The sequence below is a fragment of the Rhamphochromis longiceps genome, linkage group LG22 (assembly GCF_057381845.1).
Source record: "Rhamphochromis longiceps isolate RC_006_pf linkage group LG22, R_longiceps_female_GT1.1, whole genome shotgun sequence".
NCBI classification, from domain to species: domain Eukaryota; kingdom Metazoa; phylum Chordata; class Actinopteri; order Cichliformes; family Cichlidae; genus Rhamphochromis; species Rhamphochromis longiceps.
The window spans coordinates 19,023,210-19,145,450 of NC_140577.1; the positions used below are offsets into that span (position 1 = coordinate 19,023,210).

A 122,241-nucleotide genomic window follows, 5' to 3' on the forward strand; every position below is an offset into this window, starting at 1 on the left:
CTCATCCGTCTCTGCTCGGCTGTGGTCATAAACCATTTCAGGTGTTGCAATTAGCGATACACATGAACTTGGCCTCTTCTAAATTTACAGCAGTTTCCCAGTGATTCAGGGCGGGCACGTCTTGGCAGACTGCACCTCTGGCTCTATTGGATGCGCATTAGTCCCGTTGTGCCTGTAAAACACTTGCAATTGCTGAGTGACTGCAGCACTCTGTGAAGAGCTCTTCAATCAATCACCACAGCAACAGCACCAACGACGATAAGACTTTCAGATTGCTGAGATTAAGCAACTGTTGGGGCGGGAATGGAAATCACTTCCAGACTTGTACTCATTCATCTAAATCACAGTTTCCCCACTTTCAGCGGGATGATCTTTGTCTGGGTTGATGCAATCATTTCGCCCTGATAATCCTGGGTCAGGGCTCCGGGTGCTGCAGCAGCAGGAGGAAAAGTAAGAGTCAGTGCACATGCGTCTGTTCAGAAGTAATTTACTTACAGTTTCTGTCTTTATTGTTCGGATGGAGCTGATGTTTTATGCATGTGTGGTGTAATTTATTTGTGGCTATACACTTTCATTTTCCCCTCGAGATGGATCGCAATCCCTTTGGTGAGCACGCTTTTCCTTTTTTCTTCCTACACCAACTCCTTGTACAAGTAATTCCAAACTGCTTATGTCTCATTGTGAATATAGAGAAAACAAAGCCTTCTTCCTACCACAGTATATGGAGATTTTTATAAAGTGTATTTTAACTTATATATGTAAAAAAAAAAAAACACTTGGATTTTAAGAAAAGCTATTAGACTGCAGCTTCCAGCTCTTTTCATTCGGCTCCATATGGACTGAAAATTGTTGCCCTTGGGTCAGGTGAATAATAACACACAAGGGAAATGGATCTGTCCCTGCACTCATCAATAGCATCAGTGTTGTTTCTGATACGTGCCAGATTGGACTAAAGTCTAAAGAAATGAGAAAGTGAATGCAAGCGGAGAAAACAAGTCAATACAAATGATGAGCAAGAGAACTTGGAACCACTCTCCGATGTATTTTTTCTCCTCTGCCTGTTAGCTGCTATTTTGGCACCATTAGATTTGTGATTTACTCGAGTAAGACGACGTTTTGTCAATAACACCCTTAGGGAGAAACTGAACTATGGCAGCGCATTCGATAATATCTCTAGCTGGCAAATCTGCTGCTCTGAAGATAAAAGGAATTTTACTGCAATAAAAAAAAAAAAAAAAAAAAACAACTGGCAGAGAAAATAGCTGCGGATCTGCAGACCTCGCCGCCATAGTATCAGATGCAACCATGTTGTTTGTGAGTTTGTCTGGGCTGACCCTTAAATGCTATCAAGTGGATGCTGGTGAGTGCAGAAGGAGCGATGAGTTTGCCATGCTAGCTTGTCTGATAACCTGCTGTGGAAGTGTGCATGCCCATGTAATCAGTCCCAGCCTTAATCTGATTTGATTAGTGTGTCCTCCTGGATGAGGAGACGAGATGCGCCCTGCTGGCTCCGGCCCTCGGGCTGCTGTCTCGCTCTCTGCATGAAGTCTCCAAGAACTCGTAATGAGGCCAGCCAAGTCCTTTTTCTCTTGCTTGTCGCAGATGAGCGTGCGTGGAAAAATAAACACAGACAGCACTCTTGCGTACACAAACACCGAAGCACAGAGTGCACCTTATATAATAAAAACAGATATGGATTTGTGGTATATAGAAATAAAATCCCCACTGATCTGCAGCTGAGGATGCATTCAGAATATATTGATCGATATAGCTGTAAAACAAGCAAATAATACAAGTGCCTCAGTATGAAACACTGTAATGCAATGCATTGGTCTTCACAGAAATGTTGCATAGCATTAGTTCTGACACATCAGAGCAATTGCTGATGCCCTTCTGATGGCATGCTACGCGAACTGCTTTACCGTTAGTGCAACCCACACCCACCCAAGCACCTACAGTTCATAACCTTTTAACTTAGTCAGTGTCAAACCCATAGCCACTAACATCTGCTCTGCTGCTGCCTGCCCTGTGTAGACATGGAAGAATGGGAATGTGTGCTCTTGCCTCCTTAAGCTCCCCAAGTACATGTGTGGAAGGGCGGGGAGGTCCTAGAACAGAGACATACCACCAACTTCTGTTACTGCAGATAAAGTAGCAATCCCACTTTTGACTCAAGTGATCCTGACACAACACCAGGCCCCTTTTACTTCAGTAGCCTAAATGATACAGTTACTGTCAGTATTTTAATCTGATTCTCTCATTTAGCTGACTGTAATTTTCTATACAACCAAATTTGGATTTAGCTCATATTCATTCCTCATCTGTTGCACCTCAGGAAGACATGATTAGTAAATCACCTGCCCTCTGGCACTGGAAAGTGGAATGTTTGATTTCTTGAACATGGAAAATAGAAAAGACTGAACTAACCCAGTTAAAATCTATACAGGGAGACATATTACAAGGTGGGCATGCACAAAATCCGAGCCCATCGAGTTGCCACCATTATGAATATTTGGGACTGTAGGACGGCGGGAGGTTTGTCAGTGTTAAGCTTTGATATGTGAACCGTATGTCACACTTAACATGAACTGATTTTAAGTTTAGGGTTTTGGTATTCCTCTAATGAGTAGCTACTAGATATTCACAAAGAACATCAGGTCTACTGAGTAATCCACTCTACCAGACTGGCTGTTCTCACATACACAGCACAGCTTCCCCTCGCAGGAATGGAGCCATTTAACTGTTCAAATAACTGCACGCTGCGCGTGAGTGAGAGACACTGTGACTGAAACGAAGGCTGGGTGGGAGGCAAGAGGTAGAATATTTTCTTCCTCGCTTAAGAGAGTGAGAGACAGATGCTGTTAGGCACTGACTTACATTTCTAATGAGCACAGGGCATCAGTATCCATTAGTGTGAGAACAATCTTCGCCTAAAGACGGAGCTCGGTGGAGGTTCCTGGGCCGGGTAGCAGATAGAGCCGTCAAGCAGGAAATGGTGTCACACACTAAGGAGTAGGGAGCCGCTATGACCTGCGTGTTGGGAAATAAACATCCTGTGACACAGCCAGGCATGTAATGGGAAACCCAAGCACCAAAACCAGGGATGTATACACAAAAGGCAAACTGAGATTAAATATTGAGTTTAAAAACAAAAGCTGGTGCTTAGTAGTTCACGAGTTTCACTGATGTTTTTTTTTTTTCATAAATCTTTTAAGGATTTTCCAGTGACTGCTCTGAAAGTAGCAATATTATAAGTTTGAGATTCATGTAATGTGTCACTAACAAAAGTTGAACTATTTAGCTGTGAAATATAATATAAACTTTGAAAATTGCATTTTCTGCCGACTTCCACACAGAACTCTATTTCAAAGTAAAAGGGCAGATTCATAAAGATGAAATATTGCTTTACTAAAGGCGACATTCTCTGTGAGAGAAATGCCTGCTCTGAAAGTGGCACAACATAAAATGCCACATTTGTGGTTGCTTTGAATGGAGCTGTAACAGCTTCTGGACAGACGGAGATGAACCTGCGGTCTCTGCAGGAGGTCTGTGAGGTGGGATGGTGGAGAAACTATTACTCACCAAGACAATTCTCACCCACCTGAATGCAAGGTGTGTGCTGTTTATGATTTACTGTTCAGATGCTGAACGTTTTTATTTAGCTTGCATTATTTGGTTATTTTTAGCTGAGTTTTTATCCTTAGTCAAGATGATCCTACAATGCTTCACTAACAATGGGGAGACCAATCCATGACTGATATATTTCCATTCTGTTTTTATCCAAATTTGCTTTTACTGCATTGCCAGAGTGATTCTTATGTTAAAAAACAAAGCAGGTATTTTAGAGCTGGTACTGAATGGCGGATCTAAATCTGATGGTACTTTTCTGTGTCCATTCCATCAGTTTTGACAGAATCAGCAACACTATTGGCTGACATACAGCTGTGTACTTATTGACCATGATTTGAACCAAAAAATACAAGTGCCACTGATTTACAGTCCAGTTGTTCTATAATTTGGCATATCTCAGCCTTTTCCTCCCAGTTTCCTTCCTTAAGAATGATTCCTTGACAGCCACCTTTCCATTGAGACCATTTCAGGTTGGGGCCTCAGTGAACCGCTGATGGATCAACTGAAGGGACAGATGCATCTCTTGGGTCCTGTGTCAGGGCTTTTCCCTATTTCTTAAGGACACGACTTTCAGATTCTATTCATATGCCCCAGATATTTTTTTTAAGACCTGACAGTTCTTCTTTTGTCCTTGACTTGTTCAGTTTCCTCACATTTTAAAGGACTCACTGCACACCATGGCAGGAGATCCCAAGTTTGTAGCTAATTGTGCAAAAATACAATTTTATGCATGATCTTTGGTTAGACTCAACTAAAGAAATGGGGAAAAAATATTCTACTTCTAATAAAATGCATAGAGAAATTTAGTCTTAAATATGTTCTTTGTTAACTCATTCACTGCCAGCCATGAGTCAATGGGTTTAACTCATTCACTGCCATTGACGGCTATAGACGTCAATGGCAGTGAATGAGTTAAGTTGTCTGTGTCGACACAACACTGGTTGAGTTAGGTGCTTTTTTCTAATGCTTGAGTGATAAGTTACAATAAAACGGCTTCAAAAACAAACCAAAACATCACTTTCAAAATTTTCAGGTACAAGGACTGCATTGAAAAGGAGTGAAAAAGTCGACAATGACCAAAGAAGGTCTTTAAACGTTTGCTCAAGACCACTTTAAAGAATTGCTAGACAGTCTGACAAAAATCGTGAAAAGTTCGGTGGCGTTTGAAGTGAAGGACTCGATCTATACTGCCGAAAGCTTGTCATGGTCAATGAAAGGTTCGTAAAGATATCAAGATGTGAGTCTGACTGTTTTTGGAAACTGAGGATTTAACCAAGACATCTGCAGACTGAGATGCACTGGAGAAAAAACCTGGTTAACTCAAGAACCAAGAAAAGGACTGAGGTGAACAGACTGGAAAACACCCACTTAACTTAGTTGCAATATGTCTGGTCCAGACAAGTTGGTTTGGCGAAATCTTGTATCACATATCAAGAGCCCAGAAGAACCCTGGTGCTGGATCTGGGTTTATCAAGCAAACTTTAAAGTTTAAAGCCAAGAATAATTTAGGACCATATTGTGATACTTCATCAAAGTCTGGTAACTTCTCTTAAAATGGTTTTGCGTTAGTGTAGCTGTTTGACACTGATGATCTTAAAGTCTGTGTCCAGATGCAGACTGACACAAAACTCCTTCATATGCCTGTGAATTGAATCCTGCGCCAACATGCGATTTGGTCAGATAATATCGAAGTGCTTTCATTTGTGTTATAGTTAATCTTGTTTTATCTGTTCCATTAAAAACAGATTGCCTCCAGGACCGTTACCTATTAATTATAGCGATGTGTCTTTCATTGTTAAAAGGATTCGGCCTGAGTGACAAATCAGAATAAATGTCTCAGTACAGAGTGAAATTACTATTACTGCTTTTCATCACGAGTCATGTCTTGGACCCTTGCGGTTGTGCTTTGTGAATGAAGAGAGGCACAGTGTAGAGTGGTTACAGTTCTTAAACCTTTAATGTAAACAGCAGTTTTGAGGGGCTTTGAAAAAAATCCTAAAGAAAAAAACAAAACAATCTGAAGGCATTAAATAGGAAGGGGGAGGGGGGAATATATAAATCATACTTAGAAATAACAACCACGATCTGCTTTTAAATTAAAAAAATACATAAACTCTCAATTTTGTGGCCATATGGTCCTGAACATACACAAAAAATGTCAACTTCCCTTGATCAAATACTAACTTACATTTTGCAATACTAACTACCCGGCACGTTCACAATTTTTGTTCTTTTTCGTTTTTCTAAAGCAAAATCACTAAATCGTAGTCATTTTACAAATGATAAACGAAACAAAAGAAAAAAAAGCTAAAATATTGCTTAGGAATGTTGTGTACAGCAGTCTTTACAACGAGAGACCCAAACGAGCGGGAGACAAGTGTGTGTTTGAGCGCGTGTTGCACAATGGTGGCGCTTTTACAGTTGTTCTATGGCAAAGCCACTGTGTAGGTGTGTACAATAAGCAATAAGCAGTGGTGGGATAATTACATTTATATTTCAAAAAGAGGCTTTTTACTGTGGTACAGTGCCTGGATTTCAAGGATTGACTTTTTCTAACAGTCTCTATTACATGTGAAGCAGGGCAGAGTAGACAGACGACACTAGTTTTTCTCTTTCTGTTTTTAAAAAGTATTCATCTTAAAAGGTAATTCAGCCTCTTGGGAAACACTTAGCTGCCACAATTGTCCTACTGTAAGTGGGAATGTGACAGGAAATACTACTGGGAAGTTGACGCCCCCCTCCCCGTTGACGCCCAATCGTCCTTCCCTGCTCTTGAATCCCACAACCACCATCTTGATCCCTATAGCCTTCACCCCCTAGTGACAAAAGCCCTGAGGAACAATAATAACATGAACATAAAGGAAGGACAATCCAATGGAATTTCTAAGCTTTTTTTGTCCACAATATTCTTGAAGCAAAATGACAGTAAGCGCCGCAGCCAAGAAGAAGAAAAGGGTGAATGTCTTCAAACACCAGACACTGGAGGAGAGTGAAGAAGGAGGAGGAGGAGGAGGAGACGTGGGACGACCAACGACAGGCCAAACAAACACTTCCTGGTTTCTCTTCTCCATGGCAACGTGATGACTCTGCATCGACCCCCAAGTCCCTCAAGTGCAAACAGTTATCGTTAATACGCACCATTTTCTCCCTTATAAACATCTAGCAAGAAGCAAGAGGAAAATAGTTCAAGAAATCCTTTTTTTTCTTTCAATCACAGTTCATTTTTTTATATTATATGTTTTTGTTTTTTTTTATTTATTCTTGTTCCAGTTTATAAGAAAAGGGGACCGGTCCAGTGAATACAGTGGGTTTGGGGTTTGTTTCGGGTTCGGGCTTGTGGGGTCGTACACCTAGTTACAGTCGTAAACGAAGTCATAGTTGCTAGGCTCTTTGGGAATCGGGGGCGGGGCCTCTGGAATCTGGATGTTCTCTAGATCCAAGAGGCGAAGCTTCATCTCCATAGAGAGCAGGGTGTCCATGTCAGATTTGGTGTATTCGCTGGTCATCTCCTTACCCAGGAGGGCATTCAGACCATCTGTCCACACACAATACTGCGGAGAGACGGGCAGAGGCACGTTAATTAGAATATTCATAAGAATGGTTAAAAAAAAAGGTACGGCACAAAGAACAAAACCTCTAAAATCTACTCTGCGAAACAGAGAAAACACCTTAAAAAAAAGGCAAAAAGTTTCTACATTCCTCAGCGAAAGCTTTCAGGCATTACACCTTTGTTTACAGTGAGTTATATTTGGCCCCAATCTATAAAAAACCACCAACATTGCAATTCTATTTGCCACATTCCCCAAGGACTATCAGATATTTATAAGTAGAGCTGTCTTAAAGCCTTTTGGGGCAAACTAAAATGAAGTCAGGCAAACTGGGTCGAGTCATTGTTAAGTCAGAAGTCCAAATAAAGTTCATTCCAAGCCAACGGCAAACAGGCTGGTGCACTATGAACGCTCATCATTTCATATGCAACGTTTAAACAGTTCTAGTTATGCTTTACACGTCAGAAAACATGTTTTTTTCACTTTACCTGCACAAGCTTTATACTTGTTTTTCGATGAAATTATATCTGTCCATAAAGGCATCTTTCCAGTATTTAAGTGTCAGCTCTATACCTGCATAAACCATGCATTGGATCTCTATGCGTAATCCCACACGTTCATTCTGTGTGACACTGTCAACAACTGCAGGGTCAGCTTACCTCATGCTTGTCAGGAGCGATAAAATTTAAGTATTCGTCCGACTCGTAGAGGACAGAGAAGGCCAGCTCTAACACCTCCTGCAGAGAGGACAGAGTGAAAAGCAGAGGGAGAATATGAGGCGGAGAAAATGGTGCAAAGACCGAGTGAGAGTGGAGGAGGTGGGACGGAGAGAGAGGTAGAAGCAAAAAAGAAAAGAAGAAGAAATACCAGGTGAGATTTACAGTACAATGCTGCCATACTAGCGCGATGCTGCTCTCCTCCACGTCCCATCACCATCTGTTATATCAGCTGCACATTAACTCATCCGGTACCGGTGAGATATATGTAGGGATCTTTTTATATTAGCTACTGTAAAATAACAGTAGGGGCTGGGGATCGGGGACAAAAAAGACAAATTCACTTCAGTCTCTTTTATGAAATTAACTGGACGGAGAAGGAGGACAGTGTAGTGACAGAGCCAGATTTGTAGATGTATGCAAGTAATTTATCTGTGTGAAATTAGCGTCTGGTTTTACGAAGCCAGTAGGGGATTACTCAGTCAGAGGCTGAGCCTGGAGCCGAGGAGAGCTTAAAAGAATCTGTGGTCAGATTTGACTCAGAGAGGGAAAGAAAAACAAAGTAGTGCTGAGAGTAATTCTATCTACTCTGTGCAGCCGGTTTAAGCTGCACACTCACACAGTGAGCATCTAAAAGGGCAGTCGTTACTATATTTACCCTCTTGATTCAGTAAAGAACCTGTTATAATTACTTAACTCAAAGAACAGCTGATGGAGTGACTGGTTGTTGGATACTGTAGATCAAGTTATTCCTGAGGATGTCCGTGCATTTCATGAAACAGTTGTTGAGCGTTTCAGCGGTAAGCAGGAAATGAGTGTTAAATGAACAACATTGTTAGTTTTTCCAGGTTTATGACCTCAAAGCTAATTCCTCTCTTTTTTGGTGCAATTAAAAGACAGATCGTGTTCATTTGTTACCGCTCTGCTTTTCTTTTTATGAACTTATTAAGTGCATGCACCTTTTACTGGTGCTGCAGCAGTCTTTTTGGTAATGGGTTAATTTAATTTCCTCTTTCCCACAATATATATTTTTTTAAATAATAAATGTGCACTTGCTTTTTAGATGATGATGATTTTTCCCCCCCACATAAACTGGTCCCATTATAAATCGCTGGAACATTGTGGAAATACAGCAAAGCATGCAATCATCCACACTTGTCATATATCCTCCAATCATTTGTGTGATGCTGTAACGTAACATATCTGGAGGAATTTGGGAGATAATATGGAAACACTTCACACTTCTCTATTCTTCCAGTGTCCCACAAACGGTGCACTGCCTGCTCTGCTCTCAAGTCTGTAGAGGTGACTTTGGCTGGTCTTCTAACAGTGAGTAATGAAATGTGCTTATGTTCTTATTCACAAGGCTGGGACAGGCCTGCTAGACAGCCCACAGACCCCCCTCAGGTCATTCTCCTAGACCTGCGCTTATCGACAAGGTAATAAAAGAGACAAAGCAGAGAGGAGGCGTGCTCCTTTGTCTTCAAGGCTATTTATCCAAGATCCAATATATCGGAGTCCCGTGGGTGGGGGCCGAGGGTTTGCAGAGGAAAAGTACGAACGAGGAAGAGCTGATGTGTACACAGATGCAGACATGATGGCTCTTTCACCCTGGTTGAGGCACCGCAGAGGGCGCGCCCAAACGTTACTATCACACCTTCACAGCGAAGAAAAGATGCCAGCACGTTTTTAGCGCCTCTGGCGTAATTGTCGTCTGTAACTAACGGACTATTCGGTGACTTATTTCTACGCGAGGCCTCTGACGGAGACGCCTCTGTGCAGAGCGCTGAGACGCAAGTTATTGTGTTATTTCCTAAAGCGAAATTATGTAACCGACGTCCTCGTTATGCAACTCTCGCATACACAGGAACTCATTCTCTCGCCTGGATACACACCCACCCGCCCACACACATGCACATGTGCACGTGCATGTGTGTGCGCACGTTCACACACAAACACATACCTTGTTTTGCTTCAGGGCTCCCTTTTCCTTCATGTGAGGACAGTCTTTGCCAGTGATAACAGCTTTGATATCAGCCACAGGCACTGCAGAGAGGACAGAAGTGAGTTTACAACAACGACAACAACAACAACAACATCATCATCATCCTCTTGACAACTGTGCTATTCCATATGGGTTCTTGTTTTTTTTTTTTTTCCTTTTTCCTTCAAGTGATTAAAACTTTAAATTTTCCCCAAATCTGTCACTGTGCAAGGCCCACAAGAAAAACTGATGTTAACACTGTCTGTAAAAAGCCAACTGTTAGTGTCGGTGACTGCTGCTCGTCTCTGAATTCAGCAAGACACACATTTTTGCAGGAAATCAACATAAAATGCTGATAAATATTTTCCTCTGCAAGTCATTGGGAAAGCAGTTAAATAGAAATTGTGCTAAAATACTGTAAAAAAACAAACAAACTATTAAAGGTTTTACTCACGTTTGTCCTGTAAAGAGTCATGGGGCACCTCGCCCTGAGGGCTCTCTTCCAGATCTCCGTAGTGCAGGACTTTATGATTCGGAGACAGACGGCAGTACCAAAACTTATCTAGAACAAATGATGAGAAAGACAGGAAGACAGAAGGGAGTAAGAAGCAGATTTAGAGGTGTTATGAAATAAGCAGTAGCTGGCAAAGGCATCACACGGGTATGGATTTGCATGACTCATCAACAGCAGAGAAAATTAGCATGGCAAAAAATATGTGTCAAAAAATAAAACAGCCTTGAGGAAAATCCACAGATGGGCAACGATGATCTCCACTAAGGGAGGGAGGGAGGGATCTGGAGGGGAAACAACAAAACTGGCGGCCTTCTTCACCGAACAATGACTCAACAGCAGAAAACACGGTCGATTCAAGATCACAAAAGGACATCCAGGTTTCTTTAACTCTCACTCAAAAGGCTCAAAAGAGCATGAACCCTTAATTGTGACCTGATTAAACGAAGTGTATATCGGGTCCTTGGCAGAGACATGGGATCCAAGCTACTTTTCTGTGAAGACTGTGGAAATGAGGTAAAAAATGACAGTCTTTTAATATCAAAAGCTAAGGTTCTCTCTAAAAGGCAATCAAAGCTCACATCCAACATTACAAAGGCTGTCAAAGATAAAGCATCAATTATATCAGCTATATACGACAGCAAAATATTATCTGATTTTTTTTTTTAAAAAGTGGCCTAAAATTAGGTGAGCAAAAAAATTTACTGTGCATAGGTTGTCACATCATTGTAACCGTTAAGAGGACCCTTCAAGTCAAAATCGTGTTGGTGTGTTTTTCTCGTGGACGCTCTCCTGAGCAATCCCCCAGCAGCTTCAGCACCAGTTGTGTCTGTACACACTGCTGGTTATTGTCTCCATCAGCAGCCTCTGCCTCCAGCCTGGTGTTTGTCGGCCGTTTCCTGGCAAGGTGGGGCATCGAGCTGAGCTGGCAGAAAGAGTGCACAGACTGGGGAGTTTGGCTCGGTGCGTGCACAGTCCAAATCCTAATTGTTGAAAATAGACAGTCGGTGCTGCCAGGCCATTGGTTCGAGTGGAACTGGTCCACAGGGAGCTGAGAAGAGATCTGCGCAGTGGCTGTGAGGGGATGGGAGGCTCTCAAACTGCTCATCTTAACTGATAGGGTGTGTCTGTGCAGCAGTGCATGCTCGTCTTCTTGCTGTCTTTGATGTTAGACTTATCTCTCGTATCACTTGTAACATTCACAAAGTCAGCAACCAGAACATTGGTGAGCGATAACGTTTAACAGAATTAGGTCAAATTTTAAAGTTTACTTTTGCATTTACACAAAGTGCCTGCAGTATCCTGCACTTAAGACGGCACACATAGCACTCTTTCCAACTTTAAAGTGCCATCAAGCTGACCTTTTAAAAAGTGTTTTCCTGTAATGGGCAGCATGGGGAGTAGAGAGAGGATTCAAATGCACTGAAGTCAGCTTAATTAATATTTTATGTCGGAACGAGAGTCTTTGAAATAATCACACAAGAAGCCGTGGAGTGCTGAGGACTGCGTGAGGGGACAGTAAGAGCCCATCTAACTTACTGCATGTATAAAATAAACACTTCCAGCATACAGAGACTTAATAAAGTAATAACTGGGAAATCTGTCTAAGAAAAGCACCAAAGATAAAGGAAAATTTTGACTAGGTAAGCATGATCGCCTCGTAGTGGCATTGCTTTCTTAAGCTTTGCAAGAAGAGGAGCTTCTCACTTTTCAATGCATGAATTTGCTGTCAGTACCGGCACGAGAACAAAGCCTTAGAGATTTAGATAGAGTGGGAAAACAGATAGGAGCAACATGTATTAATGAAGGAAGAAGTAAATAAAGAATGCATAAATTCACACGTGCAGAGGAAGGATACAAAGCAAGCCACAGAGAGACGCTGATGAATGGGGGTGCAGGAGTGTTGTGGATAAACGGCAATCTCCTCAGAGTCCTCAGAGGCGATATCAGCTACAGCTAGCTTGTAGCAGGCAGATGACTTGGCTATAGTTAGCGCGCTGTTGCAGCAGATTAAAGCCGGTGGAACCCCACAGGCTGGTGTCAGATCCAGCAGGGCTCCAAAATAGCTTTACATACACTCGTGTTCTAAAAGGGTCCAGCGTGCTTTCTTTTTGTGTAGGATCCACATAGGCTGCGTGTTCCCAGTTCCACTGAGAAGCTTTCTAGGATCTCTGTGAAGTAATGATGACCATGATATGGTAATATGAGCTCAATCACAGCATGCTGCTCCGGAAAACCTAGACAAGCGTAAATCAGTCGGCCACAAGCAGCGAAGAAGATCAGACACTTAATCCGGCTGACGGTTTCCACCTGAACGTCTGTCCTGAATAATCTTTTTAACTCAATTGTTTTTCTCCCTCACTTCTGTGCTTCTTTTCGACTTCTCCGTTTCCGTCATCCGGCTATGACAACATCTGGATGACAGCTGCCAAGATGAATGCATCAGTGATCAGGTTTTAAAATGCCAGAATAAATTGGTGCATGGAGGGAAAAAAAAGAAAAAAGAAAAAAAGGACGAGGTCTAAACTCAGTCAGTCAGTTTGATTTGCCTTATTGAAAAGTACAGTTCCTGCAGGGTAGCTTCTGACAGCAATGCAATAACAGCGAACCAAACCACATCCTAAGCTTGTCACTGGGCTCCTTTTTTTAATTTAATGTATTTGTAGAGGCAAAAGTGGCAGAGAGGGGTTATGGAAAGGTGGGGGGACAGAAGAGTGAAGGGATGAGGCCTCAGGCAGATTAAATCCTCTGTGAGTGAAGAGCAGTATATTATACCTGCTACTCCTCTCTTTCCCGCTTCTCTTATTCCTCTCTGCTCCTTCTCTCTCGTGGCAGCGAGTGTGAAATGCGATATTAGGTGGAATGATTTGAATGCAAGCAGTCTGCCGGATTTTCAATTTTTATTCCTTTTGCTCTCATCTCCATTGTGCTGCTTTAAATGGGAGCGTCCTAATATCTCCTGAACAACACACTCGTGTTATTCTCTAAAGGCAATACACCGGGTTGATATTTTCACCACATCCTCTGTAGTGTAGAACTGGGGATTATCACAGTCATCTTTCATTCTTTCCATTCAAAGCTTTCCCCTCAAATGTGTCTGAAGAAGAGCAAACAGAAGTGTGTTTACAGGGCTTTTGGCTTTATGCGCCTTTGCATTTGTTAGCGCGCCCTTTCCCTGTATGTGCAGAAGCAAAAGGAGACGGAAGACGCCGCGCGTGCACCTCAAGGCAGACACGCGTGTTCCTGCTTTTCTGTATGCAGCGAGGAGAGAGGCAGAGTTTCACTATGTGTCTGCCTCAAAGGCTCAGAGAGCCAGAAAACTTCTGAGCGATCATGACGGCAGACGCACAGCAGTCCACAGCTTCAAAGATCCCCCTCAGATAAAATATCTCCCGTGGTGTTTTCACATGGAAAAGAGAATAAGGCGATGGAAACAGAGAACAGAAGAAGACAAAGGAGGAAACAGAAGCAGATCTTTTGTGGATGCAAGAGGCGTGGCAGTGGATTCTGATGCGTATGACCAAAAGTCAAGTTTGTAAGGTTGTAAATTCGTGTTTGCTCCTGTGCGCGTACATGTGTAAATGCTGCGCCTCACCTTGCCTCCTGCGACTGCTGATTTTCCTGAAGCAAGTGCCCTCACACAGCCTGTTGAGCCTCTGCTGCTTGATCAGTTCCATGATCTCCGGCTGGATCTTTTCTCTCAGCTCCCTGCCAAAAAACAAGCACACACCCTTGCTTTAAGAGAATTGTTTAAATCCCGTTAACCGCACCCGGTGTGGCGAGCCGGTGACAGCGAAGTCACAAGACCCTCCCAGTCAATAAGATTGTTGGAAATGAAACAGAGAGGGCCAAAACACACAGACATACACTTTCACAGCAAATATGTCACAGCATCTCGTGAGGTTGGATCAGCGGAAACCTGTGTTTCTGAAGCATCTGCTCGATTTCCTCTCGTTTATTCATGCAGCTTGTGTTGTTTCCGTTGCATACGAATGCAGAGCACACAGCACCGGTCAACATGAATTATGTATATCATCTGCCTGAGCAGTGCCGCTCTCCATCATTATTACAGCCGAGTCCTTTCTCATCACATTTACTATACATTTGTTTTCTACCGTCGAAATATTACTGACTGTGAGAATTTTATGTTTCGGCGTTCCTGATCGCATCGTCGTCTTCCTTCGGGCTCACTCGCTTATTCCTCCCTTCATCCGTCTCCCTGCTTGGCCCTCCCTAGGCATGTATTTGCCTCATTGGTGATTCCAGTCATTACACCGATCTGTGTTAGGACATTCGCTCTGACATCTTTAAAGAAACAGCTAGTGAGAAAGGCATGGCTGGGAAAGGATGGATGACGATAGCTCGTCTTTACCACTTCATGCGCCGCGCTCATGACTGAGGTCGACACGGGCGAGGCTGCTTTTGCCTGAGAGTTTCAGATTACTTTGTTGCTTCGTCTTTTCGGGAAGCAGCTCCTCAGTTTTAATTTGAATCCATTCACCGAAAATTGAACGTCTTGTACGAACAGACCTCCGCAAAAAAGGCACTGTGGTTGTTAACAAGTGTTTAAATGATGAAAGCAATGAGGCACGGGCCTCCTGGTAATGTACACTTGGCCACTTATTACAATTGAATTAAGGTGTAGATTTTGTACATCTCAAATTACATAAAATAATAAGCTCAGAACGTCTACAAAGACGGGCAGCTTTGAAGTGAAGTGAAAGTGTCGCTTCACCTTCTTTTCATTTAACTCATTCCCCCCAATAATTTGTAGTAGAGAAGTGCGAGCGGTCGCAGCGAGTAAAGCAGGGCTCGTTTAAATATCTGGTCTGACGTGCTCAGCTCATTGTGTTTACAATTCTTAATCGTGCTGCAAAGATTAGAGGAAAACTCCGACGGCAGTCTTTAGAAGAGGCTCTGCGATGCTCAGCTCTTCTCCACAGCTGTGATACAGTTTTAAAGTGTGCCGTTTCATTTTCACTTGGCTTTAAATCACTTCACATAGACTGGGTGCATCTCATCTTTTCCTCATTAATGAAGGACGCAGCAATGAATTGGTGTGTGCTAGATTAACCAGGAAAGTGATTCAAACCAATCTGTTAAATATGATTATATAACAACTTTTGTGCAACTTTCTTTATTTTGTGTTGCTTTTTTCACCGGGTTTAATTGCTTACTAAAGTTTGGTCTCTACCCCTCCAATATTGATTCAATAAGCCCTTGCCTAAGGCATTGTTTACTCTTCAAAGGGACAAGCTCTCTTGATGCAACGATTTTTCAATAGTGCTACCTACTCCATTAAATACAGGCAGGACAAAACAATGCTCTTCATTACCGGACCTGCATCATTGAATGAGTGATCTATTACGGGCTAGCTCTCCGAGCGCAGTGAGCAGGAGGGTCATTAATGGAGTATTCATTTGGAATACCTTTTGCAATCAATTTGAATTTTATGTATATTTTCAATTACAAGAGCAAAGCGCAGACGCAACCTGCTGTGGGCCAAGTTGGAGATCAGGAGAAAAGTACTACAGCTATTTGTAGACACATATTATGCTCTCATGCACTTCCATATACATATAATAACAGTGTGCAATACACATACACTTATTCTTCTTTTTTATACTAAGTTAATATACTGTGTTGTGTTGTTTGTTACGTTGTGATGTGTCATATCGTGTCGTGTTGTGTTATATGTAGTGCCGACGTAGGACAGTTTTTCCAATTTCATTGTACTACTGTACTATGTATGACTGTGCAATGACAATAAAGAGTTATCTTATCTTATCTTATCTTATATACCAGCAGGAATATCACCTAGCTGTAGTTTTCATTGTTTTCAGAGTGGCTTTTCCTGCAAAGCTCTACAACATGAATGAATAAAACATTAGTAGCTACTATTCATATTAAATAAAGCATTTGGCTGCTGCTTTTGAGAGCTTTGGTGTAACACTTCAAACAATATAACCCTCTGTCAAATGCATGCTTTTGTAAGTTTAGAGTTTATGCAAAAAAACAAAACAAAACTCAAACAAAAAAAATGACTGCATGACTCACAGGATGGGGCGGGACTGGAAGTCTTCCTGATTCATCCTTTCTGACTGACGTATCTTCAGGATCTCTGTGTAGCTCAGGTTCTGCAGGCGGCTCTTGAACTGGTCCAGGGAATTAGGCTTGGCAGTGAGTGCTCGCATGATCTGCTCCCTCACCACCTGCATTACCTGCACAGCAGAGCAGAGAAGCAAAAGAGCGCAAGATGAGATTATAGAGGGTGCAGGAGACATAATGGGTGAAGACAGAGAGCGTGTACTACATCTAAAAAGACACAGGAAGTCAAAATCACCCCCCTGACTCTAACCCCACCCAAATTTTAGGCTCAGGGGAGCGTTTCACTCCAAAAGGATTTATGCCTTTTATTTTTTCCAGAACTTGAGCTTCTAATCCAGTCTGGTTCATTGGGCATCAAGTAGAAAAAGAGCAAAGGAGATCAGTTTAGCAGTGGGTAGTCGAATAAAAGTATCGTATATCGGGGAAATACATGACAGAACTTGTTCACAGTATTAAAATTCAGCTAAAACCAGTTTTTTGGAAATGGGTGCAGAAGCGTGATAGGAGTGCTCTTCAAAGTCATCAAAAGCATTTCTGGATTATTTATTTTAGAGCATCTGCACACTGTCTGAAGTGAGCAATGACAAAAGAGACAACAGAGCCAGATCAATAAATGACCTCTTTTAACTGCTCGTGCAATAAAAATGAAACGCAGTAATTGACGTGTTGGTGTGCAGCACACGCAAGAAAACTCAAAAAAACACACGCAAGGAAATTCTCTGACAAATGAAGAGCTTACACAAGTTTCTATCATGACATAACAAAAGTGCCAGAAACCATAAAGAATGGTTAAAATCACACAAAAGCTAGGACGAGTAATAAACCAGGTTTATGACAGTAACACGCTGGCTATGCATATAAAAGCTCTTCATCCTTCTCTAGTCACACTGAAGCATTTTAGAAAATGAGTCCTGTGCTCAAACACTCGATGACAGCTGCTTCCATTTAACTTTGTGCTCTGACATAACTTTGTGCAGTTTGCATAATTAGAACGTTAACACTGGTGTGATCCAAAGATCCTGAATTTTCTTGATCTGCGAACGCATTTTCCCAACACACGAAAAAGGAATCTGACTGAAAACGTCCTGAAAAGTTTCAAACAGAACTTTCAAAAAGAGAGCAGCTTTCATTCAAAAACACTTTTTACCGTTTCTCTCTGGCTAAGCACTGCTCCTCCACTAACTGGAGATGATGTGACGGCAGATACGATGACAGATCAACTTTGTCAGAAGCGCCGTTTGAGCCTGCAGATGCTGATTCGCTAGATCGAATCACACTGAGGTGATGCAAAGAAATAACGTCCGCCTTCTGTTCTCTTTGATTTGGCTTGATCGAGTGCTTAAGAGCACACTTGTTTCCAGCCTCTGGAGACGCTTTCTTACAAACTTTATTAAATTAGGAGATGATGAGAGTTTGAGATCATGTTTTGTGCTAACACGTGCACAGAACAAATGGATACTTCTACATTCGTGATCGGTGAAATCTTTCAGCTTCCCATTCTTAACAGCTATGCCAAAACCCAGCTAAGATCCCAAACATCGTCTTACGTAATATTATTCTTGTTTGTTTTTACTGCAAAGCGATTACTCATCAACTTGCTAACCTGTGGCCTCACACTACTCAGATCTAGGGGTGAGGGCATTAAAAATAGGTTGGACTTGGTGAAAGTGTAGCAGGCACAGAATAAACCCCAGCTCGGCACCAAAAAACAAAAACACTCCAGATGACGCAGGCGATTGAAGTTAATCCTCTTAGATCAGAATCAGCAGTACTCTGTGTTAAAAAGCATTAAGAGGAGGCCTTGACCCAAAGTCTCCTGTGGGGAAGTTGGAGCAGCTCAGCAATATTGCCAGAAAAAGAACTTAACCCATGTCTAATTCTAGATCTGATGGAGTCTCGTGGTAAAATGCTGGTATTAAGCTTTCACCACAAAAAAGTATTTTTGTAACCGATTACAAACTTTAATCTGGGGATTAACTTTTGGAATAAAATATGTTTGGAGGCGGTAATGACTGACTTCCAAACTAATGGGCAACAAATTAATCCTGGGAACTAAACACATGCAAAAAGGTGACAAGCACGGAGACAAGGAGTGTCAGGAGGTCAGAGAGGGAGTTACACAGAGCCGCAAGCACACTGGCAATGTTACAGCTGGCCTCTGAAATTAGTACATTTAAGCGACCAGATATGACAGGCCATTAGATTCCTCTGAAGAATCACTTACAGAGCTGAGACTTTGACCATATGCAGTGTGATTCATTTACAAAGCCCAGACACAGACTCGCATTAGTGGATTTGTGGTTTTTCTCTAATATAATCCAAATCTAAGTGGCACTATAACTAATGCAAAACATCAACGACTGTACAAAAGTGCATCCTTCAAATCCCCCCTAACGGAGCGCATAAAAGCCAAAATCAGGATCTTTGGTTGGTCACAAAGAAGCTCCATACTGGATGAAGATAAAGCCCATTTATGCAACGTATTGACCTCATTATTTCATTTTCATAACAATCCCGACAGCTGTGCACGAGGGCTCTTTGAAACCAACATGCTCACTGAGTAAAAATGTTATGATTTACTATATTTAAAAAGAACTGCATGGACAATGTGGCTTCTTCTAGTGATGAGATATGAATCTCTTTACTAACTGATGTGCAGTAGTGCAACATGAACAGGCTAAAAAACGTAAACGCCCCCCCCCCCCAAAAAGTGTGTCCACTAGAGGGCGAGTGTTGACGTTTTCCCTCTGCACCAGTCGGGACTAAATTGACATAAATCCATGCACATCCATATTCCCACTGTTGGATGACTTCTCCATCTGTTTTTCCATGTCCTGTCCTCACCTGTGCATCCTCATAACATGAATGCCATATTTTCACGAGGTGAAACAGGCGTCCAGGTTGTGACAGGTTTACAGCACCCCGAGACTGCCTTTTGAGCTTCAGCCCCTCACCCCAGCCTCCTCCTCATCCTCCTCTTTGAGCTGAAAATTGCAAATGGATGAAGCCACAACTTGCAATCACGCTACCAGAGATTCATCACTTCTTTCCCCTACTTTTAATCACACCCTCACCGACTTCCCCATCATTTTTTGCACACACACGCCTATAAAAGTGATAATTAAGCCTAAAATGAATTTATTTCCCCATTAGGATTACAAATGAGGTGTCAGGTTGCCATTAAGGAACATTATGTCACTAAGAATCTTTTTAAAAATAAAGAAAATAATAAAACCGTGACAAAAACAGTTGCAGTTGGAATCTGGAGTACACTGAAGACCACCCCTGAAATGACGTTTTCTAATCTTCTTGTCACCTGTAGCCTGCTTTCTCACCTAATCTCAATCTCCAGGGACAGACCGCCATCCAGCTCTGGTGTTTCAGCCCAGCTGTCTCTGGGGATTGTTCATTAATATGCCTTGTTTGCAGTCATGTCTTCACCGGGAAAACAATTCTGTTGGCCCATGTGGCTGCTCTGATGCTAATTAACACTGCGAATATTCATCACATTTAATACGAACACATGGTCCTTTCACAACAGGGCATTATGAATATTTTATCTTCATCCTTCTCTGTTATCCACCGATTGCTCAGAGAGCACCTTGGCAGAGGTGAGATGACGTCAACGCTGAAACAAACTTTTTACCGCCTGAGCTGAGAAATCCTCAGCACCAAATTTAGGCTCCGCTTTTGGAATGGCGTCATCTTAAAGTACACTTTAGATGATTTAAGTGGCCAATCGTTCATCCCGGTCGTCGCCTCTATCTTTATTTCTGCCTCTCTCCATTTTCCCCCTCATGCACTAATCTATTCTAGACAACAGTCAGTGATTCTTACTTGTAGCTCTTTGCAAGAGAGAAGTTGGACAGCAGAGCAAGAGTTGGCAAAAGTAATTAAATGCTATCCCATGAGCCATCAAGTCCATGTAATGAAGAGCCGGCCACTGACGCGTCTACCACGCTCCCATCTCCTCGTCCTTCTCCTTTCTTCTAGTCGGCTTCTCCATCATCGGCCGGAACAAATTACCTTCCCCCTCTCAACGACCAATCGACTGTCACCGCCGTTCCATTTGCCTGAGAGATGCTAATGACATCATTTACCAGCTGCCAGTCAACTGCTCACCCGCCACTCACGCCTGTGTGGTAAAAACTGGAGATTGTCCTGGTAAGACTTTGGTGGGCAAAGTAACAACGCAGTAATCACAGAATAACGACTTCGCTGATAACTCAGTGAAAGCAATCAAAAAGTCGATCTCACACGTTGCCAATGAGGCCGTAAATGAAGAAGACTAACCATGCACGCTTGCTCGCATACAAAAGGAATGTACGCCAGCACGTGTTTGTGCAATAATTATCTGCGCATACAAGTTCATTCCCGTCAGATTTGGGGTTTTTAAGTGACTAGCAGAAAAAAAATTAATAAAGGGGATCATTCATTACATTTCTCCTCCCTGCAACGATGTCCCACATTCAGTAAACAATTATCTTCTTGAGAGCTGACCATGATGTCATTGAAAGTAAAACAATGCCACAGAGATGGACATTAAAAGATGCCCGTTTCTTATCACGCTGCCTGGAGAGGGGAGGTGGGTACGGTTTGTATTAAATTTAAAAGCTGATAAAAAGGCAGAGTTTAAAAATAAAGAAAAAATATAAATCTGTATGTGGTTGAAGATTTATAGGTAGGATACGACTTACATCAAAGCTGTAAAACATCCTGGGAAAAAACATCAGTATCGATGATGCAAGCTGCCTAGTTTATTAAATCCATATTAAGACGAGCTTCCTTTGTGAATACAGACATTGTTTCACTCTGGTTTCTGTTTCCGAAATCATAGTGACAGTAATCTTTGCCAACAATGCCAAATGTGCGGTTTCTTGCTCTAACTCAGCCCTGCAGCCTGTGTGAGAAGACGTTTGGGGAGGCACGACAAAACACAGATCTCCGTCTGACAGGAGTCAGACAGCACAAACACACTGGCATAGTGTTGTGCTTTAACTGCTTCGCACTGGTCTGGAGCACTGAAAGCTTGAGCTGAAACAACGACTGCGTGCTAGCTGCTGTCAGTGGCATACATGTGCTGGTTACAGAGGGGACAACTGAAAGGAACTTGAGAGGATATATCTTTAAATATCAGTAATAATTATCATAACTGGGATAGTAATGTTCCCTTTGTGCAAAAGTCTCAAGTCACCCCTCATTTCTTTAAGTATGGAGGAGGTGATGAGAGAGTCTACAGCCATCTGTAAAACACGGTGGAGGCACCGTCATGGTTTGGGGCTGCATTTTAGCCAGTGGTGTTGAAGATCTTTCATCAAAAGTGATGAAATTATGAACGCAGAAAAGTACCATTGGATTTTCCACCATGCAATACCACCTGGAAAGCCTTTGAATGGCAGTGGGTTAATTTTTCAGCATGGCCCCTGACATTTCAATAAATTGCTGCAGCCATTTGCCATTTTCCTGGCAATATCTAAAGAAATAAGGGGTGGCAGAAGTCTTTTGACAGTACTGTATATAAGGAAAATATTAAGAAAATCACTGGAGTTACCTTAAACAAAGGTAAGGCGCTAGTCTCATCCATTAAAATTTCAATCATGTGCCAAACCCCCCTACAGCTGACATGCAAGGAGTCATGATATCTGGGTATTTCAATGAAATAAAATAGAGTGGTACGGGGTAAATGCAACTTTAAAAGCGCAGGGAAAAGCAGCTCCATTCTCTTTCAGTCAATGCCTCGGGGACCTATTTGACAGCATTACTGCACCACAGAGAAGCACACATACTGTACTGTAGGCAAAACACTTCTACACACTCCCAATGTGCACATTTAAAGTGCACATACGCTGCTGTATTCCTCCTCTCCCAAGCATTACTCAGTAGGAGCAAGCACCACTAGCGCACACAACAATTAGTTGAGTAATTAATGGAAATTCCTAATATTTCCACGTACCCGCAAACCACATCTGAAGACCTTCCTTGCATCGGTTCTAGTCTTCCTTCCACATGAGTGATGCTGGGTCGACACCGGCTGTTGCTGTTGGCTGTTGTTGTTGCCATATTTAGAGGGCTAGCAATGCATGCTGAGACAAACTGTCAGAGGAGCTCTTTTTCAACAACCAGCTCTGTGTGAGGCGCAGCACAGCCCATATGGATGACCGCAGAAGAGAGTCGCTTGGGAAATCGCCACTTACTGCAAGTCTATCAAGAAATGCTGATGAAAGCCGAGCGCTGACCTTGGCTTGTGTACAGCGTTGCATTAATGAGTGTATTATTATGACAAAGTTGTTGCTGGAAATATGAACATTCTGCATTAATTGTCCCACAGGCGTGAGTAAATTGGTGGTGATTAACAATCTCATCAAGGACATAAAATCAGGTATTATTTAATTATATGAAGTAATGCATAAGGGGGGGGGGGGGGGGGGGGGGAGGGCCTAAGAGCACTCGTTCATGCATGAATGCTGGGTAGACTGAAGTTGTCTGGAAAACTAAATCACACAGCTTCCCCATTAATAATGCAACCAGCTCCTACTTAGGCCAGTTACAGAGCTTTTACACTAAAAGTGCAAGTTTGGCACTGTACAGAAAAGCATATGGAAGACGCTGCAGAAGCCATGCAACAGCAGTGATTTTCTACACACAGTGGGATCCAGACATTGTCAGGACGTAAAGTTTATTGCGCTTCACTTAATTTAGAACGGCGGTGGAAAAATTGATTTGTGCAAAACAGGCTTTATGCCATTACGTATGCAACCACTGTCTCCTGATGCGGCTTGAATAGAAATTCTCACCTGCTGCAGAAAATATCAAATAGAAGGAGGAGAGCAGAGAGCCAAAAAAAAACAAAAGAACAATATGAATCCTTGTGCACATGATTTGCTCTTGCATATTTAGTCCAAAGTGGTAATTGCAATCATACATCTTGTCTTTTTGTTGTCGGCAGAGGAAAGTGAGGTACTGAAAAAAAACACCAGACAGAGAGAGATTCTGGGTTTGTCTCCTTTTCCCGCACACGAGTATCAATCCGCAGACAGAGGAGGTGCTTTAAATTAATCACTGATAATTATTCAATATTAATTACAGGGCCTTCAGCACATATGCACAATAAGTCTCACCCACACACAACCAAAACCTTTGTAGAGACTTTTCTTGCAAGAAGACTTTATATACTGCTGACTGCTGGGCACACACACACAGAGACACACAAACACACATAAATAAATGAAGAGATAGATAAATAACCGCATCAAAAGACAAGAAAACTGGAGTTTACTCATCTCTTCCCCTGCTGATTTTCAGTGTGTTGTTGTTGTGAAGATGAGACAAGACTATCTCTATCCTGACACAAAGCAACAAAAACAGCAACAACAAAAAAATGTTAGCTCTGCATCTCTGCCTGTGCAGCTCAGATGGTTTGATGCTAATGACTGATGATCTCTCTGGTCTGATTAGTGAGCTTAGCTTTGGTGTTCTCAGTGTGAGTGGGCCAACGTTGCCTGACATCAGAGATACCCCCTTAGGAACACACACAGTCATGAAAAACGAATGTACTCATAAAAAAAAGAACGAAATCCCAGCGCAGAAACACAGCTAAGCATCCGGACCGTCCTCCTGCTACAAACTCAAACCATGTGGACAACAAAAGCACACACACACACACACCAAGCTAACGCAACCTCATGTGCTCTGTAGAAAGACTCAGACACAAATACGCCACTTTGCTGCGGCGCATTTACAAACACACATGTGTGCGCTCGCTTTCACGTGCACCCAAAAAAGCAAAAACAATAAAGAAAACCTTGTTAAGGGAGTGGGAGGTGAAGCAGCCAGGCAGAAAGATATAAATAGCCTGTCTGAATTCAACAATAGAGGTGGTGGTGGTGGTGGTGGTGTAGGGGGAGAAAGGGGAGGGGTCAAGAGACACAACTAAGGAGGAGGAGGAGAGAGAAAGACAAAAAGAAATCGAGGGAAGGAAAGAGGAACGTAAACATCTGCAGAGTTGCTGAGGTACGTAAAGCCAGTGTGCTATAACAAAATGAGGAGGGGTCTCGCTGTGGGAGAGGAGTGGGGGAGGTGCCCTTTCGCCATCAGACGTATCATTTCCATACAAAGCCGGACAGCAGCGGTCACAGTTGTTGGCATATTGATGGTGGTGTGTGCGAGCACTTTTCACCAACTGTCCCGAGCCGCTTTCTGGAATCCAAACATGGCACTCACCCAAAGCCTTCGTCACCTGCACTCACAATTATTACTGTCACATCACTTCTGACTGGACGCACCGGCACCCACTCGATTAATCAAGTATGCATGCATCTATGGGAACCTTCTGGCAAAGTGAAAGAAGTGTCCGCTTGCTAAAGAGCACAGTCAGAAATCATTTGCATTGATTTGCATTAAGCGGCCTTAGCTGATCTGCACCATTAAATAAAGCTGAAATAGTAGCTAAAAACCACATTTCTATGTTCTAAAAAAGCAAGCGATTTATCAGGGTTGGGCTGATGAGAGACTCTCTGAACTGCAGTTACAGTACCAAGGGCTTTTGGGGATTGCTATGTGAATAATCCCACTTGGGATAGTCACTCTTCAACATGGCTGAACAAAGCAGATTATCTACTCTCCTCTATATCACCACAGGCAGGAACAGAAATGTCAAACACCAATAAAAAAAAAAAGGAAAAGAGGCTTTAGCTGAAGTGCTACCTTCACCACGCTCGAGGTCTCTCGTTCAGCTTACTGATCACCGATAACCAGACACATGGATTTCGTGATAGAGCTCGGCTTGTCACTTAGAGAATACAATCATTAACAGGGCTGAAACTGCAAATAAACATTTCCAGTATTGATTTAAAGTAAGACATGCAATGCTTTCGTTCTGAGAATTGATGACTTCAGAATGAAGCTCGATCCAGGACGCAGCTGGCATAAATCCCGGCCCTGGCAAGAAATACTCTGGTAAATCTAGAGTGGCTCAGTATTGCATGTTTATTTTAATTGCTCAAAAAAAATATGACAGAAAATTGAAATGTAAACATATAAACAAGCATGATTTAAGGAGAATCCCACACTGACTGAGCGTATTTTCAAAAATTTAGATGGACTTTTAATTGACTGTTTCATGCTGTGTGGGAGACTCTTTTTTTTGAAGTGCTTAGAAATGTGTATTGGTTGTGGTAAAACCCTTTTACTTTAATCAGTCATTACCAAACTGGGCCGCAGACTAAGTCGTGACCCTTGATTGTTCGAGACAAATTTCAAACACATGCCTCAAAATTCAGATTGATATCTCAGCGTGTTCACTAGTTACAGGAAACCGTTGTAGAAGACAGAGATTTTTCTTAATTAAATGAACAAACAAAAACCGACTGGGAAAAGGTACAGTTCCCTGAAAGGGTCATGTCGGAAACATGTGTGTAAAATCAAACATGCTGATCTATCCATTATGGCAAAAACCTGTGAATAAAGAAGCAGCTGAAAGATGTTAATACTACTGATTTTATTTCTCTAGCGCCAAATCACAACAACAGTTAACTCAAGGCACTGTAAGGTAAAGACTCGACAATAATGCAGAGAAACCCCGAACAAGCAGATGATTCCCTATGAGCAAGCACTTGGTGAGAGTGGGAAGGAAAAACTCCCTTTTAACAGGAAGAAACCTCCAGCACAACCAGCCCATGGGAGGGGCAGCAATCTGCAGGAACCAATTGGGAGTTAGGGGAGGGTAGTTGGGATAACATGTCAAAGTTTGATGATTTGCTGCAGAAAGGAAGAGGGAGAACTACATCCTACATATAGCATTGGTGTACATTAGCACCAAAAAAGGGCAACAAATCCTAACATTTAAGAGACTTCAAAAAGCGTGATGACTTTAACAAACTACCTAAAGTATCTAGTTCTCGATTTAACTTCAGTTAGTCAGCATATTAATTTCACTGATTAATCATTTCAGCTTTAACCTCAGCAGCGTATAGTTCACCCGACAGCTAAGATGCTATCCATCATCACAATAATAGGGTGAGCAGCACAACATGTGACCGCAATCCTCTCTGCATTGTGTCCCAAACAAATAAAATCAGGTACTGGCAGTACTGCACAGACGCCTGCTCTACAGTCTGGGGCTGACCTCGCTCTAATCCTGTGTCAAACCCCTCTGGCTAAAACACTGGTTGAAGCTCATCCAAGGCTGAGAGAGACAGTGTGGAGTAGAGGAGAGCAGTAGTAGTGGCATTGAATTCCTCTGGTGACAAACAGTGGGTGTTGGTAATGTGGAGTAATCCCATTCACAACAACAAAACCCAACCCCCAACACACACACACACACACACACACACACACACACACACACACACACACACACACACACACACACTCACTCACTCACTCACTCACTCGAACAGGAATACAGATGATGCCTGGAGTCTAATGGGGGGGTAGGTGAACAGGGAAATGTGCGCATGCAGTGTAAGTAGCTGTGGGTGTGAGCTTATAAAACAGATTATATTTGTGTGACCGAGTGTGTGTCTGTTAATGAAAAGGATGCGATCTGGGTCCCGGTCTAACCTGTTTACGCCTCGCCGAGTCTACATGACCCCATCTGTCCCTCCCCTTTTCTCTGCCGCTCTGCCCCGTCCCATCTTCTCCATCTATGCCTGCCTTTTCTACTCCTTTCCTCAATCTCTCCATCCTCCGCATCCAGGCAACAACACAAACAGTCCCTCTTCCTCCCTTACTACCACCTCCCCTCGCCCCATCCGTGCAGGCTAATTGCAAACCAGCCTCTCTTTCTCATTCTCATTTCCATTCTTAGTACTTACATGTCACCTCCATGGTTCCAAGCGTGGTGTGATACTCTCCACAGTGGCTGACGAATCCTCGTGCTTTTGCCAGGAAACGGGAGTTTTTAGAGCTCAGCGAGAGAGGGATGGACGGAAGGACGGACGGAGGGAGCAGATGGCTCCTCGGAAGAGCAGTCAAGCTGACTGTGGACAGTTAGCTTTAGCGTTAGCCACAATAAGGGGAGACTTGTCTGTCAACACAGCTTGTGTACCACCTCCGGTTTGCCTTTTCGAATCTGTTTATCCTACTAAATCAGCTTTCCTGCTTCACTCGCTGTTTCAGCATGTTCTCTTTAATTTAAAAATAAAAAACCCTGCCTTCTTCCCCTTCATAAAACTTTACCCATCTCAATTCTACTATATTTTTGCATGCCTCTGTATTTGCCTTCCTCCCTCCCTCTGTGACTCTAAGAGCATCAGCCAGGCTGCTCTGCTTCACTTAGGTTGATCTCGGGGCTTATGCCCTGATTGGACACACGCCACGATCAGAGACACCAATCGTGGTGCAGCAAGTGGATCACATGATAAGAGTGTGTGTGTGTGTTTGTCTGAGAGCAGTTTGGACGAAGAGGGAGGGAGGAAAGGATAAGAGATGGGGAGAAGGAGGAGGAGGGGTTTTGTGAGTGGCTGCAAGCCGCTACATCACTGAGGGATTTTTTTTCCCAAGAGCCTGAGCAGAGAGAGAGAGATGAAGGTGTTTTTTCCCCCACTCCTGTGGAGAAGAGGAGGAAGAGGAGCGGCGCACAGCACAGACGTTTGGATGAAGGCACGACAGGCAGCTGTACAAGACAGTCTCTGATAGATGCTGTCGCACACACAAACGCAAGCGTGCACGCATGCACACATGCACGCATGCAGCACAGTGGCTCCATCTTACCGACACAGAGCCAGAGTAGTGCAGCACAGCAGAGGTAATTGAACAGCGGTTGCTATGGAAACAGGGGAAACGGTTGCTGACGGTCGGCGCTGTGCCCTGGGAGCATCAGACTTGCCTCTATTAAACATACATACATCATGTACTCACAGCACACACGCCTTTATGCTCTCATGTTTTGTCTTTTTTTTTTTTTTTTGAACATCCAAAAAACCAATAAGGCAGAATGTACAGCTGCTCTGCAGTGGTGCTGTGTGCACGGGCTTAACCGCCATAGTGTTTTAAGCTTCTTTTAAGCCTTGTGCCTTTGTCTTAAATGAGCTTAAATCCACAGTTTGTGTGTGTGTGTGTGTGTACTGGGCAGATGCTCCATCGAGCGTGAAGATGCAGCCACTGAAAGAACCATCGAGATTTACTCACACACTTCACATCCAAACGTAGACAAAACCTGACCAAGGATTTTTTTCCCCCAACAAGTATTCAGCACTTCAGAAAGCTGACTGCCTGGCAAATGTAGAACCTACAGGAACATCTAGCCATATGGGAACCTTATCTAAAGTGGACGCCCTCAGAATTACACTTGACACATGGAATTATCCACCCACACATCCATGCGTCCTCTCCAAAGAGGATATACCCTCCTATATACTGTGTGCACATTTGGAGCTGTGGCACACATCTACACACTATAGGTACGGGCTGGTCCTTTTATAGCACAGCCATATCTGCTTGTTCAAGAGAGCGTACCTGGGCTTGAATGTCTGCTATTTACTTATTTATTTGTGAAAATCATTCCTTCATAGGCGATAAAGACAAACGGCAACAAAGACTGATAATCTGCATCCATATACTCCACATCACTCGGCAGAGCTGCATGTGAGAAAGCAAATGTCTGACTCATTCACACGGCATTAAATGGTCTTTACGCTGTGAGCTGCCTCGTACACAAAGTTCACGCAATGCCTCATTACGTCCATGAGAAAATAGCGCAGGTAGCCAGTGGCCATTATGTTTCCTGCCTCCTGCACTCTCTGCAAGAAAGCAGCTGAATTAAAGCAGGACATATCTAGAAAATTTGTCTCTGGCCTTCTCCAAACTATACATTTTCTTGCTCCTTTACTCTTCATTTAAAGAAATTCTCCTACTCTTACTCCTTAAAAACACAGGCAATAATAAAAACAAGACATTTTCCAAATGCTAATACCATGCCTCTTTGCAATTGGCTGAATTACTGCAGTAGATCTCTCGGTGTTAATGATCAGCGGGCTCATGTACTGAGACGTTTGTCAGAGAGATACGTTTAAAACATTCAAAAGGCTTTTTATGACTTTAAATGTTAATTTTTTGTGATTTGTAATTTTCTTTATTGCCTTTTAGCGATATATTGGATAAACTGCTTCCACTAAATTGTTTCGTTCTTGTTCAAAGTATCACGTTCTGATTTTAAACTGAGCAAGTTGAGACTTTGCATTTAAAAGGATCTGAGCTTTCCCAGTGTGAATTTTCCTCTTCTCTATCCTTTTGCTTCAGCTACAGATAAAAACAAAAAACTAGATTGTTTTTTACCAAATTAGGTAGAAATGACAACTTTTAAATATCATCAGGTGGGGTAGATGTCTCAAGGCTTCCTTTTAAGGTCATAGGGGAAATAAGCAGAGGATGCAAGCACTGACCTCCACACGCCCCATTTAGCTGACACACAGTCCTTGAGACCAAATGGTTTTACTATCAACAGCTACTGCTGAATTTCAAAGTCATGCGCAATGAAAGACGAGGCTGGGGAGGTAAGCATCTTCTGTCTCTATCAGTTGAAACTGATTCTAGCTTCAAGTGAACGATGTGAAGGGAAGGGGACTGGGTAACAGGATCACTAGCCAGTTGTGGTGTTACAATAAGTGTCAATTAGGAGATTATTCCATCACTCTGTGTCTATTATTAAATAAAGCCCAAGTTTCAGTCTATTAGACAATCAGGTGACATAACAAATCTCTTGTGTAACACTGAAAATCACTCATTTTCCATTCGGTTGTGAATGGAAAACAACAGCAGGACAATCACGCTGTCAAATTAACTGGAGATAAAAACACAGCTGCTGGTGAGCACATCAATCGACAGTAGGTGGCTTTGACATTTGCTCGAATGCTAAAAAGGAGTCAACAAGGTTTTTATTGTTTCGGTCTCAACACGGTGTCTTCCTAAAGCCTCTCGCATTGGATCAAAACAAGTCTGGAAACAACACCGACACATTTTCCATATCACTTCTCATTTCCTCTGTGAAAGTTGAACGTGAGAGTTTTCCATCAATTTTCCATCTGAACACTGAGTTACATTTGCGCTGACACTGAGACCGGCTTATGAAACTCCCACTGCCGTCTTCCATCATTTGACTCTGCGACGAAACACCTGAAGATGATGCAATTATTCATGCACACCAACTCCATTCAAATTCAACCAAAAACAAACTTTGAAGATATATTTCGGGGCCGCTTGAGGTCTGAGTTGACAGTTAGAGTGTCACCATTATGCAGCACAGTGTGTGTCTGCTTATGGTAGAGTGAACCACACAGCATCTACCCTTGGAGCTGAAATAAGGGCTGGTTTCTTCAGTGGTAAAGCTCGTACCGGTTTGGCATTTGACGTTGTAACGTAATCGTAACTTCTTTGATAAATTAGAGAAAAGACACAGAGCATCTGCTGTCTGCTACAACTGATGCCCAATTGACTTCACAACATACAATATCTATCATAAACACCTCATTACCAACACCGTCTGGCCATGCACCTACATAAATTTCCTGTGTGAGCCGATTCAACATTAGCCAGCTAACAGGAAGTATGTCATCTTCATCCAAACTCCACTGATCCCCAAATGAAGATGTAGGGCCTTTATATGGGCTCTCTCTGCCAACAGAGAAAGCTAATGTTTTATACCAGAACCAGAGCAGAACAATGCAGGAAAAATATTCCAACATGTGTGCAAGCTTCCTTTCTAAATCTGCGGCATCTTGTTTGAGAAATCACACCTTTCACATCCGTCACATCTTTCAGCCCTTTGTGTCTAAGTTTTATTTTACATATTACGAGAAATAAACGCATCTTAGCAACATTTACCGGCAGTGGGGTGCACAGCCTCCTTGTGTTCTCAGTTTAGCACTGGCTACCATCATCAGCCCCCACTTCACAGGACCTCAGGGGGTCTAAAAGGATATATGGCATTAATAGTTCACTGATATACTCTGAAGCCAGACCACTCAAGGCCTTATAGATGAGGAGGAACTGAAATTGAATCCTAAATTTAATCAGAAGCCCGTGTAACGACATCAGACCTGGCGTGATATGAGAGCTATACGAGGTCTTAGTGAGCAGCCTTGCTGCAGAATATTGAACTGAGTGCAACTGGGTAAATGTTGGAATAATGAGTATCACAAGAGCATGGATAACTGTAAAACTGCAGCATTTAGGTTTGTCATTTTTAAGTGGTGCGCTAAGTTTTGTAAGATGCTCCTTACACCAGATTTCCTCTTATTTAAATGAAAAAATCCACTTCTTAATCCCAGTAGGAAAATACTGGCGAAAGGCAGTGCTACCCCTCGGCCTCCAAGTAGGCACACCTGTGGTATCAGTTTCAAAATCCTCCTAGAGAATTGCATTCACAAGGATTTCAGAAAACAAGGTCAATGACATTCAAACTCATCTGAGATTTTTAGTAGAGGCATCTAGGGTATCAATTTGAAGCTCCTATGTCGCCTCTTTTTTGACTAATTGTATTCACAAACTTAGTCGACAATCCCCCATCAGCCTTTTTGTGCCTGAGGGGTAATAAACTAAAGAGGTCTCCATGCTTAATGAATAAATAGAGCTGTGCATGAACTTTGCAGTAATGATGAAATATACAAGCACACTTACTTGCTTTTTCCAGCTGTGACACATCTATGTGGAAAGCTCAGTACAAAACCAAAACCTAGGCCCAATAATATTTATGAATACTGTGATGTTTTGTCTTCATCTCAACCTTCCTGCTCCCTCAAAAGAAAGAAAGAAAAAGAACAGACACACACACGCACGCAGCATACCTTGTTGAAATCTTCACTTGTGGCTCTCATCTCCTTCCAGGTCTTGTTGAGCAGCTGGATGCAGATACAGAAGAATTCTTCAAAAGCGCGATCGTGGGTGAAGAACATGGGGTGGAAGTCATGGCAGTTTTCACTGGCTGTGGACACAAAAAATACAGATTCTTAAGTACAGAGGAGATAGCTCTAATCTGACTAAACCCAAATAATGCTGCATTTAACTAATAAAAACAAAGCTCAGAAACATGACATACATGACATTTTATATACAGTCTGTATGTGTGCTTGACCCTGTTAGCCGTTGGCCCCGTTTCCACTCTTTATGCTAAGCTACGCTAACTAGAAGACGGCTCAGGCAACATCTTTGATATCCTGACATGATGCCTGGCAAACAGCTTGTTTTGTGCAAATACCACAAGAGCGAATCATCTTACATTAGTCTGGATATTTTGTTTGTAACTGTGACTTCTGGTACCACTGAACTCATCATTAGATTTATAAATATTTTAAAAAGTGTGATCTTGTTAGTTAACAGATAGCCTCAGGCACAACAAAATGCCAAAGGATTAGCCAGTTGCTGAGCAAAGCAAAGGTGCATTTATTTTAACCCAAATGCTCCTTTCAATTAAGGACTGTGGCCTGAAGCTCGAGTCGAGACACCTGACAGAAGCACACTGGGACGGGCATCCCACACAAACAACCACGGCAAATAAACATCACTTAGCTAGAAACATTACAAATAAAATCATACACTAAAGGTTCTGCTTTACACTGACAAATGTGTCTGATGATCACAGAGACGCTTAAGTGTGAAAGCAGAATCATCAGGTTTGTGTATATTAAAGAGGCACCTTGAAAATAATGTAATTTCCACTAGCGACAGAATATTATGGAATATGACACACGGTTCATTAGAGAAAATCTAAAAAGCCTGATAGGGATTGTCTGCTTCAGCGTTGCAGACGTGGCAGGAAGTTGACGTGTTTATAAGGTTATTTCATTAAGAAAAAAAAAAGAAAAACACTACAGAGAAACAGATGCAGTTTATTGAAAATTTCGCCACTCATCAACTTCAAACACAAAAATGCCCCTCAGAGGCAAACTGTGACCTGCAAACGGCTCCAAGTGGACTACGTCGAGACTTTCCATTTTCCAAAGCCAGAGGTGGTTTGTTTTTTTTATTAGCGGCCCACTGAAGCATTTCAATCCTCACCATTTGTGCGAGAGCATGTACGAAATAAGAACGAGAGGGAAGAGAGAAAGCCGAGGCTCTTGAGTGCCCAAACCGCATTAACCAAGAGCTACAATAACAAGGCTTGACATTCATTTGAACTAAATTCGTCTCCCTCTCGTCTTGCTGAGATGAGTGGCGGCCCTGAGCCAAAGGTTGGTTCATTTAAAGAGTTTCAGAATGGAGCAGCGGGAGCACTCGCCCACCAGGAGCAGCCATGAAATTGGATGGAAGGGGTCAGGCTGCAATTGAAACTTCACAGTATAATGAGTGATGCCCTCAGCCCACGGGCACAGCGACCTGAGCCTTGATTTGAAGCGATAGATGCGAGATTAAGGGGAGGGCGAGAGGGGAATCCGGGGAAATGTGTTACCCGTGCCAGTAGTCAATCAGGAAGCTAATAGAGGTGAGCCAAAACAGATGCTGACTACCTGCTTAGTCTACAGTCTTTCTCTCGGGGACAGGAAAAAAAAAAGAGGAAAGAGATAAAAAAAGAAAGGACAGATTACAAAAACTCCCTCAATAATCAAGTACAGCCCCCCCCCCCCCCCTTTTTTTTTTTTTAATCTGGCAAGGACAAGGTGTCGGGAAGGCTGAAGTTTGAAGTGACCTCTGAGCTAAATGGGTTATTTATTGATAGGACCAACAGAGCCCCAAGGTGCCAAGGTGAGGGGAATTACATGTCAAGGTTTATTCTGGAGATACAGACAGCGAGCTCTCTGGTGTGATGCTGCAGAGATTTGTCCATCTCTGGGTTTTGTAAAGCGTGCCGAGTCGAGGGTGGTTTTATTACCTCCAGAAGCACCGATGCTAAGGGGGGAAAGTAAAACATGGCACTGTGCGGGTGGCTCCAAATGGTTACAAAGAGCGCCGTTATCCAAATGCTTACAGAATGCGGATGGTTGAATACAAACACACTTAGCTTAGGGTAAGTGGGAAAAAGCAAAACACCAAAACGTGCACTTTAAGATGCCGTTTAATCGACATTAGGAACGAGCCTTAAATGGTTCTCATGCGACTGTAGCAGAGAAATGGCTGCGATCCTTAGTCTGTTCATTCGAATTTAAATACATCACGTTTACATATAGATGCTGTTTTCAGCTTTTTGATATTTGATTTTTTGACTGCAGAGTGCTGTAGTTCATATGGAGGGAAATGCTGAACAATTTAGTACTTCCCTTTTTTCAGCTAGCTGAAATGCCACTGAATCATTCTCAACACTGCACAAAGGCACTTAAAATTATCCACCTGAATGGAGCTGGAACTGTGTGAGTGCAAAGTCTTGTTGCCATGATTAGGTAACTAGAGCTTTAAGCCTTGCTAGCCTTAACAAACCTTTGTGTTTTTTTCCCTAACCAGAGCGGCGGTTTAGCATTTTTCTGAGTGACACTATGAACACAATAACGAAATGAAAATAGAGGCGCAATAAAACTGTATTGCCCATTATTCTGACTTAAGGGGCTATGCAGCTGAAATCGATGTACAGTAGTATTTAGCTTCTTGTTACTGCTCGTCTCAAATCATGCACACGACCTCGATTTGAAGCTGAGAGACATCACGCTGTGTGCATGAAAGGAGGAATCCATTAGAAAACTTCTTTCAGTGCACAGGCTGGCATTACTGACCTGACATTAAGGAGTACTGGTGAATGGAGCTACCTTTTAAAAATGTCCTTCTAAAAGGGGAAACCTGCAGAGTCACGCAATAAACTTTTAATTAAAATTTAGAATGGATGTTGAGAATACTCCAAGGTAATTTACTGAGAGACTTGTTTTTAGCTGTGATACGATCAGTTGTATCCATATAAAAAATAAATATACAGTAAAGATCGAAATTGTGATTTTATGTCATATAAGATCCACGTTTTAATCACTTACAATACTGCCTTGCACTGAGTAGCAAAATCAACTAAGATGATAAAAAAAAAAAAAAACTACTCTCAACAGCTGCAAGTGAAATCAGAGCCGGGAATCAACGCGAACGGCTTATTTCAGTCTGACTTTTGACAGCAAACAGACTGGATCAAGCCTCCAGGTTTGAAAAGTGAAGCCAATGTCAAAATCTGCATTCATTCAAATGGCCAGAAGGAGGCGACTCTTCTGGTTGCAATCTAATTGATAGAAGTTTATAAGTAAACGATCCCATTTCTCACTTGAATTACGGCTCCACTAAGACGTCTTTTGAGCTAAGAAACATCTCCAAACTGCAACCTTTTTTGTCTAAATCTGAGTTAGAAATGATTATTCATGTTTTATTTCTTCTCGCTTAGATTATTGTAACAGTCTTTGTCTTTGTTTGAGCAAAAAGAATCTTCACCTCCTCCAGTCAGTCAAGAGAGCACATTACACCATTTTTACGCTCATTACACTGGCTTCCAGTACATTTTAGGATTCATTTTAAAATCTTAGTACTGACTTTTAAAGCTTTGAATCATGACGCTCCTGCCTATATTTCTGATCTTTTAGAACCTCGCAGCCTGAGATCATCCAATCAAAGGCTGTTGGTAGTATCCCGAGCACGTTTTAAAACCAGAGGTGATAGATCTTTTAGAGCGGTGGAATTCTCTCCCTCCATCTCTACGTTGCCTGGATTGTATTCATTCTTTTAAACATCATCTTAAGACTCACTTATTTAGACTAGCTTTTAATTAGATTTGTGCTGTATGTTTAATTGTACTGTTTTATGTTATTGTGAAGCACTTTTTGTTTTTTATCCTGTGAAGAGTGCTATATAAATCAATAAAGTAAAGTTAGTAAAGTAAAAATTTTCTTACTGAGTTTAATGTCTCAATTGCTGGTTTCAGCTCTTTTTTATTAAAGCAAGACGTTCATTTTCCATAATTTTGTCCCATTTTGAGTAAAATAGACCATTAAAGGGGTGACTCATCCACTCGTTGCTGTTTCAATAAAGCAATAGGATGATGGTCAAAATGCACACATTCAGGGTTAAATTCAACCCCACAATTAAAAATAAAAAAGTAAAACAAATAAAGTCCAGACCATTACAACAACAACTTCCTACTTAAGAGTTCATCTGTATTCTACCAAAAAAAAACTGATTTTTGGTCTTTTTCCATTAAGAAAGTTAGTGTAAATTTCATATTTCAAGTAACATTTTACTCTCTCTCTCTCTCTCTCTCTCTCTCTCTCTCTCTCTCTCTCTCTCTATATATATATATATATATATATATATATATATATATATATATATATATATATATATATATATATATATATGTGTGTGTGTGTGTGTGTGTGTGTGTTTTGAAAGTACATTACACCATGAGTTTATATTTTGATGACTTTATGAAGACTCACATCATTGAACACACACCCAGATACTGAACTCTGCTTGTAGCTGGCTAAACACAGTCTGAAACAGCAGGGCGGCCGTGAACTCATACTCAGTTAAAGTCACAATTTATGACTCTTTCTGGCCAAGCATATGGGGCCACAGCAGACACTTGGAGTGATATTATAACCCAGCTCTAATGAGTATTCTTTGTCCTGTGTGTGTTTCATCCATCTGCATATACAGATGTTCAGTGCCTGTATCGCTCAGAGTAAGTAACAGGACACTATAATGGCTCATTTAAATCATGCTTGACCATATGCTCACATTGGTCAGCAGAACATTGGTTCAATACTTTTTTCAACAGAAAATGATGAAAGAGCATCTTTGGTGGTACAGATAGTTGCCTTTGTAGTGACTGATGCCTGTTTCTTCCTGGTTGAGGCTATGCAAACAATTCTATGCTCTGTTTCAATCACTGCCTGTTAAGCTATTTTTTCCAGATCATTGAAATCCCGAAGAGAACCGGAAGCTCAGTGACATGATAGCTCAATTCTGACCAAAACTGTAGGAGAAACAATGATTTCTATGAACTGCGTCGGTACGGACAGACACCCTGACGTCCAGCTTAGCTGAAGGACTGATGAACTGAGAGAGAGTAACACCCATCACTGGCTAAACGTAGGTCTTCAAATTATTATTAAATCTGAAAGACAGAAACATCTGGGCATGCAGATAATGACCCAAAACAAAAAGCCATTGCTGTGAAAAACCAGAGAGGAAAAACAAGAAGTTCTGCAACTTAAGATGAGGCCCCTATAACAGCTTTGATCTCATTCAGATTAATGAAGAGACAGCGACAGCTGACAGACAAAATATACAAGAAAGAACTGAAGGTATAAATTTAGCTTTCAAGTTAGAATAGAAAAAAGAAGCAAACCAAAACAGCACGATACAAATAGAGACCGCACAGACTGGTTTGTGGAAGCCTCCGCTTTAGCAAATCAGTCTGCCTGCTAAGCGCAAAGCACTCACAGTTGTGTAGGTGCACTGGACCGACACATACCTGCTAATTAGTGCTAAATATAAATAAGTATAGAATTTCACCTACTGTAAAAAAAACTGGAGCACACACTTCTCGGACAGTCCGTTATTTCCAGTAAATGCACAGCAAGCCATTTATTTAGAAAACTGCATGAAAAATTCACCAGCACCCTAAACACGTTTTTTTAGTCATGAGGTTCAGTTCAGCGACTCCAATTAGCGGAGGTGAAACTTAGCAGACAGCTAATATCTGCAGATACCTGCGTCTGCAGCCACCGGCCACTAAAAAGATGCATAACCATTAAAAATGTAAACGAGCGAGTTATTAAAAGAAATTCATGCCCATGCAGCTGTCTGGCTACTGAGACAAGTTTTGTTTTTTTTTTCTGTACCAGGCTGAAAGCATATTTATTTCTGCTGTAAGCCTTGGCATTTTCACATCTCTGGCCCTTTGAGGAACTGCACTTTTTGACACGTCTGCATCGACTCTGCAGCTTCACAGGCTGCCACTTGTTCCTGACACGTTTTTGCTACATTGTTTTGCCATCTGTGTAGACGCACCATCTTCATCGGCTCTTTTTAAATCATCTATACCAATTGTAATAAAATAATAAGTAGACTTCTGGTGCTGTAGGAGCAAGTGTAGGCTTTTTGAATGAATTTTTAAAAGAACGTTGATATTTTTATAGTTCTTTTCACCAAAGGGAAAGCAATATTATAAAATACTGGAAAATGTATAATTCAGAATCACAACTCGAAGGCGTATGTGAACTTTTTTTTTTTTTTAAACACTGCTTCAGTAGCTCATGGCCTGACTGATAGGATGTTAAAGTTCTGTCAGCAGAGAGGAGTTCAAAGCCACTGGCTGCAGACTAAATTAGACACATCGGTACAGTGATGTTCCACGACATCAACAAATTTAATCATGAAGACGAGGCCACTCAGGGGGCTCGGGCAGTTCTCCTCTCCTTTCATCCATCTTCTGGGACATGGGCTGCTTTCAAGGGTCACTGTCACGTTCCTAAAGTGGACTTGTGTGCGCGTTTGCGTGTGTACGCCGCCATCACCCGTCATGTTATTAGAGTCCATTCGACGTGATCGCTCCGAGGACTCGGTGACATCGGCTGAAAGCTAATTACTCAACTGGCGACCAAACAGATGAGTCGTGGACATGAGGGAGGTGACTAAGCATTTGCCCAAAGAGAATGAGCGCACATCTCTATGCATGTGTGAGAGGAAGACAGAGGCTGAATGCCATCCTGACATCTGTCAAGGTCTGCTGTGTATTTGTTTGTGTGCATGCGTGTCTGTGAGCGTGCACAAAGCAAGCACAACAACTCTCAGAGTCACCTTGCAGCTATGCCACATGAATACACAGCAAAAAGTGTCATCCCCACTCTAATTACAATACCAGCATGGCCTCATGTCCAACTGTGATGAGGGGAGAGCGTGTGTGAATGTGTGAATGTGTGCATGCGTATGTGTGTGTGTCCAGCAAGCAGCGTCAGCATCATCTTTCGGATCCAGTCACTGTTTGCGTGAGTGTACAGGATGCCAAAGCAGCAGGTACACAGAGATGCAAACCACAGCTGGCTGCATGACTGTGTATTTCTACAGCACAGTGTCACTAAAACCACATAAGTAATGGATATCAGGCTTAAAATAAACACATCAAAGCTAACCTATATGCATCAAAGCGTAGCGTTTCTACTAATATACTGGATCTAAGGGGAGAGAGCTTTTGTAGATCCATCTATGTGCTAGACTGCTACATGAATTCAGCAGGGATTTTAATGATCCTACGAGCCTATTAAGACCCTGCCAAATGTTATAGGGTCAGTGTGTCCCTTTCAAATGCACGGTCAATGAGATTTTGGGGCGGGAATCTATGTGAAATAACAATAAAAACTTTACAATATCTGGGCCAGACCAGCAAGGCTCTGCTCTGATTAAAGTATCTCAATCATGAAACTAATGATCATTAAATAAGGATGCCAGCAGAAAGGGGGTCGCTGGTCCAAGGCTCTGCTCAGGAATGCAAGATTAAAAAAAAGAAAAGAAAAAGAGGCAGTGCAAGAGATGCAAGACATAAACGGGAAACCATTTGTTCAAAATATTACATTTGTTTTATTTGGAATCTCCTAACAACAACAACTGTGCCATTATAGGGAGGGATGCAGATTAGATAAGGATGAAAAACAGGGAAAAGTCGGAGCCTCGAAATTCGGGGGCTTTCATTTGCATAACAAAACCACTTTAGCATGTGGTGTTGCTCACAATGGTCAAGAAGCATTAGAGGACAGGGGAAGAGCAAAGGATAGGAGGGTAACAGATGGAGAGAAAGGAAAATGAGACAGAGTGAATCCATCAGCGCTGTGGACTGAGACAGAAATCCAACAAATTTCACAGCATCTGCTCGCACAGACTTCCTTTCTCAGCTACAATGAGGCTTGCATCCAGCTGTGAGTTTTGTGAGTCTGCTGTGCCTGGGTTGCAATTATTAAAGGTACTAAACACAACTTATATCTTAATATGCAAAATATGGGGGCTAAACCATGCACTCTATTATGCCTCGTGCCAGATTCTTCTGAAGGAATATCTCAGATGGCGTGAGTCATGCTTACGTAAACAAACACACAATCTGTCTGCGGCGGTCCAAATGCAAAAAACCAGAATTGTTTGTTAATCATTACAAAACAACAGAAAATGATCCAGCTTACATGCACATATGTGTTCGTGCATTAGTGCGGTATGCACACAAACACAGCCTGCACGAGCGAACGAAACATATTCATACACAGGTACTGTGCATCGAGTAAAAATAATAGACTTATAAGATTGTAGCTGCGTCAGGTGCAAACGATAACGTGCATTTTCCTTTTAATCTGGGAATGCCCTCACTTTTTGGAAAGGAACAAATGCTGCGTAACGCCCCAGGCATGCAGGCCTAGAGACCCAGCAGTGGCCATCTGGCAATCAGTGGTCAAAAAGATGTATTCCCCAATTGGTTTCATTGATTGCTAAAGCCCCATTTACCCACTGGTCACTAAGGAAAAAAGCTTTATTCCCCATCTGGTTGACAACTGGTTGCTGGCAGTCACTACTGTGAAAGTGATGGTAAGGCTCTGTGCTGAAAATCGCCCCATGATTACTTCAGTTAGAGTAGGTTGTATGAAAGACATCAACTGGTCTGCAAACACTTGCAAACTGCTCACCAAGCGGTAGAAACCTGTGAAACCTGTGTCACAAACTGGAAAGAGAGAACTTTTGCTTTTACTTTGAAGCCATATTGTCTCAGTTTAGGTCGTGTTGTACTTTTTCATGTTTCACTACAGCTCGGGGAATAAATGCCAAATATTTGCAGACAAGCCGCATCTTCCATGCAAACTACAACTAGCTAGCAACCACAATTTAACCTCCAAGCGCAGAAATGGCCTCTTTTGAATATTTGATTACACTGATAGAATTTTGCATTTGATCTCATTTTGTATCTGATAGGAAAGAAACGTGCATTTACACCATATTCACATCGTCCTTCATTTTAACAGCACAGAAAACTTTGTCCCGTTTGTAACTCTCAGCTTCCGCAGCAGCTACCTTTTGGTGCTTTTACAACTATATAAAGACGCTAGACCTCAGCGGTTTTGTATTGTCTGATTTCACCCTCGACAGCCTGCCAGTAAGAGGTCTTTTGGGGAAACAGATTGTTGAGAGCATGGTTTGCTGGTAAATTACATCCAAGGACCTCCAAGAGCAAAAAACACATACAAGCAAAATTTAGATCGGCAGCACTTGCATAGGCTGGCTTATGTTTCATCCACTGAGCCACTTTAGTATATCACAACATGCTGAGAACTGACAGGGGACGGGAGTTTCTGGAAAATGCCAATGATGCTCAAAAATTGAGATTCTCAAGCACCCATCTGTCAAGTTTGTTGTTGTTTGTGCTCTCAAATTTACAATCCGTTTACTGGTGTATGCCCGAGGCTATGAAGTGGAAAACCCTGAAGAATGCTATCCTCCCCCCAGTTAACACAAGCCTGCAACTGACAACTGTGAGAAGTGGCTGCTGACTGCCAAATAGATGCTCATGTCATGACTCGAGGGATACTTGGGATTCTGCGCTTGGCCTTTACATCCTTCTGCCATCATCTCCTCCTGATTCACTGAGGGAGAATTACAAAGGAGGTGGCTTGCAGTGGCAGCTGTGATTTGACGATCGGCTTCCACGTCAATGCACAGCTAAAACTTAATGTTTGTACACTTTAATACTTGTAGTTGGAGAAGTTGCTGAATTTGGAAAATGCCTCGTCAAATCAGAAGTGTGAATAATGCTATCAAAAGTGAAATGACTCAAAATCGATTACTTCTGATGTGCTTGGACTCATGCTAGGTTACAAGTTTTAGGCTGGAAAACATAATCCAAAAGTCTCAAATCAATCCTGCAGAGCAAACTCTGCTGCTAGGCACTAAAAATATCCCAGCATTAGGAAATCTCCAGAATATCAGAAACATTTTATGATGAAAATAAATACCTTGCGAGCTGAGTCACGGATACTTCAAGGACCATTTACCGGTGGCAAGTTTGAGCTTATTCTTGTTTGATATGATTTTCTGAAGTAGTGACACTGTTGAATATTTGGCACGGCTTTATTGCTCTTATGCTGCGTTGGCCTCCCCGCAGCGTGTGACATACGAGCAGGAGGTAGAATTTCATCCCTGAGCAATGCGTCCTCTGTGCTTGTTTTACTGTTTTATGCACCACATGGTGTGTAATGCACGTTCGTCCCTCAGATGTGCTCACGGATAGAAATTAGTTAAGGTACAGATAGCAAAGATAGCGACTACAGACACTAACGTGCCATAGAAAACAATCAGAAACCATAAAGTCGTAATGAAATACATTTTAAAGCTGTGAAGCTGTTTCTTTCCATTTGAAACGGACTGATTAAAAAGCCTGAGAATGTGAGATATGATATTTGTGGCTGCTATTTACTCTTCTGCATGAGTGTATGGCTGCATGTCCCAACATGAATATCCATTTCGCGGCTGTGAGTGTGTGCAAAAACTACATCTCACTGGCACACTGCGGCCCAGTCCGAACACATAGCAGCCTTTTAATCTCACACTGTGTTACCTCTCAAGGGTTGTACGTGTATGTGTGGAAGTGTGTGTGTTGTTTTTTGGGTAACAGCAGGGGAGGTTAATGAGTTTGGATGACTCTGAGTCACCTGCTGGGCTTGGACATACTACATACACACAAGTCCACACACAAACCTTTGAGTGACTGGACTCAACTAGCCATATGTATCACAACAGCCCCGTTACTCTCTAACTAGCGTCACTTAGAGTTTATTAGAATATTAGAAGGCGGTGCAAATATATGAACAGTATAATAAATTTTTGCTTAAAGTAAGAGATACACAGATGAGGTGATATAAACAACAAAACTGCATTAAGAGAATTTTGTAAATGTTCCTTATTGCGATGCTGCTCATGTGCTGAAATGTACAGTGAATTTGACCAAAGTGCTGTACACGGCCTTTTGTTCTGACCTTGGCTGATGGCTTTCTAAAGAAAGACACAGAAACAAACCTGAAGAACATCACGTGACCGTCAGTCTGCCTCTCTCTGTGTTCTTAGAAATGGGGTTTGGTCTCCTTTTGATTTTGGCATCCGTGTCTGCTAGCATGCGTGCGTCCTACCTGGACCCGCCATGCCTCACCACCCAGCTCTCCATCTCAGCACAGAGACGACACACCGTGAATCACCAAGCAGGGCCATTACTCACCATGCCTGGCCTGTTCTAAATAACTTCATAAATATTCCATGGGCCGGCTTAAGCGGGGAGAGAGAAGTCATGGCTCGGCGTCTCAAAGACACAGATTCCATTAGGCCCCGTGTTCCAGCAGAAACACTGTTGGGACAATTAATCTTTTAGGATCCGAAGCGAGGCATCAGAAATGGAGAAATAGAGCCAGGACAGGTATGTATTAATGGAAGTAATTGAGAAAGAGAGACTGGGAGGCAGGACAGAGAGTGACACCTGCTGTTATGAATTATGTAGGCTCTATCAGCGCTGATATAAGCTTGCCTCCTTTGTGCAGATCAAATATGTACAGTGACATCTGAACAACAGCAACAAAGGCAAAATACTATAAGGTCTCAAAACACGGATAGAGTGGAATAGAAAAACAGAATAGAAGAAAGTTTGTTCACCTGAGCGAGGACTAAGAAAACTATCACTGCAGATTCATGAGTGGATTATATAGTATTTCTTTTAGACAATGGTATAATGCTACTTTCTGGTGTGCTTGTGCCATTTTTGTCAAATTCATGGGAAAAGACAGCAACCGAGACCATAAAAGCAGGAGAAAGGACTACAAGTCTGAGCGGGACAGATGTTCTTCAGACACACCAAGAGGGACAAATAAAAAAAGGAGGATGCATGAAAGCAAGAACGAAAATTGAGAAAAGTGAGAAAAATGTGGTTAGAATGAAAGCGCTTGAAGATGCGAGCAGGGAAGAAAGGCAACTTCAGCAGGCCCCGGCAAATCCAGAATCCCTCCGCGTTTCATCCTCGTGAGAAAACAAGAAGAGAGCGTCTGCGTGCCAGAGCCATACTTGCATTTCACACAGATGGAGAGAGAAAATGAGCCACAGAGACGTCGCTGCTGTCACCATTAATCCACGGTCTCTTTCTTCTGCCTTTATCCACAAAGGGATACAGAGCAGATTTTTTAAAAAAAAGAAAAAAGAAAAAAAAAAGCGAACACTTTTTTCCTGTTTTGCAGCTTTGCATCAGCGTGTAGCTCGGTAGCATCAAAGTTTTAGGGAGTACAGCTTTCTCAGTGTATCAATTTCTTATTTATCTTCTGCAGCACTAAGACTGTGTGGTGGAACATTATTCACAAGAACATTTAAGTTACTGTTTTACAGTGATGGATGCAGACGTTCCAGCAGCTCGTGTGCAACTGTGCTTACAGGAGTCAGAGTGGTGCTTTGAGATGAGTGGTGAAATAGCTTAGCAGCACACTCATAATAAAAGCATCACCATGTAGATGGCTGGCAAAAAACAACACCAGCCATTATTAAATTTCTTCATGTTTTTCAGTCTTTGATTGAACTACTGGGCTGTAGCGATGGGGCTGCATAAAAACTTATAAGCTCAACAAGGTTTTTACAAAGCTTTTACAGTTTATCTTGACAGCAGGATGCAAGTCAGCGCTAAAAATCTGAAACCCATTCATCTAATTATCCAGACATTTAGCAAACACATTCAAGCTACCAGTTAATCTTCTAAGAACTAACCAGACTTGCTAGCGTTAATGTGTCGTGTTAATAGCATAGTACAAAATACACAGTAGCAAAACATCAACAACAACATAAAAAAATGTTCACAGCCACAGACTTAATTTAAAATGTAAGTCCTAAATTAAATAGGTGATGTTACTATGGCAACTCCACCTATGTTAGATGCCCTATCCAAAACTGTTTACCAACTGGCCAAACAACGTTGCGATCTCTAGCACCACTGTGGTCTGTCATTTACAGAGGTGGAGGTGTCACCGCTTTGAAAGTGACCAATCACATTAGGGCCTTTGGGCTCCGCCCTCCAAACTGTCAAGAGTCAGATTTATTCGTCCATGACTTAGTTTTCATACTTTTTTGTAGTGAACAAGAAACAGACAGTTTTTTCCACAGTACAAACGCTTACAATAAAGAGAAACGTCGCTGTTACATTTTAAGTTACTGGTGGAACAACGCACAACAGTATCTTGGCTTAAATACCATCAAAGCTGATAAAAAGAGAAAAGTTCTAACATCCTCATTAGTGTCAGGTATTTCACTGTTTCTCCAACGAAAGGTCAACCAAATGATGTCAGTGTAGAGCCAAGACTCATTTCTCCACCATCATCTCTCTGGGGAAAGTGCTACACGCACGCACGCACACTCTATTAATGACTAGCCGTCACTCTCTAAGCACCTGCCAGGCCCATGTTACATTTGTCCTACTCGTACGTTCATTAGTGTGTGTTAATATACACAGGGCTAATGGGGTGTGTATGAAAATGCACTTAGCTCACTACAGGAGAAAAGCAATGCAGCTTATGAGTACTCTGGGGCACAGTGGCATCCTCTCATAAGGATTGGACTCATACAATGTTCAAAGAGTGTGAGACTGAGCAAATATTTACTGGAGCTCTGACGGAGATGGATGAGAAGATTAAGATTTAGAGCTCAGTAAATAAAAATATATCAAAATGTTGTCTTTTCTCTCCTGTCCCCAGTGTTTGCCTTGTTTCCTTTCATTCCCTCTACATCCATTTTTTTTAAAACCTTGTACCCAACGATGGCCTACTTATGTATAAAGCCATCGTGTCATGTTTTAACCAGGCGTATGTGCCGTTATCATGTCAGCAGAGCATAATATCGCAGATAGATCGGTCATTCTCTGCAGGTTATGGGTTCACCTTTGCAATTCTTATCTGCCCTCCCATTTCACAAATACATAAACACAGTCTGCTGCATCATAAATATTAATGGTATGTTCAGTGTCCCAGACTAACACCCTCAGTAAAGGGGACATTATACAGCCACTGGGGACCGAAAGGCTGAAAAGTACGAGTCAAGGTCACTGCTATAATTCAACTAGGGCATCCGGTCCTGGAGGGGAATTTTTTTGTGTCATAACATAACAGTATCATCAGCTTAGTCGCATCCTTCGGGCTAAAGAAGAGAGGGACCATCCGGCTCGTTATGAGTGCACAGTTCAAAAGCTGGCATCACGGCTCTTACATTTCAAAGTGAATCCCAAATCTTGTTTTGGGAGGGGGGGAAATTTGGACTGTATTTGAAGGAGAAAGTCTCTCAAAAACAGAAAGTTTTATTTATAATGACAGTCTGGCATTCATCCCAGGGATCCAGCTCTGTTGCATAAGCCCTTCAATTCGAAGCTTAGAAAAAGCCTTAGAGATACACGTTTCCCTATTTAGGGACAAGTCTGGCTGTTTCATCTGTATTTTGGTACGAATGAGGTCAAACTGATATTTCTAAGAGAGACTGAAGTGAAGAATTTCAGTCTGCTAAGAGAAAAGGCCTAAAGGGCACGTGGAGTGAAGCACTGGATTTAAAAAAAGAAAAAAAAGAGCACTGACATACACGGAATATAAATATAACCCAGAGATCTGCTGCAAAGAATCATCAGGCAAACACAGAGTAGAATGAAAGTGATCACTGAAACATGAAAAACTAAAAGCTCAGCATGTTTTCACACACCACCGGTGCCCTGCACTCACCCAGCCCATCTCTCCCGGTCAGGACGTGTCTACAGGTCATTCGCGGGATAAAAGTAGAGCAGGCAGAATGTGACCAAGGTAGGAAAGTCGGGGATAGAAATGTAGCGTTAGAGCTCAGTCTGGCAGAGATAAGAGCATGTTTAAAATAGACAGGGCAATTACAATACGTTTAAAAAAAGCAGTGTTTCCACACTTTCTTATCTGGTATTGAAACCTAGCTTGGTACTTTTATCGGGACAATTTTCCGACAAGAGTATAAAAAAACAAAAACCTGCACTGCAGCCAACTCCTCTGGAAAAAAAGAATATAAGCAGAAGAAAAGGGCAGATCTGTTTAAAACTGAGCTAAAAATGCCTCCTTCCTCCCCACAGGCAGCAGCAGGGGTCAGTCTGGATTGGAACCGAGACCAGCTCAGCTATTTAAACAAGTAAAGACAGATGAAAAGGGCACATCAATTTGAAGTGGACGTAGGCACAGCGTCTCTTTCTCTGCGCAGTGTGCCGTCCAGAGGCGGCATATTAGGCTGAAAAGGGGCTCCGTGGGGGCGAGGTGCATCACTAAATAATGAACTCCTGGCAGCACAATTACAGGGCATAATGGTTGCTTTCATCTTAACAGTTAGGGGCTGTGTGTACTTGTGTCTCTGGATGTTTGTATTCTTGCACACAACTATATGCATCTCTGCATGTAAAGCATCTTGGGTTTTTTTATGTCTTTATTCAAAGTGTGTGCAAAGTGTGTGCAAAGTGTATGCAAAGTGTGTGTGTGTGTGTGTGTGTGTGTGTGTGTGTGTGTGTGCGCGTTTGCTGATATAGACTTACGGAGCTCGCCCACTTTCAGTATCTCGCACAGCATCTTGGTCAGCTCGATGCTGCTGCGGCCGAACGGACACTCGTGTTTGTCTTCTCGACTGCTGTTCTCCAAGACAATCTGGAAACAAGAGGTTATAAAATAAGCCAGGCAAGAAATAAGGACTGTATTTCCTCAGGGCTATAAAACAAAAAAAGAAATTTCTGGTGAGTGTGTTGCCCGAAGGCTAAAAAAAAAAAAAGCAAATTGCTCAGACTAATTAAAAAACTGAATGTTTCCTAATTTACAGAAAATTATTTTTTTTTGTTTTGTTTCTTTTAATTTTTGCTTCTATATATTTGATAGAAAAGTTCATGATTTTTCACTGTAATTTCGGTTTTTTTTTTAAATCTATTACTTCATTACTTTGGTGCAGAATGAATAGCAGTGAGTGGTGTTTTTATCAGTAGGAAAAGCCATAATTTATGTCCTCCTTCGTATATTCCAAAGCCATCCAAGGGGCCGGATGGGAGTCTTTGCTGGGCCGATTCTGGCCCACAGATCCTATGTTTGATACCCCAGCTCTATGTGAAGAATAATTTGTAATGTTGCGCTGTGTTCCACTCTGACAGGTTAACTGACAGGAATTAATAGCATTTACTGGGTTTGGTTAAAGCAGATTCACTTGGAAAAGCGAAAAGTCGCTGGTTTAATTCCAGCCTGGGAAACAAATGCCCTTTGGAGTTGTGTCAGGAAGTCTATCCGGTGTAAAATCAAACATTCAGAGCTACCTGCTGCAGTGACAGGTGAGCATTAGCACGCATTGCATTTTTGACACTAATTAGGTGCAGGGGCCTTAAACCCTTTTAAAAGGGTTCAATGTCACACTGAAGGTATTTTACTAATAAACACTGAGGTAGAAACTATAAGTCTTTTTCTTGACCTTATCTGACCCCTTAGAGCTCGTGGATTAACATAAATTAAATCTACACATAAAAGTCATCAGCAAAAAACCCCACTCTAATTACGTGGATGGTGGCAGCACGCCATAACCGAGGCCATCAAGGTCCCAATCATTTTAGCTGGCGACAGTTTCATTTGTGGAATTGAAGGCTGTGTTTTCTCCCACTGTTCGTCTGATAAGGGCTGAGCGGGCACCACTAACGCTTCTCTTTTCCCACAATCGTGTCTAGAAACCGTCACACACATAATGATGAAAGCTGTATAAAATCATGCTGGCTATCATGAAAGGATGACAAAAAGCACTTAATGTCAGTGCAGCATTGTTTAGAGACTGGCGGTGAAAGAAATTAAATAAGTTTTATCGTCAGGGCTGAGAAACCTCGTGAAATGCAGTTTTACTGAAAGATGTGTTGAGAACGAGCCAGAAACTTCAGTGACTGAATGAGCTGGAGGGAAGTGAGGCTTTTGTAGGACACTACAGGAATCTCTGTGCGGCATTTGTGTGTGCGTTAGGGTTGTACGTGCGTGCTTACCCTGATGTAAGCGTCCTGGTGGTGCCTGGCAAAGTACAGCATGTTATCCAGAGCCAGCATGCCTGGAGGAATCTGGGTGAAATCCACAGCTGGATTCACATGGTTCTGAGAAAAACAGAGGTGCAGTGTGAGACATGTTTTTAAACACATTTCACCAAATCTTCTTTTTAACCTTTAATCTCTTTGATATAATCGATTAAACATCCCATTTCCCCTTTTCCCCCCCAGCTGAGGGATCACATGCACAACATAAACACTCCTTCTGTCAGGGAGGAAACTTGGAGTTTTAGGGCCGCATTAGTGGAGCAGGAGGTCATCCTTTTAAAGCCCCTCAAAGCTTTTGATTCCATTAAAGACAATGTTAATAAAAAAAACACTAAACAAACAGTAGAAAAGTACTGAGGAGTGTGTGGGTGTGGATTGATCTGATTTATTCGCAGCAGGCTGGCAGTCTCAAATAACCCACTGTAATTAGATTTAGGTTAAAATAATGCAAAATTATAATTGGTGCAGACTTTATTTTTAAAACTAGAGCTCTGCCCACTTGAAATCTGTTAAGTAAAAACAAATACACCACTTGTCGCTGATTATTAAACAGATACATGATCTTCACACTCATGGCTGATACCCTGTAAGATCTACTACAATGGAAACTACTAAAAAGGTTGTTTTCCAAGCCTTGCTAGGTGTTTATATATATATCTGTCTGTTGAGAGTCTGAATATCTTCTACTAGTGTATAAACACTTAAAATATCTTCCACAGTAGGTGAAATGCAAAAGATTATTGGGCTAAAAGTTGACATTTTGGAGATGGATATCGTAGTTACGACACTAAACTCAAGTAAATTTTGAAATATAGTAAGTAACTCTAACTGGAAGCGAAGGGCCATGGGGAAGGAACAATATGAAATACTAACTTATACTAAAATATTCAACAATATTCAACAATCAGACTCAAAACTTTTAAATAACAAAAACACAGGCACTACTTTTAACATCTAAATATTGCATCAGACATGCAGGAAGAAACCGTTTGTGCTGAAAGTCTGTCAGACGTAATTATTTCCAGACATTGCAGACGACTAACAATTAAATGCACAGATACACGCGAAGACGCGTCACTCCGAGAATCTTCTTGACTTTTAAATGTGACGCAGAATACTGAAGAGGACAGCAACAGGAAGACGAGTAAAGGAAGCGGAGGATGAAAGAGAAATGGAGGACAGTGAGACCTGGCTCATCAGTTTTGTAATTCTGCCTGACAGCAAGCAGACTTATAGGCTTAAACCAGAAATAGACTACGTGGCACATGCATATCTAATCAAATGTGAACAATCTCCCAGCATGTCCAACAATATCTACTGCATAGAAGTTGCGTATATTAGAAGGTAAACAACTTTTCTCAGGAGTGATAAGGCTGATCTAGAGAACGATGAGTTTTATATGTGTGCACGCGGAGTATGTATGTGTGTGTCTGTGCAAACTGAGGTGCACTGAAAGCAGACTAAGGATTTTTAGGGTGGGTTTTCTCCACACAGTGGAGACAAGACAGGCCAATTTGGCCTTATCTCTACTGAGCACACTGCAGTCGGAGTGTGAATGGGAAGAGCCCCGAAACGGCTCTGGGCTTACACCAAGCCACAGTGGCTTTGCTTAAGTTCTTATGCCATAGTTAAGACTGCTGCATACAACACAAAAGCAACACATGAACACACACATTCCACAATACTATACTTATTTTGGTACATTGCATCCAAGGCTGTACAAAAAACGTAGCTACTGGGTATGAACAGCAAAGCCAAAGCATAAGCATGATGAGTTTATAGTCACAGGTTAATACAACATGATAGTCCTTTTCTTCTTTTCATTGTCAAAGAACGATGAATCAGTAACCTTTGGGTCACGACTATCCTGTGTAAGTGTGGAACATCCTCAGTTTCTCAGTGAGATCTCCACTTCACTTGTGATATGTGGCTTTCAAAGACCACAGGAGCCAAAATCATTAACTTTAGGAAGTTTGCAAACCAGTGGGTGACATCATGTCAGCTTTGTTTATCTTTGATATACAGCCTGTTATTGCACTAGCTGCGATATGTTTAAAAGAAGCTTTTTTTTACCAGGAGGATAACATCAGAGAGGAAGCGGATTAACGAAGCCCTCTAAAAAGACTTACAATAAAGCCAAGCTTTTTGTAGTCGCGGGTGTACATCGACTTGCGTTTCTCAATGCTGCCGCTGTTGTTGGGCTCCAACTCTACGTCGAAGGCGATTCTCCGAAGCTCAAAGATGATGTCTCTCTGAGCCTGCACACACAGAGAGGAATGTTAAAGCGCTGCTCACAAACCCATCAGTCTTTTCTTCCATTTACCACTTTACAGTCTTAAAATCTTTCACCCTCATTCTCCATCGTCTGGGGTCTCGCAGCTCCCTAGGCAATCTGGACAGTAGCCAATTCCCCGATTTAAATATTGAGCCAAAATTATTATTATTTTGGATGCTTCCAGCCCAAACAACCCACGAGCCACTGAACAGAAGATTAATGATTGTAAAAATGGGGGGAGAGGTACAAACACACATGGTAACAGAGTATATACGGCAAAAACAGAGTTTGTACAATTCCAACGAACCTGAAAGTCAGTCTATGATCCATCCAGTCGTTACAGTGTTTTTCTATTCAGGGATGCTTTTAACGTATTAGCAGTCTGTTTGGGATCTTTGTTGAGCTGAGAAATGAAGCCGCTGCAGATGATAATCTACCTCCCTCCCTTTTCACACCCACCACCCGTTTTGATTGACTGTCCCACTCCACACCTGGTCCTGAGGATCCATCTTGGTCATCATGCGGTCCTCGAGCAGGTTGAAGTTGAGAACCTGCAGCACGTACAGCTGATGTGCCATCTCATCATTAATGGGCGTGTTGCTCCGGATCACATTCTGCATGGCGTAGAGGACAAATGGGAAAAGTAAAGGAGAGGGGAAAGGGTTTAGGGTCAGAAAGGCGAGAAGTGGATTATGCCGGAGGACGACAAGATATGACAAAGAGGAATAAGAGGATTTGGATGTGAATGGCGAGGATTAGAAGGCAGATGAAGGAAAAGGGGACGGAGAATGAGATTTCACACAGGAGAGAGATGATGAAGAGACAAAAGGGAACAGGTGTGGAAAAAGTATCCACAAGAGATAACGACCAAGGGGGTGAAACAGAGAAAGATGTGGCAGGTGTCATTTTTGTTACAGAAGAGAAGAGGTTGAAACTCGAACAGCAACAGGGAGAGACAAAGACAGAGAGGAGGAGACAGAGGAAGACACTGGAGGGGTAAAGAGGAGAAGGGTATGGGTAGACTTACACTGAGAATGATGGAGCGCAGCTGTTTCTGGGCAAGAATATGGGCCATCTCCTAAAGGGGGAGAAAGAACAGTGGGGAGGAACAGGGAAGAGCGGGAGAGAGAGTGAGACACAACGCCATATCAAGACAAAGCGTCTTAGGATTGTCCATGCTACGATGAGGAATTAAGACGGGTAAAAATGAAAAATACATAATTAATTAATTAAAAAAGTAAGAAAGCCATCCGAAAAAAAGGAACTTAAGAAGGGATACTAAATGCACTAACTGTTGTCTTCTACAGTGCAAACTACAAAGGGTGCTAATCAAGGGTGCACTTACTGTCAGGGGACAATTTAGGATGTCCACAATGTGCTCATCATACTACCATATCGTGTGCAGTGAAGAAACAAAGTCAGAGACAGAGAGACAGAGAGGGTGAGTGAGTGAGTGAATGTGGAGGAGAAAAAAAAAGTGTGAGAGGAGGTTAAAAAAAACATTTTCTGTCAGCCGAGCAGCCTGTGGCGAGAGGGGAGAAAGGGGGGTGGGGGGCAACAGAGTCAGCAGAACGGTGACAGTCTGGGGGTTTGTAATAATAGGTCTACTGATGGTCGAGTCCTTAACGCACGCACACAGACACACAAAACACTCTTGACCTTAGAGGAAAAACAAAACAAAAAGAGTGCAGCCAGCACCTCACATCTTCTGCATCACGCTGAAATAAACGATCAGGATTAGTGTTAGTTTGTGGTCCCACAGCCCCACGTTTTAAAAGCGGCCTGTTCGCAGAAATAACACAAACACGTAACCTGAGCTAAAAGAGAAACAGCTTGCTTGTCCCCTAAACAGAGTCTTATAAAACACAACATCTTCTCTGAGCAAGATCGGTGACAAAAAGTGTTAAATTGATAATAAACAGCCACACGCAGTCTGTTTTCAGCACTGCGGCGAAGCTCGTTTCGGTCTAGCGTGCCTTCAACTTTGTGCGCTGCGCAGGAGAAAGGCTCTGTGTTAGCATCATTCATTATTAATGTCAGAGCGCATCCCTGGACCCTATGATGCTGGGGCAAGGGATCATGTGATGAGCTACAGGGCAACGCGTGACATGTGTGAGAGAGCGTGTGTGTGTGCGGGAAAGACTGGAGAAATGGGAGCATGGTAGCACTTCTTTACACTCAGGTTTTATTTATTGCACTACACTGCAGATGTTTTATAGTTTCGTATACAGATGCACACCGGATGCATACAAAAGACACAGTTAGACACTGTTAGAGTTGAAAAATGCTGATGACTGCAACATGAAATGATGCACGATACAGTATATGCAGTGTATTTGTGTGTGTGCGTGCACCGCAGCCTCACCTGTCTCTTCTCCTCAGGAGCTTTGAGGAATAAAGCATTGATGACAGCTATAGTGTAGGTCTGAATGTCTTGATCAGTCCTGTGATTAAAACACAGTCCAAATAGGAGGTTAAAGGCATTTATCACTATGAAGCTTTTCAGAAACCAGCGAGCTCGATTAATGTTAAAAAAGAAGAATTTCGTTCACGTACCCCTGAAGATGCGGGATAAGCTGTCCAATGGTGATCTCTTGTGCCACCTTGTGGTAAAGATCCTGACTGTTGAGCACCATGGACTCCAGGATCGCCAGGGAGCGCTGCAGCACTGCCGTGTCCATGGCCGTCTTGTTCACGAAGCTGGCAATCTGAAAAAAAACAGGGCAAAGCGTTTAGAGGATCTGTCGCAGACACGGTTAAATTTTGCATAGCAATTTTTGATTGAAAATTAAGGCAATAGGATCCTGGAAAAATAGGATGGAAAAGATTTCATAACTTTTAAAAGTTTAAATTCAAACTTAGGTACAAACTCTGCAAACATGTTTTACAAAAACACATTTCATAGAGGTCACAAAGGTAAAAAAAAAAAAAAAAATAGAAACACTTTGAGATGAGGGAAAAAATTAAACACACATCTCATAATGAGTATTTTTGCCTTTAATGTTTATGTCCTGAAAATCGAACCATTGCCAAACACTTTTATAGATATTGAGCTTCGGGACATTATCATAGGACAAGCTTCATTGCAGAGGCTGTAAATGTCATGATGTAAATGTTCGATCAAAGCTTTATTCAGCGAATAACAACAGCACTCTGAATGCCGTTAATAAATCAGGGCTGCCTTTAATGAAACGTTTTCTTGGTCTGACCTTCTTGATGAATGCCACAGAGAAAGTGTCCCAGGAGACGATGCTGTGGTCCATCAGCTCCACAAAGGCCGTCAAAGTGAAGGACAGCAAGTCTCCAAAACTAAAGGGCAGGACACACAGAGACACACGCAAACCATAGGACGCTTCTCTCTAGCAGATGGCTTGGAGCAGTGTATAATCTGCAAAGCCCTGATGGCTTGGACGGCAACAAGGGGCGAGCGGTAGGCAGAAACAGAGAAAATGGTGCATATGAAAATAAATTCAATGCCGCAACCAGGCTGGCTGAAGAAAGACAGAAGACAGGCGGAGGGGGAGAGAAGAATAAATGGGGACAGAGGCTTGAGATGCAGTGCAGACAAACTGGCCTTCGAGAAACAGCAGGGGCCATCAGAAAATCAGCAGGAGCCGGGCAGCACAGGGCGGCGTTCAATCAGGACCAGAAAGCTATGTTATAGAGTGAAGTCATGCAGTTACACAAATATCAAGAGAAATCAATCAGCTCTGCAAGAGTCACAGGGGGCCAAAGCAAGGACCACATTAAACAGCCTCCACTTCATATTTCTGCTGCATGAACTTAATGAGAAAAAAAAAATCGCAAATGATGAAATATAGAAGCTTTTACTTCCTCATAAATCACAGCAGTAGGAGTTTCTGGAGTTTCATTACCCTTCTACTTAACTTTTACATGAGTTTTGGGATTTCTGGCCTTTTATTAGTTTCACCAGTAGCTTTTACAGTACTGACCTCTACTGCTTACAACTGGCATTGCTCAGGCAAATACTGTGACCTGGCCTAAACGTGTTGCTCATTGTTTATCTTACACTGATTTACTGTTAGGTGCTTTAGTAGATGCAACATGAAAATATAGCAAACACCTATGAGGCTATAGTCAAATACAATAAATGTTTGACTAAAAAATGTTGGCATCTTTCCTGAAACTTCTATCGAGAAGAAAAAAAAAGATACACTTTTTACAAAAGTGAAGAGCGCCGTTTTAAACACAACAGAGTGGCATCGACCGTCAAATCAGCAAACCAGAAACCGAAGATAAAATGATAAGAAATGCTTTCAGCACACGGGTCAGTACTGCTGCATGGTACATGATTAGTAACAGTCGTTAGTAACCCACAGCTGAAGAATGAAGAGGCCTTTGCAGATGGTACTGGGCATTTTGATGTAGTTACTGTAACTAGTAAATGCTTAATGAAATCGAGGAACACTGAAATTAGAGGATAGATTATTTAAGATAAAGAAAGAGAAGAAAATCTTATTTGACAGATGGATGATGATCCTAATGTGTGATGTCTTCATGTGTGATGTGCTATTGGCTAATAATGTAAAAGTAGCTGAAGTCTAATAGTGAGTGCAGAGACAATCCCCCTCACCCTGAGCACTATTTAGGAAAGAAGACCAAGATTTAATTCAATGTAAGCACCGACTAAAACTAATAAATTAGCTCCGCTGAACCCCAAATGGCCATAGCCATATCTGATCGGGTTTTTATAGATTTCTCACGGTATTACATTTTTAGAAATAAATCATGGCCTTCCAACAGTCTGAGGCAAAGACGTAAGAAGATTATTTTGCCCAAAACCACATGCAAAAAAAAATAAAAATTTAAGTGCAAAACTGATTTCAAAACAGAAGCCTGTAAATGGCTGTGTTAAACACATAATTATAGTAATTCCCCATAAGGCTTTGGGGCCAGAGTCTTCATCATGCAGACTCAGGCAGCAGGTTAGGAAGAGCACAGAGTCAATGACGTTACCCGGGGGGATGGGAGGGGCTTACCATGGCTTCATAATCTTTTGCAGTTTCTGATAGCGCCTGTAAAGAGAAACTTAGGTGTCACAGGTGGGAAACACACAACAAAACCTTAAAGTCTCAGCAGGGAGCAACACAAATCACAATCTTTTAACAATAAGCATCCCTCAAAGAGACCAGACTCTAAGGAGGTCCACTCTCATACACAGAAGAAGGATTCCTTACTGTGCAAATGTAAAACAAGTCTCAATATAAACAACTTTAATACACCGACTCAAAATAAACACTTTGGATCGCTAAGGTGCTCAAAGCATGCCAAGCAGAAACGGCTGACAAAGCGGCTTGCTGCAGACCTAATGTGCCACAGTGAGCATAACGAAACGGAGTTTTGCACATTTCAAAAAGCAGAGACCAACTTGTAAATATGTGACAGGTGCAGTGGGAGAAATGCCTTATGCTAAACAAGCAAAAGGAAGCAACATCTGCAGAGAGTTACCTTTCCCTGAATAGATTCGAGATGACAGGTGCACTCATGAAGTTCAGCGATACTACCCATGTGTGCAAAAATCAGCTAATATGAATGAGGTTGTCTCCATGTGCACCTCTGTATTGCTTCAGAGATCTGGCAGTCTGCTTCCGACCACATGCATCTGGGCTCTGGGATTTCAGCATGGATCTCAAACTTCAGCTTCTGTGTCCAACTGATTCAACCTTTATGTCGTGGATCATCACTGCTAGGAAGATCCAGGTCTCAGACTAGACTAGCTGAATAGCTCAAAGACATTTGATAAGCATGCACTGAGACAGGAGGGCAAACATGGGTATGGAGTGAATTCACCATGAATTCATCTCTCAGGGTCAGACTGTTAATTTGGAGAAATCTGATAGAACAGGATTGGTCAGAACGGGACTTCCTGGAAGCGATCTACAAACAGCAGCAGCCCTGGAAACGAGGGCCAGGTCCAGAAAGAGACAACCTTCATGGGATTTAAACAAGGGACATTTTTTTTTGCTCTTAATGGGTGGAGTTGCAGAACTTCTTAATTTCACCTGATAAAATAAACAAAAAACTGTTTTAACAGTGGAGTTTGATTTCAGTATCAGTGTTCCTTTTACTCTGTAAATCCAGTTTTCAAAGGGATGACACTGCTAATAAGGTACAATTCAATGGAATAATGTTTAGAACAGGTTTTGTGAATTTAACAGCCAAGATTATGCTGGGAGCTAACAAGACAAAAACAGAAAAAACATGAATGACAATATCAAGGTGGCAGCATATGTTAAACCTGGTCAAAGAAGACCGAAGTTGATAGTAAGTCTGGCGGTGTTAATCAGTTTGAAGTTGCACTGTACATTCTGAACGTGTGTCAAACCACAGTATGAGTTGCTCCATGTTTTTGTCAGTAGAGGGCAATGTCTGCCTTAAACTTGGAGTTTAGCTGGGCAGCTGATCTACACATGAATATTGTGCAGCATCTTTGGCAGAAGCATCAGATCACAGAACTGCTCTGCCCTCATGAGTCTCGAGCACAGAGCCTCTTGAATAATTACAGTTCACCAAGTTGGTTGGCAGGCACACTAATGAGTGTGTGTGTGTGTGTGTGTGTGTGTGTGTGTGTGTGTGTGTGTGTGTGTGTGTGTGTGTGTGTGTGTGTGTGTGTGAGAGAGAGAGAGTGTGTGCATTAGCCTCTGATACCTATCTGCATGCCTGTTTCATAAGCTCCTTCTGTTGAGATGGAAATGCAGCAGAACCACTCGCCCTGCTCTCTTTTGCTTACACGCGCCGCTCAAACTCTCAAGCCCTGAATAGGATTTGATGGGAATTTAGATGAAAAACATATTTAATCAAAGGGCCAGGAGCAACAGGAGGAACCTCGGTGCTGCTGTGACAGCTCCTTGCATTAAGATCAAATATTTGCTAATTTGAACATCATATTCAAAAAGGAGAAGAGGCCTCACTGATTTCCTGTCAAGCTGTACCCACAAACACTAGATCACTGAGTGGTTTCTGCTAAGAAAAAGCCATTACATGTCTAACCAGAATTTGAACCTTCATTTAAAAGCAATCATGAGCGTGACAAGACGACACCCGCACAAAAAAACTGCAGTTCTTACTTTGGGTTTTCACTGCTCTTCTGTCGGGACACGCTGAATGTCGTGTGTTTATAACCACGCATTAGGTGCAAAACAACTCCTCGATCTATCGTTTCTCCCCCTGGAAAAAGAAGGGCTGGATAATGGGAATTGCACGAAGCAGAAAACGAGCACGTCTCGCACGGCTGGCCGCTCCTGCCCTCCCTGCCAGTTTGCACCGTCCATCTACTTCTGTGTGATTGCGTGCACGTTTTGCACTCATACTGTAATTCAACTCTTGGTTCTGGCGAGCTCTTTGCACTCCCCACAGCACGCCACTGGCACAAACCCCATCTCCCTCGCCCGCCCACTCCCCTCCCCTGGCATCACGGCTGAGAAGTTTCACCTCAGCGAAAAAAGTCCTCGCTTTAACCTTCAGTTGAGACGGTCTCCAGGGCACTACGCCTGCCCTCCACCCCCCACCTCAACACACACTGTGAGTTTTTGGATGTGCTGAACATGCAAAAGGCAGAGTATTTCCTCCCAGCTGTGTGCAATATCACTATCATGGTCACCAAAGATGAACAGGAGCTGCTGGGCACTGTGTGAACCTGTTCTTCTCTTTGCAGCACAGGGTAGCATTGTTGAACCCGAGGCAAAACTTATGCACAAGGTTAGGGTTTTCATTCAGCGCAAATGTACGACTGATTATTTCATGCAGTGCATATAATGACATTTGCTATATGACCTAATAACATCCGCACAACTCTGCAGCACGCTGAAATAAAAGCGTTCCACATCAAAGGCATCTTCACAAAGATGGCGATGACACGAGACAACAGTAAAATAAATCCAGCTTAACAGAGTGAACTGAGAAATGTCAGTGAATGAGCGGCCAGTCAGCTGCTGTAAATGCTTTGAACTTAACCGGTCAGACTGCACAGTGCAACTCCAAAGATCCCCTTTTATTCTCACTGAAATCGGAGATCCACCTGAATACCATCCAAACCTGCAGCCCTTTTAAATAACGCCGGGGTCTTGTTACAAATTTGTGGTTCGTTACATCAGGCCTGTGAAAAATAATGTCAGCGATATGTGAAATTAAATATGGTAAGATTTGAATTAGGTATCCCATCGAACTGGAGTCTGTGTTTGCTAGTTTTGATGGATCACATTCTTGAGTCAAAGTCTAATATTGCCACATAAATCCAAAATCCAGAGGAAAACATTGGAAGTATGTACTCTTCCCTGCTCCCTATAACACACATGCACAAACAAAAAAGATGCTGCAGGGGAAAACGGTGCAAACAAGGCAAATCCAAACAGCAAAAGAAACAGTCTTCTTCTCACTTACTCAGTCCCACTTTCCACCATCTGAGTGAGCAGCGAGATACCGTCGAGGTTGATGAACTCCTGGGCAAAGGTGATATCCCGGGACGCGTTAGCCAGGTCCTTAAGAGCCTCCAGCTTGGCGTCCATGCTTGATGACTGGATCCGTTCATGAAGCTGCACTGCCGTCTGGTACTGGAGGGCAAAAGGGAAAAGGAAACAGGACGTGTCCCAGATTGTGAACGATTTCATACGTATTCACAGAATTTGCTTTTTCAAATGGCAAAACACTTACAGGAGAGGTGGTCAAACGAAGGATCGAGCCGTTCTTAATGTCGCTGCGATTCTGTGGAGGATTACAAGGACACAAGCAGAAGTTAGTGTGCACTTCAGGCCTTTATATCCCCCTCTTGGATACAGCAGCTTTGCAGATGAGCAAACCTTTTCTGTGATGTAGAAATTTGTCGCGTCAGCAATCTGCAGAGCAAAGTTTTCAGGGCTCCCCAGGGACCACCTAAAAGGCATTGGATAGAGACAAAATACACTGTGTACTTGGTTTAAAAGTGCATTAAAAACAGCAAATAGAATTCAAGTATGGGGGTAGGGGACAGTTAAATTCTAATCCAAAAGACATGAACTAGTGCATACATTAAAAAAAAAAAAAAAAAAAAGCAAATGAAGACTTACCCCTCGCATACTTCTTTAATGATGACTGAGAGAGGCTTTTTCTGGGAATTAAAAAAAAAGGCAAAACTACATTTAGTTCACAGTCTAGTACTGAGTTCCTAAAACAACAGGCAATTCAGAGAGGGCTGCAATTATTTTATTTTGCGGGACTGGCACAATGAGAGGCTGTTCTTCAGGAGCCTGTATTTATCCAACTGCTGATGTGGGATCATCGACCATGGCTGCTGCACCGCTTCATTCATTATTAGTGATTCAGTGTTTCTACAGCGGTGCAGAGTACATCTTTTCAAGAACCACATTTACAATTTCACAGCTAAAAAATTGAATGAAGATTCAATGAAATATACAGAAACCCCTCAGTTCCCCAGGAAGCCTAAAACAAGATACTGTCTAAAGTGAAACAAGTTTCTTAATCTAGATCTGGGGACATCTAATAACAGCCTTAGTATACCAGCAGTGAAAGATTTAGCATTACAAGTCAACTCATGTTGAGGCCAACCTTCCCCCCCGAGGGGCAAAGGCTACACTAAAACTTTGATGTTTTATGATGCTGACGTCAGCCTGCTTTCACAACAACACGCTGATGTCTAACCTTTGACCTATGATCTTGAAGCATTACAAACTAAAATGGAGTATTTTATTATCTTTAACCATATTATTGGATTAAAACTGGCTGTAAAACTTGAGATTTTATGGTGTCATTGAAAAAATTAAATGTGTGTTGTACAGCTCTCTCCATGCCCTTTCATATGATATATTACTCAGTATGGTTTGTTAAAAAAGTTTTCAGTGTTAACTTTGACCTTGGGTGCTAGCTATAAAGTAGCAGAGCCAAATGCTCAGCTAACCTATGTACTCTGGTCCTCCAGGGCCTGGTATATTGTTGTGAAGTTTGAGAACAGACAAACAAACTGAGCCAATTACACAATGTTTACTCATTACGTAGTTGGGGCAGCACCTTTTTTAAATGACTTTGATCAACCAAAGATAATAAAAGTACAGAAAAACAATATCAGGTTCTGAATCAGGATACTTCATTTTCTGCTGGGCCAATTCTAACCACTCTTTTCTTTAAATTCTTCCCCCCCCAAACGCATGAAGATGGATTCGTTTGAGTATCTATATATCAAAATATACGAGCATATTGCATTATTGCTTTTCTGGGGATTAGCCCAGACAGTGAGAGAAGCTGCGGTGATGAAGACAGACAGACAAAAGATAACGATGGCAGGATGGTGGGCATATATGACAAGGAAAGAAAGGCAGAGTGGTGACAGAAAAAGAGGGTGGGCTGTTTGTGAACAAAAGGGAGAAGGGGAATAAACAAAAGCAGGAAAAAGTATGTGAAAAGAAAAAGTGTACATATAAAAGGAGTTTGAGTCTTTTTTTTTCCTGCTCTCAGTGTACTTATAAAAAGCAATGCAGCTAATAACGAGGACAACAAACAGAGATGGACACAGAAAGATGAAAAATTAGGAGCATGCAAGATGTGTATGAGGAGGGAAGCGAGATAAATAAAAGCAGCGTGTGCACGAGAAATGCTAATCAGTGTTAACTTAATATCTGCTTGCTTGCCACTGCCATCATCCTCAGGCTCTGTGGGAGATACAGTATGCTGCTAGGCTACATGCATAATCTCTATACAAACTCACGCAAGCACAAACACTCATAAAAGTACTCGACGCTACAACCACGTTTCTAAAAGTTTTCAGCTATTTAAACCCCATATTTACCTTAACCCCCCTTCACAAAAACAACATTTTAAATGTTGCATCAAAGACATTTTTAATCATTTTTGGGAAAAATAAATGCTCTTAGAATTTAGTGCCAGTTACATGTTTCAACCAGAGGCATGTTTTCCACTGTGTTGCATCACTTCTTTTAAAAAACACTCAGAAGGCATTTGGGAGCTAAAAGGGACCGATGCTGTAGCTCTGAAAGTGAATATTTTCAGTGGTGACGCTGACAGACATGGATTGCAGAGAGTCCCTCTTTCATTACAGATCATGCTGCAGTAACACGAGCAGAATGTGGTTTGGCAGTTCAGGAATAAGCAAACCCTTCCTAGAAAATGTTGCTCCAAAACCTGCATACGTGCAACGTTTGCATGTCATCCAAGCCGCTGCGCGCTAAGGAGCCATCGTGGATGCTGGCTTGTTATTTTTCCCACGACAGCAACTGAAGCTCAGAGGATGGAGCATTCATGATTAAAAAAGAAAAAACAAATCTGATTTTGATTACTTCCTTGCTTACAGAGATTTCTTCAGCCTCTCAGAATCATTCGGTTTTTGCAGATGATGCAACTTTAGGATTAAAAACTTCATTGTTAAATTGCTGAATTATTTGGCAGCTCTTGACAGAGTAGTAAAACCCTTCCCATGTTAACTTCTCAGTGAATCATCCTCTCTGGTAAACTCTTTTTATACCCAGTCATGCTAATGTGAAATAAGAGAGAAACACAGAGATGCTTCCAGTGACCCTACTTTATATGTTGCCTATTATGTACCTATAAATACAAGCAGTTCTCCAAGCTTTAAACTGACTCTGTTTCCCCGTCTACCATTTCCCTGTCCAACCTCCCACTACATCTTCCTCTCCTTTACTATTACTTTCAACCCACACGAGCCACTTTGTTTAACTTACTGTAAGCCCAGTCGGGAGTACAGTTCAAGGGTAGCACCTACATAACCGGAATTCACTTTGTACAAAGGTGAAAAGCAAAGCTGTTATCTATAACATCCTATACCACCCACTAGATTTCAGCTCCTGTTACACCACACAATAGTTTATCTAAGGAGTTATTCCACTTTAGCACATTTGGTGGTTATTCTTTTTTTTTTCCCCCCTCCGAGATCATTTATATGCAATAAAGCATGACCCGCTAGAACCTGCTAGCCATTTTTGCACATTCACTGAAGGTATTTAGTCTTATTTCACTCAAGGAAACAGTTTAATACATCCCTCTGGACTTTTCTTCTGTTAACCACTGTGCTTAGATGCGTGCACACAAGCACACACCAAAATATAAATAAATGCCTTTATTTTTAGTTTTCTATCTTTTAACCACAGCAGTGACACTAATATAAAACCAATTTTAGCACATTACCTAAAACTAAGTGGGCTGTTAGTCTTAGAGTTTGTTTCTTGCCCCTTTCCACCTGCAAACATTCCTCTCATCCCTCTACTCCACCAGAAACCCCACCACCCAATCCTCCCCCAGTTTCTCTATTGCCTTTCTGATAAACAAAAAGCAATTAAAAACACTTAAAAACAACTGTCTAAACTTGTAGCGATTCCCCCGCATTCCTACATAAAGGTTGGACTTCTGTGCCTGAAGATGTTTGGAGAGATACAGAAATCACAGAGACACACACCGAAGCAGATGTAGCCTAAACACACTCACGCGTGCACTGCAGAGGCGCATATACAAACAGACAGAAATAATAAAAATACACATATTTGTCGGCATGCACATGGATACAGGCACATGCATGCACACACACAGCAAATGAGCATGCACACGCATGAACAGTAACAACGATCCATGTTGCCACACAAACACACCCATGCACATTTTCACATAAGCAGAATTTTACCTGCGTAAACAAAATTTACACATACAAGTTTTCAGGCATGTACACACACATACACACACACTTTCTCTGGGTATCAAAACAGCTCGAGCTGCAGAAGCCCACTCCCCGTCGCATGAGTCAGACAGCCATATGCTGCTGCAGGGCCTATTGTACAGAGGAGATGCAGAGGGAGGAGGAAGAGGTGGGGGTTGATGGTGGAGGACAAGAGAGGAAGAGGCACAGCGCGCGCAAGTTTCGCAGTCACAACAAAACACGGGGAGGAGGAGTGCGAGGGGGGAGCGAACAAGAGCGAAAGCAAAGAAGGACAAAGAGGAGGAAGGCAACACAGAGGTGGAACAAGAGGAAGATGACAGGGAGAGATAAAAGGAGGAGGAGGAGGAGAGGTGGCTTAAAGAAGTAAAGACAGACCTAAGCAAAGCTAAAGGCAATCTACTCAGACTGGAACAGCGCTGCTGATAAGGGGGGGGGGCATTTAATACAAAAACCACACCCCCTAAATCTCTACTTAAGTGTTTAAAGCACCAGAAGCACATGTACTTCACAGTTCAATACTTCATTCACTAGTTCATCCATTGAGAAGGGCAGTTGTGACTCCGGTTACCACGGTGACTCATAGCTTTTACAATCATTAGCCCATCTGTGAGTCACACAAACAACAAACAGGCCAATTTATAAAACTGTATGTGCAATCAAACAAAGTAACAGCAAAAATGTCCCCCCCACACACACACGGGGTAGTTGCTGTTTGGGCTAATTATTTTATTAGCATGTAATCTAGCGCTGGATAGACCCCGACAATCTGCCGACATACGGCATGGCCATTATCTGTGGGCTCGTAATGGATGCGAGCTGCGTGCAGGCGAAAGCAGCTGCGACGCAAATCTACACAGAAGTGCAGTTTCAGTTTTAAAAAGCACACACCAGTGTTGTTAACTGTTGAGCATAAACGTAGCAACTGCATTATGTAAATCAGTGGAATATATAGCTATGCACTGATGAGGTTTCATAGCGCTTTAGCATTGCAGCTATTTAATGTTACAGTTTTTAAAAAACAAACGATAAAACCCTCCTTACAGTTGTGGAGCTCCACCAACCAATCAAGTTGCAGTTTAGATCTGTGTTTGTCCAGATGCATGCAATATATCAAGTGAAGACTTGGAAGAAATTTAATAGTGAAAACACTGCAGATTGAAGAAAGAGGAAGACCACAGAGGAGATTCATGGATGTAGCAAAAAAGTTCATACAGAGGCTGGAAGAAGAGGACACTAGGGGTAGGGTGAGATAGCGGAAGAGAGTGATGGTGAAAAGAAGAAACCGAAAGAAGGCGAAGAGGGTCGCAAGATCTCCTCACGCTACCGAGTTACAGTGCAATAATCGCCACAAACAGAACATTGTGATGCTGAACGTCTTGGGTAATGGCCCAAACTGCGTGACATCACAATGATCCTTGACCACGACCATTACTTTAAGTGAACATTTGTGTCAGATGAAGCGAAACTCGCTCGAGGAGTTCCTCAGACATCACAGTCAAAAGAACAGGAGGTCACAGAGACCCTGACCTTTGACAGGCAAAGTTAATCCATTATTCCTTTGAGCTTTTGTCCAAACCTACTGAAATTTCCCTGAAGGTGTTCAAGAGATATCACATAATGCCTCTGACCACAGCTGTGACCATTATGTTTTACATTTTAAAAAACAGCATCACTAAGATTCATTGATATTGTAATGTGACAGATGCATAAAGCTTTAACTGAGTTTGTTTTCCATAGCAGACAATGTAAGAGTGAGAAGGTTGCTCACCTGTTTTGTACATGGTGTTGTGCTTTATACCAAATCTCACCTCCAGTCATATGAATACTTTTTGCTCTGACAGTGAGCTAAACAGCCCAGGTATTTACCCACAAACATCCATATTTTTTGTCACTTTTCTTAATGACAGAGCCAGCCTCTTTGCATTCAGTGAAATTTCTTTAAAGCTATGTCAAAGCTGTGACTAACTGTTAAACATCTTTAATCAAGGCCACATCCTTGAGGCTAATTAGTATAATTGATGGGAACAACGCAAAAGCTGCACCAAGCCCTGAGCACATCCGCCCAGCCGCTCCAGAGAGAGACACCTACAAACATCCAAGCGATTTCATTATATACACAGCAACGGATTACTGCGCAATAATGTGTTCATACAAAACACGCACTGTGATTATGGTTTTTAAATCTGCACGGTGAGCGTCACAGACCCCAAACATTTTTTACTGGTTGTGCTGGATTTAAAGGACAGTAATGTCTGCAGGTGAGATGACGGTGTCTTTTGTTGCACTGAGGCACATACCTGGTCTATCTCCATGAGCTTGGGGAATGCCCCCGGCCACTCAATGGCCACCTTGACAATATCTGCCGGCGGCGGCATGGCTCCCAGGGTGGGGGTGAGAGCCTCACTGCCTCACACCTCTGTCAGTACTGCTGAAGATGGCTCATCCAAACCTGTAGGGTAGAGTGAAGGGGAACAAAAAGAAGCAGAAAATGAGGCACATTAGTCACTGATGTTTGCTTGTGTTAGAGTTGTTGAAATTCAAAGACTATTTTAAGGCCAACAAGGACAGCGCTGAAAAATAAGACACAGCGCTCTGGGGGTGGGGGTGGGGGGGGGGGGGGGGGGGGGGGTGAGCGCAAGCAAATGAAACTCATCTTCAGGAGAAGCTAGTGAACTGCTAAAACCAATAAGATCACTTTCGTATAGCATTTAAATTTTTAGAGGAAGTTAGTCAACTGACCTACTTACATCAATTTACTATAATTTGTGCACCCACAAGAAAGTAAACACTCTGGCTCTTTTTATTTCGTACCAAGAAATCATCTCAGGTAAGGCTGGCCAACAACAGTGGGGGGTTTAGCATCAGTACCAGTTTAAAAACCACAAATACACTGCATGCTGTTCATTAGCCCACAGCTAGGACAGGCTCTTCAGTTAAGAACTATGCTCTGCATGCTTATTCCTGCAAATACTGGCACTGAAAGTCATACGTGAATGCAGTTAAACTTCTATCGCTTATGCAAACTAAGGCAGGCAGACTTTTTATTTGTCCTCTGAGATCAATTTTTCCAGGGGTAGACTAATTTAAAGTTGGAGTGTGGTACATTTACATATAAATAACCATCCAATAAATTCGAGCCCTTGCCAAACAAGCTCATACAATGCTGATTAAGCCTATCACAGCCACGTAAATCTCTCTGTATTTTGCAAAACGGGAGTTTTAAATGTGGTTACTGCAGTTACTTTCTGTACAAGAATTCAGAAGGACGTTAGAGCAACTAAGTGCATTTACTCCCACTGCCAAAAGGGAAGACAAAAAGTCCACACATCTGGATATATTCAAATTGTTCACTGGTGTTCGAGTCAAAATTCAACTGCTACTCTTGGTTCTATTCTCAATTCAGACATTTTTGTCCAGCAGAAAAACCATAAACCACTCAGCAGCATCTTCCTGTGACTCAAGCAGTGGAACAGTTCAGTTTGAAAGTCCCTTTGGACATTTTCACATAATAGTTCCTGTTGCTTTGGAGAGAGGATGCAACTGCCACATTAAACCACATTAGCATGAACATAAGAGTCAAAAGCAAGCGGTTAAACACGTTAGTAGCGCAGAGCTTCTTCCACAGCCCTGTGCAGTAGCACTTGCTTCAAGGGGTATCCCTTCAATTTAGCATATAAAAGGTCAGTTTACTCATCATGGGGCGCATAAAACAACCTTAAAAAGATCTGAGCAATGTCTTCTGTTATTCTGAGTGAGCTCTGTCAAGTCTGAGTAAACTACTTAAGTGACATGACCCAGATATCTTAGCTTGGATGGATAAAAAGACTTGATTACCTGCAGATTAAAAAAAGCTAAAACAAAAAAAAGTTGATCTGCAAAAGGAAAGCAGAAAAACGATGAAGCACAGATTAAAGAAGATGGATGTTAGTACTTGGCTTGGGGATGGGTCACAACGTAACTGAATTTTACAATTATACCTTGAATCTGTACAAGCAACCATGTGAACTCTTGTTCATAAACAAAGCAAAGGCAAAAGACGTCAACACTCACTCCACTTTCATGCAATTACCCCTACGCTAACACTGAACCTGTAATCCTCCTCCCTGACCCCTCCTCACAGCCCTTCAGGGCACCAAAAACGGCATGATATCTCACATAGGAGACGACAGCCAGATCGACCTGAAAGGCTGTGGATAAGCCAGTTTGTGCTTCCACAGCTTAAAGAAAGGCAAATCAGAGTCACCCAGAACCGTGCGGGGAGAGCTGAGCAAAACCACTTCTGTGTCCTTGCAGGGGGTCTAATGAAACCCGCCAGTGGACGAGTCTCGAGTGGAAAATGTAGCATAGAAATCCGCATAATCAACTGAGGAAGGGATCAATAATTTACCTTCTCAGCTTGTCTAAAAAAACTCAGATAATCCTAGTTCCTGGTGAAGAAGTCTGATTACATATTTAATTTGAAAATGCATATTGTATAATGGCTGGCTCAGACTAATTCCTGGGAGAAAACTGCTGAGCGGAATATGGTGTTATTATAGTGTTAATACACATGGCAAAAGCACTTGTGGATGGATGACTGGAGACGTGTTTACAAACACTGACCACATGTAATCTATGCACGTGTGCATTTAAAGAGAGTGTGTTAATTTAAGGACACCGGCCTGGCGTTGTGTGTGATTCACCCCATAATAATCCACATAGCCTTTATTCAAGGGCCCGTTGCCATGGCAGCTGCTGCATCAATAGCTTGAGATGTGGATGCATTTTCTTTCCAAACTGCATGCCCATACTCAAGTCACGTTTGTCACAACTTCACAAAAATGAGTCACTCCAGCCCTCTGCGTTGAACGAGCGTGCCTGCTGAAGATTAGAACGGTTTCTTAATGCATGTTAAATACTTTCTGATACACTTTGCCTTCAGTGATGTTCAGTAAATTAGTGTTTTGCTCCGCTTTCCAGCTCTGTAACCTTACGCAGAAAAGATAATGCCACAAAAGATGAGGAAAAACAAAATGGAAAGACAACACTGAAAGAGATCTATGTAAACATCTGGATAAACTGAATTCTTGAATCCTGCTTTTCTATTTGTTCACAAAAATGTGCCTTTTAAGAAAAGAAGAAGAAAAAATTAATTTCAGGCTCATCCTGTTTTTTCCATGTTAAAAATACATGTCCCAAATACAGGAGCCTTACTGTTCTAACACATGTATGATTCATTCAGTTGCATTACACAAAGAAACTCGCATTAGTCATCTATGTACAGATAATCATCCCTCTCAAAACTGACCCGAAGTCACAGAGAGACAGAAAATGAAAGCTAGAAATCTGCTGTTCTTGAGACTGCCGTCAACATTTTTAGCCCTGATATTCCAGTGATTTTAATGTTAGTCCACTGTTTAATTTGTCAGTTTCCTCAGGTTAAAATATCACAGCAACGTTTAAGTGAAATATCTCAACAGCTGTTGGATGAAGAGCCATAACATTAGCTAAAGCTTGTACATTCACATGCTCTTCAGATGCTCCCATTTCCAAAGTTTTCCTGATTATTCCAGCACACATACAACACAGTGCATTAAAGACCCTCATGAGATGAAGGGTACATGCTAAACTTTATCCTTTAAGGTTAACACACCATCACAGTGAATCTAAGACTTTAAGTTGACACTGTTTTCTGCACCAACATGTTAGCATTATCTAAATATCAGGGACCCCCAACAGAACCCAGTTGGGTTTTTTTAGGTTCTAAGCCTATATTAACTATTTGATGATATTCGATGGTACTGGCATTTATAACATCTAATAAATGAAATGTGAATAATGAATTGGATAACCATAAAAAAAATGGATGGCTGGATACCAGAGTGCAATGTTGGGTTTTTAAATAATTTCTCTAATCAACAATCCCCTTTTTGTCTTTTAAAAACACTCACAAAAAGTAAATAAGTAAAGCAGTTTATTTGAATGTAATTGTTTCGTATTGCTTTAACTAAACCTACCAGTGCAATTTCTGGGACTTCCAGTTGTAACTAAAGGCAAACAATAAAGTCCACTGGGACATATTTCTGTTGATGTTATCACAGACATAACAGGATCTGATGAGTAACATGAAACTGGAGTGCATAAATGCCAAAGATAGCTACTGTGATATGTTTGCACCAAGACTTAGGCTCAGTTCACCGAGTACCCTGCTGTGATAACACAAAGAAATAACCAAAAATTACAGGAAGATCCATTAAGTGAAGAATTCGAGAGACTTGTTTGTACCTTAAGTCAGAGCACAAGCTCATTCTCCTGACACAGGATTTGGTTTTTCCAATAAGGATGAGAAGTGTGTGCGTGTTTGTGCGTTTGTATCTGTATGTGTGTGTTCCCAGCACCTTGTCATCATCTTCCAAGAACTTCAGATGACTCAAAGATGGACTGCCTTGAGGCATATTGATTGGAAATACACACATGTGCACGTACCAGGCCACACACACGCACACATTATCTAAAGCTTCAATTTAATTGAGAAACACAACGTTTCAACACACATAGCACACCAGAGCTACAAGTGGTCCAGGACTCATTCGATCAACATGTTTTTCTAGCGATCGACACGCCGCGCTCCTGCAAACAGCTTCTTAGAAACAAGCTTTTCACACCAGGATTATGTCTGGCGTCCGTATACGTTTGCCTTCATATCTACAAAAGATCATGATTTACATGAGCCATGTGGTCTGTGTATCAATTCCCTTATCTGTCACTTTGGCATCTCGCTGCAGCCTCTTTACACTGTAAATGGAACCTTGTTATCGCGCTAGCTGCTGTCACAGCTCATCATGTCAGAGCAGGTGATTTGCTGCAACCTGGTTTAGCTGAGTTTGAGTGACTGAGTGTGTTTATTTTACACTCTGCTAGAGGGTTAAGCAGGCCAGCGGTATAAAGAGCTCATTCCATCTTTTTTTATCTTCTGGATCTGACCCCGCTTCTTTTCTCTTCTCTGCTTTTCTACCGCATCTGATGTTTTATTGCTTTCATCGACCTCTTTTTCCACTCCGTGCTCTGCTTCTCTCTCCAGAAACATATTATTTTGCAGAATTTGACCCAAATAATACATATACACTCACCGGCCACTTTATTAGGTACATATATTCAACCGCTTGTTAATGCAAATATCTGATCGTCCAATCAAATGGCAGCAACTCAATGGATTCAGGCATGTAGACGTGGTCAAGGCGAATAAGAATGGGGAAGCAGGGTGATCTAAGTGCCTTTGAATGTGGCATGGTTGTTGATGCCAGACAGGGTGGTCTGAGTTTTTCAGAAACTGCTCATCTACTGGAATGTTCCCTCATAACCAACTCGTGGGTTTACAGAGAATGGTACAAAAACTGAACATATCAGAATCAGAATCAGAAAGGGTTTTATTGCCAAATGTTGAGCAGGTTTACAACATTAGGAAATTGCTGCGGTGCTTCAGTGCAAACATGCTGTCATAAATTGCGCTTAAATAGACATGAAAAAATAAAAGTAAGAATAAGAATTAAAAGTGCTACGTAGAAAGATATATGCATGAGATATACATGAGATATATACATGAGAATAAGAATTAAAAGTGCTACGTAGAAAGATATATACATGAGTGCAGGTGGTGATCAGTGCCAAACATGGAATGATGCAGTGAACACAGCGTAGGGTCATGAGTTAGTGGTGGGAACAGTCGTACGTTTATTGTTCATGTGTCCAACAGCAGAGGGGAAGAAACTGTTCTTATGGCGAGAGGTTCTGGTGCACTTTACAGGAAGGGCCAGAGTCGTCTCTATTTTTTGAGGCGACTGAGGTCCTTCAACATCTGCCAGAAAATGCTGAGGATTTTCTATGAGTCTGTTGTGGCCAGTGCGATCCTCTATGCTGTTGCATGCTGGGGGAGCAGGCTGAGGGTCGCAGATGCCAACAGACTTAATAAACTGATCCGTAAGGCCAGCAATGTTGTGGGGATGGAGCTGGACAAGATAAAGACAATGTTGGATAACACCTCCCACCCACTCCATGACATGTTGGTCAGTCACAGGAGCACGTTCAGTGAGAGACTGAGATTACCGAAAAGCACCACTGAACGACACAGGAAATCATTCCTGCCTGTGGCCATCTCCCTGTACAACGCATCCACTTAACACACTGTTTGCTGCTACAACTACACATGTTTCTTTTCCAAATATTTATTTATAAGTGACTTATGTATGTATGTATGTATATATATGTATATATTGTACTATTCTTAGTTAGCGTATTGTCTGTCTTGTCTTAATGTTGGTTTAAAATGGAGCACTGTAACAAAAAATAATTTCCCCCAGGGATCAATAAAGTATTCTGATTCTGATGATTCTGATTCTGAATGGACCGGAGCCTCCTGCCTGAGGGGAGCAGGTCAAACAGACTGTGTCCAGGGTGAGAAGGGTCAGCTGAGATCCGAGCTGCACGCCCCAGTGTCCTGGAGGTGTACAGGTCCTGCAGAGATGGGAGTCTACAGACAATCACCTTCTCAGCAGAGCGCACAACACGCTGCAGTCTCTGTTTGTCCCTGATAGTGGCTCCAGCGTACCACACGGTGATGGAGGAGGTGAGGATGGACTCGATGATTGCGGTGTAGAATTGCATCATCGTCCGTGTTGGCAGGTTGAATTTCTTCAGCTGCCTCAGGAAGTACATCCTCTGCTGGGCTTTCTTAATGACGGAGGTGATGGTGGGCTCCCACTTCAGGTCCTGAGTGATGGTGGTACCCAGGAAGCGGAATGAGTCCACAGAGGTGATGGGGGTGTCAGTCAGGATGATGGGGGGGAGTGGGGCTGTGTGCTTCCTGAAGTCCACAATAATCTCCACTGTCTTCTGGGCATTCAGCACCAGGTTGTTGTGGCTGCACCAGGACACCAGACGTTCAACCTCCCACCTGTAGGCAGACTCATCCCCGTCCGAGATGAGCCCAATAACGGTGGTGTCATCTGCAAACTTGATTAGCTTGACAGACTGGTGGGTGGAGGTGCAGCAGTTGGTGTACAGGGAGAAGAGCAGAGGAGAAAGAACACAGCCCTGAGGGGAGCCGGTGCTGATGGTCCGAGAGTCCGAGACATTCTTTCCCAGCCTCACATGCTGCTTCCTGTCCGTCAGGAAGTCGGTGATCCACCCGCAGATGGGATCAGGCACATTCATCTGGGAAAGCTTGCCTCGGAGATGGTCTGGAAGGATGGTGTTGAAGGCAGAGCTGAAGTCCACAAACAGGATCCTGGCGTAGGTTCCTGGGGAGTCCAGATGCTGCAGGATGAAGTGTAGAGCCATGTTGATGGCGTCGTCTACAGACCTGTTGGCTCTGTATGCAAACTGCAGGGGGCCCAGGAGGGGGGCCGTGAGGGTCTTGAGATGGGAGAGAACTAGGCGCTCAAATGACTTCATGACCACAGATGTCGGAGCCACGGGTCTGTAGTCATTTAGTCCAGTGATCCTAGGTTTCTTGGGGACAGGGATTATGGTGGAGGACTTGAAGCAGGCAGGCACATGACATGCCTGCAGTGAGGAGTTGAAAATGCCAGAAAACACTGGGGCCAGCTCGTTTGCACAGTGTCTGAGGGTGGCAGGAGACACGCCGGGAGCTTTCCGAGCATTCACTCTTAAACTGCTTCCTCACACCTGCTTCATGAATATGAAGAGTTGTGGTGGGAGGAGGTGGTGTGAAATCCTCTTTTGTGTGGGGTGAGGAGGGGGGTGTTGTAGGTGAACAGTTTGAAGGTGGTGATGGCTCTATGGAGGGGGGAGAGGTGGGGGAATTAGTGTCTAAAGTGCCTCTATTGTTGGGGCCGTTGGAGGTGTGAAGGCTGCCTGATGGCTCGTCAAAACAGCAGTAAAAGTCGTTAAGGGTGTTGGCTAAGAGCAAGTCATCAGTGGAGTGGGGGGTTTTAGGCTTGTAGTTTGTGATATTCCTAAAACCTTTCCACACAGAGGCCGAGTCATTCTCTGAGATCTGCTGCTGCATCTTCTCAGAGTGCTGATGTTTAGCAATGTCCACTTCTTTAGTGAACCTGTACTTGGCCTCTCTGTAGCAGTCCCTGTCTCCGCTTCTGAACGCCTTTCTCTTTTCCAGCCACAGCTTTTTGAGTTTGGGAGTAAACCAGGGTTTGTCATTGTTATAACTCACCCTGGTGCGTGATGGCACAATGCTGTCCTCACAGAAGTGGATATAGGAGGTGACAGTGTCCGTAAACTCGTCCAAGCTGTTAGAAGCAGCCTTCATTGTGTCCCAGTCTGTAGACTCCAAACACGTGCGAAGCTCCTCCACAGCCTCGTTGCTCCACAGTTTTTTTGTCCTCACGACAGGTTTGGAGAGCTTCAGCCTCTGTCTGTACGCGGGGATTAGGTGGATCATGACGTGGTCAGAAAGTCCGAGTGAAGCGCGGGGCACCGCGCGATAGGCCCCGCTGATCGTGCTGTAGCAGTGGTCTAATGTCCTCTCCTCTCTGGTCGGGCATTTAATATACTGCTTAATATACTGCTTATATTTCGGAAGCTCATGGCTCAGATTGGCTTTGTTATCTACTGAGCCGCAGTTTTCTGGATAGTTGCTGCCAAAGGAGAGTGGCCAGACATCTTTGAGCTACAGTTGCTCAAATAACCACTGAAGGTATGCAGAAGAGCATCTCTGAACGCACAACGTCAAATCTTGAAGCAGACGGGCTGCAGGACAGAAACCACACCGGGTGCCCCTGCTGTCAGCTGAGAGCAGTGTTTAAGAACAAAGAAAAACTGGGAAATTTGCACAAGCTCATCAAAATTGGACAACAGAAGATGAAAAAAAATATACTGACCGGTCTGAGTCTGGGTTTCTGTCACAACATTCAGAATGTAGGGTCAGAATTTGACATGGTACTGTAAGTCGAGGACCAGAAAAGCCTTATTGGATGCTCTCTTTTTAATTCTCTTGGTGCAATCTTCATATTTACACGTTGTATTCAGCACCATGACTCTTATACAATGAACCCGCAGTCTAACTGTTCCAGAGTCAAGCCCAAAGTTATTGTAAGCTTTGAAAGTACATGTGTGCAATTAATCTGTCCTTATACACTCGCCCACCTGCTGTTACCAGGAGGCATTTAGTGCTGGGTTACAGTATCTATCTTCCCCATGATTACATATAAACAGAAGAAGCTAGAGCCTTGTTGATACTGGAATTTTGGAGAGGGTACCAGTTTTCTTTAGAGAGAGAATATTATTTGATTTAAGTAAAAAAATCAGAGAAAAGGATTATGACTGTTTTGCTTTTGAACATTATTTAAACCCAAATAAATGACAAATACAAAAAAAAGACTGAGACTGTGAAATTATCAAAGTACAATTTATGCATCTTTCCATTTATAAGTTTAATTTAATCATATAGTCCATTAAACAGTTTATTATTGTGTGATTCTGTCACCTGCCAGAGGTAGAAATTAAGGAACAAAGCCATCAGTAAAGAGAAGAGAGATGATGACAGCAGAGGAAACAGAGGGGAGAGAAATCTTGTGTTTTGTTAGGCAATACTAGGTTTCACCTCAATAATTCATGATGTGTAATAGGAGGGTCCCACAATCTGTGGAGGGACGAGGGGAGGGTGAAGGTGAAGGCAAGGGAACATGAGTAGGAACAGAGGTAGGAAGGCTACGAGAAGCAACGTCAAATTCAAATCAAATTCAAATTTTATTTGTCACGTACACAGTCATACACAGTACGATATGTAGTGAAATGCTTGGACAACTGCTCGTGACCTAAAGAGAACAAAAAAGGAAAAGGCTATGAATAAGATAGGAAATAAATATGAAAAATAAAAAAGGGTAAATTTAACTAGGAAGGAATAAAATATAAATTAAGGTTAAATTAAGGTTAAAAATGAAATAACTGTACAACACAAATTACGTAAATGAAAGCGGGGCCGACAGCGTGTCAGAGAAAGTTAAAATGAAGGGTACTGATAATAAATAGAAAGCCAGAAAAAATGTAATAAAAAACAGAAATAAAGCAAAAAAGAAAGTAAATCAGCACATTATAGACATCTGAGAAAGTAGAACAAAAGAAAAGGAGAAACAGAGGGTTAAAAATAGAAAGACAAGGGTTATTATCGCATTATATGGACGTATCAGACCGCAGGATGACTTGTGCTAGAGTATGGTGAGACTGGGCTGCTCCACCAAGAAACTTTCTGTGAGAGCGTCAATGTTGTGACAGAGACCATGAGACGGCACTTTTTAAACACCGTGATGTGTCGCCTAGCAGCACTTGATGAACGTCAGACGCCTTTAACACATTTACCTCAGTGTCGCTCTCAAACTCGGACATTTAAGTGGCATTTAAAGCAGCACAACCTGAGGAGGCTGTTATGTGCAAACACCCTCACCCAGGATCAGGACTGGGCACATTAGAAACTGGGACTGTTGTGGAGGGCCGAACCCTAGGAAAATAAGCCCCCATCCCTGCATTACACAGTCTGATCGGGTAACACTTTTACATAGTTTTTATTTGGTTATTAAAGTCTGGTTAAATACACAGTTTAATAATTAATGCATTTACCTTTTTCTTTTTAAAAAAAAGAAATAATTCAAAGTTGTAAAAAATGTAGCCAAATTTCTCCACTCTCCAAGACAACTCTCTATTTGACTCATCTTACTTGTCATGATTGTAACAAGTTTCTTAACTGCTCATCATTATAACTTCAACCTCTTACAACTTACATAATGGAGATCTGTTATCATTCTGTGGTTCTACTAGAGTTCAAAGAAGTCCCCATTTCTTTCGCTAGGCCTTGGCACAGCACATCACTTATCGTCTGACCAGCTCCTGGTTCGAGAGCCATTCCCACTACCTTTCAGCCACATTTATTCTGATTGGCTGACCCTTGTCAAAAGAAGGCTTGAACAGCAGGTGGGTGGGGCTTGACCGATTGCGATTTATTAAACTTATCAGCAAATAGCTGGTACGTGACATATAATATCATCGTGGTCTTTACTGCGCTCACCTTCATCATACAAAAGAGCAGAAAGGGACTGATTGGAGCGGTCTGAATCAGGGCTTACCTGCACATGCTGAACAGTATTAATTATGCTTCAAGAAAACCAAAACGTGCAAGTACTAACAAGACCTTTTTATCCCCCTATATCCACAAAGACCAAGCAAAACGCAATGTAAATGTAAAAAAATCCTATCATAACACATCTGGTCACCCAAGCTCTTGTGTGCCTGAAGTGTGTCTGCACCACAAGGTTTCACGGTATCATGTGAACTATTAGTGTGGGAGAGGTTTCATGTTTATTGCTTTCGCATGAGAGCTTCAAGAATTGTATATGGAGAGATCAGTAACTTTGTCTTTGTGTGGGTGTGTCTGTATTAGTCTGTGTGCTGGCTGGATTTCAAAAGAACCCCTTCAAGCTCTTCATCTGATGCCTCTACAAAGGGCCCGCCTAGCTGCAGGGGTTAGTGTCTGTGTATATATGTGTGCGTGTGTGTGTGTGCGCGTGTGTGTGTGTGTGTGCGTGTCTTCAAATAGACCACCATCTTTTATTTGAGTTGAGACAAAAGGCCACAGTCGTGCTGCAGAGGACCTAGAGTTATTGTCGCTCTAAAGGTGACACCTTTAGACATCTACACACAGTAGATGTTCACGTTACACTTATTGTGAGCGTACATACAAAACACACCCTGTAGTTAAGGTAAATCAACTATGAACACCATCTGACGCTTCATGTTCCAAATATGTTACTTTAACTTGATATGATTGAATTAACGATACAGAAGTGTGCATAATAGTAGTTATTACAGCTCAGTTACCTTTGCACTATTACTGCTGGCATAAATTAAACACTTCAACCATTTAGGAGGTTGGAAAAAAAAAAGAAAACTCGCCTGGCTGGGAATCACTGATGAATAGAGTGTCAACACAAAACAGAGCACAGTCCCAAGAGCCATGAAAGGCATAACAGCAAGAGTACACTTAATCTTAAAATCTTCATGCTTATTTAGTTGTTTTCCCATTCTTCCACAACACACGTATACCTAACACCCAGTCGACAGGAAAAACCACTGATTGGAAGACAAAGGGCTGAGAAAAAGGCTTCAAATAAAGGACAAAGACATAAAGGGTAAAGCTAGGGACAGGGTTGAGAAATGTGGCATCAAGATTCAAACAAACAGGAAGCGTCACGTTCTGAGGGACTTCGCATACCAGCAAGACAAAGAAAACAATCTAGCCAAGTCATTTTTTAAAAATATTTTTATTATGTAATAGACCATTTTCTAAAATTTCTAAAGTCTCTGTGCAACCCATGTGCCTCTCAGCGGGCCTCTGTGTCACAAACCGCCTTCGCTCACACAACACTAGCAGGATATCCTGTCAAAGGTCGCTACCAGCTGCTCGTAGCAACTCTCAGCAGCAGCCAGCCAATCTCTTTCAAGGCAGTTATGCCGCTAACACCAAGCTGACTTTTGCATTTATGAGTTTACATGTGCCACTCAATATACCATCTCTGTGTTTTTCTAAACATAAATCTACACACACAAGAAAAGAAATGAGCATGGAGCTATGATGCACCACCAAACACAGAACAAACATAGCCTAAGTATAGCGCTCGGAGTAGGGCTGGGCGATATGACCCAAAATTCATATCTCGATATTTTTTAGCTGGATGGCGATATAAGATATATATCTCGATATTTTTTTTAAGCCATAAAGTAAGAACAAAAAGAGTTCTTAGTCAAAGCTGTGTCCCAGATGTCACACAGGCACTTTTATTAACATACAGCACAGATGTACATGAAAAATTACTCAAAATTAAATTATGAGCATTCATTAAATAATAATGCTCCATAAATAAAAGAAAACAAGGTTGTTTTTGTGCTAAACAAAGAGCTCACAATTGTGCAGTCAAAATGTAAACTAAAAGACGCTGAGCGTAATAACAAAGACAGACAGATTTTACAGCTGCTCTGTTCCCAAGTTTTACTGTGTGACTGATAGCCTGGAGTTTGAAATCCGCTTCATAACCACGTCTCTTACAGGTGCCATTTATGGTCCTTATACACACACAATACGGTAATATTACGTTGATGCACAGTACGTATCACTCCGCGAAGCTCCTCGGTAGCCGTAATGCGCCGACAATCTATCAAGCGGTGCAGCTCCGTAGCTTACCAAAGTCGTACTCAAACATTTTTGACAGATTGCTGAGCGCCGTGTACCACATAAAATCGGTTCGCGGCCATCAAGCACAACCAGAATTCATACATAAGGCGCGCTATCAACTTTTGAGAGAATGAAAGGATTTTAGGGTTAGCGCGGTTAGCTCGTTAGCATGTTTAGCTCGTTAGCACGTTGACGCCGTCCAGCCCCACGCATGGGGCGATGCGCAGTAACTCGTTAACGGAGATTTGCCGTGTCCGTCTTGTCGCTGCCTGCACGTGAAGCGATGGGGTAGGAGGGGGAGTTGTCTTCAGTGAAGGCGAGGCGGAGTAACGTTGCGTAGAGACAAAAGTGGACGAAAGAGAGGCAAACCTGCGGCTCCACAACTATAATTATAACGTAACATAGACTATATCGATATAAAGGATATTGTCACATCTTATATCTCGTATAAAAATATATCGATATGTTTTAAAAACTCGATATATCGCCCAGCTCTAGCTCGGAGCAGAGCAAGCTGGCAAATTAAGGTAAACAAGTGAATCAGAAACAATTAGAAGTACTTGGATGATATTCTGTAAAACCAAGTAATAAAAACACGGAAATTATTAGTGATGAGGAGACAAAAAAAACAGAGACAGAGAAATAGAAAAAAAATCTAAGGCAAAATTAGGCTCCAAAGCACAAAACTAATCCTTAATGTTTATCGTGAGGGAACATTCATATTGCCAAGTAATTACTTTCCAATGCAGCAGATTTATCAGCTGTGTAAGCATACACTTTCTTTAGCCAATCCAAAATCATAAACTACTGACACCACATTTCCATCCCACCAAATTACGAGGCCACAAGGCTCAGCTGTCTTTAAACTCGTCCGTTCTTTGACAGCGCAATTCTTCTTTGGTTTGCTGGAGGAAAACCCACGAAAGTTCCCTGTTCTTGGAACAGACATACCAAGACTTTTACCACTCCAGACGGCAAACATCCTACCGCACAATGGCCGTGCTTAAGGAGGTGGCACACTGGAGATTAAAGGAGGCAGGGGAGCACACGGAGCCACACCCTGAGGCCTACTGCATCCTGTGTAGCCTTTTAAAGAGTGAAAAGTACTGAAGACTTGAGGACTCACCCGCAAGACATCCACCAGTACTCTTAGCTTTCTTCCCAATCAACCTGCTTCTTGTGCATGCGACTACAATAACAGGATGGAGAGGGCGACTTCGGTGTGACAATCTGCCTCCAAGTAAAGTGACTTCAGCATCACAAGCCACAAACAAAAAGTTCACCACGGTCTGTGCAGTGCTTCGCCTGAGGCAAAAGAACAACCGACAGAGTGCTGAGACAGAAGGAGGAAGTAGAGGAAGTAGGCGTTTTTCGAGTGAGGAGGAAACAGGTCTGTCTGTTAAAGAAAAAAAAAGCGGTAAATTCAAAGATAAGACGACAACAGCCGAGAAAACTTAAAGCTCACATGCAAGGAAAGACAAACAATGCATCTGTTTCAAGCCTAGGAATTAAAAACACACTCAGTGAGGTGACTGGATTACTTAAGGGTAATTATAGCTTATGAATATGCCATCAGTGCCCCCCTACTCCAGCTCCACTGTGTTAGTCTAAACTGTTGAAGCCTTAATAGCCATCTACAAGCACAACAAATTAAGCCCAAGACTTATTCTGTGTGTATATGTCAGAGTAGACAGCTAACCTATCAGTGACATTTAGCACGCCAAAAATAAAGAGCAAGGTTCGCCCTTGTTCAAGAGCCAAGCTGCTGCTGCATCTAAAATGTTGGCAATAAAACATGGGCTGAGAGTAACGATGAATTCATGTATGGATTCAGATATCATCAACCAGTGCAGCTCACACTTTCACTTCCACCTCTCGCTCCCCCTAATTACCACAGTCTGCAACAACAGAGTGACTCAGATGTTTTATACTGTCACAAAAGATCGCTGATCATCAGGCCAAACGCCTAAATTAAACATTTACAGCTTGTGCAAGACGATGACATCTTCATCTCCAGCTGAGAGCTCAACAGGCCATCTGTGCAAGCGACACATACAAAAAACAGATGTTTGCTCCACCCAGGCTGAGGTCAACTTTGGTTAGAGTCAGCCCCATAAATACAAACAGTCGGGACTCTCGGTTCTTCCAGGGAGCCTCCGAAAGGCGAGCGCCCAAGCGGGAAAACATTTCAGCTCAGCCACAGCGGTGAAAACAAAACATGCCAATTGAAATATATCATATCCTCATTTAAGTCTTTCATGTTCCAAGACACGGAAATATGACCAAGATGACAGGCCTGCATGCGAAATGAGCGGTCATGTGATCGGCCGTGCCGTCAGAGCCTAACTTGGAAACTATCCTGACCTGAGGAAGTGAAAATATTTAGAGGACCTATGTCCTGGCTATAGAGCTAAGAATATCTGGGATATACTCCGACTGTCAGCAAACTGTGACAGAGGGACGAAAGCTAGCAAAGAGAGAAGCACGCCAGAGCTTTATTAATCTGTCCAAACTATCTAAACTCCTCCTTGAATGTCCTGACTTTGTAGTCGCTTTAAGCCCTCATGATTCATCCAGGATGCTACGACATATCTGTCGAGGTTGGCGAACGTGACATTTCTTCCATGTCACCATCTGCTGACTAAAACTCAAAAACTGCACAACACTACTGAAGAAATTACACCACCCCATTCTTTCAGAGTTAAAAGTCTTATGATCTGAAGTCAAACTCTAACGAGCTCATTTTGGCATATTTCCACAAATGCAGTTAATATGCATATCCCTCTTCCAAAATGGAACAAAAAGTCCAAACCTACACAACCTCAAAAAAAGGAAGAAAAAAAGAAAGAAAAAAAACCACAACGAGGTGGAAATATTTATGCTCGGACCTTTCTGAGCATGTGGACAGACAGCATTTCAGTAAACTATTTTGTGCAAGTGTTTTGAGACGTTTACGTAATGATGAACAAGAATTTAAGCCGCCCGTAAATGTTCCTCGTTAACAGAACAGAAAAGGCGCTAAATGGTACCACCCAAAATTTAAGCATGTAAGTGACGAGGGGGTCGATACTCAAAACTCTTGATTGACCTGCTGCAATGTTTACACATACATTTTTTTTTTTTTGGTTAGTTGATTTTATGATCTCTGTGTTAGATCTGAAATGTGTCGAGTTTATCCAAAAGCAGCAGACTGACTGAAGCAGTCTCCTCTGTTTGTGGCTCTAGTCTTGGGCCATTCAGCCTTAGCTGGTTTTTTAAAAGAATTTCAAAAGCCAAAAGCTTTTGAAATTCTTTTAAAAAGTGGTCTTGAGCAATAGTTCTGCAGACTTTCAAAAAGCCTTTTTTACTCACTTTCCTACCAGAGCATTGTCAGTTTAATGTTGTGAGGTTGTTTTTTTTTGTTTGTCTTTTAAATTAAGCCACTTAACACTGAAGCACATCAGAGCACATAACTCCACGGGATGAGCTAGTTTTGTGTCTATCTTTGGGGACTTTTGTAACTAGCAGCCTATCACATACATTTATTTTCCCCCCACTTTTTTACCTGAATTTACTAACAGTCTCAAAAATAACAATGTTTCACAGGCATAAAATAGTATTTTAACACCAAAAAGGTGATTCCCTATTATTATTAAAAAGCTTGTACACTTAAAAAACTTGTATGTTTTTTGGATGGTTTGCCGAGCGCCCTCAATAATTTTGAGGAAGCTGGACAAACAGAGGACAAAAGAAGAAGTAACTATAAATAACTGTTTATACCAGACGAAAATACACACAGTCACAGCAAGACTTCAGACACAAAACCCCGAGGCTTTCATTATTATATCTGGAGACTTTAACCATGCCACACTGGATTCTACTCTGGCTGCTTTTCACCAGTTTGTGAATTGTCCCACAAGGAGCAACAGGACAATTGACCTACTGTATGCTAATGTGAGAGATGCATACAGAGCCACCCCCCTCCCCCCACTAGGGAAGTCAGACCACAACCTGGTTTACCTACAGCCACAATACACACCCCTCGTCCAAAGGCAGCCTGTCACAACGCGCTCCATCCGGAGATGGACCCCAGAAAAGGAGGATGCTCTGAGAGACTGCTATGACACCACAGACTGGGATGTGCTCCTGAGCCCACATGGTGAGGACATAGAGGGGGCGACACACTGTCTTACAGACTACCTCAACTTTTGTGTGGACACAGTCGCCCCTGCTAAGACGGTACGGTGTTATCCTAATAACAAACCGTGGGTAACACAGGAAGTCAAAGCTGTCCTCAACATGAAGAAGAAGGCTTTCAGGAGCAAAGTGAAGGAGGAGATGAAAGCAGCACAGCGGGAGGTGAAACGCTGCCTGAGGGAAGCAAAGGACACCTACAGGAGGAAGGTGGAGCAGAAGTTGGAGAGGAACAATATGAGGGAGGTCTGGAATGGTGTGAAAACCATCACAGGCCACAACACCAAGAAAAGCACAGTGGGGGGGACTGTGGAGAAGGCAAACGAACTCAACAACTTCTTCAACAGGTTTGACCAGCCCACAACCCCCCCACCCTCACCCTCACCTTCACTACAGAGTCCTCTCCCCACTCTCCTGCCTCCCTCGCTTCCCCCCCTTCCTGACACCATGACACCCCCCTCCTCCAATCCCTCTCTCAGCAGCAAGACATCTCCCCCCCTCCCCTCCTCCCAAACATCTCCCAGTGTCACAGTGGATCAGGTCAGGAGGCAACTGAGGAAGCTTCGCCCCAGAAAGGCAGCAGGCCCAGACAAGGTGTGTCCTAGGATGCTTAAGGCGTGTGCTGCTGAACTTGGGGAGCCGCTACAACGAGTCTTCAACCTCAGTCTGCGACTGGGGAGAGTGCCCGCCCTATGGAAGACATCCTGCATCGTCCCGGTCCCCAAAAAGAACCGGCCCAATGAGCTGAATGACTTCCGACCGGTGGCACTGACGTCACATCTTATGAAGACTCTAGAGCGGCTCTTCCTCAACCTCCTCCGACCACAGGTACAACATGCCCAGGACCCACTACAGTTTGCATACAAGGTGGGTGTCGGAGTGGAGGATGCCATCCTGTACCTCCTACACAGAGCCCACTCACACCTGGATGGGGGAAAAGGCACGGTCAGGATCCTGTTTCTTGACTTTTCCAGTGCCTTTAATACCATCCGGCCCTGTATGCTTCAAGAAAAACTGAACAGGATGGAGGTGGACCCCTGCCTGGTGGCTTGGATCTCCGACTACCTCACCGACAGACCACAGTACGTCAGGCTGAAGGACATCACGTCTGACACAGTGGTCAGCAGCACAGGAGCACCACAGGGAACTGTGCTGTCCCCTCTTCTCTTCACCCTGTACACCTCTGACTTCTGCTACAACTCTGAATTATGCCATATTCAGAAGTTTGCAGATGACACGGCCATCATGGGGTGTATCTGGGATGATCAGGAAGAGGAGTACAGAAGTCTGGTGAGGAACTTTGTCGCATGGAGTCACACAAACCACCTGCAACTCAACACCTCAAAGACTAAGGAACTGGTTGTGGACTTCGGGAGGTCCAGAGAAGGTCCACTGCCAGTTCAGATAGAGGGGGAGGAGGTGGAGGTGGTCAACAAGTACAAGTACCTCGGGCTGTGGGTGGACAATAAACTGGACTGGTCATGCAACACAGAGCACCTGTATAAAAAAGCCCAAAGCCGACTGTACTTCCTCAGGAGGCTGAGGTCTTTTAACATCTGCAGGAAGCTCCTGAGGATGTTTTACCAGTCAGTGGTTGCTGGAGTACTTTTCTATGCTGTGGTGTGCTGGGGGAGCAGCACAGCAAAGAGGGACTCATCCAGGCTGGAGAAACTGATCAGGAGGGCTAGCTCTGTGGTCGGCATGAAGCTGGACACTCTGGTGACAGTGGCAGAGAAAAGGACATTAAAGAAACTGATGGACATTATGGACAATGCTGGGCATCCTCTGCACACGGCCATAAACAATCAGAAGAGTCTGTTCAGTGACAGGTTGCTTCTCCCCAAGACAAGAACTAACAGACTTAAAAACTCCTTTGTCCCACACGCCATCAGACTGTTTAACTCCTCTCTGGAGGGGAGAGGGAGGGGAAACAGGAGGACAAAGGAGGGGGGAACAACTAAGCTGCAGTGCCTCTGCACCTCACTGTACAATACCTTGTGCAATACTTTTTGTAAATAGTCAACAGTGCAATAGACTCAATACTTGAAATGTGCAATTCACTTGTATTTTTATTTTTTATTCCTATTTATTCTATTTATCCCCTTTGTATATTTTATTTATATTTGTCTCTGTATTTATATATGTGTGTGTGTGTGTGTGTGTGTGTGTGTGTGTGTGTGTGTGTGTGTGTGTGTGTGTGTGTGTGTGTGTGTGTGTATATATATATATAACAGTTCTGTAACTGTAACTTCGGTCGTTGCTGTGCTTTTTTTGGAAGTCGAATTTCCCAGAGGAACCCACCCGAGGGATTAATAAAGTTCTATCTTATCTTATCTTATCTTATCTTAACAGTAGCTGAAAATTAAAAAATAGGGGAAAATCCAGTGAAGACCTGACACCGGATACATGTGGCCCTTCAGTTGGTCTGTGCACTGAAGCCTCATCAGAAATAGTGTCAGGGGAAGGGTGACTGTCAAAGAAGGGAAACAGGCAGAAAATGATGAGGTATGCTAAATTACACAAGAACTGAACTGAAAATCAACAGCAACAAGTCTTATGGAGTAATGAAACCAAGTTTGAACTGTCTGATTCAAATTGTCACTGGTATATATGGAGGTGATGAAGAGTTTACATGCATGACAATGATCCCAAACACACAGAGACTGCAGAAAAAGCATAGCTGGATATAAAAACACACACTGAAACACTATCGGTCATGGATTGGTCTCCCCAGAGCCCCGACCTCAACATTATTTAAGCAGTGTGGGATCATCAGAATGGAGAACAGAACAAAAAGCAGCCAGCATCCAAAGAAAAGCTTTGACTGTCCTTCATGAAGCCTGGAGATCTATGGACTAGACTTTTGCAGAGTACTGTGAGAGCTTAAAATCAGCTATTACTCAGCGGAAAAACAAAGAATTTGGCATATTAGAATACTAATAATTTAAAGCTGATTGTTTCATTTACCAGCTATGCTGACCTATTTCTGAAAAGTAAACAGAAGTTTTCACATACATAGCAGCAAGATGTTGATTAACAACAACACATGGGCAAATATTCAAAACAAGTGTTACTGTTTATAAAATTCAGGAGCTGGATATCAGTCAGCAGCTCTATGACCATGGCCTAGATAACCACTGTTTGCGAGGAATGTGAGCTTGTGGATGCACTTCTTTCTACATGGTTGTAGATCAAAGCGTTAACTGAAAATTTAAAGCAAATGCAGGTTTTAAATAAAGTCAGGGAGGTGCTGACGTCATCCAATTGACTGGTGTTTCAAAAGCTTCTTTTCTTATTCACAGACTTTCTCTTTTTTAAACATAAAATGAATCGGCACATTCCCACATTGTGCTTGCAGAGGAGGTTGTCAGGCCAAGATAATTCCATAACACTTCGGGGGTTCATCTATTATTCAAAGCCACATCCACACTTATTCCACTTAAGAAGAGTAACACGTTTCACTTGCATGATCAAACTACAGCCGTAAATGAACACAAGCTATTAGCCTGCAAAAAAAAAAAAAAGAAAAAGAAAAGAGGAAAGTCCTGGGGTTTGAACGGGGCACTGAGAAAGACAGACTTCCTGCTTTAGACTCTAAACTAGATAAAATGCAAAGAGAGATAACCTGTAATGGAGTTATCGTGCACCAGTAGACCATTCTTACTGGACAAAGAAATGAATTACATCTTGCCAGTCCTTATCATCATTAACAATGCTCCATGCATGCATATGCTAGGTCTGTAAACCATCAAGATAAACAATAATCTACAGTTACGCGATGACAGCGTCAATCAAAGTAATGTTATTAGAACACAAAAATATAGTCGTCATTATTTTTCTACAAATGACGCTTTTAAAGCAGTGTGTCATCAACCGATTAGACCACAGAGAATATTGAGGGTGGAGATGAGACGGAGACAGACAATCTGCTGTGGTGGTGACCCCTAAAGTGACCCGCCAGAAAAAGAAGCAGAAGCAGAAACAGCAACAGTCTGCAAAACCACAGAAGCAAAATTAATAGGAACAAAATTTTCGACAGCAGCTCCTTAATTGGTCCAAACGCAACTGGGCGTATTTTAATGCAGAAAATGTCAAATGTAAATACAGTGTTTTAGCTGAGTTTCACTGCCAAGTTTTGTGCAAGTATCCACTTATTATCTTATGAATAACAATGACTGGAACATCGTTGCACACGCTAATGTGCTGCTGACTCCTTGCTTGTCTGACAGTAGTAATAGCACACAGGTTCAGGGGCAATTGACTAAACCTGTGTGTGCAGCACACCAGACAGGTGTACTGTAAACCCAAATAATCTAAATACCAATTAAGATAACTCTTTATTGTCATTGCACAGTCATACATAGTACAGTAGTACAATGAAATTGGAAAAACTGTCCTACGTCGGCACTACATATAACACAACACGACACGATATGACACATCACAACGTAACAAACAACACAACACAACACAGTATATTAACTTAGTATAAAAAAGAAGAATAAGTGTATGTGTATTGCACACTGTTATTATTGCACATTAATTATTATTGCACCTTGTTATAAATATAAATATTATTGTTATCGTTTTAAACATTGTTACCTCCCCCTAAAAAGTCCAGGGAGGTATCCAGTCAGGTCAGCTATTTACACTGATCAGGGCTATTGCCCTGTTGTAAAAGCTGTCCTTGAGTCTATTTGTTCGGGACCTCAGCAGCCTGAACCTCCTGCCAGACGGCAGCAGCTTAAACACCCGGTGTCCTGGGTGTGTGCAGTCCCGTAGGATGCTGCGTGCCCTCTTGAGACAGCGAGTGCTGTATAGGTCCTTCAAGGTCAAGGTCAAGGTCAAGGTCAGATTTATTTATATAGCACATTTCCAACAGCCGATGCTGCACAAAGTGCTTAACAATAACAATAAAATTAAAAACTACAGTGTAATACAATAATAACAATAGAAACAAAAAAATAGAAGAATTGAAACAATACTAACTAATTCAGATAAATCCAAAATGCTTGGGTCATAATGTGTTAAAAGCCAGAGCGTAAAAGTGTGTCTTTAGTAAAGATTTAAATTGCTCAAGAGTTTGAGCAGATCTAATATTAAAGGGGAGACTATTCCAAAGTCTGGGACCTGCCACAGAGAAGGATCTATCACCACGAGATTTGAGGTTAGTCCGTGGAATGGACAACAATAGTTTTGAACTAGATCTCGTGGGTTTTCCTGGAGCATAGGCAGAGAGGAGCTCTGACAAGTAGGGGGGGGCTCGGGCGTTGAGTGACTTAAAAACAAAAAGTAAGAGTTTAAATTGGATCCTGTAGGGGACAGGGAGCCAGTGTAAAGAGGCTAAAATTGGGGTTATATGCTCTCTCCGTTTGGTACCGGTTAGCAGGCGAGCAGCAGCATTTTGAACCATCTGAAGGCGATGGATGGTGGCATGATCTAGGCCATAATACAATGAATTGCAGTAGTCCAATCTGCAAGTAAGAAAAAGGTGGATGATACGCTCGAAGACGTCAGCCGGAAGGTATGGCTTTATCCTGGCTAGCTGTCTTAGCTGAAAAAAACAGGACTGAACTACTGCACTCACCTGCTTATTCAATTTAAAAGAACCATCAATGTAAACTCCGAGGTTTTTTACATGTGTTTTACAATACGAGGAGAGGGTACCCAACGTGCTGTCGATATGATTGAAATTGCCAAAAATGACAACCTCAGTTTTGTTTTCGTTTAGCTGCAAAAAATTTAATGATAACCACTGTTTAACGTCGTCAAGGCAGCGTAATAAGAGCTGCGGTTGATCTGATCCTGATTTTAAAGGTAGATAAATCTGTAGATCATCCGCAAAGCAATGAAATGAAATGCTGTACCGCGAGAAGATGGAGCCCAATGGCAGCAAATAGAGTGCGAAGAGGGCGGGACCCAAAATAGAGCCTTGAGGAACGCCGTATTTAAGAGGAGCTAATTTGGAGTTGTGGGGGCCCATATTGACATAAAAGAACCTTTCTGTCAAGTAGGAGCGAAACCACTGAAGGGCAGATCCTTTTAGGCCAGCATGCGATTCTAGCCGTGATAACAGGATGTCGTGGTCAACCGTGTCAAAAGCTGCTGACAAGTCCAACAGTAAAAGGGCAGCAGGGCTGCCAGAATCCATAGTTAAGAGAATATCGTTAAAAATCCTTAAAAGTGCTGTCTCAGTGCTATGTAATGATTTAAAACCAGATTGAAATTTTTCTGAGATCATATTAGAATCGAGGTGTGCCTGCAACTGTAGATAGACCACTTTCTCCAAAACTTTAGATAGAAAAGGAAGCTTTGAGATGGGCCTGTAATTAGACAGAACAGTTGGGTCCAGGTTTTGTTTTTTAAGAAGAGGCTGAACTACAGCTTGTTTGAAGCATAGTGGGACGCAGCCTGTAGTAAGGGACGTATTAATCAATTTCAGAATAAAAGGGCCAACAATATTAAAAGTGTTTTTGAGCAGACTCGGGGGAAGAGAATCAGAGGGGCAGTGTGATGATCTTAGGCCACTAACTATCGCGGTCAGGTCCTTAAGGGAGACGGGATCAAACTGCTCTAAGACAGCTGAACACACAGGTGGAGGGCTTTGAACTGAGACAACAGACAACGAAACAAGGGCCCTAATCGATAAGATCTTGTTATTGAAAAATGCTAAAAAATCATCGCACATACTTGGTGAAGAAGTAACTCCAGGATTATCACATAAACTAAAAAAGCGATTAAGAATGTTAAAAAGTACCTGAGGCCTATGACCGTTTGCTGATACTAAGTTTGAGACAAATTGTGTTTTTGCAGTTTTTACAGCTTCTTGATAAGCAGAGAGACGAGTCCTTAAAATCTGTAAGGAAACATACAATCTGTCCTTTTTCCATCTCCTTTCAGCGCGTCTGTAGTCGCGTCTGAGGGAGCGGGTGTAATCGTTCAACCACGGTTCTGATGAATTCTTAGTGCGCACAGTTCTGAATGGAGCAATAGAGTCCAAGATATAAGTGCAAGTAGAATGAAGAATAGCCGAAAGGTCCTCAACATTTTTACAATTGGAGTTCAATATTCCAGAGTCCATAAAGGCAGCAGAAAAGGCAGGTGCTGTTAGTACATTAAGCGCTCGCTTTTTGCGCAGTGGGGCGTTCGACTTGTCCATCGAGCAGCGCAGTGTTAGAGTGAACAACACAGGAAGATGATCGGAAATGCGTAATTCGGATATATCCGTGATGCACACTTCCAACCCGTGGGAAAGCACCAAGTCCAGTGTGTGACCTTTTTCGTGCGTGGGACCAGAAACCCACTGGGTCAAGTTAAAGGAATCAATAATATTTAAAAAGTCCTTGACCAAAAGTTTCGAATCACAACAGACATGAATATTAAAATCGCCAAGGATCAAAAAGCTGTCGTATTTAAGAGCGATTCCAGCCATAAAATCAGAAAACTCTTTGATAAAATCCTTATTAAACTTGGGAGGGCGATATATGAGGGCACACAGCAGAGGCGCAGCAGGATTAAGGTGTAACTCAAACAGCTGGAGTTCAAAACTAGAAAATGGGTCATGCTGTAATATTTGATGGCAATGAAATCGAGGATTGAACACAGTGGCTAGGCCTCCCCCCCTGCCAGAGGACCGAGGGAGGCTGAAGAATGAGAAATTGGGAGGGACCAGTTCCGAAAACGCTACAGACTCACCGGGTTGGAGCCATGTTTCCGTCAGAAATAGAAAGTCCAACTGTTGTGACTTTATGAAGTCGTTTAATACAAACGTCTTGTTTGCTAATGATCTTACATTTAGCAAGGCCATTTGGAATGTGTAGATCCTAGCATCGGACGCTCCAGCTCGGTTAAGTGTGCGAAGATTTCTGTGGTCCACACCGCATCCACGGGTCCGAGGCCGCTTAGGAAAATAAAAAGCTGAGGACGGGGGATCAAGTGACGTGGAAGTTCCAGGGACAACAGGCAGGATCCATCTCGAGATGCACTCTGCTGGTCCAGTGGTTCCGCGAGAAGCGCGGAGAACAGCTCGGAGTTTGATGAGTGTACCAGCCCGCTTTCCTCGTTTCCTCGGACGCTTTTTCCAGGACGTTGTGAAGGTGTGTTGACACAAGTAGGCCGGGATACAGGGCTCTAGAAGTGGTGGAGGAGGCCCATAAGCATTTCCTACCACCGATTGTTTAAGAGCGAGGTCATATGAAGCTTTGATTTCAAGGAGTAACTGGCGATTATACACACGCAGAGCGAGAGCATTTTGGGATAGAAAGGAGAAGGATAAGGCTAGCCAAAGCCAAAGCAAAGTTAGCAGGGTTAGCGGACGTGTCGCCGTGCATACTGCTGGCGCCATCTTGGATGAATGTCAGAACCTCAGAAGGAGGGAAGAGGATGTCCAATGATTTTTTGGGCCATGTTGATGACCCTCTGGAGTGCCTTTCTGTGTGCTGTGGTGCAGCTGGAGAACCACACACCGATGCAATATGTCAGCACACTTTCAATGGAGCAGCGGTAGAAGACGGTCAGCAGCTCCTTCTTCAGGTCCATTTTTCTGAGGATTCTCAGAAAAGCCTGGTTTTTGTTTGTTTGTTTGTTTTTTCCTAATTCAGTCTAAGTGTGTGCATCTTGGTCCTGTGATAGATGAGTGATAAGTCCAGGGTGTACTCTGCCTTGATAGAACAGCTGGAATAGTCTCCAGCCTTCCTGCAACCCTGGACCGCATAAGTGGAAGGAAATGGATGGATGGATGGATGTCTTGTGTCAGTAATGTGTAGTCAGGAAAGCATTCAGCTCTTTTATCTAAACACAGTCAGGCTGAGAAAAATATGCATGCAAGCACTTACTGCACTTAATATGATCAAGAAAGACAGGAAGAAGATGTTTGTCTGCTAGAGTCTGCACTTATCTATTAATATTGCAGCGTGCATGTCAAGGAAGCTCAGAGCTTGCAGTTCATAATTATGCCTGTTCTGTTTTCATGACTGTTTTATGTTTGTTCCATTATGCTTACAGTTTATTTTCTCAGGCTTTATTTATTCCCTTTATGTGAAGAAAGTGAGCAGTGACACCATTGTGCATTGGGGTTTTTGATTATCGGCGTGTTGACACAGATAAGAGTCTTATGCGACTGAAATGGAGGCAAGTCGGCTTATTTTTTAGGTTCACATTTCATTCATTTTAAAAACTGATAGAGCCCCAGGTATTTAACCCATAGTGGGCTTCTCCTCTTGGAGGTTGCCCTGTTCACACCTCTCAGTGATACAGGCAGTGCCATGACCTGGATGACTGACAACCCACATGCAGATAAGAGAGTGCAGAGTGATGCTCTGCTCAATTTATTAATAAAGACTTATGGGGCAAATCTCAAGCTATCGAGAAAAGGTCACCACTAAAGCCTTATGCAAATACATTTAATAACCAGTATTCTCATTTTAATATGAGTAACTGTAAGTAAGTGCCCACTATTATTTAAATTAACAGGGTTACTGTGACACAAAGGAAGAAATTATTACAAATTGAGCTTAGTTAGTATTAAAAAGTTTATTTATATCATTTTTTTAAGCTCAAAATGGGAAAGGTCAAATATTTAAGTTAACTAAAAGTTTCTTAAACTCTGGCGTAATTGAAACTCACTTGTACACTATTGTTTTGTGTATAATGATAAATTGTTTTAATTGCCCATATCGTTATCTGTCTGCACAATGCTGCAGTCAGCACTCTTCACAGACCATCAGTCACTCTATCATCTGCCCTTTCTCTATCTGTAATGCATGAAAAAAAAAAATAACACAGTTATATTTTAATAATGCAAATGGCTCAGGCGCTTAACCCATGCCAACTTTAAACTGAGGATGAAAAGGCAATGTTGGAATTTAAGAAAGTAAGTCATGCACTGTACTGTGTTAGCCTTGTTCAGTGCACTAACTGAACAAGGCTAACACAGCGTATCATATGAAGGCTCAATTACACAGGTCTGGAGACTGGCCAGTGATCTCCCGGTAACCTCTGGTTGTCAGGAAAAAAACAGTTTTTGCCAGACGGTTTGCAAGTGGTTGCTGGGTGTCACTGGGTGAAATTGGTTGCAAACAGGGTGGCAGTTCTGGTTTGTGTTGCAGTTTTTTAAGTTTACTTACCACTTGGTGGTTGGTTAGCGTTTGTAGACAAACGCTAACTTACCACTTGGTGGTTGGTTAGCGTTTGTAGACAAACTGGTGTCACAACCGCATCAATCAGTCTAGCAACCAGAGCAACTGCAAGGAGATTTTTGGTGCAGCACTGTATACCTCTTTGCAATCAAATTCATCTACCAGCTACCAGCAACCACTCAACAACTGGTTGGGGATTTAACATTTTGCTCTGAATCTTCCTTCCCATGATTATACTTTTAAACACAACTCTAAAACATAGACAAACAAATGAGAAGTGGCCCGATAACAGATGCAAAAAGTTGCTATGTATGTACCTTCATCTCTTTACCAATGTAATGAGTAATGACTGAATGTATTTATTTATCTAATTATATCAGGTGTTTACAGCATCCATGCATCATAAACTGCTGAGAAGTGAACAGATAAATATGGTGACCCACTGATCATGAATGAGGTTCCTCACTGCTCTGTGATCAATCTAAATGGAAAGTGTGATATTTTAGGATATGTAAGCGCTTATGAAACATGATCTGCATCATCAAAAATACCCCTGTGTGTATATTTAAATCAGCACTTACAGTGCGCGTTGTCAAGGGTGTTGCATAAGGTGACTATTACACGTTGTTTTTTTTCCTTACTGATACACAATAGGCGATGTGCTCTGTTCAAACACAATCCCTTTTCTCTGTAGATTTAAAAATAACATGCCATCCTCGCCCATTACATAACTCAATATCAGTCAGCACCAAGGTCGGCGGTGAGAGCTTTAAAACAGAAAAGAGGCGCGCAATTAGGTGTTTATCCCGGAAGCCTTTCCACTGCTGGCTACAGGAAAAAAAGTGTGTGCGAGAGTGTGAGAGTGACCTTCTGCTCTTGGGCTTCTTAGCAGCCTTTCCAGGTCAAACACACAGTCTCCACAGCTTATTTATTCCAAACAGAACAGAACAGTAGGACTGAGTTATGGAAATACTTTGTGATCCAATATTGTCTTTAAAAGTAGATCCAAACTTGTAATCTGTCGCAGCGGTAGGAAACATTAAGTTTGCTGGGATCCAGCTGGGTTGAAACCCATCAGTGTGCCGGATGGTTACCACTGCTGACGTGTGCAATCAGCAAAGAGACCTTAACGTCTACTTTAGTGGAAGGCAGGCTTAGACCCTTAGTAATAATAATGGGATGCATGCTTAGAATTATTATAAAAACACAGTACCATCACAAATTCCTCCAAAGAAAATTCTGCATACTCAACCAGTGGTCGGTTCAGACTTCACCATCGGGATTTTTAAACGGACCTCAATGAAATCCTGAGGTTGATAACAGCGGTTTCTGAACCTTAAATTACCTCAGCTAGAGATTCTGGTTAAAGAGATAAAAATGTCAGTTATGCTATGCATGTCTCCAGTCTCCAGTGGCTGGTCTGGCTGTAGGCCCGCAGGGTCTGGGGTGTAATCAACTTACATATTTTGGACTGTTAGAATGAAGCAGGAAAGAGGGGGCTGGATACTTAAAGGAACAGATTGACTACTACTGATGTGACTACATTTATAGTCATAACAGTAGAAATGGCTTTAGGTAAGGTATTCAAATGCACAAGCACTATTTAAATGTCATGTTCTAAATATATTTATTAGAAATAAACGGCTCCACAGAAAACTCACGGGGTGTAAGCAAAGAAAGGAAAAAAAATGTAGTTGCTAGAGTCTTATAATCTCAAACCTTTGATGTTGAACAAACCCTGACAATGGTGCCGACTGACTTTTTACAGTATGTAATAATTGCAGCACAGACATATAACAAGTTATTTATTACAAGCTAACTAACTGCTTAGTGAGACAATATAAGATAAAGCACTCAAAGACCTGAAGAAATTGAAATCTATGGGAGATAGAAGACTGTTTAAAAACCTATTTGGGGAAAATTCAGTGAAGTCTTTATGCTGTGTTTATTAGAGTTGACTTGTGAGGATATAGATGCAGTTCATTTAGATAAATCACTTTACAATAACGGCCCAAATGTGATACCATGATGACTATCAAGTGGGGAGTAGGGATGTCTTCATAACAGAAATTTAGTAGTTGGGATCAACAGAATTACACGATTCTTAATACCCAATTCAATACCAACAAAACAAAACAAATATAGAATCTTACAAAAAAAAGCAATTCTGCAAACAAAAACAAAAAAAAAAATCAACAACAGCTGAAAAGAGAAGATGCTAATATTATATTTTGTTTGCAGGACACTGAATGAAATGTTTGGATGGTTGCCGAGTAGCCTACTATAGTTACTACAAGGCACAATGTTAGTTACATTACATGAGGTTAAGTATTACACGTTAGCCATTGCAAACATTTGAGCCTATCCAACATCTAACAAAAATGGTCAGGTATATTTCAGAATTACACAAGAAGGATAATACTTTGGATGCTGTTAGTGTATTTAGACCAAGTGTCGTTCAGTTTCTCAAGCCAGCCAAACTCGTATTTGTATGATCGTATTTTATAAATGTGAGTTTACATTTGTGAATTAGGCGTACTACAATTATGTTGCAGCAATCATAGCAGTATTAACAAATGTGACCAATGACCATTTTCTAAGTCTCTCATATCAAGAGAAAGAACATCACATGTAAATCTAATACAAAATATATTCTTTTGTCTTTCTGTCTTTTACATTTTTAAAAACTGAGGTAAAACAAACTTTTGGCTCAAAAATAAAGAAATAAATCAAAAAACCACTGCGGAAACGTAAATGTTCGTTCGCTGTTGACAAAACCAAATATGAAATCTCTTCTTCAGCGCCATAAAAATGTGTGTAACAGTTGCCAAAGCCACAACTGTGTGTGATGAAGAAAAGCATTAAAGTGAAATGCTTCAAAAGCGGCAGAGAGTTGGGGCAGAAAGAGTTTGAGCAGAGCTCCCCTCTGACTGATCACTGCAGACAACAAAGGGCTGGAGCCTCAGGGGCCACGCTTCAAGGAACAAGCCATCCTGAAAAAGTTCCCTTGACCTGTGTGTGTGTGTGTGTGTGTGTGTGTGTGTGTGTGTGTGTGTGTGTGTGTGTGTGTGTGTGTGTGTGTGTGTGGAGGGTGTTTAGTGGGGATGGTAGGCACACAACAAAACCCTGTCAGGTCACATGACCAAGGCGGGGGTCTATGGTGCTTTTCGATTGGATAGAAAGGGAAGTTATAGAACTAGGTCTATAGTCCCATTGTCGTGCGAGGTATGTGTTGGAGGAGGTGGAAGGCGTTGTAACACAGGGAGGAAACCAGCGCAGCATTTTTCATTCACAAGCAAAAAAATCTAAACCCGCCTCCATCATACAGTGACCTTGACTACTCTAGCAGAACACTGAGCGCATCCGAGCACCTCTCTATCACACAACCCTCCCACCCCTCGCTCTAGGTGGGCGCATTTTAGAGAAGCAAACAACCACGTAAACATTTTGCCTATTTTAAAACACTGACACGGTTGAGGTTATGAAACTGGCCTTCATTGAAAAAACAACCGACCAACCGAATTTAGGACAGGGAACAAGTTATAACAAGCTCCAGTTTCAGGCTATGTTACCAATCAACCCTCGTTTCTGGAGGGCAAATCAATAACTCAGCTTTTCCAAATGCCAGCTAATCTGGCTCATTGAAACTGCCACTGAGGTCATAAAAAAATCCTAACAAAAGCAGCAATTGGATAATTAAATTGCTTCCTGTCGTGTTAAAAAAATATCTTAAAAAGGTAAAACGTTCTTCAAAATTAGTTCAACAAGGTCAGGCTAAAGCAGTCTCTCAAATGTGCAGTTTAGCAATAATCAGCCCTGAAATTTGTGTTCCTAAAATGCTAAAATTATACACCAGACGGCAGGAAAGAAATGCACCGGACAAAAGGTTATTACGGAAAACATGCATACATAACCACAAGCAGCGCACACAAGCTGGAGACAACAGACATCGCACTTGTCTTTTATAGCCTCCTCTGTGAGGTTTCTCATTCATAAAACACAGACGGTAGTTATCTCTTCGCAGCTAAGTGAAAACTGCTCTTGAAGGGTATTCATCTCTCAACAGGATTATCATTGCTCGTAAGGAAGGAAGTGTTGGTACGGCTTCTGTGTGCTAAACAGCAAACAGAAAAGACAGATGCTTTGGGAAGTTACTTGCACACTCAGGATCCTACGAAGCTGCAAAAACAGAGCACACGCACTGTTGCCGACCAGGCGTGAGCTAAGTGTACACCTCAGAATAGAGCAGAGGGGATTATGCAAGAACAATACTGTAGCTAAAGGCTTAGTTTCACTCATTTTGGAGAGAAAAGAGAGCGGCACTGCCCTAGAGCACGGGCAGTATGGCAATGTTATGCTAATTACTGTGAGTGTTAGTCTTAATGTGTCACGCAGCCCACCTTGCCAACAGAAACAACGAGGACAGATGAAGATACTGTAACCAGGAAATATAAGCATAACTTTAAACTGCTCATCTTTCTGCTACTATATTTTATTTTTGCTGCTTGAAAATGTGCAAAGTAGAGAATGTTCTGGTTGTTCTGAGGTTACTGACAACAACTACTTAATACCATGTATTGTATTTCAGAAGCAAGTCTCACCATTCGCCAGCCATATTGGTATTATCTCTTGTGTGGGCAGTTTTATTTAAGGAAATGTCTACATTAACTTTGATTTCAATGGTCACCAGGACATTAAAAATACTGACCAGTGGTACCTCTCAGCCTCCTAGTAGATCCATGCATGGTATCAATTTCAAAATCCTACATTGCCTTGTTCTCAAGTTATTGCATTCACAAGGTTTTCCTACCTCCTTAACGTCAAGGTCACTGAGAGTCAAACTTGTCCAAGAGTTTTAGTAGACACACCTATGGTATCAATTTGAAACTCTCATTCACAAACTTGGGTGTCCATGTCGCCCGCCTGCAAGGCAGGGTGATGACAATACCCCAACAGCCTTTTACGGCTGAGGGATAAAAAAAACAAATGACTCGAATCTGATTTAAAGAAATAAAAGATGGTTCATTCTTTCCTCTGACCCTGATTTCTAAATTATCTTAGAGCAAACTTTCTCTTCTATAACCCCTGTGGTTCAGGTAAGGGAGGGATTACATGTCTGCTCGCCTCCACATCACGTAGATTTAATCAGATGTTGAACGTGAGGGTCCGTGCAGATCTCGGCGTGCCCGTGTGTGTTATTGTGACTGCGCACACTTCTCCGTGGAGAATTTATATTACAATGCACCAAGTACATATTTGCTCAAGGTGGCAGACTTCAAAGAAGTACAACAGGACTAATAACTACTCGGCCATCTGATCTCCAGCTCTTCTTGTCTGCAGCTGAGTAAAATTGAGGCCTTAGGCTGAAAAAGTATAACGGTGTAAAGTTCACTCTTTTACACTATATACGCTGACCGTGTAAAACACGGACGTAGCTTAAACCTGGATTTTATCTGAAGGCCACTGGATGGCGACAGCTGTAGTTGCTACACGTCTTCTGGTCCCATAAAAGTCTATGGGGAAAAGACTTTCTGACTTGACCTCAGTCAGAACTTTCCTGCTGAGTTTATGGCCTCAGTCACGCATTTATATCATACTAAAAAACACTGACGGCTGCTAATGCTACACTTCAGCCTTCTAGTAGATGTGGTATAAATTTGAAGATCCTCTGTAATTTCCGTCTTGACTTTTATTGGATTCAGAAGATTAAAAAAAAAAAAAAAAAAACAGAAAAAAAAACTCGACCTCTGACCTTGACCTTGAGGCTGAGGTCACTGTGATTCAAACTCGTCTAAGATTTTTAATAGAAACACTTGTGGTACGAATTTGAAAATCCTACATCGTCTTGTTCTCGTGCTCACAAAGTTGAGTGTCCACGTCGCTCTCCCGCCCAGCAGAGTGATGATAATACATGATTATGGCTGAGGGGTAATAAAAAAAAATAGCTGCCTTGGATAACGACTTGCGATTGACAAGTTGTTAGCCAATGAGCAAGCAGTTTCACAGTCAGACCCGCCCCTCTCATCATCTTTTACACCGTCTATGGCTAAATGAGAAACAACTGCACCCACTTCATGTGCGCTTTAAAATATCTTTGGTTATATGCCTAAACCATGACAAGAGAAACAGATTTATGAGTGGTCACTGAAAAATATAAAAAACAAAACAAAAAAAATTACTTGTTGCATTGCATCATACACAAACAGGAGCGAACACACCATTCAAGCCCAGCTTTCAAATAAATCCTTTCATTTTTAGCGAATGTGTGCCTGAACAGCCACAGTTGAACAGCTCTGCACCTTACACGCTGGTCCACAAGTTAGATCTGATGATATAACCATCCTATTCCTATTACTGTTGTTCACATACTGGAATGTTTGACTGTGATGCTTTGAAAGGTGCTGGTGTTCTACATCTTTTTCAGCAGCAAAAGAAAAAAGCTGTCACAACAGTGAGAGCATACGCTGACTTACAGAACCAGAACTAGTCGTGGACGCTTTGAACAACTCATCAGGTGGAGTGTGGCGAGGTAACAAACAACTGAACAAAAGGAGGACTGGCTGCCTTATTATCTGCTGAGGTATGTTTGAGATGATTTCAGATTTAGGTTAACCATTTACAAAAAGACAGGAACTATAAAATTGCTCATACAGCATATTATTTAAAAAACTAACAAAAAAAGATATAGATATTAACAGTGTGATGAGAAAGGCATTACAGATATGACTACAGTCTTCAGGTTTTAAAATGAAAGGTTACTGTTAAGCTGATGACTAGAAAGCTCTTTCAGACCTGTTTTGTTACATATTATGAGCTTAACTCTCTTTGTTCACTGCGCTGGCAGAGTTGGCATGTGCTCCATTGAATCAAATGGGATGTGAAGGACTGGGCATCCCGGGTCAGGGAATTTCCATTGCAAATAATTGCTGCTGAGCTGCTAAGGCAAGGCTTTCTTTTTGTTCGGCATTTAGACAAACATACAAACCGGGACTGCTTTCAGACGGTATTGTGTCGGCGTCAGAGGGACCCACACAGATGCGCACACAGGAAGATGCTGGATGTTCTCCCTCAAACTCAGACTGCATTGTAAAGTTTCCCATGAAGCATTGATTGACTGTTATTGGGTTGTTCAAACGCAGAATTCAATGTTTGTGTGCATGACAACACACATACACACACACTGAACATTGCTCAGGTAGGATTTTTTGGACACTTTTAATCATAATTTTAAGGTAATAGAAAAGTTCAGACATGCAGTGTTACCCTGCTACAGGTAAGTTTCAGCGGGGGTGGATCAGCATACTTTGACACCAGTTTCTATGCTGGATGCTTTTCCTAATACAACTCTCGTGTGGTTCTGTGTTTCCTAACTTTCTCGAACTGGGGATCTTTCATGCGTTAAGTGAATGTGTTAACCTCCACCCTATGAAACCACCGCAAATGAGGAAAATATTGTTTGAAAATCTGAAGTTTTTCCAGTTCCTAATAAATAATGCGAGTTTTCCTTGATTAAAGCTCATTTTGTTTTGGCTTTTTACTCTTTAGTATTCAACACTGTTTTTTCTCTCTCTTGCCAACACACACAGACACATATTACTTCTATTTTTGTTTCCCGATTGTGAAAAGCCTGTCATGCCGTGCACCACAGTTTTGTCATTTACTGATGCAATGTGGGGACAAATTAGAAGCACTTGGTTTAATGGGTAAGAGCTGTTTGCTGCTCCCTAACAACTGCAGAACTGTTGCCATGCAAAAACAAGTTGACATGAAATTATGGATAAATGAATCGTGCAGCACTTGGGTTACATTTCAGTCATTAGTATTTGCACCGATTTCACAACAGCAATATACATGGAAAATATCACGGGAATTGGCCAATTCTAAGTTCTTTGCTGAAGAAATATGGGAATAAGGAAATGCTAAAAAAATAAAGCAAAAAGTTAATATAAGTACTTTTAAGTCTGCACTATAGTGTAAAAAGTATTCCTTGATGTGAATATGAACTTGAGCGATGTCCCATTCTTGATATATAGGGTTTAATACGATGTTGGTCCACCCTTTACAACTGTAAAAGCTACAACTCTTCTAGGAAGGCTTTCCACAACGTTTAGAAGTGTTTATGGGAATTTTGGATCATTCTTCCAGAAGGGAATTTGTGTGGTCAGACACTGATGGTGAACAAGAACGCCTGGTTTGCAGCCTCTGCTCTCATTAATCTCAAATGTGTTCTATCAGCTGGAGATCAGGACTCTGTGCAGGCCAGGCAAGTTCTTCCATACCAAACTCGCTCCCTAAACTGTTCCCACAAAATTGGGGCCGTGAAATTATCCAAAATGTCTTGGTATGCTGAAGCATTAAGAGTTCCTTTCACTGAAACAAAGGGACCGAACCCAACTGCTAAAAAACAACCCCCCCTCCACCAACTTTACACTTGGCACAACGCAGCAAGAAAAGTACTGTTCTCCTGGCAACCACCAAACCCAGACTCGCCCATCAGATTGCGAGACGGAGAAGTGTGAGTCATCACTCCAAAGAACACATCTCCGTCACCACAACAACCGACACTTTGCATTGCATTTGGTGATGTAACGTTTGGATGATTGGTCATGAAAACAGATTCCTTGAAGCTCTGTACACGTTCTTAAGCTAATCTGAAGCCTACGTGAAATTTGGAGGTTTGTAGTGATTGACTCTGCAAAAAGTTGGCAGACCTCTGGGTCTACAACTTAGTGGATTAGTTGCTGAGATTCCCATCACTTCCACTTTGTTATAATACCACGAACGCTTGACTGTCCAATATTTAGTAACAACTGGACTATTTAGACACGACTGGACTTGTTGCACAGGTGGCATCCTATCACAGTACCATGCTGGACTTCACTGAGCTCCTGAGAACGACCCATTCTTTCACAAACGTTTGTAAGAGCAGTCTCCATGCCCAGGTGCTTGATTTTATCCACCTGTGGCCACAGAAGTGATTGGAACACCTGAATTCAATTATTTGGATGGGTGACTGAATATTTTTGGCAATATAGTGTCCTTTTCGTTTAGAGTTTACATTTCTGGATTTTAGCTCAGATCAAATAGTTCGTGTGTGTTTGTGCGCCCGCACGTTTGCAGAGTTAAATACAAGTCAGCTGCTGCCGCTCATGCCCCTTTGAGGATGAGGTCTTTGAACGCCAGACAAGAGCAGCAAATGAGAGCAGCACAAGCATATGCAGATGAACATGTGGAAGCTGACACAGATGTGAATGAGACATTCACTTTTTAACGTCTCTCATTTTACATAGAGCCTCAGCAGTATTAGCTGAGGTTTATGGAAATTTTTTATGCAATGCAAAGCACCGAGGAAAATGACTTGCAAAAGAAGTTTAAGATCAACATGTAGTTAGTATCCTGCATTAGTATATCCTAGGTCAGAAAAATAAAAAATAAAGAGCAATCCAACAGATGGAAGGGCATAAAGGCCACTGAGCTCACTCTTACAACCAACAGCTGAAGATTTTCTATTTGCTGTTAACTGAGAAATTTTAGCGCTAAAAGAGCCTTTTCTTCTTAAGGTGACTTAAGGTTCGACAGAGGGCCCAAGCGGGTCATGCTGTGAGGGTGGCTGAGGGCGTTGACTGTAAATGTGTGAATGAATCTTAAGGAAGTTCTGAGGGTGCGTTTGGCAGCACACATTGCATACATACTGATTTTTAAAATGTATTTCTCCATCAATTGAGCGTTTTTATGCTTTCACAGTATTTATATAGCACCTAGGCACAAGACACCTAAACAACACAACTTCCTACCATGTGCATCCTACATGAAACAATTGCTCTTCCCCCGCTTGAACGTTGCTTCTCATCCCTGCACTGAACAAAAACCACTCTGTATCGTACTGTGACATTTCAGGGGAACTGATAATTTGGTCTGCAGCTGCTACAGTGTTGCACACTTAACTTCAAAAGATACATCTTCTAACGGAAACATGGTCTGCACTTAAACTAAAATCAATTGTATCAGAGGATTACCATCTCCACTGAAGCATGTAATAACCAAAGGGTCGTATTATCATCATAACTCAACAAATCATAATCCGCCGCTGCACCTTTAATGGCTTTTAAAAGTATGTCAAAGTCCAAATTGTTGCCACCAGTTATGTATTTAATGACTGTGCCCCTCCACCGAAGTGCCAGTTATTCTGCCCAGCTTTGAATGCTCTATCCCCTGTTGGGTTGTAGCCTAGATTGAGATGTGCAAAAAGCCCGAGAACATTTGAGATTGATTCATGGCTATTTTTACTTGTCCTACTTGAAATAAATGGTTCAGATACTCACAGGAAGATGTCAGGCACTGAAAGGGCTTATTGAACTCATAAAAAAATATCACTGGAAAGCTAAATGGTGTTGGAAGAGGGTATGCTTCAGTGTAGAGGTTTCAAAGAGGGGGAAAAAAGCACCTTTTAATAGTAGAGAACAATAAGCTATCCTCTATCCATTAGCCTGTTACTGAAAGACTGCTGGTATTCTGACGGGTGAAAATGAAAACGTTGGAAAATGTTCATGCGCGCAAACGCACACACACAAACACACAACCAGAGGGCTTTAATAAAAGGTGTGGTGAAGAAGACGTCTCATGTGACCTTGCACCTTGACAAACTCAGTCCACACGTTAGCAGCGTTTCCAGCAGAAGCCACACACATGCAGAACTCCTCTCCACCAGAGCAAAAATTACTCCTCTTATTAAGACATAACTCTGGAGAGAACACAGGCCCTCAACAACACTCATTACCTTAGCATATAGCAAGCACGCCACTGTTCAGTGTTGCTGGCGCTACAATTATGTTAGCGCTGATGACTATCATCACAAGCATAATAAACGCTCTACAGGAACACTGGCATTATGGAAGATGGTTATGGGCTCTCCTGTGGAAATCTCTTGCCGCCATTGCCACTTCTCTGTTGCATAGAGTCACACACACCCTGCCTGCACACACACACACACAGGCTGAGTGTAAAGCTAAACTGTGTATCTGGTCTAGGTGCTATGAAAGGATTCAGTCACTTCACACACCAGCCATCTACTTGCTGTGACTGGCACAAGTGAGTAGGAACAAAGGAGTCACTGTGGCTGTCACACACACGCCTCGTTACACTCACCCTTTGCCCTGCCAGCTGTCTCTTCATCCCCTCCCACTGTCCCCCAGCTGTGGCTATACATCAAGCAAACCTCAATTCCACACGCAAACACACCCAGCATCTCCTGGGTGGCTTCAGGACCTGGTCTGACCAAAACACTCTCTTCCTCCCTGCTGCGTGGTCACTGCCTATCTGCCACACTGAATGACTGACTGACCGCACTGTTGGGGGGCACAATGTTTTTCGCCATCCACCAACGGTTCATCAGCGTCACACCACTGCACACACCCACAACAATGAACTCATGTGTGCCACGGAAAACATGGTGAGGCTTATTTTTGAGAATATTTTCCACATGAGGCAGTTTTTTTTTGTTGCTTTTAAAGTCTCCAAGATGCTTGTTATTGTTCTCTCTCTTGCCTGCTAGACTTATTTCCCCAGCCACTTAGGGCGTACTACGCCCTTTCACCACAATGCCCTCCCCCCTCTCCTGACAGTTGCCCCGTGCCCCACCACTGGGCTCACCCTTTAATTTGTTAACCCCCAAGCGTTGCCCTAAGCTTCCCACTCTCCACCCCCTTCCTATTATTTATTTACCCCCCCCACCCCACATCTTTTTTTAACCATATGCTACAACCATGCCCTCCCCTCAATATGTTTACCCAGTGACAGCCCTCAGCCTGGTCTGGTCAGTCACAAACCAGTGACAATGCCAGCTCAGCCTCCACCCTAGCAGTGCGGTGACTGGCCACGGCTAAAACACTTTCATCCTGTATGCATCCCCAGCCCAAGTCATACAAAAGCTATTCATTTGGGCTTCACCCATGCCCTATAATTGTCAAGCTATGTAGTAAAATTGAGGGGTGAGGGCTTTGCTTGTGGTACAGTGGCAGCAAAAGCAGAAATGAGGCTGAAGTCTTGCTATTTATAAACTGGGGCAAAGGATTCAGAGGTTCATGTTTGCCTTTTATGGGTTAATTGCTTGTAACCCACATTTTTGCGAAACAGAGACAGAAAAAGAAGGAAGAGGAAAGAGAGAAAGAAAAACACCAGTGGTGGGCATTCCACAGGCCAGGCTTTCATTGCTGTGGGTGTGATGTCATTGGAATGATGTAATCGGTGCATATCAAGCCCTCATACTGTACATCTTTTCACAGAGTGTCTGGAAACAGACACTGTTTGTTTCAGCTGGTCAGGCTGCCCTGCAATTCACACTGGAAGCAAATTAATATCTGATAACATTGGGCTGTGTAGTTCTGTCTGTGCTTTTTGACCTTTGTCTACGTACTTTCTGTCAACAGGAAAAGGATTGGTTTACACGTGGATATCGACAGGAAGTGGCTCACCTTGTACCTTCTGTTCAGATGAGGTTTGTGCTATATAGTAGCTATAAGAGCAAACCACAGTAGCTCTTCTTAACCCCAATGGGAAATCGCACTTTGCATGTAGCAAACCTTCACTGCTTTTACAGAGTGTCCTGCATCTGACAGTTCCCCTATTATTGTAAAACTGCCCTCGGTATTTCCTGTACCTTTCTTCTACTTTGCTGTCTGGGCTGGAAAATGCAGCTTGACAAGTCAAACATGCACACACACACACACACACACACACACACACACACCAAAAATACAAACACTGGGTGTTAAGCTTCCCCTCCAGACAACAAAAGAACAGACACAGCAACAAGCCCCGAAGGCAACATTAAACCCAGCTTGTCTGCCAATACAATACCCCTCTTCTTTCAATAGAGAGCCATGCTGTGACCAAGCGAGCTGAGCCTTATGTGTTATTCCTCACTTCGACATAGCAGGGTAAAAGATAAGGGCTGAGCACACAGTCGACGTGTGACATCCACAGGAAATGGAAAACTCTGATGTGTGGCCAGCACAGACCAGCCAGGGTGACACGGGGTAAGACAGGTGGTTTACAGATGGAGAATCTGAGCGAGCCACAAACGGCAGAAGAATCCCGAGCTCATCACAATGATTCAGCCGAGTGTGAGAGCAACAAAAAACACGGTGTTTATTCTCAGATGGCACGAAGAACTCGTGTCTATAGACACAACAGTGTGACTGGCAGAACTAACAAGAAGCAGAAACTCTGATAAGAACTAAACAGAAGACAAAATATTTGTCTCTGCCAAAGAAAACCATCTCCCACATGGGTGTCTTGACATAGGCATACTCTGCTTTTGACAATGATGCATTAATTTTGTTGTGAACTCAGCTGGCACTCTTATGCTGTACTAATTACTCAGCTCACGAGGCAAGAAAGAGACACACAGAGGCGTTTTTCACACGTATTTCTGATCAACTTAACAAACCTGGGCAGTTACGTAAAACTAATATGTCTTTCATAGTTCACTGAGGTGGGATGAGGCAAGTTTGGACCAAGCATCCATTAGCTTTCCGTCTTAACAGCCTCCACTAGTATCTGCTCAGCTCAGCCTTTATGGTTTTCCATTAGGTGTTACTACCTGGTACCAGGTACCTTTTTAGTGCCTACTCGTCCGGGGTTACAAGCTAGCTGAGTTAAGCTGAAAATGTGACATCGTCAGACTGCGTGCCACTGATTGGCCAAAGATTGTCATCACTGGATGAGTCACAATAGTGACTCCTTAACATGAATTAAAGCCGGCATCTTTGAAACCTGCAATGAGGGAAATAGCTACACACAAAACAACACTGTGGTTCAAGGATGAGGCGTAGACGTTTTGCAGCAGAAATACCATCAATGTCCTCTACTGTTGTGTTTGTGTCACATACAAATGACGACACGAGACTTTTGGCAATAATGACCCCACGCACATTGAGGCGGTACTCAACTGTAATAGAAAACTGCCCAAAGAAAGTAGAGTCAAATTGAACCGAGCCAAGGTACTATTGGAAAAGAGGTAAAAGAGCTTCACCATCTGACCTGATGCTCTTTGACAGCTCGACATCCCCCTGAGCGAGGCTTTGGGAGGCCTTCTTTTCGCTGTGGCTGTTTTCCAGATCAAATACCCTGCTTGAGATTTTTTCTTCCTTCTAACAAGCGATAACGTTGCCATCAGGGTGTGACAACTAATTATGGTTTGTTGTTTTCCCGGCTGCTTAGAGCCAACAGAAACTCACCTCAGGCTGCTACTGAGCTGTACAGTGGCAGCAAGAGAGATGACCAATGAGGCTTGGAGCAATGATGCCCTGACGAATGCTGCTGCTGCTGGTCAGTGTGTGGGTAGTGAGGGTCAGAGACTGGGCAATATGAATATGTGGAGCTGTATAAATGGAGAAAACATGACGATAGAAGATAAAGACGAGTCAGAAACACTGACAAGAATGCTAGAAAAAGAGGAGGAATTAAAGTCTTTAGGCCAATACATCGTCTTCATTTGCGTAGCTCTCCACCTACATGCAGGATAGAGAGTGGGATGACACACATTTAACCAACACAAAGGCTATGGAGATGCACTTGCATGAAGTCCTGCAGTGAAAAGTTCAAGTAGTAATTGGGTAAAGGGTTGGCCTGAACTGGAAAGACATCAGTCTTACCAGAGTTCACCAAAAGGAGGAAGCAAAAAAACAAAGTCTGATTACCCATATGGAAAAGAAATAGTAAAAACTTATATGACTTAACTCATGAAAGTGGCCACTTTCATGAGTAAATCATATAAGGCTTACATGATTTACTCATGAAAGTGGCCACTTTCACATTACTTTCATATATTGTTTTAGTAAGTATCCAAAACATACAAGTTTCATTATATAATTCTTCAAGGGATCTTATATCTGTTTTTACTCTTGTATGCTTTTCATACAAGTTTCACACAAGACAGATACAAACCTTATAAGTTTTATATATATCTTTTCCATATGGGTACCCCTCCTCTGCTGAAGCAGAGATAAAGGACTACCACAAACATGAGCAATAGTGGCCTTTGTTTGTAGCTTTTCCACATATTTTTTAAACTGGTCCCGAGTACCAGCAAACTGCTTGAACAGGCAGATGTGCATCTGCAAAGCCCAGCCCAGCTCTAAATCAGAACCACTCTTTAAAAGAGCGACATAAAGATTGGGTATCCAAGGGATGCAACCACGAGAGGGTGAAATATCAGAATGCTCTGCTTCTCGTACGCTCTTGCGCGTTTTGATTTATTCAGAGAGCCAGAAGCAGCTCCAATATAAAGCAACATATCTTCAATCCAGCGCTTGTAGTTCCCGGGCCTGGAGAGAACGAGCGAGCTGGTGACCTTGGTATATTACGAGAGGCCCTCCACTCCTACATCTAATCTGTAGATGTAGCCTTGACTTGTCTAATAGAAAACACTCCTGCTGCACTGACATCAGAGGCGTCAAGCCAGAAAGGGATAAAATTCACAATCTCAGCCCATACATTAATTATACTGTTCATTTAGCCAAGCGTTATCGCACCGTTCCCCTCACCTCTATTCTCACATTAACAGAAATAACCAGAAATGAAAAAGCTCGCAGCAGCAACAAGAAATATAGCAAGCACCCAGAAAGGCTAATACCTGAAAATGTGTTCATATTTGTGTGTTAAGGCTTGTGAGGCATAAACACCATTAAAAAACTGCAGCTACTCATTTTAACAGTATTGTCCTCTTTTTTTTTTGCTTTCCTTCAAAGCATTAAATTAAGTCTTAACAGAGTTGCTTTTAACCAATACATAAATCAAAGAAAATTCAGACTTTATAATAATTGCTCAAATTTACTTTTAGAAACAGAAGAACAATGAAGACAGATAAACCCACAAAAACACAACAACACTGGAGATGAAGGGTGAAATAGGTTTGCGGGTTTCTCACCTCAACTGTAATTCACTCTTCTACAAAAATGCAAGATTTTTAAAGACCATTTTTGGGTAATTCCTTCAAGCAAGCTCTGCTGGATTTACAGAGAGTTCCCAAAGAAAACCAAGAGAGCCTAAAGCTCTTGTTAAATTTACTGAGGGACTCGTGAGGACTTCTCGGGACTTTGCTACCTTCTATCTCATCCAATAACTGCCGAGCTTAAAACGTGCAGCCCTGAAAAGCCGTTTTCCAACATGCCCTTAAACTTTTAACAACGTCACTTGACAAGCGGCACATGTGAGAATATTAAACGGTCTTTAACGTGCCAGCTTCTTAGGACGAAGTCTGTGTGACATGTAATTGCACCCTTGTGAGAACAGCACGGGTGAGCGGGCGTCCTTCCTCATGCACACTCTGTCCAGGTAGCGCTCGTCCCTTTAAACCACAGTACTTCCACTAGTGGGAATCCCTCTGAAATGGTCATTTTATGGAGTTAAAGTGTAAAAATGGCTGAAGTAAAAAGTAGAATAATAGAAAACTTTGGTTTCTATCATTTTACTAAAAAAAAACTCTACTTATTGCAGCACATAACACTCTCAGACCCAGTAAAGGACCGTTTAAAGAACTGTTAAACTCTATGCAGCAGAACTTAATGTTTTCCTTACATTACTTTACCTTAATAATAACTCGCACCAGCACCAACAATGAAACAGAAGGGCCACAGTCAGTCTGGTCAGAAATTTGGGTTTGTTACGCTGCATGTGGAGTAGCATGGAGCCACTAGTCTCAAGCAGACAGAGGTCTAAGAGGTTTGATACCAACCGAGTATCTAAATAATCCTCAGATTCCACGCAGCTCCCTCTGTATCCAAAAGGCCTTTATTTATGCTTCCCCCCCCCACTTACGTAATAGTTCTCCAAAACCAACGCTGACATTTGCAACTGGTGGGGCTCCACTTTAAAGAGTTTACATCAGATGAAAGTCAAATAAATGCATCAATAATTTTTCGTTATTTTAGTACGATGAAGTGTTTGCCTTTTATGTGCAAGGCAAACAAGTTCATAAAAGTCTCTCTCTCGACTTCCACAAATCTAACATCAAAAGGATAATAAAAAATCAAAAGCACAGTTCGGGGAGAGCAGGGCTGAAAACTAGGGCACTTCCATCAATTCACGCTCACTTAAGATCCAAGTGGACAAGACACTTAGGGGCACGTTTAAGAACCTAAATCCTCGAGTTTTTATCACTGAGAACAAGAAATGCACTTCTTAGCTTGGTAACGGTCTTTATTTTTTTAGTGGATAATAGTTTTTTTAACCATTAGGCAGGTCAAATTAGTGAGTAGTGGGAGCTATAATTAGTTTACAACATAATAAAACCTGGTTGAAGCACCTGGGTCATACTGACACACGAGCGGCTGTGAAAATGACACAGGCAAGCAGTGGAGAGAAATAAAAACTGACGCAGCAGAGAATTTTGCAAATCTTTGCAGCACACGTGCCATAATTCATGCACCGAGTGATGCTGAAAACACAAAGCACGTGAGCACGATCCAACTACAGCAGGGACTAATGCCTACTCACAGTCAGGCCATCTGAAAAAGTGGCCAGCTATAAATGTAAAATCATCTCGAGCCTCTCGCACAGCTAAGTGGGGATATAGTAGACAGAGAGGCTATCTATTCATTTATCCTACTGGGTCAGTAGGCTCTAAGCCTGAGAGCCTCTTAGCTAAGAGATGCTAAATACCACAAACACAGAGCAAGAGAGCTGGCTAACCTCTCACTCAGTATTTACAGAGCTCTGCGGCAGAACCACGGCTGGAATGCAGCGGGCAGAGCAAGCATACAGAGGGATCCGTATGAGTTTCTGGGTCATCTAGGGCCGCTTCGTGTCGCATGAAGTCTAGACTTGGACCGAAAAATTCACCAATGGATGGTCTACGCTTAAACTGATTCATATTCTGAGAATGGATGGGCTCGGTGCCCGAGGAGCAGGATATGTATAGTTACACAAGCCCAACCAAGGTTAAGGGTCAAAACGTACCCACGAGCATGTTGCCTTATGCAACCGCCAAGACATCACGGTTTGTGGTAAAAAACAATAAGACTCTCCATCAGTTTTTTCTCATTTACTCTCATCGAGTTGTTCGGCTCTGAACTTAGCCCGAAGCAACAATCAGTAAAGTAAAGAGCAGAACATGGCAGCAGTACCGATGAGATCTCTTCTCACCCATCTATGTGTGATTGGCTGTCTGGCACTTCCCCACTGCACCTTCAGTACCTACGTACTGTTTTAATTAACTTCATACCACAGGGAGCAATTATGCAAGGCAACATTCAACTAATTTGGAACTGCAAATTAATCTCCCCTGAAGCTGTACAATGACAGGCCTATCTATGACCAGTGGAAGCAAGGATAACAGCAAGGATCTCTTTTTAAAGAGACTTTTTGTTTTAATAATAATGTTAAACGTCTATTAAAAAGGCATAGAAAGTTGTGAAGCTTTTTTAAGCTCAGTTCATATTTCACAACCACGCTAATATGTTTTTGCTCTAAAACACATGACTTTTACTGTGTTTACGCAATCCTGCATTTCAGAACTCCCAAAACTGAGACTTTTGGAAATGCTACTTCCTTTGTTTCAGTTTGAGAACTCCAGGATAGAGTTTTACTGGCGTCACACAGAAGCAGAGAGTATTTGGACAGAATGACAGAGACCGATGGGGTCTTAATAGTCAGTTTGTGTCCTGCATTTTCACGAGTTCACTGTACCTGAATGGCAGCTCACTGTAATAGACCGAGATTGCTTTTGAACAGGTGCTAAAAGCACTCTTGGGATAAAGATCGCTTCAGTTTTAAAAGCGTTGTTTTAGGAACAACTTGCATTTACGTGTTTGCAGCTTAAGATGAACAAGCAGTAAGCTCGGGATACATCAGGGAGAAAACAATTTACATACCTCGGCTTCCCTTGGGGAGCAACAACAGAGAGTGAAAAAGTAAATGGGGGGGGGGGGGGGGGGGGTGCAACGTGAGAGTGCGCAGCTGAGAGGAAACTGCAAGAGACGGATTGCATGTGTGAGAAAGGAAGCATAAGCGAGGGAGCAAGCTAATAAGAAAAAGGCGAGGGGGGGGGGGGGGGGGGGGGGGGTTGTCAGACGTGAGGAGTAGGAAATTAACAGGGTTGCACTTGAGGAGGTGGTGAGAAGATGCCAAACAGTAGGGAGCGTCAAATGGGTACAGAGAAGGATCTCACATGTGATGCGAGTCAAAGAGGCGAGGGCAGGCACCCATCCTCTCCCCAAATGCCTCTCCATCTCAGCCTCTGTGTACTAATCTGATTTCCTGGATTATATTTCGGGATTAAAAAAAAAAAAAGGCCCAAGTACTCAATTTTAATTCCATCAGTTTGTTTGGTGAGTCACTGCTGCCGCATTTCATCATCCAACTTTGTTTTGCTCTTGTGTTGCAACACTCCATTTCTGCTGCTGATTTTTAAAACCCTGCAGAGCTAAAGAAATATTTACTCGGCGAGGGGAGCTAACAAGAAATGAAGGTTTGCTGCAGCTGATAAAAACTTAAGCACACGAGTCCCTTGTGTGAACGTAAACCTAAAATATGACGCTGCTGGACTAACCTCACAGCCAGGGTGATGGGGCTACAGGTAGCGCTCTGTTCCCCAGTATGGCTCATGAATGGCCTTCTTTGAGTGGTAAAGCTGTGCCAGACCTCTGCTGAAAATCTCTAACTCACAGTCGTAAGAAGTCACGGGGTGCACATATAGGACAAAAGTGCAAAAAATGCATACAATAATATTCTTATGGACATTAATACTGGAAAAACGACTCCACTGAATCCCTTCTGGTCAAGTTCTGCATCTCCAGTGTAACGACTGCGTGTGTCCCAGTGCTTTTGCTTCTAGGCTACAATCTCACCATGACACGATGATGCCAACATGCTTGCGGTTCCATCACAACAGGGACGTCTTTGGCGGCTAACGGGGCGTATAAACGAGCTCTCACTCTGCCAGAAGTTGCCCAGAGGAGCAGAGGGTCCGAACGCAGACAACAGCGCAGACCCAGGGCTGCACGATGACTGATGCGACGAGGACAGCGCCGAGACACGCTGAGCTGTCTGCTGTTGAGGTCTTTTTAGAACAGCTACAGATTGAAGTGAGGTGGTTACAAAAGTGGGATTCGTGGCATCAAATTGGTAGATTTTCTCATCTTCAGCATGGATTCCATCCACCTCATCTTATCTCACAAGTTTAAAGCAATTGTCAGGGAAGCATTATGGAGCTGTTTCTCGTTTCACTGCGGGGAAAACAGTGCGATGGATTTGTTGCTGCACATTGGAATCAAGTCACAGCGATCCTGTTACAGGGTTTTTTTCAGATTTAACACCCATTACACCCCTTTAGCCTATGGATTCTGAGTCTGTTTTTCACTGATTTCTACCTATTCGTCGTGTACTCTCAATCACAGCATGAGGCGTTGAGATAATAATCACTCCAATCCACACATATCTGCTTATGCATTTATAGAATCTGCAGACAAGAGACAAGATTTCAGTGCCAGAAGCTTTTTCTTTTTTTGGGTTTGACTGCAAACAGTAAACAATCTGTAGGGAGAACTAAACAATAAATACATGCACCGGAAGAATCAAAGTCACAAAATCATCAGCTCTCCTTTGATTGGCATTTAGGCTTTTAATTACTTTGAGTAATGCATTTGGATCCGTTATTAGATTATGACCGCCGCACACAACAGGAAGCTTTGGGCCCAATACGTCCAGATATCCGCCGGCTACGCTGGAAGAACATTTGATATCATATTTTAATGAAATCAAAATTGATATACATCTCACATTAGCTGATCTACTCCACAGTCTTTCCTCGTAAGAGCAATTTGGAGACGTAATGCTTGGGAATGATGCACCCAGCCCCCGTGTTGTTTATCTACAATATTAACATACTTTCTGCGGTAATGAAGAAGAAGAGGGGGCTACTTAGGGCCAAATCTTTGCAAACAGAGGTCTAATGTGGTCTAACGTCTTGTTTCTTGCCACAGGAGTAAGGCAGATAAACAAAGCAGAAGGTTATTAAATCAGCAATGATGAAAAACTGATTAACTACTGTCTTTCTACCCAAAGAGATTGGATATCCAGCCAGTGCAAGGGGAGGAGATTCTTCTTCTTCTTCTTCATTTTTTTTATTTTTATTTTTTTTATTTGAGGGACAAGACTAATCAGAAGTTTGGGAAACAGCACTCAATAAAACGCATTGATTTGAGGGGGGAGGTCAGGTGAAAACCCACCGGAAGTGAAAAGAGAGAAGTGAAGAAGACCGCTTTAAAGGGTGTGAGTGAAGCTCATGTTGGTATCGCAGGTTCTGATCCGTTTTGAGGATAGCAGAGAGCTTCTGCATGAATCAGAGGCTGTCCGGCTTCTTCTCTCCCTCCTCTTGCCTAATCACAGGCCCGCGGTGTGGCCAGCGTGCAGGGTTGGAGTTACACACGGCGCACAATTAAAGCAGCTCTTTAATTAGGGGGGGAGAAAACGTACAGCTTTTTCTTCTTCTTCTTTTTTTTGTTGTTGCATTTAGCCATCAGCAGCATGCACTTCCATCACACAAGCCGGGAAAAGCAGAGACCTCTGCTGCTTCTTGGCTGTATATCTGCAGCAAACACGCAACTTGCAGCATTGCTGTGCACTTGTTTCAAAAAAGGGGAAAACAAGAAACTAAACCGAGGACAAAGCCTGGATTTACTGGCACTTTCATTTATGCATCGCAGTTCAACGTGCATGTTAGAGAGAGAGAGCAGTGATGCTTAAAAAAAAGAAAAAAGAAAATCAGAAAGAGCATGTCAATAAAATAACAGCGCCCGGAGCCGCTGTGAGGCCACCGAAAACAAAGTAGCGACAGGCAGGAGGAGAGAGCCGTGAGCGCAGGCACACTCGCTGCCTCGCTCCGGTGTAACGCACAGACACTCGGGCACGCCGTGGCGAGAGCGCAGCGAGCACACAAAAACACTGCGAGCCACCCCCCAGGAACATTTAGCGCCACAACGCGAAGGAAGTGAGACGGAATTTCAGCAACAACAACATTTCTGCAGGAAGAAGGAAACGAGGCTTTCACCAACCTGACGACGCGAGGACGCTTCTTCCACTAAAAGGTCCGGAGTTGTGTGTTGTGAGTGAGAGAGAGAGTGTGTGTGTGTCCGTGTGTGTGAGAGCGTGTCACTCACTGGTGTTTCCTCTCCCTCTCTCTCTCTCTCTCTCTCTCTCTCTCTCTCTCCCTCCTCTGCCGTAGAGATAGTGCTGATGTTTCCACTTCCTCTTTTCTTCTGCCGTCTGCTGGCTGGCTTGTGTTGCCAAACAGAGGATGCACGAATGCACGACAGCAGCAGAACTCAAGCAGTCACTGGTTAACAGGAGGAAGGGGACTTTTTAGTAATTATTTATTTTTTTACAGGATGGAAAATCGTCATTTCACTATTTTAGCCCCAAAGCTCAGCTCGGTTTGGTAAATAACAGTTTTAAGTCCAGTGCCAACATACAGAAAGGGAAATGAAAACTTTCTTCTTGTTTTACAGAGTATTTCTGAGTGGAAACCTTCACTCTGTAAAAGTAATCCTCTCCTCACCCCCCCTGTCAATTTATTTACCTAAACATGTAGTGAGGGAGTGTGTGGTGACAGTGGTGTGTATGGGTGTGTGTAGGTGTAGTGTGTTGGATAAGGATGCAAGAGCAAAATCACCTAACAGGAATATCACAGAAATGTGGAAGCTGAGGAAACAGGAAGCATCTTTTCTTATGAGTCCTTCAATAAATGTGCTATAAAGATCGATTTATCATCCCAAAAGCATTTGATATCAGTGTTGGATTAGATTAATTGCCAGATAAGCAAGAAGATGACCATCCCAGTTTGATTTTCGTTCATCGGTTATAACATTCTTGCACAGTCAAGCACACTTTCCGAGAAAATGACAACAAATTGTGTGTATTTGATGTATTTTCTTCTCTAATTTATGTTTGTTACTGTTTGTTTATATTCCTACAAGCAGGGCAATCAAAAACTGACATTAAAACCCAATATGGCTCACGTGTAAAATCATGTGTAGGCTATCTGGCAGTTATTAAAAAGAGTAAAAAAAAAAACAGGCTGGAAGAAAACACTGATTAGAGAAGACAAGAGCAGAAGACAATAGTCTGTGTTGCATCATATACTTAAATGTTACTTCATGCTCTCGCTGATTTTCCCTGATGTCTTTTAGTAACTACGATCCTTAAAAAAACACATCATTCTTGATAAAGAAGGGACTGTCTCCTAAAGAGGGCTAAATGTACTTTGCAGTTCATCATTAATGACTTTGCACAGAGAATTTACAAGGCTGAAAATAAATACGCGCTTATTTTTCGGCTGAGAATAATTTAGGAAAAAATGAAATATTAGAAAGGACTTCTGCCTCCCCGAGTGAGCCTACACCAACATGACAAATGGTGGGCCTGCTACAGCAACGATTGAACAGATTATACCTGACAAACAACTCAAATCTGAAGGAGACGTCTTTTTGTTTCACAGTAACTGATGAAACAATAGCAGATCGGCCTTCAGTCTCTCGGGAAAGGAAAGGCAAACGGGAACAGAGCTTTCAATAATTCATGGTTATTGAATGTCCTCCTGTTTGGAGGGTGGGATTATGACCTTCTAGTGTTACTTTATGTCTGAGGGTATAATGTTGCAGGCACTCTGTAAAGACTGCAGCATCTCCGAGCCACGGTGTCCCTTTAATTTTGATCGTTAATTACCTGCTGTGCTTGGTACCAGAATGAGTGGCATTTGTGGCTGAAAGAGAAAAAGAGTGTGTGTGGCAGGCAGCTCTGCAGCTCGTCCTCGTCTCCACTCAGCGGGAGCAGCAGCAGGAGGATTAATACAGGAGCCCTGTTCGTCCTGGCAAACAATCTGGAGCGACACACCCAGCAGAAATCTCTTAGTCCCTCATTCTGTTTATTTTTCTCTCTGCAAAAACACAGGATTCAAAGCTCGGCCCGTTTAAATGGCAGCCCTCGTCCTCGACTTCACACCCAATCTGACTCCATAAATAGGCTGCGAGGACAGGCACACCTGACCCAAAAATGTAAGAGGAAGAAAACAGATATTTTTATGGGTTTTTCAAGATGCGTCAACACATTTTGTTTTTCTGTGCAAGCATACAGATTTGACTCAGATAATAAATCTTTGTTTGACCTATGAATGCTGCGTGATATGTAATATGGTATGTAATATATTCTAAACAGCACTTACTGCTGCTTTTCTTTTGGGGAAGCAAACAAAAGCATTCTTTTATCCCTCTGTGTTATTTGCGTCATTTGGTCACTGTGACCTTTGGATCCCCGACTCTAACTCGAGAGGGCTCAAGAGCAAATCGAAGGGCTCAGAGATGAGGTCATATTTTCATCTTCTATTTCTATTTTGCCATATTGCTTTAAGACAGCCCACACTTCTAAAAAAGCATCACATGATGCGTTCAATCAAGTGGAAACTCACAGTGCAAGCCGGTAAAACTGCAGAGTCACTCTCATTTCTGGCGTTGCACTCAGAAGGTAAGCACTGGACTGATTTCTTTTTATAGATGTCAGTTGTCACTTGTGTAACTCGCTCTGATTTGGACACATCCTGTTTCACAAACAGCGGGCCAACCTCCATTCATCTGCACGTCTGGTGTGAAACTTTAATGTCATATCAGATAACACTATCAAAACAGAGGGAAGCCTTGGTGCTGCTTAATTTTCCCTTTTGGCAAACATGGTTATTATTCATGAGTTAAGTGCAGCAGATCTGCTCATAAAGGTTTAATTGTCTACTTTCTTTTTTTCCTCCCATATTTTGGAAAGCAAATCCAGACCATAAGTATCTGAAGGGCTGCATATCTTTGCTTCAGATTTGATTTGATCGTTAACAGAAGACTGGTGTTCAGCAGAGAACGTCAAAATCAGATTTTACCTGCCTAAACACGATGCTCTTACCTTTAGACTTGTCTTCGTTCAAGCTGAGATCAAGTGATTAAACGGGCCAGGATTTAGGATCATTGTTTGTTGTTTGTTTCCATTCTTTTTAATGAAGCGTTGTCCACTGGGTTTCAGTGCATTTTGCTTAATTAGAGCACACAGAATGCTCATATAGACCACCCTGTTACATCCAGCAATAGACCAACAATAACAATAGATGGCAGCGTGCCAGTTCCTTTGGCAAGCCATACATGCTCAAACAGAAGCACCACCGAGTCTGATGATGAATGAGTGTTTCGGCTAGTGAGTCGTTCCTTGTTCTCTTCAGTTTGCTCTATACATGATTTGTTTTTGACAGATTCATGTTTTCTTTCAGCATCCCACAGAAATTGGATTCAAAATGATGCAGGGCTTTTTTTGTAATTGTGAGTCCTCCGAGGCTTCGAGGTCTTTGCTTGATCGTTGACAAGGACTCGTGACACATTGCAGATATAAAACAGGGTTTTCTTAAACACACAAATCCACTCATCCAGATAACTTTTATTCCGCTGTATAACATTTTATTATTTTCATGTGTTCACCTGCCATTTAATAATAATAATGTGTACTTTATTGATCCCCGTGGGGAAATTCCTCTCTGCATTTAACCCATTCACTCAGTGAAGCAGTGGGCAGCCATTGGACGCCCAGTGTGTAGGGACGGTCCCTTCCTCATGGGTACCTCAGGGTGGCCGTTCAGCGGATTCAAACCCCCAACCTTCCGATCATGGGGCCACCACTCTACCTACTGAGCTATCCCTGCCCTTTGTTGTTTCTAAATTAACCCAGCTGCCTATTTTGGGGGAAATAACAACCTTTAATGTCTGGAAATACATTATTAACTTCAAATTACAAGTTGAATCCACACACAGCTAACCTAAGGTCTTATACTCTTACCAGGTTGAACTCCCTTTTCCCTTTAGGAGTGCTTTAATTCTACAAGGTGCCGATGGATGACAGCATCACAAAGCTGCAGATTTGTCAGCTGCACATCCATTTGGTCAATTGCCTGTTACGCATCCCAAAGGTAGAGTAAATTTATTGTCATGTTCAAGAAACCAGTTTGAGATGATTTGAGTTTTGATACAAGAAGCGTTATCCTGCTGGAAACAGCCATTAAGAGATGAGTACACTGGGGTTATGAAGGGATAGAGATGGCCGGCAGCAATATTCAGGCAGGCTGCGGTGCTCAAATGATGCTCAGTTGGTACTAAAGGGCTCAAAATGAGCTACAAAATGATCCCTAGAATCATTATACCACCACTACCTGCCTGAACAGCTGATACAAGGCAGGATGGATCTATGGTTTCGTGTTGTTTAACAAATTCTGACCCTGTTTTTCGCAGCAGAAATCGAGACTCAGCAGATCAGGTAACGTCTCACCAGTTTTCTACTGTCAACTTTTGGGGAGCCCGTGTGAGTTGTATTTTCAGTTTCCTCTTTGCTGACATGAGTGGCACCCAGCGCGTTCTTCTGCTGTTGTAGCCCATCATTTTAAAGGTTTCACATATAGTGTCTTCAGAGATGCTCTTCTGCATAACTTGGTTGTAGCTACTGTTACCCTCCTATCAGCTCAAAGCACTCTGGTCATTTCTCCGTGCCCTCTGGCAACAACAAGATATTTCCAAGCAGAGAACTGCCGCTCACTGGATACTTCCTTTTTTTGGCCTGTTCCCTGTAAACCTCAGAGACGGTTATGTGGGAAAACCCCAGCAGACCAGCCTGTCTAGCACCGAGCACCACGCTATATTCAAAGTCACTTAAATCACCTTTCTTCCCCATTCTGATGCTCAGTTTGAACTTCACCAGGTTGCCATGACCACATCTAAATGCACTGAGTTGCTGCCATGTGATTGGCTGGTTTGCGCTAACGAGCAGTTGTACCCAATGAAGAGGCCAGTGAGCGTAGGCATGAATGAAAACACTATCCTAACAAACTGATGTGAACTTAAAGATGAAACTTGGCCCTTTAGTGTATTTTTTATTTGATCTGAAAGTGAATGTTGCAGAGAGACGCCGAGTTTGAAGAATGAAACATGCAACTGTTCCAATGCTCCCAATCTGGACTGCATGTTGAGGCTAAAACACAATCAGCACAGAGATTCGGGTCTGGCAGCCTGTCTGACCTGCACCCTGTCCAAAAAGACGGAGCGCTTTAATAAAAAGCCTCTCCACTGACCAAATTCTCTCTACGTGGCATAACCTCCCTCAGAGCTGCTTTCTGTGACTGCACCTCATCTGGGAGATTCATTGTGCTACTCAAAGACGAAGCGAGAGACAGGGAGAGAGAGAGAGAGAGAAGTCAACACGGAACAAAATGTTTCAGGGAAGCTGATTTATCCTCGTTTATTGGTCCAAGCGTCTAGAAAAAAAGAAATTTGCCACAGAAAGCAAGTGAGAAGAGTCAAGTATGACGAGAGAAAACTTGGATCTATGCTCTCAATAAGCAACTAAAACGCTCTCATGGCTGCATTATCTGTTACTCTTTGATGGAGCTGTAATTTCTCACAAACACATACAGTCCCCTGTGTACGAGCTATTCAGAAAGCCTAAGTCTCAAATCTAAATGGAAATCTTGCCTGCTTATTCCCTGTAGGTCTACTGTAATTGTCTCTGTCAGGGTCATTAGGAAGAGGGAATGTGTGTAGTTTAGAAGAAGAGAAGCAGCAGACTTCCTCAACTGCAGCTTAAAGAGTAATGCTTGTTTTAAGTAGCTACTGTTGGTCTGCATGCAAATCTGCTCCTAGAGAAGTCAATTTGAAGACTTCTTGATGGTAGCTGAGTACAGAGAGCAGGGATTCCTGTCCAGTGTGTACTAAAACTATTCAGTTTAAGTATCGTCAGACCGCTAGCAGGACAAGATCAAAAGAAAAATGTTGCTTGGCTATAAAGGTCACCCCATTACTGTGCTGTGTAATTTTTAATGGACAGCCTCTCTGTGAAGTTTCTAAAAAAACAAAACAAAACAAAAAAACATCAAGTCAAAGGCAACATGAGCTATAGAGTCAAAAACTATTATCTCACATGAAGGCCAGACAGTGTCGGAACAATCACATCCCTGAATCGCCCACCTGGAAACACTCATCCGGTTTCGGGAAGGAGTGACGCCCGGCGACAGCGCCCATGACACATGACAATAACTTTGTGAATTCCCTGAAATGATCCCTTTCTCACAGACTTTGTCACTATAGAGCTGGAATGTTTCTAGAGAACCTATTATGCTCATTTCCTGTTGCACATTTTTATGCATAGACACCACCAGATTTTCTTTGCATTGAAGTTTAAAAACATTCATTATTTACACCATACTTGGTGCAAACTCTCAGTTCATTCGCTGCCTGAAATGAGCCTTTTCCTCTC

General features: G+C 42.4%; 1 protein-coding gene across 3 annotated transcripts; it reads right to left on the minus strand.

Moving 5' to 3' along the window:
- Positions 1-5,560: 5,560 nt before the first annotated feature.
- elmo1 (engulfment and cell motility 1 (ced-12 homolog, C. elegans)) lies at positions 5,561-116,130 on the minus strand. Of its 3 annotated transcripts, none has more exons than XM_085395205.1 (23): positions 115,974-116,130; positions 66,735-66,886; positions 60,809-60,849; positions 60,563-60,635; positions 60,417-60,467; positions 60,147-60,316; positions 56,747-56,782; positions 54,956-55,055; positions 54,303-54,454; positions 54,112-54,190; positions 53,092-53,133; positions 52,774-52,824; positions 52,238-52,360; positions 51,601-51,729; positions 49,427-49,531; positions 47,963-48,071; positions 32,280-32,416; positions 16,447-16,610; positions 13,985-14,097; positions 10,333-10,440; positions 9,858-9,940; positions 7,838-7,915; positions 5,561-7,181 (listed from the first exon to the last, which is right to left on the minus strand). In XM_085395205.1, exons 2-23 carry the CDS (start codon positions 66,810-66,812, stop codon positions 6,981-6,983), a joined length of 2,223 nt encoding a protein of 740 aa, XP_085251331.1. In that variant the 5' UTR covers positions 66,813-66,886; positions 115,974-116,130; the 3' UTR covers positions 5,561-6,980. The 3 variants fall into 3 exon arrangements, with proteins under 3 accessions (XP_085251331.1, XP_085251332.1, XP_085251333.1); XM_085395206.1 differs by lacking the exon at positions 115,974-116,130 and adding an exon at positions 80,739-80,927; XM_085395207.1 differs by lacking the exon at positions 53,092-53,133.
- Positions 116,131-122,241: the final 6,111 nt, after the last annotated feature.

Coding starts and splice junctions, on each gene's coding strand:
- elmo1 (XM_085395205.1), bottom strand. CDS start 66,812: ATGCCGCCGCCGGCAGATATTGTCAAGGTGGCCATTGAGTGGCCGGGG. Junction 54,191..54,302: donor CTTATCCCGCATCTTCAGGG/GTACGTGAACGA, acceptor TTTTAATCACAG/GACTGATCAAGACATTCAGA. Junction 51,730..52,237: donor AGATGGATCCTCAGGACCAG/GTGTGGAGTGGG, acceptor CTGTGTGTGCAG/GCTCAGAGAGACATCATCTT.